Source organism: Oncorhynchus mykiss, chromosome 25, assembly GCF_013265735.2.
Source record: "Oncorhynchus mykiss isolate Arlee chromosome 25, USDA_OmykA_1.1, whole genome shotgun sequence".
Lineage (NCBI taxonomy): Eukaryota > Metazoa > Chordata > Actinopteri > Salmoniformes > Salmonidae > Oncorhynchus > Oncorhynchus mykiss.
This window is the reverse complement of record NC_048589.1, coordinates 26,699,317-26,843,495: the sequence shown is the minus strand read 5'-3', so window position 1 is coordinate 26,843,495 and position 144,179 is coordinate 26,699,317. Positions and strand designations below refer to the sequence as shown.

Here is a 144,179-nt window from a genome sequence, read left to right as displayed (position 1 = left end):
AACTTGCTGAATATTGTCAACACTGCACTTAACATATACAATATTAATCACTTTAAGCTTTTATAACAGTTTACTAACATGACATTAATATGTTATTATCTTATCATTAGCATTAAAAATGGTCTTGTCTGTTATACCTACCCCTCTACCTTATATTATAACCTATAAGGGACATACAACATTGATGGTGAGTCTTATCAATGTAATCATGTAATGTAATCATTTTCAATGGAGGATAATAGCCTACATACTCTGACAGTGTAAGAGACCTAGATATGCACGCCATACAAGGAAATATTAGCGGGGAAATTCACTCTCTTTTTCAGGGAGGACAGATTGTGAAAGGCAGGAACAGGTACAGTGTCACAGTAAGGAGATAACCAGGAGTCCCTTTCCCTCGCATCTTCGAAATATGCAAGCGCTGCACATGGCAATGAAATGAGACCTGAAATGTAGCCCTTTAACTTTTGCTACATGCACAGTCAGCATGAGGGAATGCCTGGTAGATTAACATGGAGTACCCCTCTGTTTATTGCGTTAGAGCAGCTCAAACAGGTTAGTTTAATAATGCATATTGACTCATGCATATATTCTCGGCACTGTGTCAAGTACACTGGTAATAACAAGTTTATCATCTCAAAGCGGACACATTCTATATCAGGCTTTGTTATGGAGCATCCTATAGATGGTGATTCCATTTCTGCCTTTCATAGAGCACCTAAAGACGTGTTCTTTTTTCCCCTAAAATCATTCTCAAGTTACTGTCTATTAAAACAAATATGATAATGTACGAGTTCTCAAATTGTTGAACTCAAACAGTGAGGTGTTAATTACCGTGTATTGTTGAACATTTTCATAGAACTGTTGTTTTATTTCAGTTGCTGTAAAGTCAGAGTGAACTGTAAAGGCAGAGTCTTCTCTCAATGGCAGGTCAATATTTTTATTCGCCATTTTTAGAGATTTGATGAGGGATGACTGCATCTACCATGCAGTCTCAAACTACCAAATTATCCACCGGCTAAACACAAACAGCCACTCTCTAGTGCCAGAGTCGATACTCCACCTACTGAGGTATTGATGGGATGGAGATCTGGATGAGAGGCTTGAACTATTGCCAAACCTACAACCTCTAATCCCTGAGAGAGAGAGAGAGAGAGAGAGAGAGAGAGAGAGAGAGAGAGAGAGAGAGAGAGAGAGAGAGAGAGAGAGAGAGAGAGAGAGAGAGAGAGAGAGAGAGAGAGAGAGAGAGAGAGGAGAGAGGAGAGAGGAGAGAGGAGAGAGGAGAGAGGAGAGAGGAGAGAGGAGAGAGGAGAGAGGAGAGGAGAGAGAGAGAGAGAGAGCGAGAGAGAGACATAGGGGCAGAGAGAGAGTAAATTTGTTAAACTCCCCAAATCATCTGCCATTGGCGGACCAGAGCAGTCCACTCACAGACATAGATATCTTATTTAATTTGTAATACTTCATTAATAACCCATCTAGGATGGTGTTGCTGTAACCCCACTGCTAGATATTCCCTATGCTCAATATGTTTATATCTCCCACCAGATGGATCATTTGTCAGGGACTTGGGGTTTGCATTCGTTTGTATCCAAGTCAGATGTACCAACACGTGTGTTCCCCTTCTCTGTGCATTTCAATGGTTGATTTACCGTGCTTTTTGTATGGAAACAATATCTGTGTTAGATGATAAAAAGTTAATACGTAAATATGAACATATATGCTGAACAAAAATATAGATGCAACATGCAAGAATTTAAAAGATTTGACTGAGTTACAGTTTATATGAGGAAATCAGCCAATTTAAATAAATTCATTAGGCCCTAATATATGGATTTCACATGACTGGGAATACAGACACGCATCTGTTGGCCACAGATACCTTAATAAAAGTTAAGGTATCACAATGGGCACCGGGTACTCGTCACTGTATTTCTGTGCATTCAAATTGCCATTGGTAAAATGCAATCAAATCAAATCAAATTGTATTAGTCACATACACATGGTTAGCAGATGTTATTGCGTGTGTAGCGAAATGCTTGTGCTTCTAGTTCCGACAGTGCAGTGATATCTAACAAGTAATTTCACAATTCCACAACAACTACCTAATACACAAAAATCTAAGTAAAGGGATGGAATTAGAATATATACACATAAATATATGGATGAGCGATGACCGAGCGGCATAGGCAATGATGTTATAAAATTGTATAAAAATACAGTATATACATATGGGATGTGTAATGCAAGATATGTAAACAATATTAAAGTGACTAGTGATCTATAAATTGAAGTGGCCAATGATTTCAAGTCTGTATGTAGGCAGCAGCCTCTCTGTGTTAGTGACGGCTGTTTAACAGCTTCTACCCCTAAGCCATAAGACTCCTGAACAGCTAATCAAAGGGCTACCCAGACCACTCTTTTACTCTGCTGCTACTCTCTGTTTATAATCTATGCATAGTCACTAGCTCTTCCTACATGTACATATTACCTCAATTACCTCGACTAACCAGTGCCCCCACACATTGACTCTGTACCTGTACCCCCTGTATATAGCCTCACTTGTTGTTTTACTGCTGCTGTTAAATTATTTGTTACTTTTATTTTCTATTTTCTACTTATCTATTTTTTACTTAACACTTTTTTTCTTAAATGACACTGTAGTGAAGCTTTTTAAAATTGTATTTGCTTACTCAGGTGTACAGTTCACTCAGCTATAGAGTTGACTCAGGTAAACAGTTCACTCAGCTATAGAGTTGACTCAGGTATAGAGTTGACTCGGGTATACAGTTCACTCAGCTATAGAGTTGACTCAGGTATAGAGTTGACTCAGGTATAGAGATGACTCAGGTATACAGTTCACTCAGCTATAGAGTTGACTCAGGTATAGAGTTGACTCAGGTATAGAGTTTACTCAGGTATAGAGTTGACTCAGGTATACAGTTCACTCAGGTATACAGTTCACTCAGGTATAGAGTTGACTCAGGTATAGAGTTGACTCAGGTATAGAGTTGACTCAGGTATAGAGTTCACTCAGGTATAGAGTTGACTCAGGTATAGAGTTGACTCAGGTATAGAGTTCACTCAGCTATAGAGTTGACTCAGGTATAGAGTTGACTCAGGTATAGAGTTGACTCAAGTATAGAGTTGACTCAGGTATAGAGTTGACTCAGGTATAGAGTTGACTCAGGTATAGAGTTCACTCAGGTGTACAGTTCACTCAGGTATACAGTTCACTCAGGTATAGAGTTGACTCAGGTATACAGTTCACTCAGGTATAGAGTTCACTCAGGTATAGAGTTCACTCAGGTATAGAGTTCACTCAGGTACAGAGTTCACTCAGGTATAGAGTTCACTCAGGTATACAGTTCACTCAGGTACAGAGTTCACTCAGGTATACAGTTCACTCAGGTATACAGTACAGTAGTTCTAAAGTAGTATATTTTCTCTGAAAAATGTTGTCTTAAAGTTGGAGGATGAGGATAAACATCAGGCAACGTCTCTCCCTAAAGGCCGACCTGGTATCCTCCCAGCCTAATCTCAGACTCTACCACTTACTTCAAAAGCCTGTCAGGCTGAGCACCTAAAAAGTGTTTGCCGAGAGCCCCTTCCTGGCCGACTAGAACATTCAGAACAGCTTTCATTTTTATCCTGGAAACGTTCTGTGGAAGAGAGGACAGTCCCCATCTGAACATCCTCGGGTCAGCGCATAAACACTTAAAACATTTTAATCTCATGGAAATGCATTCAAATGTATTCCCCTCACTGCAGGTTGTTATTGTAAACAGCATATATTACACTGTTTAAGGGCGGGCTGCTGTGGTGTAAATAATACTCCATCTCCAACGTCATCAATCAGATGAGACTTGGGCAACGAAAGGAATTGGGCAACGAAACTTTGATAGTTATTCTCTTCAAGTGGTAGTCAAGTGTTGAGGAAGTTATCTCCGTTGCCTGTTGTATAGTTACAATCCCAAGCATATGTCATAGAAATTGTTCCCTTACTGTACACAACAACTACATCATCGTCAATGGATGGCGAGGGAAGTAATGCTTCATTACATTCAAGAGTCTCAGAACCATACAAAAATGTACAGACTGCATTAAAAACAACTATAGAAACAACAGATATTATTTATTATTATTTATTATTTATTATAGTTGATAAACGTTTCCTGGTCCTCGTGTTTGTTTGTTTATTTGTTTGTTTGGATGCATGTATGGCAGCGTGAATGACCCATATTGCCTAAGAGTAAGGATGAATGTATGGTAGTGTTACGGTATTGCATAACATAGAAAATGCAGTATTTACAGTGTTGCACGTCGGCAAGACAGAATCTGATGAAGCAGATTTTTGCAAACCAGTCGATTTGCATAGTGTTGGCATTGTTTTGTGCAATATTCCTTAATAGTTGACTCCCGCTTTCCCTTGAGATGCAGCCTGGTCTCATAGACTAGACGTAACATAGTTATCTAAATCAGAGACACTAAATTAGTATGATATATTACGTTTGGTATGGCTACATAAGACAGATGTTTGCAAAAACGAAAGTAGGGTGGCTGGTCGGGGTGGATGGATGGGTGGGCGGCTGGTCGGGGTGGATGAATGGGTGGCCGTCTAACACGAACGTCTAGCAACCCAAAGGTTTCAAGTTTGAATCACATCATGGACAACTTTAGCGTTTTAGCTAATTAGCAACCTTTCAACTACTTACAATTTTTTGTCTACTTTGCAAATACTTAGCATGTTAGCTAACCCTTTCCCTAACCATAACCTTAACCCTTTAACCTAACTCCTAAACTTAACCCTAACCACTAGCCTAGCTAACGTTAGCAAGCTATTTAATGTTAGCCACCGATCTAGAATTCATAACATATAATACGTTTCGAAATTCGTAACATATTGTATGTTTTACAAATTCAAAGCATATTGTACGTTTTGCAAATTCGGAACATGTAATACAAATTGTAATTCTTAACCTCTCTAGGGTATGTGGAACGCTAGCGTCCCATCCGGCCAACATCCAGTGAGGTTGCAGAGCGCCAAATTCAATTACAGAAATGCTAATTATAAAAATTCAGAAAACAAAACATATTTTACATAGGCTTAAAGATGAACTTCTAGGGAATCCAACTACGGTGTCAGATTTAAAAAATGCTTTACGGCGAAAGCATACCGTACGATTATTTGAGAACATAGCCCAGTTGACAAATTATTACAAACAGTAACCAGCCAAGCAGAAGCGTTACAAAACTCAGAAATAGAGATAAAAATTAATCCCTTTACCTTTCATGACCTTCATATGGTTGAACTCAGAAGACATTAATTTACTCAATAAATGTCTCTTTATATCCAAAAACCGTTTTGTTCGCGCGTTTTCCACAGGCTCAAACGCAGTCAAAACAGGCAGACAAAAAATCCTAATTGTATCTGTAAAGTTCATAGAAACATGTCAAACGATGTTTATATTCAACCCTCAGGTTGTTTTACAATAACGTCGTCAATATCAAAGGTAAACAAGAAATGCACTCTCTCGGGATTGCGCATGAAAAAGCTCTGTGACACGTCAGGGTCCACTCGTTCAGACTGGTCTTACTTACTAATTTATAAGAATACTAGCCTGAATCAATTTCTAAAGACTGTTGACATCTAGTGGAAGGCATAGGAACTGCAAATTGAGTCCTAAGTCAATGGATACTGTAATGGCATTGAATAGAAAACTACAAAACCACAACAACAAAAAACTTCCTGAATGGATTTTTCTCAGGTTTTCGCCTACCAAATCAGTTCTGTTATACTCACAGACACTATTTTAACCGTTTTGGAAACTTTAGAGTGTTTTCTATCCAAATCTACCAGTTGTCGTGTCTTTATTATCAATAAATTGAAGACTTAGTTTTTATCAAAGAGTCTCTGTAATTAGTATTACACGATCAACTGATTAATCACGTAACTGTAATTAACTAGGAAGTCGTGGCACCAAGGAAAAATATTCAGATTGCAAAGTTATCATTTCTTAAAATAACTGTTCAGGTCAATTAGTCTTCAAATTAATTAATTATTTACTTTACCTCACGTTAGTCTCATTCCAAACGTCGTACATTTTTGGTCATCTGCACGAACCCAGTCTTCACTATGAGTCATCCATACATCAATTGTCTTAAATCATTTATTTATTACTAACTAAGTAATTCATAGAAATGCATAAACAAACAGTAAATATGGTTACAAGAAATGATAGGAATGTGCCCTAGTGGGCTAAACCGGCATGGCAACTTGTTAGACAAAAGGGGAAGGGGGGGTCGACAACGAAGTCACTACAGAGTGATAATTATAACAATTTAAATGCTAATCCTTTGCACATTGACGCTCACTCATTCGGGAACAATTGCAATCAATATATATATTTACGCTCAGTTTTTTCAGCCGTCTGTCTGTCTGTCTGTCTGTCTGTCTGTCTGTCTGTCTGTCTGTCTGTCTGTCTGTCTGTCTTGGTTAGAGGGGATAGTTCAGAGTGACATTCATTCATTTATTATAGAAAGGATATTTGGGCTGTTGTCATTCTTCGCGTTCAATGATATCGAATTCCTAGCTGCAGACTAGTAATTAATATCAAAGACTTGTTCTTATTCTGTCGGTATCGATAGTCTAAGAGTTTAACCACGTGGTATGGTTATAATATTCAGCAATGGTCTACAACCTTTGTCCCCTCCTAATGGAGAAAAACATGGTCTGGTGATAATTTCTCAAAGTTGGGTTTTATTCAGAATAGCAGAAAGGGGCTGTCCCAGGACTCCTGACTCTAACTGGGCTCAGGGGCGGTCCTCTGATTTAGTTAACTCCAATTCCCTTTTTGAGTTTTCCTTCATTAAACAGTCCAAAATCACATTGTAAAATTGTGTAAACAGTATCATACTCACTCATTTATCTTATACAACAATTAGATGTACACCTCATATCTGAGGCTATAATATAAACAGCATAATGGTAATGTGTCCACACCGTCTCCCATGAGCTTCCCCAAGTTGTAACAAACGGACCAGTTCGTAGCTGGATTCTTCGCCGATCTTTTATACTTTCTCCGGAACATGAAATTTGTTCCTACCTCAAGTTCTGTGAGGTGGAAGGAATTCCTTTGTTCTCCATGAAAATGTACTCTCTCTATACTGTGTGTCCATGAGGAGATCCTCAGGAATTTACAACGTCTCTCTGGCCACAGCAGCCTAGTTGAAGGAGGAACGGGGGAGGCAGGGAGAGGGGGATGGGGCTCGCCACAACCAAAGAGGCAACGTCATGACACAGTAATATGCATATCATATCTTCTGGGCCCAAGTAGCAGGCCGTTTAATTTGGGCATGCTTTTCATCCAAAATTCCGAATGCTGCCCCCTACCCTAGAGAAGTTAACATATCATTTGACTTGGTGATGGACATCCACAAATTAATACATACCGTACAACACGTAACAAATCATACTAAATGGAATGTATCGGGTTTACATACAGAATACTATGAAATGCTCTGAGACCAGGTTTTGAGATGAGGTTTGTTCCATGATTGTGTTGTTGATGATGCTTCGTGATAGTCAAGGTAAAGTTTTGCCTTGATTTTGAATCTAAATGCAACAGAATACAGTCATGTACTTCAGACAAAGTTGGTGTTATGGATAGAATGACTCTGATCCTCAAGGGGGATACAGTATTATGAAGATTATTAAGATACAAACTACACCATCAATGGGCTTTTCTAGTGCTGAATATGGAGATCCAGGACTGGGTAAATTGAGAAAAACACTTATTGCATAAATAATCCCAATTATATTATAAACATAAAGAATTTGTATTTATTTAACTTGTTTTACCAGGTAAATTGACTGAGAACACGTTCTCATTTACAGCAATGACCTAGGGAATAGTTACAGGGGATAGGAGGGTGGATGAATGAGCCAATTGTAAGCTGGGGTTGATTAGGTGACCATGATGGAATGAGAGCAAGATTGAGAATTTAGCCAGGACACCAGGGTTAACACTCCTACTCTTACGATAAGTGCCATGGGATTTTTTCGTGACCACAGAGAGTCAGGACACGCGTTTAACACCCCATCCAAAAGACAGCACCCTACACAGGGCAATGTCTCAATAACTGCCCTGGGGCATTGGGATATTTTTTTAGACCAGAGGAACGGTTGCCTCCTACTGGCCCTCCAACACCACTTCTAGCAGCGTCTAGTAGCTTCAGAAGCAAGCCAGCAGGGGCATTCAGGTTGGTATGCTGCTGGCAATGTTGTGAACAGAGTGCCCTATGGTGGCGGCGGGGTTATGGTATGAGCAAGTGTAATATACGGACAACAAACACAATTCCGGGTAGCCTCAAAGAATAATATTGATTTATATGCTGATTCGGTGAGTGAGTTTATAAGGAAGTGCATTGGAGATATTGTACCCACTGTCACGGATCCCTCCGGAACTTTCATTATGCACACCTTTCGTGCCATTGTGGATTGCGCAGATGATTACGGGTCTCGTCCTGTGTGTTAACAATTGTGTGCTTGTGTTATTTATTTGAGGTACTCCTCTCTCTTTTGTTTGGGTTTCAACCCTGTGTTTTGTATGGTGTTCGTTTGGTCTTCGTCCCCGTGCCTTTACATGGCATGCCGTAATTTGCGTGTGATAAAAAAAACTATTATGCATTCCCGCATATTTGTCTCCCCAAATTATTTATGCCAACGTGACACCCACTATGACTATTAAAACCAAACCAGAAACCGTGGATAAATGGCAGCATTTGCGCAAAACTGAAAGCGCGCTCCACCGCATTTAACCATGGAAAGATGACTGGGAATATGGCCGAATACAAACAGTTGACTTATTCCCTCCACAAGGCAATCAAACAAGCGATAGGGACAAAGTGGAGTCACAATTCAACGGCTCAGACACGAGATGTGTGTGGCAGGGTCTACAGGAAATCATGGACTACAAAAAGGAAACCAGCCATGTCACGGACACCGACGTCACGCTTCCAGACAAACTAAACACCTTCTTTGCCCGCTTTGAGGATAATACAGTGCCACCGACGCGGCCCACTACCAAGGACTGCGGGCTCTCCCTCTCCTTCTCCGTGGCCGACGTAAGACATTTAAACGTGTTAACCCTCGCAAGGCTGCCGGCCTAGACGGCATCCCTAGCCGCGTCCTCAGAGCATGCACAGACCAGCTGGCTGGTGTGTTTACGGACATATTCAATCTCTCCTTATCCCAGTCTGCTGTCCCCAAATGCTTCAAGATGGCCACCATTGTTCCTGTACCCAAGAAGGCAAAGGTAACTGAACTAAATGACTATTGACTAATGACACACACAATGTTTAGCTCTCACTTCTGTCATCATGTGCTTTGAAAGTCTAGTCAAGGATCAAATCCCCTCCACCTTACCTGCCACCCTAGACCCACTTCAATTTGCATACCGCCCCAATAGGTCCAATAGGTGCATATAACGTGGTACATATCCGGAAGGGAGATGAGTGAAAGACAGCGTTTAGTACCACATCTGGCCATTATGAGTACCTCGTCATGCCGTACGGGTTGAAGAATGCTCCAGTAATCTTCCAATCTTTCGTAGACGAGATTCTCCGGGACCTGCACGGGCAGGGTGTGGTGGTTTACATCGATGATATTCTGGTCTATTCCGCTACACACGCTGCACATGTGTCTCTGGTGCGCAGGGTACTTGGGTGACTGTTGGAGCATGACCTGTACGTCAAGGCTGAGAAATGCTTGTTCTTCCAACAGGCCGTCTCCTTCCCTGGGTATCGCTTTTCCACATTGGGGTTGGTGATGGAGTGTGACTGCATTGCAGCCGTGCGTAATTGGCCGACTCCAACCATGCTAAAGGAGGTGCAGCGGTTCTTAGGGTTTGCCAATTACTACCGGAGGTTTATCCGGGGTTGGCTGCTCCCATTATGTCACTGCTGAAGGGGGGGCCGGTGCATCTGGGGTGGTTGGCTGAGGCGGACAGGGCTTTTGGTCACCTGAAGGCTCTTTTTACCTCGGCTCCCGTGCTGGCGCATTCAAACCCCTCTTTGGCATTCATAGTGGAGGTGGACGCGTCCGAGGCTGGGGTTGGAGCCGTGCTCTCACAGCGCTCGGGTACGCCACTGAAGCCTCTGTGCTTACTTTTCTCAGAAGCTCAGCCCGGCAGAGCGAAACTATGATGTGGGGGATTGGGAGCTGCTGGCTGTTGTCAGGGCCCTGAAGGTGTGGAGACATTGGCTTGAGGGTGCTCAACACTCTTTTCTCATCTGGATGGACCACCGTAATCTAGAGTACATTCGGGCAGCGAGGAGACTGAACCCTCGTCAGGCAACCCGATTTAGGTTTACCATCTCCTATAGACCAGTCTCCCAGAACACTAAGGCAGACTCACTGTCCCGACTATATGATATGGAGGAGCGGGCCATTGATCCTGCGCCCATCATCTCGGCTTCTTGTCTAGTGGCACCTGTGAGGTGGACGCAGACATCGAGCGAGCATCGCGTGTTGAGCCTACGCCACCAGAGTGTCCAGCTGGACGGGTGTACGTTCCGCTGGAGGTTAGAGACAGGCTAATTTGGTCGGCTCACACGTCCCCCTCCTCTAGTCACCCGGGGATTGGTAAGACGGTGCGATGTCTTAGTGGGAAGTACAGGTGGTCCACCCTAGCAAAGGACGTGAGGGTTTATGTGGCCTCCTGCTCGGTGTGCGCTCAGTGCAAGGCTCCTAGGCACCTTGCCCAGAGGGAAGTTACAACCCCTTCCCGTTCCACAGGGGCCTTGGTCACACCTGTATGTTTACTTCTTGACCGATCTGCCACCGTCACAGGGCAACACCACGATCCTGGTCGTTGTGGATTGGTTTTCTAAGTCCTGTCGTCTCCTCCCTTTTCCCGGTCTCCCTATGTCCCTACAGACGGCGCAGGCCCTGTTTACTCACGTCTTCCAGCCCTACGGGGTGCCTGAGGACATTGTTTCTGATCGGGGTCCCCAGTTCACGTTCATGGAACGTTTGGGGGTCTCGGTCAGCCTAGCCTCGGGTTTTCACCCTGAGAGTAATGGGCAGGTGGAGAGAGTGAACCAGGATGTGGGTAGGTTTCTGCAATCATATTGTCAGGACCGGCCAGGGGAGTGGTCTAAGTACATCCCCTGGGCAGAGATGGCCCAGAACTCACTCCGCCACTCTTCTACGAACCTGTCGCCCTTCCAATGTGTGTTGGGCTATCAGCCGGTTCTGGAACCATGGCATCAGAGCCAGACCGAGGCTCCTGTGGTGGACGATTGGGTGTGACGCTCAAGGGAGACCTGGGAGGCTGCCCACGGTTACCTTAAACGGGCCGAAGGGCAGCAGAAGACAAGAGCTGACCACCACCGCAGCGAGGCCCAGGTGTTCGCACCGGGGGACCGGGTCTGGCTCTGGCTCTCGACCCGAAACCTGCCCCTCCGCCTGCCCTGCCGGAAGCTGGGTCTGCGGTTTGTGGGGCAGTTTAAAGTCCTGAGGAGAATAAACGAGGTGTGTTATAGGTTACAGCTCCCCCTTATTACCGTATTAACCCCTCGTTCACCTCAGGCCGGTGGTGGCTGGTCTGCTTCAAGAAGATGAGGTGCAGGAGGTCCCTCCTCCCCACCTGGACACCCCCTGGGGGGGGGGGGGGGGGGGTGCAGGCGTATGCAGTTCGGTCCATACTGGACTCGAAGCGTCGGGGGGGGGGGGGTCCTTCAGTACCTCGTGGATTGAGGGGGATACGGTCCGGAGGAGAGATGCTGGGTGACGGTGGAGGACTTACTGGATCCACCTATGCTAAGGGAGTTTCACAGCCTCCATCATGATCGCCCTGCGCCTCGTCCTCCGGGTCGTCCTCGAGGCCGGCGTCGGCGCGCTACGGCAGCCGCACGTCCGGGGGGGGGGTACTGTCACGACCTCTACCGAAGGTAACTCCTCTCCCTGTTCGCTCGGCGGTTGGCGTCGCCGGTTAACTGCCTGTTCAGGGCAGAATGACAGATTTGTACCTTGTCAGCTCGGGGGTTTGAACTTGCAACTAGGCTACCCTGCCGCCCCAAAACTGTGTTTTGTTCCTCCATGCGGTTGCACGAGTTTACGAGTATGTGGAGCGTAGTTTGGGGATTTTTGTCTGTACTGTTTTGTATTGGTGGACTATATTATTAAATTACGCTTCTAAGACATACCTGCTCTCTTGCGCCTGACTCCTACACCTCTCACCGAGACGCACATCATCACAGTACCTGTGGCTGTATTTCAAGGCCTACCTTCAAACTCAGTGCCTCTTTGCTTGACATCATGGGAAAATCTAAAGAAATCAGCCAAGACCTCAGAAAACAATTGTAGACCTCTTGAGGTCTGGTTCATCCTTGGGAGCAATTTACAAATGCCTGAAGATACCATGTTCATCTATACAAACAATAGTACACAAGTATAAACACTATGGGATCACGCAGCCATCATACCGCTGAGGAAAGAGACGCGTTCTGTCTCCTAGAGATGAACATACTTTGGTGTGAAAAGTGCAAATCAATCCTAGAACAACAGCAAAGGACCCTGTGAAGATGCTGGAGGAAAGAGGTACATAAGTATCTATATCCACAGTAAAATGAGTCCTATATCGACATAACCTGAAAGGCCGCTCAGCAAGGAAGAAGCCATTGCTCCAAAACCGCCATAAAAAAGCCAGACTACAGTTTGCAATTGCACATGGGGACAAAGATCATACTTTTTGGAGAAATGTCCTCTGGTCTGATGAAACAAAAATGTAACTGTTTGGCCATAATTGCCATTGTTATGTTTGGAGGAAAAAGGGGTAGCTTGCAAGCCGAAGAACACCATCCCAACCGTGAAGCATGGGGGTGCAGCATCATGTTGTGGGAGTGCTGTGCTGCAGGAAGGACTGGTGCACTTCACAAAATAGATGGCATCATGAGGCAGGACAATTATGTGGATATATTGAAGCAACACCTCAAGATATCAGTTAAAGCGTGGTTGCAAATGGGTCTTCCAAATGGACAATGACCCCAAACATACTTCCAAAGTTGTGGCAAAATGGCTTAAGGACAACAAAGTCAAGGTATTGGAGTGACCATCACAAAGCCCTGACCTCAATCCTATAGACAATTTGTGGGCAGAACAGAAAAAGCATGTGCGAGCAAGGAGGCCTACAAACCTGACTCAGTTACACCAGCTCTGTCAGGTGGAATTGGTCAAAATTCACCCAACTTATTGTGGGAAGTTTGTGGAAGGCTACCCGAAGCATTTGACCCAAGTAAAAAAATGTAAAGGCAATACAAAATACTAATTGAGTGTATGTAAAAGTCTTACCCACTGGGAATGTGATGAAAGAAATAAAAGCTGAAATAAATCATTCTCTCTACTATTCTTCTGACCTTTCATATTCTTAAAATAAAGTGGTGATCCTAACTGACCTAAGACAGGGAATTTTTACTAGGATTAATGAAATGTTAGGAATTGTGAAAACTGAGTGTAAATGTATTTGGCTAAGGTGTATGCAAACTTCAGACTTCAACATTACCTAGAACATTATGATAAGGATTGTGGGATTGAAGAACCACTAGTGACAGAATAAATAGTTCCTAAAGGAGGCCTCCATTTGTACAGACATTAATGTACAGACTTTAGGTTTTGGTCATAGCTTTCGAACACACAGTTTATTCGTAAGTTACCAGTGATCAAGTACCACAACCAAGGACAGATTAGCTCTCCATATTCATCTACATCTCAGCACTCAAGTGGTTAAATACATTGCAAGTACATTAGAAGGCATACACATTACAGTACCCCTGACATTATATATATATAGAGTACTAGGCTGATTAAGTAATATATTTAATTAAGCCTGCAGTTGCATTCTGCCACAAACATCAATGTTTTATGCATTTTTAAATTCTATTTATGGTATTCATATTTTAAATGTGTGCATTAGAATTTCTATCATCGATTAGTTGAAAGGAGCTGCTATCCATGTCCATATAAAGTAGACAGATTCCTGATTTTGAGCTTGGACAGAGGATTACTTTACTGCTGTCTTCAAGGTAAAGCTATGTCTAATTGTATTACATAATTGAATATCCATGCCAATATGAAGCTAGGTTTTTGGTCGGAGAGCAGCAAACCTCCATCAATCAGTCTTAAGATGGATATTAGAAATCTTTCTAAAGAATTTTTGTAGGTCATGCGATACCTTCAAACTTTTACCTGGCCACAAACATGTGCTATCATGTACTTTAGTAACCGTTGTCTTAACTCAACTTACAGTCAACTTATAACCAGTCATTTATTATTGATACCATCTTAACCCCCACTGTCCCTGAATCTACAGTAGTGCTCCGATAGTGTCCTTTACTGTGATCAAAAGCCATCCATCCTTCAGGGGAAAAAATCTTTGGAATTTCATATCGCCCTTTTCTTTGCCCTGGCATCTCAATTAGCAACAGGGGCAAGCAACAGAGACCATCCGGATGGGCTGGGTCTCTGGAAGGAAGGTTCCTCTCCAGCTTAGGGACGACCATATGGTCATGTCATATTCCTCCCTATGAGGATTAACGGCAGCCATGATCTTCTCTTCTTCCAGAGCCAGAGACAACCACAGGTGAAGCCCACTTAACTTGGAACTCTGTCTGAACTACAGTAGATGCCAAAGTGCCTTAATCGCAATGTGAAAGGTCTGAGGCCCCAGAAAGTCTCCCCTTTTAGACCCTTGCTTTTGGCATTCCCATATTGTTTTATGATTTCTGCTGTCCTACTAAGACAATGCCAGACATTTCTTATCTCTGGTGAATTTTTCACTTTTCATATGTAATTCAGAATTGAAAAGAGGGTTTGAGTTTTTAAAGCAGTAAAGCAGCTGGTGTGTTAGAGTTTGTAGTGAACTTGTTGTGCAGGAAACAAGGTCCTGTCATTTCAATAAAAGATGAGTCTGCATTGCTGAAATTGTCTACGGTACATCTATGTTCTCTGAGTGACGTATCAGAAGGCCAAAGTTGTGTCTAAACACTAGTGCTGAAAGAAACCGAATGAAAAGACAACTCATTAGTCCTACTAGAAATGTCTCTATAACTCTTTTGCCCTTAATTTAAAAAAACTCTGAACATTTTATTTGTTTTCTAGCATCCTCAAGGTGAACGCCTAGGATATTCAATATAGCTGTCACATCAAGGCCATAATGTTTTTCACTCTGCACAATGAATCTTGTGCGGTCGTTGTAACACTAGTTTCTCCCCAGTCAAAACTGATGTCTGCAGTGTCCTATTCAACTTCCTCTAAAAGGGAGATACCTACTCACAGCTTTTCAGGGTATTGCAAGGTCCCAATTTCTTTGTTCTGCAAACACATGCAAACTGCTTTGCATTCTGTCGTTCTGCCCCTGAGCAAGGCAGTTAATCCACAAAAGATGTGGATGTCGATTAAGGCAGCCCCCCGCACCTCTCTAATTCAAAGGGGTTGGGTTAAATGCGTTGAAGGCATTCAATTGTACAACTGACTAGGTATCCCCCTTTCCCTTTCAACACACAGGAGACAGACAGGTGACTGAGTTCCAGTGGGAAAGCATTGCTTAACAATTCACACTATGGGGGAAAACACTGTCAATTGAACAGTGGTCAACATATACTGTCAAAAATAATAATAATAATTTCAGACCGGTATACCCTATGTCTACAACATAGCACACATACTGTGTGGGGCTATCGGAAAGAGCAAAGAAATCAAGCATGGGGGTACAATTTCAGGATTAATTCTTTGATTTGGTTATCAGATGACAAAAATAAATGCTATGTACTGTCTGATTAATCATTATAAGTGTCCCTGGATAGGGATACAAAATAAGCAACACAATTATGCACACCAATGGTTTCCTTTACATTTCCATTTTTATTTCTGTCCATTCTGGGCCATTTCATGCGCTAGCAACATTAAGCTTAAACCAATTTGTTTCCATTCAACATATTTGCATTAACATCGGCCCCTACGTAATGAAATGTTGTCCATGTAAAATGTTGGACATACAGTTTGTGTAATATAAAATCGAATCATGCCAGGGATCACTAAACATGGATCACTAAACTATGAAGTTATCTAATTTGTTTCAACTTTATGGAGCAGAAAGTAGATTTTGATCAGTACGGTAGAGACAACATTCATAAAAAAATGTTAACTTACATATATGGTATTAGCATTTTCACTACCGTAAAAACAATACCAGTCAACAGGAAAATGGCTTCCGAAATTGGAAAAAAAGCTTTCCAGAAGAAAGACTTATGTAGGCAAAAGCAACTTTATCCTTTTGGGTTTTGATTTGAACATGTTTATGGATTTGTTTTGGGCTTGGTGCTTTTTTCCACCTGTACTGTTTGTGTGTTGAAGTGTGGGAATGTGTAGCACAGCTTTTTTACAGTATGGTGATGAATGATGGCTGGGACTTTCTATTCCCTCTGATACTCACCATCCATCTGCACTCCTTTTGTTGTTACTCACACGAGGTGAAACAACATACAGTATATGTTATTTTTGAAAACATTCGACATGTTATTGGTGATCAAAAACAAGAGAGATATGGACCTCAAAAGTCCAAAACCGGAGGCTTTTAATGAGCGATAGTTTACTTTCCCACTTTACTGTAAGACAGATATATTAATCACTGAAGTAACTGTAATATGAATGAGTTATTGAGCAGATAAGTTCACAGCGTGAATCTGCCTTTTCCTTATGGAAAGGGGGATACTGTCGAGCAGATTCACACTTAGTATCACAATGTATAAGATACAAAGCCAGAAATCCTTGGTCTTATCCTCCCATTATGAGCTCATGTGTATCTATCTGTCTCCAACTGGAGACGAAGTGGAAGAGTGGAGTTAATGGGATTGTTTGGGAGGGGGTGTTTGACTTTAGGAGGTGTTGTCCTGTGTTGGTTTTGGAACGTTACATCCTGCTGGATTTCATGTTCGATCAGCTGGCCCTGGCTTTGGTCCCTTATAGAGGATCCTATTGTGGGATTTGGACAGGAGGGCTAAGTGCTCTACCGTGATGTGCTCTACCGGGAGGCTCTGAGAGGACCTTACTCCTGTCTGTCCACACAACCATAGTTGTGAGACACACGTTCACACACATACACACATGCACACACACACACACACGCACACACACACACACACACACACACACACACACACACACACACGCGCGCACACACACACACACACACATGCACACATGCACATGTATGCTCCTGCTTTGGTCAGACTGACAGCTGATCCCAGAGAATGTAAATTATGCACACCAACACACACATGCATGTACGTAAGCACACACACATGCAAGAGTACACACACACACACATGCATTCCGTAAGCACACACTCACTCCCCTCAAAAACAACAGGGAAGACTGTAGAGGAAACCCTCACCTCTCATTCTGGCCCCTGTCACAAACATTTCTTCTAGTCAGGTGTTCATTGTCTCCACTGAGCTGGTTGCTAGGCAATCCAGGCTGCATTAATATGCACGGTAGAAGGAGCTGGGGAAATCCCTCTCTCACAGCCCCTGCTCTTGTAGCCATCCAGCGCACATACTGTTCAGTAGACAGCTAGGGAAACACAGCCACTGGAGCAGGGTAACAAGAAAAGGGTGGGTAGATTGCTAACAATTTACAGAGGGAAATTCACTGTCTGAAATCAGTTGAAGTTGATGCTTGTTTGAAATGGGTTTTTTTTTACCTTAAAATTGAAAAGCCAGCGGAAACTGTTGAAAATTTGCTAAGCCGTATGAGCCAAAGTTTGACAGTGTGAGTTAGTTTTTTAAAAAGGAGACTGTATGGTATAGTATGTATTTTATGGTTGACGTGTACAGTACTCTGATATGAGAAAGAAGACTAAAGTCTTTGGTGGAATCAACAGGGGTTTGCAAAGCAAAAAGAGGGGAGATTGAATTGTACACATGAAACCACTTCCCTCCTCATCTGCTCATCATCTGACTCCCCTCTTCAACCTGACATCTCCCCATCAGAAGAGGACTGAAGAGGAGAGCAGTACTGTTCCAGCTCCGGCTCGTCAAGGCTGAGGAGGAGAAACTGACGACAGCGCGAACTTGGTCACCAGTGAGATGCAACTCAGGGAGGGAACGCTCTGCCGCGTGGTACGACATCTGATGAAAGAAGCCCTCGAATTGGACAGCCTGGAAGACGAGCCAGCCCTCTCCCTCAGATCCCGTGCCCCCCCACTGTCAAAGTATGAAAGGAGACGACTTTTCCCTTAGTTGCCAGGGATGTCTGTGCACTACGGAAAGGCGAAAAATCCCTTCAGTATGTCCTATGCTATGTTCCTCCTGATGCTCTGCAAGGTAAGTCATCACCCTGGTTCACATGCAGTCAGCTGGGGTTACCGTATGTCAAACTTGTATCTTGTATCTGCTTGTTGACAACATCAGGGTTATATAGACCTATTATTATAACCTAGATGTTTTTATCATGGTTGTTTTGTCTTTCTGCAGTTCAACTATGCAAATGATTAGTTATTATTTTTAAATGTTCTTAATAATATATATTTTTGTCTAGAGGAAAATGTTGAGAAATAATAGGGTATACGTAAGGTGTTAACTTAGTCATGTCTAGCGGAAAAGAACAAAGCTTAGATTTGAGATTCATACAAATATATATTCCTCTTCTGTCTCCCGTACAAAAAAAAACAGTTTAATAGTGTTTCATGATTGTACCTCCTCTGTAAAATGACATTTTCAGCAAAATCGGATATTGAACTACTCATTTCTCTTGAGGATATTGGGATATTGGTGCAGTGCTAGATGTAGAAGACAATGTATTACAAGCTCTTTATTTTTCTTTGTCACTAGATTTCAATTAGAAGAGGTAATATAAAATTGGGTCAAGATCAATATGTGTGATGTGGCTCTGTAAAAGAAAAAAAAGAATCTTAATAACTGGAAGTTCGACCATAATGAGTAAATCAAGAAAATCTCATAAAAATATGAAATGTACTTAATTTAGTGAAAGCGTGTGTGCGGGGTTGTGCAACTGTGAATTTGTGTGCATGTGGTTATTAATGTGTGTGTGATTATGTGTGTGTGTGTGTGTGTGTGTGTGTGTGTCTTGCAAAGGTATTCAGATCCCTTGGAATTGTTCACATTTTATTGTGTTACAAAGTGGGATTAACATTTATTTAATTGTAAATATTTTGTCAACAATCTCCACAAAATACTCTGTAACGTCAAAGTGGAAGTAAAAAAATAAATAATTATACAAATTAAACGACAAAAATAAAGTCGTTGCATTAGTATTCAGCCCCTTGGATACATTTCATTTTGAAAACACCTTTGGCATCGATTACAGCTTTGAGTCTTCTTGGGTAAATCTACAAAACATTAGGGACTCCTGCACTTTCCATGACATATACTGACCAGGTGAATCCAGATGAAAGCTACTGTATGATCGCTTATTGATGTCACCTGTTAAATCCACTGAATCAGTGGAGATGAAGGGGAGGAGACAGGTTAAAAGAAGGATTTTTAAGCCTTGAGACAATTGAGACATGGATTGTGTATGTGTGCCATTCAGAGAGTGAATGGGCAAGACTAAATATTTAAATGCCTTTGAACGTGGTATGGTAGTAGGTGCCAGGTGCACCGGTTTGTGTCAAGAACTGCAACGCTGCTGGGTTTTTCACACTCTACAGTTTCCAGTGTGTATCAAGAATGGTCCACCACACAAAGGACATCCAGCCAAGTTGAGCTGTGGGAAGCATTGGAGTCAACATGGGCCAGCATCCCCGTGGAACGCTTTTGACACCTTGTAGAGTCGATGCCTCGAAGAATTGAGGCTGTTTTGTCCTTAATGTTTTGTACAATCAGTGTACATACTACCTAAATTGGCCCGACCAGCCAGTGCTCCCGCACATTGGCTAACCGGGCTATCTGCATTGTGTCCCACCACCTGCCAACCCCTCTTTTTACACTTCTGCTACTCTCTGTTCATCATATATGCATAGTCACTTTAACGATACCTACATGTACATACTACCTCAATAAGCCTGACTAACCGGTGTCTGTATATAGCCTTGCTACTCTTATTTTCAAATGTCTTTTTACTTTTGTTTTATTTCTTTACTTACCTACACACACACACACACACACACACACACACACACACACACACCTTTTTTTCCCGCACCATTGGTTAGAGCCTGTAAGTAAGCATTTCACTGTAAGGTTTACACCTGTTGTATTCGGCGCACATGACAAATACACTTTGATTTGATATAAGAGCTTTGTACACCTGGATTGTAGAATATTTGCCCATTATAATTTTCAAAATTCTTCAAGCTCTGTCAAGATGTTGGGGATCATAGCTAGACAGCAATTTTCCAGTCTTGCCATAGCTTTTCAAGCAGCTTTAAGTCAAAACTGTAACTTGGCCTCTCAGGAACATTCACTGTCTTCTTGGTAAGCAACTCCAGTGTAGATTTGGCCTTCTGTTGTAGGTTATTGTCCTGCTGAAAGGTGAATTCCTCTCGGTCTCTTGTGTAAAGGAGACTGAAGCATGTTTTCCTCTAGATTGTTTCCTGTGCTGAGTTCATCCCATTTACTCTCCCGTATTTGCCGATGTCAAGCATACCCATACCATGATGCAACCACCACCATGCTTGAAAATAAGGAGGATGTTACTCAGTGATGTGTTTTGTTGGATTTTCCTTCTCAAACACAAGGCTTTTAATTTAGGCCAAAATGTGTATTCCTTTGGTGTGTTTTATTTGCATTATTACTTTAGTGTGTTGTTACATACAAGATGCATGTTTTGGAATATTTTTATTCTGTATATTTGTATTCTTCTTTTCACCCTGTAATTTAGGTCATTATTGTAGAGTTACTACAATGTTGTTGATCCATCCTCTGTTTTCTCCAATCACAACCATTGAACTCTGTAGCTGTTTCTAAAATCACCAATGGCATCATGGCAACGTTCCTGAGCAGTTGAATTCCTGTCCTGCAGCTCAGTTCAGAAGAATGGCTGTATCTTTGATGTGTCTGGGTGGTTAAATACATCATCCACAGCATAATTATTAACTTGACCATGCTTAAAGAGAAATTAAATGATGTGTTATTGTTATCCATCTACCAATCACTCCCCTTCTTTATGATTCTATTTTATTTGTTAAGCCAAATTTGACTCCTGAACTAATTTAGGATTGCCTCAACAAAGGGACGGAATAGTTATGCAGCGACAATACTTTAGTTATCCACTTTGACATTAGTGTATTTTGTGAAGATTGTAAAATAAAAAAAGACAATCAAATCCACTTTAATCCCACTTTGTAACACAACAACATGTGAAGAAATCCAAGGGTCCAAGGGGTCTGAATACTTTTGCAGTGAGCTGTACAGTACACTCTGAATGTGTGGGGGGTTGTTGTTTGTTTTAATTCCATTTTAAAACAGTGCCAAAAGCAACTCTGCCTGTCAGACCCAGTTAACATCTGGGAATATTTGACATGCTCAGAATTATTCAAGTGGCAAAAGGTTTTACTCTTCACTGATCTACAGACGCTGAACCCGACTAGGTGTAACTGGAGAGCCTGGATGTGTTGTTCCAGGTATGAACGTTTCCTAGTTTCCATGGTGATGCTCTTTTTTTCTTAGACACACTTCCAGCTTTTGTTCTAAAACACAGGAACCAGGGTCCTCATTTAAAACGTTGCGTGTAAAAAATATACTCTAAAACATGCTTGCGCCAGTTTTCCAGCAAAAGTTGGCATTTATAAAAACTGAACTTGGCATAAGAATGTCCTTACTTCCATTCAAACTTCATGGCTCTCCAACCCTGTTCCTGGAGAGCTACCCTCCTGTAGGTTTTCCACTCCAACCCCAGTTTTAACTACACTGATTCATCTTATAAATCAGCTCATTATTAGAATAACGTGAGCTAGATTAGGGTTGGAATGAAAACCTACAGAATAGTAGCTCTCCAGGAACAGGGTTGGAATGAAAACCTACAGAATAGTAGCTCTCCAGGAACAGGGTTGGAATGAAAACCTACAGAATAGTAGCTCTCCAGGAACAGGGTTGGAAAGAAAACCTACACAATAGTAGCTCTCCAGGAACAGGGTTTGAGAGCCCTGCTTTAGACCATGCGTAGGCACATTTTCCAGTGGTTGAAGTATTCTATTGCAAACAGGCAAGTATAGGCCTAAGTATTTTGTGCAAATGGGGGATATGATGACACGCTTATTCATATAAAAAAAAATGAAAACATAATAACAAGGTGCAGCCTTTTGCCATTAGTGAGAAGAGCAGAAATCTATGTGTTTTGTTTTGGAATCTAAAGTAACTAGACATAGGAATGTATTTCCCATTTATTTTATTTTCACAACCATTGCAGAATAAATTCCTCTCCTTTTCTGGCAGTGATTGGTTCATATTCCTGAAGTAGTCGTATAACAAATTACCAATAATTACCAATAATTTAACTGGGCTTATTTGTCAAGTAAATAGATTGGTTATGTATTTCAAGTTCAAGTATTTCAAGTTTAGCTGAATGTGATTTTTTTGGAAATACCCTAGACAATGTTTCAGAATTCACAGGAAGTCCAGCATATTTAGGTTGGGTGAAAAGTCTAAGAAAAACATAGTTGAATTCAAACATTCTGCTAATAGGTCCACAACAATTTGCCATTATTCTTTTCTTTCAGGATCTGTCACAGTCCTTTGTCAAATACAGCATAAGTTACTGCAAAATAATAATATTTAGTGCCAATACTTCCAAACACATTTGATCTCGCCATTGCTCTTTCTTTTAGAAAAGACCATATACAGTGTGTGCAAAAGTAGTAAGATTAGGGAGGTAAGGCAATAAATAGGCCATAGTGGCGAAATAATTACAATTTAGCAATTAAACTTAATATTTTTCTAATTAGCTACTTTGGTTAGCGCGTTTGGTAAACAATTCCAAAGTCACAAAGCGCGTCCACTATAACGTGACGAAATGTCCAATAGTTCCGTAACAGTCAGTTGAAACATGTCAAACGATGTACTGAATCAATCTTTAGAATGTTGTTTACATTTATCTTGAATAATGTTACACACGCCTCTATGAAGAGGGAACGCAACACCCTGCTACAACTAAACTCTCCGTGAAGTGAAAAAGGTATGGACTGTAGGTGCGAGTAAGGATGACAACAGGCAGAATGTGGTACCGTTTACAAGGACTTTATAAGTTTACAAGGACTTTATAATACGGGGAAAAGGGGCTGGACGGAACCAAAGCAAAGAAAGTAAATCTCAAAGCCCCCCCCCCTCTCCTATCTTACCTGCCTACCCACTACTTACCTAATTTAGCACCACCTGGTGCCCTAACCAAAATACAGGGGGTGGTCCGCCCAGGTCTTACCTAGTGTGCCTAGACAGTGAATATACTACGGGTATATGTATGCCCGCGGGCCTCTTGCCTAAACACTCCCAAGGTGCCTTCCCCTTCTCCCCTGGGAACAAATGAAACAGAATATTAAACAATTTCACAAACAAACTAAGAAACAAAGTACATCAAATAAGCTCTATCTGAGCAACAAACTCACAAAACATACCAACTTCCCAGCAATGAACTCCCATCAAAATCAACCTCTAGTAAAATCTCTCTGCAATGACCTCCAAGCAAATCTCTCTATCACAAACAATCGCTCTGCAATGACCTCAGCAAAATCTCTATCACAAACAATCGCTTTGCAATGACCTCCCAGCAAATCTCTCTCAGTAATCTACCTCCAAAATCTCTCTCTCCTGAACAGAACACTGGCCGAGCCCTTCACATAAGCTATCTGTACATTTTTGTTAGTAGGAACTGGTTACCTGACCTGGTTTTCGGCAATGGACCTACACAATCAATTATCACTCTTTCAAACGGTTCCCCCACCACAGGAATCGGGCAGAGTGGCGCTCGTGGAACTGTTTGATTCACTTTCCCAGTGAGTTGACATATGTGACATGTTTTACAAAATTGGACCACGTCAGACTTCAAACCTGGCCAGAAGAAATTACGAAGGACCCGGTTATAAGTCTTTGTGATCCCCAAGTGTCCAGACCACGCCTGGTCATGGGCGAGTGACAGCACCTGCTGTCGGAACGGTGTAGGAACAACCACTTGACACACTTCACTCATTAATGGTGTCATGAGATGCCCATTTACGCATCAAAACTCCTGCTTCCATATAGTAGGCGGTCTCTCTAGTTTTAGCTTCCTCAATGGAAATTACCGAAGCAAAACACTTGCGAAGACTGGTGTCTTCTTTTTGACATTCAATCACCTTCTCAGGGGTGACAGACAAAATAATGTCATGTAATTGGGGCACAATTTCGTTTTCCCCTGCCTTAGTTTTTACGGGGGTAAAAACTGTCGGCATTGCAGAAGGCATACCCTGTGCATTGTCTTCTACCTTAACATTCTCAAAAATGGAACTTGCCAAATCCACCACATCTCCTAGCTTGCGAGATTGTGCCCTCGTTAACACATAAGCAGGAAAAACATGTGGAAATGCTTGAACCAATTTCTCATCTGTAGTTCTGATTTCTGGATTGTCTACTACCTCTAACACAGGAGTGACATTACCACCAGCAATATCATTCCCTAGTAGCAATGTGACTCCTTTTACTGGCAGTGTAGACACTACACCAACACGGAAACGTCCTGATACCAAGTCTGACACTAAGTGGACCCAGTGTAATGGTACAGGTACGGTTTTTGTCTCTATCCCCTGTAATATGACATGCGAGCCACAATACGTTTCAGGAGACCAGGGTAAAGCATCAGTAATGATTACTGACTGCGCCGCCCCAGTGTCTCGTAGGATTTGGATAGGCTTTTGATCAGCTTGTTCTCCTGTTAAGGAAACATAACCGGCAGAGATAAACGGAGCATAGACAGGATCCGGTTTCTCAAATGCTGAATCAACAACTCGATCCAATGGACGAGCCAAAGACTTGACTAAACCCAAACTTTTCATTTTTGGGGATGGTGACTGGGACTGTTTCGGTTTATTTTTCAAAACTGGGCAGTCCGCAATCACGTGACCCTTTTGGTGACAGTAAAAACATTCACGGATTTCATGAAAAGGCTTAGGGTTTTCAGAGGAAAAGCGACCTGAACGAGGAACTGATGACGTAATCGTCCGGCCTTCAAAACGTGGTGCACCAAAGACAGTCTTGTGTGTCAAAGCGTACTCATCTGCCAAGACTGCTGCTTGGGCCAATGTCACCACTTTCTGTTCATTTAAATGAACTACAATTCTATCTGGGAGGTTGCCTTTAAAGTCCTCCAACAGCATCAACTCCTGGATATCAGCAAAGGTGTTAGCTTTGCTGGCTGAACACCAGCGACTAAACAGAGACTCTTTGTCCCTAGCAAATTCAACAAATGTACGGGGAAGATGTTTTTTTGTGGTTCCTGAAGCGCTGTCTATAAACTTCCGGCACTAACTCAAGCCCGCAACACGGTAGTTTTAACTGTATCGTAGTGTAAAATGTCTTCCAGGGAGAGAGCAGCTACTACTTCCTGGGCTTTCCCAGACAATTTACATTGTAACAGGAGCGGCCAAACCTCGAGTGGCCAATGCAGCGCAGCGGCCACATGCTCAAACGCAGAGAAATAAGAATCAACTTCCGACTCTCGGAATGGAGGGACTAAAGCTATGTTTTTACTCACATCGAAGTGGGTTTGATGATGAGCAGCTTGTAGAGTCGTACTGGAGCGAGCGTCTAGCTCCAGTTGTCGGATCCTCACCTCCTTGTCAGCTTCTATTCTCCTAATTTCAAGTTCAAAATTCATCTGTCTCTCTTTATCTTTTTGCTCCATTTCTAACCGAGCCAGCCTCACCTTCAGCCTAGCAGTTCCATCTGAACGACCCGAAGCAGAAGATAAAGGATTGAATCGGGGCAATGTAAAAGGGGTACGAGGAACCCCTTCCTCCGCCTTTTCCTCCGACTTGGCATCAGAAGGTCTACCCGTCTCATCATCATCATTCATCATCATTTCATCATCAATCATTCCAACCGGAGAATTAGAATGACTTCAGATGACCGGTGGAATGCAGGTCCTTCCCCTGTGAACGCACATGTATATATATTTTTCTTCATATATATTTTTTAATATTTTTTTATATCTCAATTTCCATCTACGGACTGAACATACTCTCCTGCAACCCGCCTCACCCAATGTGGTACGGATCTGCTATTTTTTACATAGACCCCGTTCAGCCCCCAGCTGTGCCCTGGACACCATATGTGAATCTTCAGAGTTCATACTGTTAGGTGACCTAAACTGTGACATGCTTAACACCTAAAATCTAAGCTAGATGCCCTCAATCTCAGAAATTATCATAGAACCTACCAGGTACAACCCTAAATCCGTAACCATGGGCACCCTCTTAGATATCATCCTGTCCAGCTTGCCCTCTAAATACACCTCTGCTGTCTTCAACCAGGATCTTAGCGATCATTGCCCCTTTGCCTGCATGTGTAACGGGTCCGCTGTCAAACGACCACCCCTCATCACTGTCAAACGCTCCCTAAAACACTTCAGCGGGCAGGCCTTTCTAATCGACCTGGCCCGGGTATCCTGAAAGGATATTGACCTCATCACGTCAGTAGAGGATGCATGGTTGCTCTTTAAAAGTGCTTTCCTCACTGTCTTAAATAAGCATGCCCCATTCAAAAAGTGTAGAACTAAGAACAGATATAGACCTTGGTTCACCCCAGACTTGACTGCCGTTGACCAGCACAAAAACATCCTGTGGCGTTCTGCATTAGCATCGAATAGCCCCCGCAATATGCAACTTTTCAGGGAAGTCAGGAACCAATATACTCAGTCAGTTAGGAAAGTTAAGTCTAGCTTTTTCAAACAGAAATGTGCATCCTGTAGCACTAATTCCAGAAAGTTTTGGGACACTGTAATGTCCATGGAGAATAAGAACACCTCCTCCAAGCTGCCCACTGCACTGAGGATAGGAAACACTGTCACCACTGATAAATCTACGATAATTGATCATTTCAATAAGCATTTTTCTACGGCTGGCCATGCTTTCCACCTGGCTATTGCTACCCCGGCTAACATCTCAGCACCCCCTTCAGCAACTTGCCCAAGCCCCCGCCACTTCTCCTTCACCCAAATCCAGACAGCTGATGTTCTGAAAGAGCTGCAACATCTGGATCCCTACAAATCAGCTGTGCTAGACAATCTGGACCCACTCATTCTAGAATGATCTCCCAAAATTGTTGCAACACCTATTATCAGCCTATTCAACCTCTTTCGTATCTTCTGATATCCCCAAAGATTGGAAAGCTGCTGCGGTCATCCCCCTCTTCAAAGGGGGGGGGGGGGGGGGCACTCTAGACCCACACTGTTATAGACCTATATCCATCCTGCCCTGCCTTTCTAAAATCTTCAAAATACAAGTTAACAAACAGATCATCGACCAGTTAGAATCCCACCGTACCTGCATTCTGGTTTCAGAGCTGGTCATGGGTGCACCTCAGCCACGCTCAAAGTCCTAAACGATATCATAACCTCCATCGATGAAAGACAGTACTGTGCAGTCGTCTTCAACGACCTGGCCAAGGCTTTTGACTCTGTCAATCAACAAATTATTATCGGCAGACTCAACAGCCTTGGCTTCTTAAATGACTGCTTCGCCTGGTTCACCAACTACTTCTCAGATAAAGTTCAGTGTGTCAAATCGGAGGGCCTGTTGTCCGGACCTCTGGCAGTCTCTATGGGGGTGCTACAGGGTTCAATTCTCGGGCCGACTCTTTTCTCTGTATATATCAATGATTTTGCTCTTGCTGATGGTGATTCTCTGATCCACCTTTATGCAGACGACACCATTCTGTATACATCTGGCCCTTCTTTGGACACTGTGCTAACAAACCTTCAAACGAGCTTCAACGCCATACAACACTCCTTCTGTGGTCTCCAACTGCTTTTAAATGCTAGTAAAACTAAGTGCATGCTCTTCAACAGACTGCTGCCTGCACCATCCCGCCTGACTAGCATCACTACTCAGGACGGTTATGACCTAGAATATATGGACAACTACAAATACCTAGGTGTCTGGTTAGACTGTAAACTCTCCTTCTAGAATCACATTAAGCATCTCCAATCCAAAATTAAATCTAGAATCGGCTTCCTATTTTGCAACAAAGCCTCATTCACTCATGCTGCCAACATACCCTTGTAAAACTGACTATCCTACCGATCACAGTGCCATCCGTACTGAGAGCACTGTACCTGTACACAGCCAATCTGTAAATAGCACACCCAACTACCTCATCCCCTATATTTTTACTTACCCTCTTGCTCTTTTGCACCCCAACATCTCTACTTGCACATTATTGTCTGCACATCTATCACACCAGTATTAATGCTAAATTGTAATTATTTCACCTCTATGGCTTATTTATTGCCTTACCTCGCTACTCTTCTGCATGTGCACACAATGTACATAGATTTTTCTATTTTTCTTTTCTGTTGTGTTATTGACTGTACGCTTATTTATGTGAACTTGTTCTCAACTGGCCTACTTGGTTAAATAAATATTAAATAAAAATATATATTTTTTAAATCGAGCTAGGTGTGCTTCAGTTGAATCCCATTAAGGAAAGGCAAGAAACACAACACTGACACCTGACGTCATTCATCACACATATGCTGATCATCTTGACTTGCTCAAATAAATAAAAATGCGTTATGCTTATTTCAGTTACATTATTTGTCCCTCCTCTCTTATTAGTAGATGGAGTCCATGACAGGCTACTTTAGGAAACTTTCTGAATCGACATAGAGAGAATAAGCGAACACACACACACACACACACACACACACACACACATACATACATACAGTGCCTTGCGAAAGTATTCGGCCCCCTTGAACTTTGCGACCTTTTGTCACATTTCAGGCTTCAAACATGAAGATATAAAACTGTATTTTTTTGTGAAGAATCAACAACAAGTGGGACACAATCATGAAGTGGAACGACATTTATTGGATATTTCAAACTTTTTTAACAAATCAAAAACTGAAAAATTGGGCGTGCAAAATTATTCAGCCCCTTTACTTTCAGTGCAGCAAACTCTCTCCAGAAGTTCAGTGAGGATCTCTGAATGATCCAATGTTGACCTAAATGACTAATGATGATAAATACAATCCACCTGTGTGTAATCAAGTCTCCGTATAAATGCACCTGCACTGTGATAGTCTCAGAGGTCCGTTAAAAGCGCAGAGAGCATCATGAAGAACAAGGAACACACCAGGCAGGTCCGAGATACTGTTGTGAATAAGTTTAAAGCCGGATTTGGATACAAAAATATTTCCCAAGCTTTAAACATCCCAAGGAGCACTGTGCAAGCGATAATATTGAAATTAAAGGAGTATCAGACCACTGCAAATCTACCATGACCTGGCCGTCCCTCTAAACTTTCAGCTCATACAAGGAGAAGACTGATCAGAGATGCAGCCAAGAGGCCCATGATCACTCTGGATGAACTGCAGAGATCTACAGCTGAGGTGGGAGACTCTGTCCATAGGACAACAATCAGTCGTATATTGCACAAATCTGGCCTTTATGGAAGAGTGGCAAGAAGAAAGCCATTTCTTAAAGATATCCATAAAAAGTGTTGTTTAAAGTTTGCCACAAGCCACCTGGGAGACACACCAAACATGTGGAAGAAGGTGCTCTGGTCAGATGAAACCAAAATTGAACTTTTTGGCATCAATGCAAAACGTTATGTTTGGCGTAAAAGCAACACAGCTGAACACACCATCCCCACTGTCAAACATGGTGGTGGCAGCATCATGGTTTGGGCCTGCTTTTCTTCAGCAGGGACAGGGAAGATGGTTAAAATTGATGGGAAGAAAGATGGAGCTAAATACAGGACCATTCTGGAAGAAAACCTGATGGAGTCTGCAAAAGACCTGAGACTGGGACGGAGATTTGTCTTCCAACAAGACAATGATCCAAAACATAAAGCAAAATCTACAATGGAATGGTTCAAAAATAAACATATCCAGGTGTTAGAATGGCCAAGTCAAAGTCCAGACCTGATTCCAATCGAGAATCTGTGGAAAGAACTGAAAATTGCTGTTCAAAAATGCTCTCCATCCAACCTCACTGAGCTCGAGCTGTTTTGCAAGGAGGAATGGGAAAAAAATTCAGTCTCTCGATGTGCAAAACTGATAGAGACATACCCCAAGCGACTTACAGCTGTAATCACAGCAAAAGGTGGCGCTACAAAGTATTAACTTAAGGGGGCTGAATAATTTTGCACGCCCAATTTTTCAGTTTTTGATTTGTTAAAAAAGTTTGAAATATCCAATAAATGTCGTTCCACTTCATGATTGTGTCCCACTTGTTGTTGATTCTTCACAAAAAAATACAGTTTTATATCTTTATGTTTGAAGCCTGAAATGTGGCAAAAGGTCGCAAAGTTCCAGGGGGCCGAATACTTTCGCAAGGCACTGTACATACACAGACACACCTAAAAGGATCCATCAATCAAAGCCACCAGCTCATCTCAGACACTGACAAATCACATTTCTCCTTTCCTAACAACATATTCAATACCTAGGCTCATCTTCAAATCTTGGCTGTAGTCGATCAGAAAATAGGCCTAGGCTACATTATAGAGTAATGCTTTATACCATGGCATTGTTGAATACTAATTTCTTATTGGCTTGAAAGGCATTCAAAACGTGCATTATTTAAGTGATAATGCCTGAGAAGCCGGTGTTTGGAGTATATATTGGCACGGGTATTGTTAGACCAGAGACAAAGTCGAGGTCCGGCAAACCATGCCAATATATTCTCCAAACTCCAGCTTCGAGGGCATTATCACTTTTATATAATGGGTTACCAACATATTCAAATAATTATTGACGTATTTGATTAATTTATTTACACTATTTCATCCTTCCACAAGATACAAATCTTGGGTTGCTACCCAAGCCAGCTGGTTGTTCGTTCTAGTGGCTCGGTTGCCAGAGACGCGACCCAGTCTTTCAGTCTTTTTGTTCTGTATTTATGGACAATCGTTCATTCTAAATGTTATATTGCCATATTGGCAGGCATTGTTCTTATTACTTATTCTAGCTAGCAAACTACGGCTGACTTACAGTTACATCAAAAAGGGCAGCTAGAATAACAGCAAAGTTGCTGCATTTGTATTTGTTTCAGCTTTTTTCTAATGACATTTATTTGGATACATCCATAACAATGAGCTAATGATCCGCGACTTCGCCAGGGATAGAACATGTGCTCACTCGTTAGGACACTGTTGTTCAGAGGAGCTAGACAACAACACAGCTAACACAATCACTTCAAACTGAAGCTGGAAAGACTGCAAACTAGCTGAACTTCGTTTTTGTTATACTTTTTTTCAATTGACATTTCTTTGTATATATCCATATATACCAGCTGACATACCAGCTGATTCATGATTTCAAATGGCTGCCTGCCTGTCTGTTAATTCCCAACTCTCAACACGTTCAATACTATGGGACAGTTGGAGATCGAATTTGAATATTGAAAAAAATCTCCTCTGTTGAAAACAAAATGTTAGTCTAAAATGCATGTGAGATAATGTCTAGATGCTTTTTAAAGTGAAGATCAAGTTTATAAATTGCCTGGCTGGGCTGATTGTGGATTGCACAGTCAGATGGAACAGAGTAAATAGGCATTTTAACATCATAGATTTACCCAGTTGTAACTTGTGGAATAGACACCGGCTGGATTACGGTTTTAACCAATCAGAATTTGGAATTTGACCCACCTGTTGTATAATTCCCTATAACGCACAGTATATCGCCACGGTAGAATTCAATGGCTATAGTTCATTCTTAAATGTTTTGTTAGAGCTGCTTTTTAAAGCAAAAAGAAAACATTATTATTCGTATTGTTGATTTTGATTTTCATAATAACAAGCTTGGACAGATGATTTGGTTAGCTAAACTAACTAGTCTGTTTGTTTGCTTGCCACAACAACTACTGTAGCTAATAAACTTGGTAGCTACTTCAGTGGATGTTGAACACATTTCTCCCGGCAAGTGTTAAATGTGTTAAATTATATCAATGGTATAAAAGGGATAATCAGCTTGGGGCTCTATGCATTCTCTGGAAAATAATGCTCCATGGACTTGGCCAAAGATTTACCAATACTGTTTGCCAGAAGCCTGATTTTTGGCAAGGGTGTTCACAATGAACTGGCAGAGAAGTTTGAATGGCAAGGGCTTCTCTGGTGTGATGTGATCACATTGGCTGGTGGTAACAATGGAATTAAAGGGATCAATCGTTGTCTCTGATTGAGAACCATACTTAGGCAGCCTGTTTTCCCACTATGGGTTGTGGGAAGTTATTTTCTGTTTAGTGTGTTTTGCACCTGACGATGCTGTTTTGGTTGTTTATGTTGTTCATTGTTGTATTTAGTGTTCAGTTTATTAAAATAATGATGAACACTTACCACACTGCATCATGGTCCTCACCTTCTTCCACCAACGGTCGTTACAAAGGGATGATACTGTAGGCCAAACAATGGGTTCAAACTTACAATGCGTTACACTAGCTGTTCTCCATGGGACTCATCTTTCCATTTGAATGATACTTTTTGAGGTTATTATCAATATAACACCAGTTTCACATTCAAGACACCATCTCCAGGTCAAAACTATACGACACACCAACCAAGGCTTGAAGCAGGTGGTCTTTCTATTTTTTATGTACATGAGTTTTCATGCTTTTACAGTTACAAGTGTACACATCAAAACCACTGACCCGTTAGAGGAGCTAGCTTTGGTCCTCTGGGTCGTGTCCAGATACCAACCTGCCCAGGCTGCTCCTCCTGTGGGCCGACAACATGCACCACAGACCCAGCTAATGTACCCCTCATAAACCATAAGCTATATAGAGCTATAAGTGCAAGCGTGGAGAGTGATTTCATCCCGTGAGCCATTCGCACGATGACCAGTGTGTCAATCAAGATGGTCTCTTAGCTGCTCCTTGACAGTGTTTTCCACTATTGCGGAGGCAACTAGTGTGTCAGGTCAATCATCTTGGGCAATCCACTGAGCTATGCTTCTTTGCTCCCCTTCACCCCCTTACTTCAGTGAGTCAAACAACAACTGTAATGAGAATATGTCATTAAGAAATCTAAGAAAGTTGGAAAAAATAACCTATGAATGAGAAACACATTTTCCTCATCTAAAGTACTAGTGTGATCTTTCCAATAAAATACAACTAGATACTTGACATTAAGATATTTTTTAAATACCTACAGTTAATATCAATTTATAAAAGCTGGACATGCGGCAGATGAATGAAAAATCAACCATGTGGAATAGTATTTGACTACAAATTTACAGCAGATTACTAAATTTTATTCAGTGGACGGAAATTAATATATTTTTGATGAAGAATCTTTTCCATGCACTTAAATAAAGATTATTCTGTAAAAGCTTGAAGAAAAGGAATGCAACATTCAGAAGCAACTGTGGTGTGTGGGACCCAGTGGTGTAAAGTACTTAGGTAAAATAACTTGAGAGTACTACTTGAGTCGTTTTTTTGGGTATCTGTACTTTACTATTCATATTTTTGACAACTTTTACTTTTACTTCACTACATTTCAAAAAAAAAAAGATGTACTTTTTACTCCAAACATTTTCCCTGACACCCAAAAGTACTCGTTACATTTTGAATGCTTAGCAGGACAGGAAAATGTCCTAATTCAAGAGAACATCCTTGGTCGTCCCTACTGCCCCTGATCTGGCAGACTCACTAAACACATGCTTTGTTTGTCATTTATGTCTGAGTGTTGGAGCATGCCTCTGGATATCTGTAAATAAAATAAAATTAAAGCATCTTGTTTGCTTTATATAAGGAATTTGAAATGATTAATAATTTTACTTTTGATACTTAAGTATATTTTAGCAATTACATTTACATTTGATACTTAAGTATATTTATAACCTAACACTTTTAGACTTTTACTCAAGTAGTATTTTACTAGGTGACTTACACTTTTACTTCCATTACTTCTATTAAGGTATCTTTACTTTTACTCAATTATGACAATTGGGTACTTTTTCCACCACTGGTGTGACCCTACATCCCTACAGTTTGTGTGTGTGTGTATGTGCACGTGTGTGTATGCTTGCATTTCTATGTGTGTGAGAGAGAGAGGGGGTTGTTGTTGCAGGGTCTGTGTCTATCAATCAGAGCTTGCCTAGCACATTTTGTCATGAAAATGAGACAACTCAGCAAACAGTACATTATGTTTTATTTTCCCAATATTTAAAATTGACAAGCTGTATTGAGTAATAAGGAAGACACGATCTCCTACATCAAAATCAGGTAATTCAGTAAATGTCTGATAAAACAGTGACTAGGGTGCAGTCATCATTACTAAGTCTATATGACATGTTTTTACTCACCACTTCACACTGTGAAGCAGACAATCAGCTATGGTACATGCATCATACAAAACACGAATCATTTCGAAGCTGTTGAACAATGTAAAGCCCATGAAGCTATTCATTTATTTTCAACTCTTGCCTTTACAAAAGTCAGTATGATTTATTTGTTTATATTCCTTATCGTTTGTTGCGACTGTTTCTCAATATACAAGCAGAACAGTTGATTCATACATTGATTTATTTTGTGTTTCTATTCTTTCCAGACTGGTCTGAAAGGGAAACTGCAGACCTTTCCTGGAAAAATGGTAAACACTGCCATCTGTGATGAAGAAAGAGGAATTCAAGACAAGGAAGGTACAGAGGAGTCCATTCTGGCCATGCTTGGGATCATCGGCACCATTCTCAACATGGTAGTCATCATCTTTGTCTACATCTACACCACGCTGTGACTGTGATAAAAATCAACTATTTTGCATTGAACAGACCTATTGGGCCTACTGGATGCAGCCATGTTGTTTGGCTGGGAGTTGAGACTGTGCCAAGATGGCACTGTGTCGTCGATCGACTTTCCCAACTATCAAAGGGATCTAAGGCTGTGTGATTACCGCATTAAATGTAACATACAGCAGCGTCATAGAGTGGCGCTGAAACTATGTCTATGGGAGACTGGCCCGTTCTTATGGGGCCTTTGTCCTGGGGTGTCAGTATCATACCTACTCTCTGATGCTACGTTGACCTTTTAACCTGTAAATATGCATGAGGCTAGCACGAGCCACGCTCTCACGATCCGGCATTCTTTCACGGGTGCCAAGCCGAGGAGAAAGTAAAGAGACTGCAATCGGGTGTAAAAGGAGCTTAAAGCACTGCAGCAGTCTTTTGAAAAAGCCTGATAAACATTTTGATATTAAAAGGGATGATACAGCATACCCAGAGAATGGATAGATGATATTCTGGAGAAAATGCATGGTTAGTGCGATCCGGGATCCTTTGTACCTTAAACCCTAACCTTAACCTTAACCCCTACCCTTACACTTACCTTAATCAATAACCTTACCTAACCCTAACCTTAACACTTAACCATTTTCATTTCAACTTCAACGAGGTAGGGACGTCCCAAGGATCTCAGATTGCAATGACCGAAAAGGCATGTACAGTAAACGGATCATTTAGCTAAAACTGTTTTTACACGAGTACTATCATATTGTAAAAAAAAAGGTTTTTACAGAAAAATACTTTGAACTGAGTGTGTTTAGTGGGTAGGCAGTAGCAATGTGTAAGTCAAGTTTATGCTATTTATTGTCGTGTTCTGATTTCTGTTTTCAGGAAAAAATATTTTGAATCATGTTACTTTACATAATTTGTTTACTGTAAGTACAGTGATAGAAAAGGAGACAACCATTTTTGGAAATATCTCTATTTTGGCAGTATCAAAATGAGGAGGAAATGTTCAATTTCTAAAAGTTCTTGTTAGTGTTGTTGAGATGCATTTTTTTCATGAGTATCAAGAAACCAAGTGAATTTAAATGTTAAGTTTTGCTTTCTGGAGGTAGGTAGGTATTTGCTGAAGTAGGTCATAGCATCAAATACGATCACAAACAGGCGATCTTCACAAGACATGATAGAGTGTCAAAATTTGCATTTAAAATGGTGATATGGGAAATAATATTATTACAGTGTAATCAATCACTTTATCTAAATGTATAAAGCTTTTACTGAGCTTCTGCGCTTCGATTGAATAGACTACATTTTGTGTTGTCCCTTCCTTCAGGACTGTGTCAAGTAAGTAATCGAAGGTAAACTTCTGCATATTGATTTTGCTGCCTTGAGATTATATGTACAGTGAATTTAAAAGCACAATTTAGACATGACTATTCACAGTATGTACGAATGTATGGGCAAATGTGTGTAAAGTGTATGCTGCAGCCGACAACCTCTTGTGAATTTAAGAAAGTGCCTAAATTCAAGTTCAGTATCTCAATCCCATCATTCAGATCTCAAAGCAGAAGAGGACAACAAGGGGATCTATCGGCAAGACATACCACACAGAGCAAAGTCTGTGAAAGTGCTTCATGGCTGTTTAACCTGCCCTAATGGCTATCTACAGTACAGCATCTCTAGAACGCTGGTAACTAATTACAGATAATCCTTGCTCAATGTATTATGATACCCTCCATCATCTTTATATCTACTCTTGATTTTCATTAGGAGCCATTAGAAAAGGTTCAAAATTAGTCCCAAAGGTGGCGTGTTCCTATTCCATTTACACCAGAATTAGCAGACACTTGAATGGGAATAGTAGTGGAGTAAGTACATGGACAGTGTTGAGAATGTACACCACCATTCAAAAGTTTGGGGTCAGTTTGGGGAAATGTCCTTATTTTGAAAGAAAGGCAACTTTTTTGTACATTAAAATAATATCAAATTGATCAGAAATACGGTGTAAATATTTAATGTTATTTCTTCTGAAACTCGTCATTCTATTCTTGTTCTGAGAAATGATGGCTATTCCATGTGAGAAATTGCCAAGAAACTGAAGATCTCGTGCAACGCTGTGTACTACTCCCTTAACAGACAGCGCAAACTGTCTCTAATCAGAATAGAAAGGAGTGGGAGGCCCCGGTGAACAACTGAGCAAGAGGACATGTACATTACAGTGTCTATTTTGAGAAACAGACGCCTCACAAGTCCTCAACTGGCATCTTCATGAAATAGTACCCGTAAAACACCAGTCCCAACGTCAACAGTGAAGAGGTGACTCCGGGATGCTGGCCTTCTAGGCAGAGTATCAAAGAAAAAGCCATATCTCAGACTGGCCAATAAAAAGACAAGATTAAGACGGGCAAAAGAACACAGACACTGGAGAGAGGAACTCTGCCTATAAAGGCCAGCATCCCGGAGTCGCCTCTTCATTGTTGACATTGAGACTGGCATTTTGCGTGTACTATTTAATGAAGCTGCTCAATGTACACAGTAAAGTGCATGTTAGTCCAGGATGAGTCTTAATCTGCATCTGGGAAACTGTCCCGCAAAGCCCATTTGTAACGGCAGATCTCCTCTTTGTCTGAAGAGGAGTAGGGATCGGACCAAATGCAGCGTGGTAAGTGTCCATAACTTTAATCAAAGAAAGCACTGAACACTGAATACAAAAATACCAAAAGAAACGTGAAGAAACTAAACCGAAACAGTACTGTGTGGCGACAAACACTGACACGGAAACAAACACCCACAAACCAAAAGTGAAATCCAGGCTACCTAAGTATGATTCTCAATCAGAGACAACTAATAACACCTGCCTCTGATTGAGAACCATACTAGGCCGAAACAGAAACCACACATAGAAAAACAAACATAGACTGCCCACCCCAACTCACGCCCTGACCATACTAAATAAAGACCAAACAAAGGAAATAAAGGTCAGAACGTGACACCATTACACATTGTTTAATGGGTAATATTGGAAGAAGTACTTTCAATACTGGAAAATTCCCAAACATTCTCTCATCTCATCTTCCTTTTTTTTCATGTCTAAGATGCAGAGTTTTTTGCGTGCCATTTTGTTAATCATAATTAAATAAAACCTTAACAAAATATGACATGACACACCCTTTGATTATCTTTAAGGATCATGGCCTAAGGTATAAAAATATATTCACTCAGACTTACATTTGGAATCTTTCATAAGTGGTACTGTATGTCTTTTTTTTCAAACGCAACTTTCTAAAGAATATCTGGAGTTTCTGACATTGTTTGAAGTTGAGAGATCGTTTAGTGATGTTTGGGAAATGATTTACAACTGAAAGTGAAAGGCACTCACAATCACTCTCAACAGAGAGCTCTAAAGAAATAACTTATTCCCTACTGACAGTCAGACAGAGATAAATACACTTATTTCAAGTGAGAGAGAAAATTGAATTTAGAGCTGACAGCGTTTCACACAACGAGACAGACTTCTCTCTCTCAAATTCCAAATCAAACTGAAAGACAGAAAAAAAAGAAAAGAACACAAAGCACGGTGGACAAAGAGACCAAAACACGTTTCTTTTTTATTTTGTCTACTCGTTGTAGGAATCATTTATGTCCTATATGTGCCAAAATAATTTCGCCCTCTTTTGGGAATACACTGGAATTCCATACAGACTGGGATAATCCTATTCTGGAAAAAAAGAAAGCAAAGAAAAACAGTTGAACACATTTTTTGAATATATTGTATTTGGCAGCAAACCAAGTAAACAATGTTGTTCGAAGATGCACAGCTGCTTAAATTCAACCAAGCCCAGGAGCCTTCTTTCAGCTATGGTTTCACCTGGATACAGCAGCCAACAGCCGCAGTTCATTTGCCTTTGGAGCAGGGAGATGCTTCCTGAACAATGGGTGGAAGACTGCAACGTACCAAAGAGAGATGATTCAGGTTCAGTCAAACTCATTGTCCTGAGTGCTGAGCATTTTTTAAATGTTTTACTATGGATGTTTAAAGGGGCAGTGTAGCTAAAACATGATTATGTTGTTTTTTTCCACACTATGAGGTTGAAATAACACTCTGATATTGTGAACATTATGATCATGCTCTTTTTGTGTAAAAGCTGTTTATCCACATCATGATGTCACAGTGTGATCTGATTATAATAGACCAATGACTGTTGATCTGGGTCGGTAAGGTTATGGGCTCTAGACCACCTTATCAGACAGTCAGGGCTGTGTATGTAAATATTTTCAGAGTTGTCTTCATAACACCCACACAATAAGATTGAGAATTTCAAGGACCAACGGAGGCTCAGGGAAATAAATGATAAAATATATATTTGGTTATTTTCCTAAAAAATAACATACAGCGGAGATATTATTTTTTACAAAGACTGCATAGGGGCTTTAAATGTTAGGTTGGATAATGTATTCAACAAATAAACATCACAACAACAAGATACAGTATGCACAACAGTTATATTTATCAAATTCTATTGCCATCTTATATTCACTAAAAGTTCAACCCAAATTTTAGAGCTGCTTCAAAAATGGATTCTTCCAATAGTGAAAAGGGGACAAAATGTTAACACATTTGAGTTCTTCACATTTGATTCTTTCCAAAATACTTAAGGAATTTTGCATAGTATACACATTTGCCTTTGCCAAATTGTAAACACTACATAACAGTGCAGGCATATACAAATTCAGGATCCATACTTCAACAATAAATATTACACTATGGACAGCATCAGCGTGTACTCTGTCCCTCAAATGAAATAACAGATATGGAATCATGTCGTAACCAAAAAAGTGTTCAACAAATCAATATATATTTTATGTTTTAGATTCTTCAAAGTAGCCACCCTTTGCCTTGATGACAGCTTTGCTCACTCTTGGCATTCTCTCAACCAGCTTCATGAGATAGTCAGCTGGAATGCTTTTCCAACAGTCTTGAAGGAGTTCCCAAATATGCTGAGCACTTGTTGGCTGCTTTTCCTTCACTCTGCAGTCCAACTCATCCCAAACAATCTCAATTGGGTTGAGGTCGGGTGGTTGTGGAGGTCAGGTCATCTGATGCAGCACTCCAACACTCTCTTTCTTGGTCAAATAGCCCTTACACAGCCTTGAGGTGTGTTTTAGATCATTGTCCTGTTGAAAACGTAATGATAGTCCACTAAGCGCAAACCAGATGGGATGGCGTATCGCTGCAGAATGCTGTGGTAACCATGCTGGTTAAGTGTGCCTTGAATTCTAAAAAAATCAAAGTGTCACCAGCAAAGCACCCATCACACCTCCTCCTCCATGCTTCACGGTGGGAACCACAAATGTGGAGATCATTAGTTCACCAACTCTGTGTCTCACAAAGACACAGCATTTGGAACCAAAAATCTCAAATTTGGACTCATCAGACCAAAGGACAGATTGACACCGGTCTAATGTCCATTGCTAGTGTTTCTTGGCCAAAGCAAGTCTCTTCTTCTTATTGGTGTCCTTTAGTAGTGGTTTCTTTGCAGTAATTCGACCATGAAGGCCTGATTCACGCAGTCGCCTCTGTTGTGACTTTATTTTTGTTAATCTGATGACTGTTATTTATTTAATCCACTAACTATGTTTAATTGTTACCCAAATTAATCATGTAACAATTTACTAATTAGGATTTGGGGCACTACAGAATAAGTTATTTAGAGAGTTACCATCTCCCAAATTAAACTCTATAAGGTCTTTACCTATTTAGGTATCAGGAGTGGACCGATCACCTCTGCTAAGGCGCGGGAACCTGCCAATTCGGGCTGAGGCAAGGGAACATGATGACCTAGATCGCCAGGAAAGAGAGCATACTGCTCCAGCCACAGGAAGCCTACCAACGGGATGATCTGCTGAGGCACAGAAACCTGACAAACAGGCTGAGGCGTGAGAGCCTGATGAGCCGGCTGAGACCTCCCCGGTTGCCTTGGTTGAGGCACGGGAACCTGTTCACCAGCTGAGGCATGGAAGCCTATTGAGCCAGCTGGGGCATGGGAGCCTACCGATCCCGCTGCGGTATGGAAACCCGTCGTGCCAGCTTAGGCAGGGGAAACCGACAAACCGTCTGAGGCCTCCCAGGTAGCTTGGTTCGGACGCCCAGACCCGAAATCACCTTCAACACAAAAAAAATAAAAAATACTTTACTCCCTTTTTTTTAAACACTCCCTGATGCGTCCCTTTGTTGAGTTGTCCTTTTGTAACGATGTACGCTGAGAGTCGGAAAGCAAGTTCAGGGAGTGAAAACGTTTAATAAATAAATGAACAAACCAAGAAACACAAACAGCACATCTACATAAACAGCAACTATGACGACGGGGGAGGAAACCCAGGCAGGTAATCAAGGAGGTGATGGAGTCCAAGTGAGTGTCAATATGCGCCATAACGAGCAGCCTGATGACCTAGAGGCCGGAGACGGAGCACGCGTGGAAGTTACTACATGATTCCATATGTGTTATTTCATCATTTTGATGTCTTCACTATTATTCTACAATGTAGAAAATAGTAAAAAATAAAGAAAAACCCCTGAATGAGTAGGTGTGTCCAAACTTTTGACTGGTACTCAGGGTTTTACTTGATTTGTTCTGTATATTGAAAAGTAGCCAGAGCGAATCAGTTGTGATGTGACAAGGCAGGGGTGGTATACAGAAGATAGCCCTAATTAGTAAAAGACCAAGTCTATATTATGGCAAGAGCAGCTCAAATAAGCAAAGATAAATGACAGTCCATCATTACTTTAAGACAGCAAGGTTAGTCAATAAGTAAAATTTCAAGAACTTTTTAAGTTTCTTCAAGTGAAGTCGCAAAAACCTTCAAGCACATGCAACACCATGGGCCAGAAAAGGTTGAATACATTGCCAATGCTGTCAATCCAGCATGACTTCTGCTGCGTTAAAAAAACTATCGGAAACTCGTAAACCTCAAACTTCAGTGAGTTCAAGACAATTGGGAACTTGGAAAAAAAAACTAGTTCCGACTGGTAAAATACTTTTTGAACGGTCATCCAACTCGAAATTCCAAGTCGGGAATTCTGGCAACTTTCTAGAACTCTGACCTGAAGATCACAGACGTCATGATTCAACCTTGTTTTTTTTTCAGAGTTCCCAGTTATCTTGAAAGCAACATAAATCCAGAGAATGCCAGACTTTGATGACAAAGTTTGATGACAAAATTTGTCCACAAGTAGGACAGCCGTGCAACCTTCCTGTTCAAGTGAGCACAGCACAACAAGGTGAGTCCAAAAATGTCTTGTATGCTACTGCATAAATTATGTAATATGCCAGGGAGATATGTATACCGTAGCTTAGAAAGTAATACTAAGTGTATGTCGTGTAGTAAGCTGTTAGTAGCCCATGTGCCTCACTCTAATAACCTTTCCCCCTCATAATTTAGGCTACTGTTCTGACTTGGTGGTGCACATGTAGCCTAAAGTCTGTTTCCGACAAATGTCATCATCGAATATTGTAAGAGCTTTAATTGTCTGCTTATAGTCTCCCTTTATTTATCCTATGGCTCTGACTTGGTGTACAGGGAGAATACTGTAAGAACGCCCCATGTTCTGAATTTTGTTGCTGTAAATTTCAAAAGTGCTGAGCAAATAGTTATATTGACTACGTCCGTCTTAGTTCGCTCATTAATATCTTAAACGAAATTACAGATTGCCTCTTATCTGTTCATAGTTATCTTATGCCTTAGTTTGTACATCTTAATTGTCAGTAGAAACCACACCAGTTTAAGCAAGTCAGCCATATCAGCTATGTTTTTAAAAAGGCAGTAATTGAGGCTGAATTAACAGTTTTGCTGCCAGACAAGGCTCCGCTGATAGCCATGTGTAGTAGTGGTAAGGATTTTCTCCATGGTGCTGAAAAGAAAGCTCTACTGTTGGGACAGCTTTATGTAGGCCCTAACAGTTTGTGGGTGTCACACCCTGACCTTAGAGATCCTTTTTATTCTCTATTTTGGTCAGGGTGTGATTAGGGTGGGTAGTCTAGTTTTTAATTTCTATGTCGGCCTGGTATGTTTCCCGATCAGAGGCAGCTGTCTATCGTTGTCTCTGATTGGAAATATATTTAGGCAGCCTTCTAAAGTTCTCATTTACAACTGCGACCTGGCCAAGATAAAGCAAAGCAGTGCGACACAAGCAACAACACAGAGTTACACATGGAATAAACAAACATACAGTCAATAACACAATAGAAAATAGTGTCTATATACATTGTGTGCAAATGGTGTGAGGAGGTAAGGCAATAAATAGTAGCGGAGTAATTACAATTTAGAAAATGAACACTGGAGTAATAGATGAGCAGATGATTATATGCAAGTAGAAATACTGGTGTGCAAAAGAGCAGAAAATTAAATAAAAACAATATGGGGATGAGGTAGGTAGATTGGGTGGGCTATTTACAGGTGGGCTATGTACATCTGCAGGATCAGTTAGCTGCTCAGAAGGCCGATGTTTAAAGTTAGTGAGGGAAATACAAGTCTCCAGCTTCAGCTATTTTTGCAATTCGTTCCATTCATTGGCAGCAGAAAACTGGAAGGAAAGGCGGCCAAAGGAGGTTTTGGCTTTGGGGATGACCAGTGAGATATAAGTGCTGCAGCGCTTTCTACGGGTGGGTGTTGTTATTGTGACCAGTGAGCTGAGATAAGGCGGAGCTTTACCTAGCATAGACTTATAGATGACCTGGAGCCAGTGGGTCTGGTGACGAATATGTAGCGAGGGCCAGCCAACGAGAGCATACAGGTCGCAGTGGTGGGTCGTATAAGGGGCTTTGGTGACCAAACGGATGGCACTGTGATAGACTGCATCCAGTTTGCTGAGTAGAGTATTGGAAGCTATTTTGTGAATGACATCGCCGAAGTCAAGGATCAGTAGGATAGGCAGTTTTACAAGGGTATGTTTAGCAGTGTGAGTGAAGGAGGCTTTGTTGCGAAAAAGGAAGCCAATTCTAGATTTAATTTTGGATTGGAGGTGTTTAAGATTAGAATGGAAGGAGAGCCAGACACCTAGCTATTTGTAGTTGTCCACATATTCTAAGTCAGAACCGTCCAGAGTAATGTTGCTAGTCGGGCGGGCGGGTGCGGGCAGCGAACTGTTACTAGTGTTTAAGAGTAGTTGGAGGCCACGGAAGGAGTGTTGTATGGCATTGAAGCTCGTTTGGAGATTAGATAGCACAGTGTCCAAAGAAGGGCCAGATGAATACAGAATGGTGTTGTCTGCATAGAGGTGGATCAGGGAATCACCCGCAGCAAGAGCAACATAATTGAGCAACATCATCACAGAACCGTCCAGAGTAATGATGCTTGTCGGGTGGGCAGGTGCGGGCAGCGAACAGTTGAAAAGCATGCATTTGGTTTTACTAGTGTTTAAGAGTAGTTGGAGGCCACGGAAGGGGTGTTGTATGGCATTGAAGCTCGTTTGGAGATTAGATAGCAGTGTCCAAAGAAGGGCCAGATGAATAGAGAATGGTGTTGTCTGGTGGATCAGGGAATCACCCGCAGCAAGAGCAACAACAACAAGTATTTGATACTCTGCCGATTTTGCAGGTTTTCCTACTTCCAAAGCATGTAGAGGTCTGTAATTTTTATCATAGGTACACTTCAACTGTGCGAGATGAAAACCAAAACAAAAATCCAGAAAATCACATTGTATGATTTTTAAGTAATAAATGTGCATTTTATTGCATGCCATAAGTATTTGATACATCAGAAAAGCAGAACTTAATATTTGGTACAGAAACCTTATTTGCAATTACAGAGATCATAGTTCTTGACCAGGTTTGCACACACTGCAGCAGGGACTTTGGCCCACTCCTCCAAACAGACCTTCTCCAGATCCTTCAGATTTCGGGGCTGTCGCTGGGCAATACGGACTTTCAGCTCCCTCCAAAGATGTTCTATTGGGTTCAGGTCTGGAGACTGGCTAGGCCACCCCAGGACCTTGAGATGCTTCTTACGGAGCCACTCCTTAGTTGCCCTGGCCTTGTGTTTCGGGTCGTTGTCATTCTGGAAGACCCAGCCACGACCCATCTTCAATGCTCTTACTGGGGGAAGGAGGTTGTTGGCCAAGATCTCGCGATACATGGCCCCATCCATCCTCCCCTCAATACGGTGCAGTCGTCCTGTCCCCTTGGCAGAAAAGAATCCCCAAAGATTGATGTTTCCACCTCCATGCTTCACGGTTGGGATGGTGTTCTTGGGGTTGTACTCATCCTTCTTCTTCCTCCAAACACGGCGAGTGGAGTTTAGACCAAAAAGCTATATTTTTGTCTCATCAGACCACATGACCTTCTCCCATTCCTCCTCTGGATCATCCAGATGGTCATTGGCTAACTTCAAACGGGCCTGAACATTTGCTGGCTGGAGCAGGGGACCTTGCGTGCGCTGCAGGATTTTAATCCATGACGGCGTAGTATGTTACTAATGGAGTTAGTTACTTATACAGGAGTTCACTAACAGGTCTGTGAGAGCCGGAATTCTTTCTGGTTGGTAGGTGATCAAATACTTATGTCATGCAATAAAATGCAAATTAATTACTTAAAAATCATACAATGTTATTTTCTGGATTTTTGTTTTAGATTCCGTCTCTCACAGTTGAAGTGTACCAATGATAAAAATGACAGACCTCGCTTTGTAAGTAGGAAAACCTGCATAATCGGCAGTGTATCAAATACTTGTTCACCCCACTGTACAGAGAAAAGAGTAGGCCCGCGAATTAAACCCTGCGGTACCCCGATAGAGACTGCCAGATGTCCGGACAACAGGCCCTCCGATTTGACACACTGAACTCTGTCTGAGAAGTAGTTGGTGAACCAGGCGAGGCAGTCATTTGAGAGTCTGCCGATAAGAATATGGTGATTGACAGAGTCGAAAGCCTTGGCCAGGTCGATGAAGGCGGCTGCACAGTACTGTCTTTTATCAATGGCGGTTATGATATAGTTTAGTACCTTGAGCATGGCTGAGGTGCACCCGTGACCAGCTCGGAAACCGGGATGCACAGCGGAGAAGGTACGGATTCAAAATAGTGTCACTCTGACCATGATTTGCGTTGTTTGTTTCTATGTTTTGTTTGGCCAGGGTGTGAAATGAGTGGGCATTCTATGTTGTATGTCTAGTTTGTCTATTTCTATGTGTTTTGGCCTGATATGGTTCTCAATCAGTGGCAGGTGTTTGTCGTTGTCTCTGATTGGGAAGCATATTTAGGTAGCCGGGTTTGTATTGTGGTTCGTGGGTTATTGTCTATGTGATGTTGCATGTTTGCACTCAGTTTTGATAGCGGTCACGTTCGTCTTGATATTTTGTTTGTTTGTTTAGTATACTTCGTGTTTTTTCTCCCGCCTGTCCTGAGCCGCCAGAGTCTCCCGCCTCTCCTGAGCCGCCAGAGTCTCCCGCCTCTCCTGAGCCGCCAGAGTCTCCCGTCTGTCCTGAACCGCCAGAGTCTCCCGTCTGTCCTGAGCCGCCAGAGTCTCCCGCCTCTCCTTAGCCGCCAGAGTCTCCCGCCTCTCCTGAGCCGCCAGAGTCTCCCGTCTGTCCTGAGCCGCCAGAGTCTCCCGTCTGTCTGGAGCTGCTAGAGTCTCTCGTCTGTCCTGAGCTGCCAGAGCCGTCAGCCAGCCAGGAGCCGCCAGTCAGCCAGGAGCCACCAGAGCCGCCAGCCAGCCAGGAGCCGCCAGAGCCGTCAGCCAGCCAGGAGCCGATAGAGCCGTCAGCCAGCCAGGAGCCGCCAGAGCCGTCAACCAGCCAGGAGCCGCCAGAGCCGTCAGCCAGCCAAGAGCCGCCAGAGCCGTCAACCAGCCAGGACCTGTCAGCCAGCCAGGAGCCGCCAGAGCCGTTAGCCAGCCAGGAGCCGCCAGAGCCGTCAGCCAGCCAGGAGCCGCCAGAGCCGTCAGCCAGCCAGGAGCCGCCAGAGCCGTCAGCCAGCCAGGAGCTGAAAGAGCCATCAGCCAGCCAGGAGCTGCCAGAGCCGTCACCCAGCCAGGAGCTGCCAGAGCTGTCAATCAGTCCGGAGCTGCCCCTTAGTCCGGAGCTGCCCCTCAGTCCGGAGTTTCCCCTCAGTCTGGAGCTGCCCCTCAGTCCGGAGCTGCCCCTCAGTCCGGAGCAGCCCCTCAGTCCAGAGGCGCTCCTCAGTCCAGTGGGGACATTAATTAGGGTCTTAGGCCCAAGGTCGGAGGCGAGGGTCGTCACTCTAAAGAGGCCCTTGAAGAGGGCAATGATTATGGAGGAGTGGGGTTCACGTCCCGCGCCAGAGCCGCCACCGCGGCCAGATACCCACCCAGACCCTCCCCTATAGGTTTAGGTTTTGCGGCCGGAGTCCGCAATTTAGGCGGGGGAGTACTGTCACACTCTGACCATGATTTGCGTTGTTTGTCTCTATGTTTTGTTTGGTCAGGGTGTGATATGAGTGGCATTCTATCTTGTATGTCTAGTTTGTCTATTTCTATGTGTTTTGGCCTGATATGGTTCTCAATCAGTGGCAGGTGTTTGTCGTTGTCTCTGATTGGGAACCATATTTAGGTAGCCAGTTTTGTATTGTGGTTCGTGGGTAATTGTCTATGTGATGTTGCATGTTTGCACTCAGTTTTGATAGCGGTCACATTCGTCTTGTTATTTTGTTTGTTTGTTTGTTTAGTGTACTTCATGTTTTTTCGTCTTTCATTAAAAAGATGTATTCACATCACGCTGCGCTTTGGTCTCCTCACTACGACGATTGTGACAAATGGTCAGTGATCTGTTTATTAGCTTGGCTTTTGAAGACTTTAGAAAGGCAGGGCAGGATGGATATAGGTCTACAACAGTTTGGGTCTTAGAGGGTCACCCCCTTTGAAGAGGGGGATGACTGTGGTAGCGTTCCAATCTTTAGGGATCTCGGACGATACGAAAGAGAGGTTGAACAGACTGGTAATAGGGGTTGCAACAATGGCAGCGGATAATTTTAGAAATAGAATCCAGATTGTCTAGCCCAGATGATTTGTAAGGGTCCAGGTTTTGCAGCTCTTTCAGAACATCTGCTGTCTGTATTTGTGTGAAGGAGAAGCTGGGGAGGCTTGGGCAAATAGCTGCGGGGGGTTCGGAGCTGTTGGCTGGAGTTGGGGTAGCCAGGAGGAATGCATGGCCAGCCGTAGAGGAAGGCTTATTGAAATTCTCGATTATTGTGGATTTATCAGTGGTGACAGTGTTACCTAGCCTCAGTGCAGTGGGCAGCTGGGAGGACGTGCTCTTATTCTCCATGGACTTTACAGTGTCCCAAAACTTTTTGGAGTTAAAGCTACAGGATGCACATTTTTATAGAAGTGCTACTTGTGTATTTTGCTCTAAAATCATTACACTAATTGTAAATTGTAGAAATAGTCATTCAAATCCCTATTTTGATATTTCAGAAGTTTAGAAGTTAAACGTTTTGCTTTTCTGCATAGAAGCCTGTAAAGCAAATAAAAATCTGCCAGAGAAGGTTGTTCAAAAAACATACATGCAGGTGTAAATAAAATATGTCAGTGTTATTCCCAGATCCTTGGGACGTCCCTACCCTAAACCCTAACCCTAACTTTAACCCATACCCTAACCATAGCCACAACCATAACCCTTACCTAAAATTACCTTATCCATTTAAAATGTAAACTTCAGTGGAGGAGGGACTTCCCAAGAATCCCGAATAGCATAGACCAAATGAAATATGACTTAGAATTCAGATTATGACATTCAGCTAAGAATACCTAAACTGGCAAGATACTGTACATCAAAGTGGTGCCTACTTTTCCATTGCAGGAAGGAAATGCTAAAACGAGGAGAAATGACCTTTATTAAATTACATTCTGGCGCTGCAACAAGGCTGATAGAGGGTGTTGAAAGCACTGAATGAAAACTGCTTGGATAATTTCAGGAAGGCTCTTTTAAAGATGAGTGAGTCCTGAGTATGATTAATTATGCTAATATTTACTTAGGGTCTGGTGTTACAGAAGAGCATGATTAAATAGCCTTCTTGTCATCCGTCAGCCTAGTTTTGCCTTAAATCCTAGATCTTCCCAAATGCTGTGTTAGCCAACTGGAACGCTTTAAGATGGATGCTTTTCACTTGGACTAAATGTCGGCATGGAATAAGTCGCAATCCCTCAGCTATAGCTGCTTTTGAGTGTTCCAGAATTGTCCTCCATCTACATATGCTTGCAGTACACTCAGGTTTGCTTGCATCATTGTGTCCCACCACCCCCCACCCGCCAAACCCTCTTTTACTCTGCTGTTGATTTCTGTTGATCATCTACAGATAGTCACTTTAACTATACCTACGTGTACATATTACCTCCATTAGGCCGACTCACTGGTGCTCCCGCACATTGACTCTGTACCAGTACTGTATATAGCCTCACTACTGTTATTTTCACTGTCATTTTACTGTTGTTTACCTAATACCTATTTTTTAAATCAAAATTGCACTGTTGGTTAGGGTTTGTAAGTAAGAATTTCACTGTAAGGTCTACTACACCTGTTGTATGCAGCGCATGTGACAAATAAACCTTGATTTGATGTCTGCATTGCTGTATTTCAGCATATCTCTAATGTGAGTTTATTCTTGGATGGATCATAGTCATGTGTCTCTGGTGCATTCTTTAATTGATTTACCTGCAATTTACTTATATTCATTGGTAAGCAGAAAACAAACAATATTTTTTAACTGTTTTGGAAAAGATTGGAGCCAGAAATGAAAAGGACAGATCTCAGCAACTTGTTTTTTTTAATGAGGAGGAGTGACATCTGTGCTGTGTTGTCTCAGACTGTGCCTTGATACTACTCTGACTCTATCTGTCACTGTTGCATCTCCCTGAAGTTGTGCCCACAAAACAAACACACACCAAACCGGGACAAATCTCATCAATAAATGAGGCAACTGCATTTCTGACCCAGGAACATGTTGTTAGATGTTGTTTGGCAAATGCAGTTTTGGGTTTATACATGCATGGAGAGCCTCATCATTCTGGTCAGGGAAAATAAGGGCTTAATTGTTAAGATACTGTATTTTACATTCAGCAAGAGTAAGCTTGAGTTTATTCCAAGAGAAATCAGTGGTGGTTAACTGCATGCACAGGCCTGCAGGTTTTAAGTTTACAGTTCAATTAGCGTTTTACCCTGGAAAAGGAGAGGATGATGCGACTTTCTGACCAAATCATTTGGAGTAGTAGACCTGAGGTAGTGTGAAAAAGTGGCAGACACTGTGGTCCTCAAATGCTGAAACACTCCAATTAACATAATAAATCTGCCACTATGTTACTGAGTTCTGAGATAGCATCTTAGCCTTTGAGCTGCTGAACATACAGTAGAACCTTTTATTTCACTCAGTGAAGCATGTAATGGACACAGACACAACGGCTGTCTGAAGCATAATTGTAGGGCAGTGCTGTTGTTAAAACAGGTCTAGCCATTAACAAGGTCTACTTTAGCATGCCCAGTGTCTTGTTTATAAGAAGTCTTATCTGTGTGTACAGTGAGAACATAATCTCATACGAAGTATCCATTTCTAAGAATATCGAAATAATAGGAACATCATTTTTGTTAAACTGCACAAAACCATGAAATCATTCTGTGTAGTCATTTTGGGTCACTCGGAGTTTGTGTGAGAGAGTAAAGGTCATTCCCCTCAGCTCGGAGGACCACTGGTCAACAGTTCACTGTTATTGGAGAGAGCAGAAGTCACGCTCGGTCAGTGAGCAACATCAGTCACAAAGCTCAGAGTCGACCACAAGTCTCAATGAACCTCGTTAAGATGTTGCCACAGCGACTCCGTCTGGGCATTTGGCTGAGGCCCATGTCATAATGGGGTTGCTGTCCACACAGTCGGATTTTGTCACGGTAGGGCGATACAATACGTACAGCTGTCAGGCCCTGTAGGCGAGAAGCATTCGGTCTGGACTGTAGCCACCCGGTTAGGGGGCTATGTGGGATGGAGTTGGAGACACTAACAGAACAGACATTGCGAGAGGAGGATGAGTGCCAAGGAACAGCAGGGATGTCTCTCTTTGAGCCGCCAGAATGATTTCACAGCCCCACAGACAAGTCTGTTTTCAAAGGGAGGATGAGCAGAACGGTCCAACTAAACACACGGATGGATAATACTTTAGAGTATGATGATCTGGTTAGCATGCTGTGTTGTGTTGCACACTGCCCTCTGCTGATGGCCGCTTGCTTTTGGGAATGGATGTGATTGTTTTGATTGACTTAATTTATCCACATAACTTTTAAATTCTTCCTAATTCATGTGAGATTTAGAATAAAATTCAAATTTCAAAATGGTATCAGTGTACTGTTATGAGTGTGTTCACAATGGGCATTTTGTGACCTTTCACCCTGTGTGCTGTATAGGTTGTCTCTTCATGGCAGTAAAGCAAACACACACACAAACACAAGGATGAGTCATTCATCTATCTTATAGTGTTTTCAACATCATATAAAACACTACTGAATCATTGATATCATTAAAATTCTATTTTGTCCGTTTTTAAGCAGCTTTAACTTTCAGGTTTTGAAGTTTGCAAACATATCACATCACAGATAAATAAAGGTTAAACATATATATATATATATATATATTTTAAACATATGTGAGATCAAGCGTACCCAACCAAGCCATAACAAATTAGGGTAAGAGTGTAACGAATGAATCATTGTTACTGTATATTCACCAGTGGAGGATGCTGAGGGGAGGATGGCTTGATATCATTGGTCACTTTAATAAATGGATCATGAGTCACTTTAATAATGCCACTTTAATAATGTTTTCATATCTTGCATTACTCATCCCATATGTATATACCATCTATTGCATCTTGCCTATGCCGCTCGGTCATTGCTCATCAATATATTTATATGTATATATTCTTACTGCATCCTTACTTAGAGGTGTGTATTAGGTAGATGTTGTGGAATTGTTAGATTACTTGTTAGATTTTGCTGCACTGTCAGAATTAGAAGCACACGCATGTTGATACACTCGCAACAACATCTGCTAACCATGTGTATGTGACCAATACAATTTGATTTGATCATAATGGACGGAACGGAGCAAATAGAATGCAATCAAACACATGGAAACTATATGTTTGATGTATTTCATAGAATTCCACTTATTCCGCTCCAGCTATTACCACAAGCCCGTCCTCCCCAATTAAGATGCCACCAACCTCCTGTGATATTCACCCATCCCTATTCCTTTTCACTGAAAACTAGTCAAAAACCTGCTGTACATGCTCAACAAAATGTGAGATTTGCTGACCTCTAGTGAGAGACAAGGTAATAGCAGATCTTTGAAACAAAATAGAATGGATAGACGGTTATGATGACCAGTAAAAGTGAGGGAGGATTCTGCTCCTGAATTCTAATCTTGGGAGTTCTTCAGGTTATATGTATGTGTAACCGATGTGAAATGGCTAGCTAGTTAGCGGGGTGCGTGCTACTAGCGTTTCAATCAGTGTTGTCAGTTGTTGATGTGTGCAGAGGGTCCCTGGTTTGAGCCCAGGTAGGGGCGAGGAGAGGAACGGAAGCTATACTGTTACATTGATGCTGTTGACCCGGATTACTGGTTGCTGCGGAAAAGGAGGAAGTCAAAAGGGGGGTGAGTGTAACCGATGTGAAATGGCTAGCTAGTTAGAGACATTGAAGTAGTTGTTCCCCTTGCCCTGCAAGGGCCGTGGCTTTTGTGGCGCGATGGGTAACGATGCTTCGAGGGTGGCTGGTTCGAGCCCAGGTAGGGGTGACGAGAGGGACGGAAGCTAAACTGTTACACATTCTCATGCCAAAGGGAAATATGGTAATACATGTCAGCCAATAAAATACCAAAATAAAAATATGAATAGTAATACAAAAAAAAGATGTCAGCCTGTTCACAAGGTCAGTGTACACTATCCAGTTTTGTAGATTTGCCTATGTTATTTCAAAACGGTGAGACTGATATTCCTCTCAGCCAAATGCTGCACATTATGTTCACTAGCAACACTATTTCACATTTCTTTCAAGTTCAGTATTGAGACTAACTTGTTGTGTGAGGATACATATTACATATCAATGTGGGGAAAATCCATGTTTTCCATACCTCTTATTGTGTGCTAAGGTACTTCCATCTCTGAGACTCTCCCTGCAAGGAATTGCATCCCCAAACTAACAAGCCTGTCTGTCTGGAGTGGTTTGATTGTGCTGTCTGTGTCTAGCGAGAAAGTGGGTCAACATGAGCACTTATCTCAGAGACATAGGCCGTGTACAAGATTATCAAAACCGCAATGTATCATGTGTAAATTGTGACTGACTGATCTACAAATAATAATGAGTAGTTATTTTTCATGCAAAGTTCTTTGTAGATCATTCAGTCAGTAGTCACCTGCACTACTGAATCCAAGATGGTGTAGCAGTCAGGCGTCTTTGTCATCGTCTTGTTGTGTCCCTTGCGTTACTCTGGACCCTGATCTCTCTTTTGAAGAACATATCAAGACCATTTCAAGGACAGCTTTTTTCCATCTACATAACATTGCAAAAATCAGAAACTTTCTGTCCAAAAATGATGCAGAAAAATTTATCCATGCTTTTGTCACTTCTAGGTTAGATTACTGCAATGCTCTACTTTCCGGCTACCCGGATAAAGCACTAAATAAACTTCAGTTAGTGCTAAATACGGCTGCTAGAATCCTGACTAGAACGAAAAAATTTGATCATATTACTCCAGTGCTAGCCTCTCTACACTGGCTTCCTGTCAAAGCAAGGGCTGATTTCAAGGTTTTACTGCTAACCTACAAAGCATTACATGGGCTTGCTCCTACCTATCTCTCTGATTTGGTCCTGCCGTACATACCTACACGTACGCTACGGTCACAAGACGCAGGCCTCCTAATTGTCCCTAGAATTTTTAAGCAAACAGCTGGAGGCAGGGCTTTCTCCTATAGAGCTCCTGTATCTATCCTAGCCTGCCTTTCTAAGGTCTTCGAAATCCAAGTTAACAAACAGATCATCGACCATTTCGAATCCCACCGTACCTTCTCCGCTACGCTATCTGGTTTCCGAGCTGGGCATTTACAAAATAGCCTCAAACACTCTACTCAGCAAATTGGATGCAGTCTATCACAGTGTTATCCGTTTTGTCACCAATGCCCCATATACTACCCACCACTGCGACCTGTATGCTCTCGTTGGCTGGCCCTCGCCTCATATTTGTCGCCAAACCCACTGGCTCCAGGTCATCTATAAGTCGTTGCTAGGTAAAGCCCCGCCTTATCTCAGCTCATTGGTCACCATAGCAGCACCCACCCGCAGCACGTGCTCCAGCAGGTATATTTCACTGATCAGCCCCAAAGCCAATTCCTACTTTGGCCACCTTTCCTTCCAGTTCTCTGCTGCCAATGACTGAAACGATTTGCTAAAATTTCTGAAGCTGGAGACTCATATCACCCTTACTAACTTTAATCACCAGCTGTCAGAGCAGCTCACAGATAACTGCACCTATACACAGCCCATCTGTAAATAGCCCATTCAACTACCTCATCCCCATACTGTTATTATTATTTATTTACACCCCAGTATCTCTACTTGCACATTCATCTTCTGCACATCTATCACTCCAGTGTTTAATTGCTAAATTGTAATTATTTTGCCTCTATGGCCTCTTTATTGACTTACCCCCCTTATTTTACCTCATTTACTTTTTCTATTGTGTTATTGACTGTATGTTTGTTTATTCCATGTGTAACTCTGTGTTGTTGTTTGTGTCGCACTGCTTTGCTTTATCTTCTTGCTCCTACCTGAGACGCAGATGTCTCATCTAGACACCTGGAAATGCAAATGCGCTACGCTAAATGTACTCTGGGTTTTAGACTTTGTCCCCTTCCTAGGATAAAACCTGTATGTATTGTGTCTCTTTGTACACATGGATAATTAATTGTCTTTAATCACACTCATTGCATGAACTCGATACAAGGTCTCTTACCTTCCTGATTCTCTGACTCTAGCTGTGGCTTTGGTTTATTGCACGACCATCTGGGATTTGGAGAGAAAAGTAAGCGCACCTGAAAACGAAAGTTCTTAGAGGAATGACTCACTCTGAATAGAATGTGACCAGAAAAGACAAACATGATTAGTGTTGACAGGTTCTAAAGTCCTCTGAAATCATCACATTGCTACATGGACCTTAGGAAGTTAACACACCAGACAAACAAAGTTCCCTCTTAAGTTGCACTTAATTAAATTCAATTGAATGGAATATACTGTATACCTTACAATGTACTTTGTGGTAAGAATAACCAGCACTTCATCAAAGGTCCTCTTTTCATGAGTGCTGGTACTGTAATGGTTTCTTTTCTCCTAAATGGAGAATTTCTCTTTTGCCCCTCTCTCATCTGCCCATCTCCTCATTTGAATTCCATGCTGTCGCTGTCACTTGTCCACTCAAGCTTAACATTGTTGTCATCTATCGCCCACCAGGTGCCCTTGGGGAGTTCCTCAATGAGCTTGACACCTTGATATGCTAATTTCTCGACAATGGCTCACCACTCATTGTACTGGGCAACTTCAACCCCCCCCCGACAAATGACTTGGACTAATTTCGTTCCACATCTTTTTTTCCCTCTCATTGACTCTATTGACCTCACCCTTTCACAGTCCCTTCCCACTCACAAGGCAGGCAATACACTTGACCTCAGCTTTACTAGAGGCTATTCACCGACTAATCTCCCTGAATCTTCACTCTCTCTTTCCCACTATTCTCCCGTCTTCTATCCTATCATCTCTTCCTTCTGCTAAATCATTCTCCCTCCTGTCTCCTGACTCTGCCTCTTCGACCCTACTCTTCTCCCTTTCCGCCTCCTTTGACTTCCACTGTCCCCTTTCCTCCAGGCTGGCTCGATCCTCCCTCCTGCTCCGTGGCTATGTGACTCACTGCATGCTCACAGAACAGGGCTGTGGGCAGCTAAGCTAAAATTTAGGAAAACTAAACTTCCAGGGGACATACAGTATCATCCTTCCACTCCCTCCTCTTCTTCTGTATCCGCTGCTAAAGCCACTTTCTATCACTCTAAATTCAAGGGCCTCTGCCTCCAACCCTGGGAAACTCTGCCAACTTCTCCTCTCTCCTTAATCCTCCACCTCCTCCCCCTCCCTCCTCTCACTCTGCAGACAACTTTGGAAAAAAAGTTGATGACATCCACTCCTTATTCACTCAGCCTACTGAGTCCACTGGTCCCACTCACACAGAACTACCCTATGCCTTGACCTCTTTCTCCCCTCTCCCTCCAGATGAAATCATGTGACTTGTGATGTCCAGCCACCCGACAAACTGCCCACTCGACCCCATCCCCTCTTCCCTTCTCCAAACTATTTCTGGGGACCTTCTCCCATTCCTGACTTCCCACATCAACTCATCCTGACCACTGGCTGTGTCCCCTCTGACTTCAAAACCTCCTCAAGAAACCAACACTCAACCCCTCTGATGTCAAAAACTACAGACTAGTATCCCTTATTTATTTTCTTTCTAAAACACTTGAGCGTGCTGTCTCTGGCCAACTCTCTCGTTATCTCTCTCAGAACAATCTTCTTGACTCTAACCGACTTCAAGCCGGGTCACTCAGCTGAGACTGCTCTCCTCTGTGTCACAGAGGCTCTCTGCTCTGCCAAAGCTGACACTCTCTCTCTTTTGTTCTCATTCTCCTAGATCTATCCTCTGCTTTTGATACTGTGAACCATCAGATCTTCCTCTGTACCCTCTCAGGGCTAGGAGTCTTAACCTAGGATTGCATCCTGTCTGGCAGGTCGCTCCTACCAGGTTGCATGGAGAGAATCTGTCTGCACCACATGCTCTCACTACTGGTGTCCCCCAGTGCTCGGTTCTAAGCCCTCTCCTCTTTCCTCTATACACCAAGTCACTCGTCTCCATCAAAGCCTCTCATGGTCTCTCCTATAATTGAGATGCAGATGACACTCAACTTCTTTTCTTTTCTTTTCTTTTTTACATTTTACCCCTTTTTCTCCCCAATTTCGTGGTATCCAATTGTTGTAGTAGCCACTATCTTGTCTCATTGCTACAACTCCCGTACGGGCTCGGGAGAGACGAAGGTTGAATGTCATGCGTCCTCCGATACACAACCCAACCAGCCATACTGCTTCTTAACACAGCGCGCATCCAACCCGGAAGCCAGCCGCACCAATGTGTCGGAGGCTACACCGTGCACCTGGCAACCTTGGCTAGCGCGCACTGCGCCCGGCCCGCCACAGGAGTCGCTGGTGCGCGATGAGACAAGGAGATCCCTACCGACCAATCCCTCCCTAACCCGGACGACGCTAGGCCAATTGTGCGTCGCCCCACGGACCTCCCGGTCGGGCCGGTTACGACAGAGCCTGGGCACAGCTGGCGCTGCAGTACAGCGCCCTTAACCACTGCGCCACCCGGGAGGCCCTCAACTTCTTTTCTGACTACCCCTTCTGACACCCAGGTGGCGACATGCATCTCTGCATGCCTGGCAGATACCTCAGCGTGGATGTCGGCCCACCACCTCAAGCTCAACCTCGGTGTCCCTGTTCCCTGTTCTTTGCAAACATCAAAGCAGTGACTTGCAGGTTCATGCTCTACATCCTTAGAGTACGACCTAACATAGTACGGCCTCACATAGGAAGCGGCGCAGGTCCTAATACAGGCTTGTGCCATCAAACCCCAGCAACTATCCAGAATGGCGAAGCATGTCCGGTGTTCAACCTTCCCAAGTTCTCTCATGTCAACCCGCTCCTCCATTGCGACCCCCCCCCCCCCCCCCCCCCCCTCATGACAGGTCAGCTCCCACTCAGCTCAATCAAAGCTATTCTCTGTCCTGGCACCCCAATGATAGAATCAGCTTCCCGCTGATGCTAAGACAGCAGATTCCCTGGCCATCTTCCAAAAACATCTGACACTCTATCTCTTCAAAGAGTATATTAAATAAGACATCTACAGATAGGACATTATTTGAATTGTCCGTGAATGCTTAGTAGGTTAACTGCAGTGGATGTAATTGGCCCCCATGTTTTCTCTCTCCATTACTGTGTCTCTGTGTGCATACCCTATCGGTCCTGGTCAAAAGTAGTATACTATATAGTGAATAGGGTGCCATCTGGAAGGCAGCCCCTGTCATCATGCGTTGCTGAAGGCCTGGAGGGGCTGGTGGCCCTGACAGCCTTTTAGAGACTGCTTACCATTCATCTGGCCAACCAAATTAGGATACCCAACAAACTACACCACAAACACTAATCGAATGACTGGCTCCATCCAGCATTGGAACGATAAGAACAACACAAAATCAATATTTAACTTTTAAAGGATTATCCATTTCATTTTTATTTAACTAGGCAAGTCAGCTAAGAACAAATTCTTATTTACAATGACGGCCTACCCTGGACGACGCTGTGTGAATTGTGTGCCGCCCTATGGTACTCCCAATTACAGTCGGATGTGATTCAGTCTGGATTTGAACCAGGGACATTAGTGTCAACTTGTGTTGAGATGCAGTGCCTTAGACCACTGTGCCACTCGGGAGCACTGAATCCTAGCAACAACATACCAAAGACACCAAATATTGTATATTTTTGCCGTTTTCAAAGTTATAACACTTCCGATACTTCAAATGACATTGACAGTACCTTTGGCCAGTGGACAATATGTAGCAGGGCTCTTACATGAGTTAGTTTCTCCCCCTGGCGACCACAAATGTGACAGGGATTGTTTCCGAGGTGCTGTATTAGTACATTTGCTGAGAGTGCTTGGCCACACTCAGTTGGTCACAAGTTTTATGCACCAGTGCAGCAAACAAGAGAAGTGCATACCGGAAACAGCCCAATGAAGATAAAAGCAGGAGTACTAGGCAGCACGGGGCACGCAACCGCTCCTCCACTCGTCTGTGGCAAGCTCTCACCAACCTTGCCTCATGTTCATCATATTAAATATGAAGCAATTACACAGCCCTATACTCAACCACGCCGCTACTTACCCTTTACATTTGAGCTAAAAAAGATCCCCATGTTGTTTCCTTGTTTTCCTCAGCTGGGAGAGAACTTCAGCACAAACTTGTCATCTTGGTGGTGAGGTGTACATTCCTGTGTGTTTCTCCAATCTCGTTTGAGAATTATGTTGATAGGAAAAGATGAGGGATAAATTCTTGAAGTTGCATTTGGATGAATAAATTAGAAGCTAAACTGGAATACATTTGCATGCAGATGAGATTAAGATCCTGACACAAGCTTATTATTGGTCTCTCTCTCCTCCCATTCCTGAGAATATCATCAGCAGGGTTTTCCCATAATTCATTCAAGGGTTGGTGTTGATGCTAAAAACAACTCACTGGCAGGCTTCTGTGATGAATCACATTAACACCCAGATGAGACTGGAATAGATGATTAGCTAGTGATTAGGTTATGCTTTAGTTGTTAAAACATTACGTTTCTGTTGTCTTGATAAACTGTTCATGTGTCCCCTGGACTCTAAAGCGCTCTTATTTACAAGCTAAACACTGTCCTCTGCCCCATTTTACCACTTGGAAATATTACTACAATTTACACATTATATAGCAAACACTATCCACATATCCTAGCGTGGATGACTCGCCTTTGGGAAGCGATTAATGTCCAGTGATAAATAAAACTGCAGTTTAGCAGCTTTCAGAGGTCGTACTGTACTTTATTTTATGCATCTTTTTATAGGGGTGTCTGCCTGGTGAGCATGTGGTCTACGCTCCTGCTCTTCCCCTTGGGACACCATCATCATAAGTTACAGTGAAGCTGCTAAAAACTTTACATCCAGCTCTAGCTAAGCAGGTGGGTGTCTAACCTGGATTCTCTGCACTGGTTCATTGGAGGGCATGTTTTGTCTGTGGCACACAATCTAGTCTCTCCACTAATCCAATTAATTAACTCTGCTGCAACGTAAATCTTCGTACAGCAAAATGTCATTTAAGTCAAAGTGTGTCGTGCAGCTTCCGATTTCCAACTGTCCTTTCGCTGCCGTGGAAACGAACACAGCAAGCATACCAAGTGCTTCTAAAGAAGGGGAGGATATGGCCTGTCATAAGCTGCTGCGTGAACATAAATGGAATGAAAAACCAGGTGGGGGTGGGAGTGAGGGGTAGGAGGGGGTGTCCGTGAGGAAATCTAGTGAAAAACATAGAGTGAGGCTCAGTCCCTCCATCCCCTTGCCATCAGTTACCTGAGTATATCCTCCTCTCCCCTCCAGACACACCCATGTAATCTCTGCTGTTTGAGAAGGAGGCTACATGATTGAAACCCTGATGTCCTACTGTGTATGTGGGACTAACAGAGGCCAGAAGCTGATAACTGACTCTCACTGACAAACATGCCCTAGGTAAGACCTCATTTTAGGATATCATCACTGCAGTTTGACATCAGTTACTGCAAGCAGTAACATTTGACATTAACTGCAACAAGTTGTGATCACACTCAAATTTACAAGCATTAGATAAAGGTTACGAGATGATTACATCATTGGGTATTGACAAAACACAGAAAACCTCAACAGAAGAACTACTTTCCTTTAGAAGGGAGCTTCACCTGTCATATCCACCTTCAGGATGCTAGACAGATGTATTTTGGCATTCTGCTTTACATCTACCTCTCCATGCAAATTCATAATACACTGAGTGTACAAAACATTAGGAACACCTTCCCAATATTGAGTTGCACCCCTTTTGCCTTTCGAACAGCCTCAATTCTTCAGGGCATGGACTCCACAAGATGTCGAAAGCGTTCCACAGGGATGCTGGCCCATGTTGATTTCAGTGCTTCCCACCGTTGTGTCAAATTGGCTGGTAGTGGATCTCTACTCCGAATAGCTCGTTTCATCTCAGCCCACAGATGCTCAGTTGGATTGAGATCTGGTGACTGGGCAGGCCACTGCAGTAAGCTGAATTCACTGTCATGTTTGTGGAACCATTCCTGGACAATCCTAGCCTTGCGGCATGGGGCATTATCCTGCTGAAATAATCCACTGCTGCCATGAAGGGATGTACCTGATTGGCAATTATGTTCAGATATCCTTATAAGGGCACAGGGCGAGACCCAGATGCAGACACGGGAGGCAGATGGTTCGAGTCTCTGATATTTATTGTAATCCAAGAGGCAGGTAAGAGAATGGTCGTCGACAGGCAAAAGATCATAAACAAGGTCAGAGTCCAGGAGGTACAGTGTGGCAGGCAGGCTCGAGGTCAGGGCAGGCAGTATGGTCAGGCAGGCGGGTTCAGAGTCAATGCAGGCAAGAGTAAAAACCAGGAGGACTAGCAAAAGAGATAAAAAAATCAGGAGCAAAGAAAACCATGCTGGTTGACTTGACAAGACGAATTGGCAACAGACAAACAGGGAACATCGGAATAAATACCCAGGGACTAATGGGGAAAATGGGTGACACCTGGAGGTGGGTGGAGACAATCACAAAGACAGGTGAAACAGATCAGGGCGTGACAATCCTGAGGTATTCAAACGTTCCTCCACTTTTATCAAGGGGCCAAATGTGTGCCTTGAAAACACACCCCCACCATCACCACCAGCCTGCAATGTTGACACGCGGCATGATGGACGCATGTACTCGTGGTTTTCTCCATACCCTAGTCCTTGCATCAGTGTGAAACAGGAGGACCCTGGGATTCATCAGACAAGGCAATGCCTTTCCAGTGTCCAGTGTTTTCCTTCCTTAGCCCACTGCAACCGCAGTTTCTTGTTTTTTGCTGAAAGAAGTGGAACTATGTAAGTCGTTGTCTGCAATACCCCATTCGTGTCAAGGTCAAGGTACAACGAGTTGTTGCATTATTTTATGGGTTTTTGGGCACCAATGTTGTACTGGACTGTCAGTTGACAAACTCTGTGTGATATGCCTTTTTGGTTACAGGATAGGGCCTGTAAATAGATGACAATAAATATTTTTTAAATTGTAAAGTATATTTATACCAGCCCAAAAGCACTCAGAGGCTGTTGTCTGAGGCTGACACATTGATGATGACACAAGATGCAATATAAGTCCTGAACAAGATTAGCTATTCATTCCTAGTCCCCAACAGCAGCCTGCCTTCTGTGTCTGAATGGTTTGGTCCCTATGACATTGGAGGACTGAGAGTAATACAAATGCTCACTCAGATGATTTCATTTTATAAAATGATCCTGAAGCTATTCAATAATTATTACAACAAACACCTATTCAACAAGTTGTACATTCAAAACTATTCTATTTGACATGCATTATTCCTTTACATCGAGGAGGAAATAAATATTAAAAGAGGCTTCTATGCAATATTTATCCAATAAGGCAACCCAATGAACTCATGACGTTTGTGGGGTGAGAGGGGTTGGATGAGCTGACTCCATAATGTAAGTGTCAGAAATGTACTATACTTTACTTGTTCTTCAGAGTGCAAAGACAGGTTCGATTTTTTTTTTACATGGAAAATACACTTTCTTGTCCTGGTAGTGTACTTTGGTAAGCATATTGTTAAACTGATTAAGAGAGTGGAAATAATCCCTTCAAGTAATTTGAGATAAAATAATAAACAGAGAGAGGTTAACCCTGACCTGAGGCAACAATAGTGGTATAATTTAGGATAATGTGAAGCACTTAATTAATGGCGAAAGCTAAAATGGAAAATAACGCTATCACTGTCCCTTGTCAAAACTATGACACCATGGCAGATTTGAACATACTAATGATGGTAGATCATTTCTATGATAACTTTTAAATATTAATATTTTGTTTTTAATTAGAAAGAGTTATATTGTTCCTCCTTCCGGGCCAAACACGCTGCGGTAATATTCTCATTCACACAACTGAAATGGAATCTCATTTGCAAAGATGTTTGCATTCTACAAGGAAATACATTGTTATGTTGTCATGAAGAGTGTCGGATTGGAAAGGTTAGACATGTAATACCAAGAGAGATTGCTACATATGTATTGGCTTGATGGTTCACACAGAAAGTTCCAAAATGTGACCGAAAAACTTCTGAACCCTAAATCTTTAACAAGAGCGTGTTTAACATGTTTGTTAGGTTTTTAAAAAATCTATATGCTCTCTTAGATAATAATTCATATTAAAATGTCTCCATATCCACACAGTGTTACGGTGCGTGAATGAGGACCCAAAAGCGAATTAACGTAAACAGAGCGGTCTCTCCTTCACTGCAGCCGAGGTGAGTAAGACATTTAAACGTGTTAACCCTCGCAAGGCTGCAGGCCCAGATGGCATCCCCAGCCGCGCCCTCAGAGCATGCGCAGACCAGCTGGCCGGTGTGTTTACGGACATATTCAATCAATCCCTATACCAGTCTGCTGTTCCCACATGCTTCAAGAGGGCCACCATTGTTCCTGTTCCCAAGAAAGCTAAGGTAACTGAGCTAAATGACTACCGCCCCGTAGCACTCACATCCGTCATCATGAAGTGCTTTGAGAGACTAGTCAAGGACCATATCACCTCCACCCTACCTGACACCCTAGACCCACTCCAATTTGCTTACCGCCCAAATAGGTCCACAGACGATGCAATCTCAACCACACTGCACACTGCCCTAACCCATCTGGACAAGAGGAATACCTATGTGAGAATGCTGTTCATCGACTACAGCTCGGCATTCAACACCATAGTACCCTCCAAGCTCGTCATCAAGCTCGAGACCCTGGGTCTCGACCCCGCCCTGTGCAACTGGGTACTGGACTTCCTGACGGGCCGCCCCCAGGTGGTGAGGGTAGGCAACAACATCTCCTCCCCGCTGATCCTCAACACTGGGGCCCCACAAGGTTGCGTTCTGAGCCCTCTCCTGTACTCCCTGTTCACCCACGACTGCGTGGCCACGCACGCCTCCAACTCAATCATCAAGTTTGCGGACGACACAACAGTGGTAGGCTTGATTACCAACAACGATGAGACGGCCTACAGGGAGGAGGTGAGGGCCCTCGGAGTGTGGTGTCAGGAAAACAACCTCACACTCAACGTCAACAAAACTAAGGAGATGATTGTGGACTTCAGGAAACAGCAGAGGGAACACCCCCCTATCCACATCGATGGAACAGTAGTGGAGAGGGTAGCAAGTTTTAAGTTCCTCGGCATACACATCACAGACAAACTGAATTGGTCCACTCACACAGACAGCATCGTGAAGAAGGCGCAGCAGCGCTTCTTCAACCTCAGGAGGCTGAAGAAATTCGGCTTGTCACCAAAAGCACTCACAAACTTCTACAGATGCACAATCGAGAGCATCCTGGCGGGCTGTATCACCGCCTGGTATGGCAACTGCACCGCCCTCAACCGTAAGGCTCTCCAGAGGGTAGTGAGGTCTGCACAACGCATCACCGGGGGCAAACTACCTGCCCTCCAGGACACCTACACCACCCGATGTCACAGGAAGGCCATAAAGATCATCAAGGACATCAACCACCCGAGCCACTGCCTGTTCACCCCGCTATCATCCAGAAGGCGAGGTCAGTACAGGTGCATCAAAGCTGGGACCGAGAGACTGAAAAACAGCTTCTATCTCAAAGCCATCAGACTGTTAAACAGCCACCACTAACACTGAGTGGCTGCTGCCAACACACTGACACTGACTCAACTCCAGCCACTTTAATAATGGGAATTGATGGGAAATGATGTAAATATATCACTAGCCACTTTAAACAATGCTACCTTATTTAAATGTTACTTACCCTACATTATTCATCTCATATGCATACGTATATACTGTACTCTATATCATCGACGGTATCCTTATGTAACACATGTATCACTAGCCACTTTATACTATACTATGCCACTTTGTTTACATACTCATCTCATTTGTACATACTGTACCCGATACCATCTACTGTATCTTGCCTATGCTGCTCTGTACCATCACTCATTCATATATCCTTATGTACATATTCTTTATCCCCTTACACTGTGTACAAGACAGTAGTTTTGGAATTGTTAGTTAGATTACTTGTTATTACTGCATTGTCGGAACTAGAAGCACAAGCATTTCGCTACACTCGCATTAACATCTGCTAACCATGTGTATGTGACAAATAAAATTTGATTTGATTTGATTTTGATTTGATTTAATAACAAAACAAACGTAGGCTCAGATGGACCGGCAGATTCCGACAGGACAGGACAAGGTTGCAGCAAACATGACGAAAGTCTGGTTCAGGCATGAATAACACAAACAAGAATCCGACAAAGACAGGAACAAAAACAGAGAGAGATATAGAGGACTAATCAGAGGGAAAAAGGGAACAGGTCGGAAAAGGGGTGACGAGGTAGTTAGGAGGAGACAAGGAACAGCTGGGGGAAAGAGGGGGAGAAAAGGTAACCTAATAACGACCAGCAGAGGGAGACAGGGTGAAGGGAAAGGACAGAAACAAGACACAACATGACAATACATGACAGTACCCCCCCACTCACCGAGCGCCTCCTGGCGCACTCGAGGAGGAAACCTGGCGGCAACGGAGGAAATCATCGATCAGCGCACGGTCCAGCACGTCCCGAGAGGGAACCCAACTCCTCTCCTCAGGACCGTACCCCTCCCAATCTACTAGGTACTGATGACCACGGCCCCGAGGACGCATGTCCAAAATCCTACGGACCCTGTAGATGGGTGCGCCCTCGACAAGGATGGGGGGGGGGGGGAGACGAGCGGGGGCGCGAAGAACGGGCTTGACACAGGAGACATGGAAGACCGGGTGGACGCGACGAAGATATCGCGGAAGAAGAAGTCGCACTGCGACAGGATTAATGATCCGAGAAATACGGAACGGACCAATGAACCGCGGGGTCAACTTGCGAGAAGCGGTCTTAAGGGGAAGGTTCTGAGTGGAGAGCCAAACTCTCTGACCGCGACAATATCTAGGACTCTTAGTTCTACGCTTATTAGCAGCTCTCACAGTCTGCGCCCTATAACGGCAAAGTGCAGACCTGACCCTCTTCCAGGTGCGCTCGCAACGTTGGACAAAAGCCTGAGCGGAGGGGACGCTGGACTCGGCGAACTGAGATGAGAACAGCGGAGGCTGGTACCCGTGGCTACTCTGAAAAGGAGATAGCCCGGTCGCAGACGAAGGAAGCGAGTTGTGGGCGTATTCTGCCCAGGGGAGCTGTTCTGACCAAGACGCAGGGTTGCGAAAAGAAAGACTGCGTAAGATGCGACCAATAGTCTGATTGGCCCGTTCTGCTTGACCGTTAGACTGGGGGTGAAAGCCGGAAGAGAGACTGACGGAAGCCCCAATCAAACGGCAAAACTCCCTCCAAAATTGAGACGTGAATTGCGGACCTCTGTCCGAAACGACGTCTGACGGAAGGCCATGAATTCTGAAAACATTCTCGATGATGATTTGTGCCGTCTCTTTAGCAGAAGGAAGCTTAGCAAGGGGAATAAAATGAGCCGCCTTAGAGAACCTGTCGACAACCGTAAGAATAACAGTCTTCCCCGCTGACGAAGGCAGTCCGGTGACAAAATCTAAGGCGATGTGAGACCACGGTCGAGAGGGAATGGGAAGCGGCCTGAGACGGCCGGCAGGAGGGGAGTTACCGGACTTAGTCTGCGCGCAGACCGAACAAGCAGCCACGAAGCGACGCGTGTCATGCTCCCGGGTGGGCCACCAAAAACGCTGGCGAATGGAAGCAAGCGTACCCCGAACGCCAGGATGGCCGGCTAACTTGGCAGAGTGAGCCCACTGAAGAACGGCCAGACGAGTAGGAACGGGAACGAAAAGAAGGTTCCTAGGACAAGCGCGCGGCGACGGAGTTTGAGTGAGTGCTTGCTTTACCTGCCTCTCAATTCCCCAGACAGTCAACCCGACAACACGCCCCTCAGGGAGAATCCCCTCGGGGTCAGTGGAGGCTACTGAAGAACTGAAGAGACGAGATAAAGCATCAGGCTTGGTGTTCTTAGAGCCCGGACGATAAGAAATCACGAACTCGAAACGAGCGAAAAACAGCGCCCAGCGCGCCTGACGCGCATTAAGTCGTTTGGCAGAACGGATGTACTCAAGGTTCCTATGGTCAGTCCAAACGACAAAAGGAACGGTCGCCCCCTCCAACCACTCCCTAGCTCCCTACAATCATACGACCGGTGTGGGGGAAGAGAGGTGGCCCTGGACCGACTGAACACCGTGTGCAGATCGTGATATTCCTCCGGCACCCCTGTCAAATCACCAGGCTCCTCCTGTGAAGAAGAGACAGAGGAAACAGGAGGGATAGCAGACATTAAACATTTCACATGACAAGAGACGTTCCAGGAGAGGATAGAATTACTAGACCAATTAATGGAAGGATTATGACAAACTAGCCAGGGATGGCCCAAAACAACAGGTGTAAAAGGTGAACGAAAAATTAAAAAAGAAATGGTTTCGCTATGATTACCAGAAACAGTGAGGGTTAAAGGTAGCGTCTCACGCTGAATCCTGGGGAGAGGACTACCATCCAGGGCGAACAAGGCCGTGGACTCCCTTAACTGTCTGAGAGGAATGTCATGTTCCCGAGCCCAGGTCTCGTCCATAAAACAGCCCTCCGCCCCAGAGTCTATTAAGGCACTGCAGGAAGCTGACGAACCGGTCCAGCGTAGATGGACCGACAAGGTAGTGCAGGATCTTGAAGGAGAGACAGGAGTAGTAGCGCTCACCAGTAGCCCTCCGCTTACTGATGAGCTCTGGCTTTTACTGGACATGAAGTGACAAAATGACCAGCAGAACCGCAATAGAGACAGAGGCGGTTGGTGATTCTCCGTTCCCTCTCCTTAGTCGAGATGCGGATACCTCCCAGCTGCATAGGCTCAGCACCCGAGCCGGCAGAGGAAGATGGTAGTGAAGATGGTAGATCAACCCGTCGCTCAATGCGAATAGCGAGTTCAATCAAGGAATCCACGCTGGAAGGAACCTCCCGGGAGAGAATCTCATCCTTTACCTCTGCGCGGAGACCCTCCAGAAAACGAGCGAGCAAAGCCGGCTCGTTCCAGCCACTGGAGGCAGCAAGAGTGCGAAACTCAATAGAGTAGTCTGTTATGGATCGATTACCTTGACATAGGGAAGACAGGGCCCTGGAAGCCTCCTCCCCAAAAACAGATCGATCAAAAACCCGTATCATCTCCTCCTTAAAGTCCTGATACTGGTTAGTACACTCAGCCCTTGCCTCCCAGATTGCCGTGCCCCACTCACGAGCCCTTCCAGTAAGGAGAGATATGACGTAGGCGACACGAGCAGTGCTCCTGGAGTAAGTGTTGGGCTGGAGAGAAAACACAATATCACACTGGGTGAGGAACGAGCGGCATTCAGTGGGCTCCCCAGAGTAACACGGCGGGTTATTGATTCTGGGCTCCGGAGATTCGAAAGCCCTGGAAGTGGCCGGTGGATCGAGGCGGAGATGGTGAACCTGTTCTGTGAGGTTGGAGACTTGGGTGGCCAGGGTCTCAACGGCATGTCGAGCAGCAGACAATTCCTGCTCGTGTCTGCCTAGCATCGCTCCCTGGATCTCGACGGCTGAGTGGAGAGGATCCGAAGTCGCTGGGTCCATTCTTGGTCGAATTCTTCTGTTACGGTGCGTGAATGAGGACCCAAAAGCGAATTAACGTAAACAGAGCTTCTTTAATAACAAAACAAACGTAGGCTCAGATGGACCGGCAGATTCCGACAGGACAGGACAAGGTTGCAGCAAACATGACGAAAGTCTGGTTCAGGCATGAATAATACAAACAAGAATCCGACAAAGACAGGAACAAAAACAGAGAGAGATATAGAGGACTAATCAGAGGGAAAAAGGGAACAGGTGGGAAAAGGGGTGACGAGGTAGTTAGGAGGAGACAAGGAACAGCTGGGGGAAAGAGGGGGAGAAAAGGTAACCTAATAACGACCAGCAGAGGGAGACAGGGTGAAGGGAAAGGACAGAAACAAGACACAACATGACAATACATGACACACAGGGAAGAGTAAACACAATGGTAAAACATTTATATTTCAGATAGGTCGCCAGAGTGTTATTTTCAAGGGCCAATACATGTTCTATAATACAGCACCGAGAAAACATTAACTATTACTCACACAGATGTACACACATCTGCTATACAGAACGAACACAAACACAGTCATTATTTCTACATTAATGTGTGTGTCTTCTTAATGTAAGTGACTCAACATGATTTCTGACAGAGTATGCTAGTGTGCTCACTGTTTAACATTCTTAAGCTGTCCTTGGACTGTACAGTAGGTGTTGTGGAAAATAAATAATTCAAATAAAGTTCCAAAGTCGTTGAGGAACTGCTCGAAGAAAATGCTTGCAGTGTTTTATTCAAATGCATACATATCAATTACTGCAAAATATTTTCAGAAGGTTCACTCCACCTAAGATGATGTACAGTGTGATGTGCTTTCATATCCACTAAGCTTTGTTCTAGAGACAAGCCCTATATTGAACAAGCCCTATATAGCTTACAGGAATACATAACATGAGTCAAGAGAGTTTAGATATTAGGCTTCAATATAATTTCATACAGTAGACATTATGTACAGCTTCTACAATTGAAGCCAAACTGGGTTTCTGTAACCTTTTCTAGATCTGTCGACAAAACAAAAAGCCCATGACTCCGTATTGCTGACTGTGGATGGTTGGAGGTGACCCTTGACCTTGGGGTGGTGTGGAGATCATTGCTCCTAGCTGTCCTGAAACTACGGAAGTCATGGTAACAAACCAAGCAGAGTGTAAAGTCAGAGCCATGCATTAGCATCAAATCAAATCAAAGTTTATTTGTCACGTGTGCTGAATACAACAGGTGTAGAAGTTACAGTGAAATGCTTACTTACAGGCTCTAACCAATAGTGCAAAAAAGGTGTGAGGTGAACAATAGGTAAGTAAAGAAATAGAACAACAGTAAAAAGACAGGCTATCTACAGTAGCGAGGCTATAAAAGTAGCGAGGCTACATACAGACACCGGTTACTCAGGCTGATGGAGGTAGTTTGTACATGTATATATGGTTAAAGTGACTATGCACACTGTATATGATGAACAGAGAGTAGCAGTAGCGTAAAAGAGGGGTTGGCGGGTGGCGGGACACAATGCAGATAGCCCGGTTAGCCAATGTGCGGGAGCACTGGTTGGTCGGCTCAATTGAGGTAGTATGTACATGAATGTATAGTAAAAGTGACTATGCCTACAGTGGGGCAAAAAAGTATTTAGTCAGCCACCAATTGTGCAAGTTCTCCCATTTAAAAAGATGAGAGAGGCCTGTAATGATCATCATAGGTACACTTCAACTATGACAGACAAAATTAGAAAAAAAAATCCATAAAATCACATTGTAGGATTTTTTATTTATTTATTTGCAAATTATGGTGGAAAATAAGTATTTGGTCAATAACAAAAGTTTATCTCAATCCTTTGTTATATACCCTTTGTTGGCAATGACAGAGGTCAAACGTTTTCTGTAAGTCTTCACAAGGTTTTCACACACTGTTGCTGGTATTTTGGCCCATTCCTCCATGCAGATCTCCATGGAGATGGCAACACAGACTTTCAACTCCCTCCAAACATTTTCTATGGGGTTGAGATCTGGAGACTGGCTAGGCCACTCCAGGACCTTGAAATGCTTCTTACGAAGCCACTCCTTCGTTGCCCGGACGGTGTGTTTGGGATCATTGTCATGCTGAAAGACCCAGCCACGTTTCATCTTCAATGCTCTTGCTGATGGAAGGAGGTTTTCACTCAAAATCTCACGATACATGGCCCCATTCATTCTTTCCTTTACACGGATCAGTCGTCCTGGTTTTGTCTGTCATAGTTGAAGTGTACCTATGATGAAAACTACAGGCCTCTCTCATCTTTTTAAGTGGGAGAACTTGCACAATTGGTGGCTGACTAAATACTTTTTTGCCCCACTGTATTTGATAAACTGAGAGTAGCAGCAGCGTAAAAGGAGGGGTTGAGGGGGCAAACAATGCAAATAGTCCGGGTAGCCATTTGATTACCTGTTCAGGAGTCTTATGGCTTGGGGGTAAAAACTGTTGAGAAGCCTTTTTGTCCTAGACTTGGCACTTTGGTACAGCTTGCCATGCTGTAGTAGAGAGAACAGTCTATGACTGGGGTAGCTGGGGTCTTTGACCATTTTTAGGGCCTTCCTCTGACATCACCTGGTGTAGAGGTCCTGGATTTCAGGCAGCTTAGCCCCAGTGATGTACTGGGCCGTACGCACTACCCTCTGTAGTGCCTTGCGGTCAGAGGCCGAGCAATTGCCGTACAGTGATGCAACCAGTCACATGCTCTCGATGTTGCAGCGGTATAACCTTTTGAGGATCTCAGGACCCATGCCAAATCTTTTAGTAAACTGGACTGACGTGTGATGTCAGTAACGGTAGGTGGTGGGTCATCATCAATCACTGAGGACAGAGAGATGTAAATGGAATAATTACATTAAGACCTTGGTCAGATGTCTCTAAGGATGAGGTTGAATGCCACTAAGTGATGGAGATGGAGAAATGCTTGCATGCTAGGCAATCGGCATTAGCGTCACATGTGATGTGCACTCCGGTTGAGAGAAAGGACATGGACCAACCATGGGGTCCCCAGGGACTCCATTTGCTGTTAAGTCAACCGCCTGCACGGCTTCTTTCGCACATTGACAAACAGCAACAAATGGAGTGTCCATGTGCTGTGACTCAGGGGAGCAAGAGAGAGATTCAGCCTCCAGGCATGACGGAGTAGTATACTGCTGTGTTTGCCTTTTTTTCTCTCTGTTGGAGGAGAAGGAGGACGAAGAATACAAGGGTTATATGTGGCACATGTGTGTTCCAGCTTCAAACTGCAAAGCCAGCTCCCTAACAGGCACACATTAATCACTCTGATGCCTGCCATTGGCTGACGGAGGGTCTGGTAAATAAGAGCTGAAGGTTGGATGACAGGGCATAATTCTGACATCCCAACGCCCACGTGCCCTCTCCAGCTGCTCACAGATGGGTACTCCATACCAACTCCCCACCCTATCCCCATTACCCAACCCCACTACCACCACTCACCCTGGGCACTGTGTGGAGCATGGAGCCAGTGAGCCAGCCTGTCTGGGAATGGCTATAGAGTGAACCACAATTGCATCAGTGACTGGTGCCACTTTGCCTTATCCCATCTGACTAGGCAGTAACAGCTGTGCTGCGGGCTCTGAGAAACACAATGTTAACAACAGCCGACTACAATTTGGATTGTAATAGTGAAGAAATGCTTTAATTTAGCCAGCCCAGATGTGGTGTGCAGGTGCTGTGGGGAACCTATCACATAACCTACCGTCTTCATTTGCTGTTGTCATAGCTGCCTGATTCTGGAGCTCTGGATTCAAGTGAAACTGAAAATGGCACTAGATTATGATTTCACTGTGTGGTAATAAACAGATTGAGAGCATCACAAGCTACAACAATGTAGAAATCATTCTTCTTCACATTGGAATTCTTCTGATAAATCTAAAGAGAAGAGCTACAGGCTTTCTGTGCATGATTACCAAACCGTTTGATGTTCTCATACATTCCGGTCAGGACCAATACTTAAGCTAGCAATTTCAAGTGCACAGACAGATAAGAGGCAAATGATGCTATGTGTATCTTATAGCTACTCTAGTGCAATTCTTCTGCAGGATTATTAGCGTGGAAAATAGCAAAAGGTGCATCAACAGCTGCTAGCTATAAGGAGATGGTTAGCAGTGTTTTTTTGACAGAAGGTTAGTACTGTATATGAGCACTTGAAAGAGGTATTTTGAATACAAAATGTTATGGATGTTGTGTAGAGCTTAATCCTGCTGGGTTGCTCATGGTAAAACACATACATGAGCAACATGATGAATTGCAATATATTCAGCGAAGCATTAATAATGAATAATGTACCTCTTTGGGTATGCATCAATTGACATGAAGCAAGCAAAGACAGAGGAAACAGATACACAGGGGCCATGTTGATCCATGTTTTTGTGCACCGCTACGTGTGTCTAGGTTTGTGTGGGTGTTGCGAGAGGACCATCAATTTTCCAATCCCTCCATCTGCTTTGACAAATACTAAGCCAAGGTGGCTGATTGTTCCCATAAAACCTAATTTCCCTCATGGTTTTGGTCCAAAAGCCCTGTCTGGCAGCTTCATATTGCATTTTGATTTATTGGTCTTCAATTTCGATACTCGTAATGCTATTCATAAGGATCCTACCCACACAGCTGCCTCAGTCAAATTAAGGAAACAACAACAAAAGTCCCAAAAGATTAAGGAAGTTTAGGAGTGCTCAGAGAGTGTGACTGCCCACTGAGCAAGAGAGACACACATACATAACACCAATGGCTGTGCACTGGGCTTCTTATCACTGCTCTGTGACAGCAACAACAGAATCAGTCAGCCACAGGCGGCAGGCATTCATAAATGTTTATCAGGTAGCATCCCAGCTCATTACAATGCGCAGACTGATACAACCTAGGCTGACGTATTTAGTTTGTTTCCTAAGTAGTCTAGTCTTGCATACATTGTTTTGTCATGATTTTATTTTTTCAAAAAGGGCAAATTAACCCGCTTTGTTTTCAATATTCTATAAAATGCTGACAATAATAACTTCCAGCTTATCTATAATAACTACAGCGATAACCTTCTGTACGTCAGATACATGAACATCTTGAGTGCAGTACCGCCAGCACAAGAGTGGATTAACAAAAGTATTTATCCTCCCTACAAAAGGATGTCTGTGGCGCATGGTACACCTGAAACTCCTGGTATGGTAACTTTCTAACCAAACCATACATCCAAACCTACAACTGGGACCAGAACTTATGACTAAAAAGTCTCAAAACGAGACATTCAACTGCTGGATCTGAGTTCTCCTGTGAGAACTGAACTGAAGCTAAATCCCACTCACTCACTGAGGGATTGGATGTGTGGATGTCTTTTTGCTCAGCAAAAAGAGTAGCACAAGAGACTGAGGAACCAAACTGCTGATCCGGTATGTATGCCTCATCTCCTCCATAGCAAAACACATTTTAAGATGAAATCAAGGCCATAAACATTCTCCCACAGGTCGGTTCCCTCGCATTCATCTCTGTCCTTTCACATCCTTTATTCTCCTCCCTTTAATTTGCTCTATTCAAAATGTTTCCCTTCCTGCCACTGAAAGTACAGTAATAGGCCAAAGAATGCTTTACTAAACATTTTGTATTCCATCATCCATTTGCATCAAACTTACAGCGCTAAAGAGCTATATGTTTTTTTATTTCTCATCCTTTCATTTTTTCCTCTCTTTCTCTACGGTCAACAACGGGGGAGAGTGGTTGGAACATAGCTACTTGAGTAACCCTTTGGGGTCATGGCTACAGTAGGTATTACTGTTCTTTTCTGATTACCTGTATTTAGTGAACCCCCATACTGGAAGAAGTCATGTGAAACGTGCTGTATCAAAGCCAGTGGCGATGAGCTCAGTAATGAGTGAAAGACACTGGCGTAACGGACACCCCCGCAGCCCCCATGAGCGCGGGGGTTCCATGTGCCTGTCATCGATGTCTATTTTTTCATATAAATAATTTTGGGGGCCTCCAGTCTGGCACAGCAGTCTAAGGCACTGCATCGTAGTGGTAGAGGCTACACTACAGATCAGCGTCGTCTGGGTTAGGAAAGGGTTTGTCCTTGTTCCATAGCGCTCTAGCGACTCCTGTGGTAGGCCGGGCGCATGCACGCTGACACGGTCACCAGTTGGACAATGTTTCCTCTGACACATTGGTGCGGCTGGCTTCCGGGTTTAGCGAGCAGTGTGTCAAGAAAAAGTGTGGCTTGGCAGGTCGTGTTTCAGAGGACGCATGGCTCTCGATCTTTGCCAGCACATATCAGACTGAGAGCCTAATGATTCTTAGGTAGCCTAGTTCTTTATGAGTTTTTGTTTAGAAAACAATCTCTCAGCAGAAGCAACATTTATAGGGATGGTAAAAACAGCTTGAATGCCTAGTAACATCAGGGAAACTTCAAATACAGCAGTTCTGCAACATCTTTAATTGAGACTCTCATTAAAAAAGGAGAACTTCAGTAGACCAGGGGAGTCTTTCAAGTTGAATTTAATTTAATTGACCTTGAATATTGCAGCCCATTTGTGTAGGCTATTAGCCAGACAAAACCCATTGACTTCAACAATAAATAGTGGCTGAATTTATCCTCAAGCAGACTTATTTTTTCCTCAGTGTTAGGCTATTTGATCTGTAATTTTTTATAAAAAGTTCATAAATAGCAGCTAAATCAATTAGTAGCTGATTAGTATGCTGTTGCATCCATTTTTTTTAAACAATCTGTTTGTTTGAATTTCCAACTTCAAATACTGAACAAGTAATGACATTATTGCCACTAGCCCCGACCTTGCAAGGGGTCCAGAGAAACTGCATTACGCCAGTTGTGAAAGAGGAAATCTTGTGCACAATGAGTATGCCTCCCTGTCAAAGGTAGTGCCATTGTTTCTTTTACTCCTTGATTACCAGAGCCATGGATTTTCTGCAGGTTATCATAGGTGTCTCATTCAACCTTTATTTAACTAGGCAAGTAGGCAAGTAGACACCATTCTGTATATTTATGGCCCTTCCTTGGACACTGTGCTAACTAACCTCCAAACGAGCTTCAATGCCATACAACACTCCTTCCGTGGCCTCCAACTGCTCTTAAATGCTAGTAAAACCAAATGCATGCTTTTCAACCATTCGCTGCCCGCACCCGCCCGCCGCCGGACTAACATCACCACCCTGGACGGTTCCGACCTAGAATATGTGGACAACTATAAATACCTAGATGTCTGGCTAGACTGTAAACTCTCCTTCCAGACTCATATTAAACATCTCCAATCAAAAATCAAATCTAGAATCGGCTTTCTATTTCGCAACAAAGCCTCCTTCACTCACGCCGCCAAACTTACCTTAGTAAAACTGACTATCCCTATCGATCCTCGACTTTGGCGATGTCGTCTACAAAATAGCTTCCAACACTCTACTCAGCAAACTGGATGCAGTCTATCACAGTGCCATCCGTTTTGTTACCAAATTACCTTATACCACCCACTACTGCGACCTGTATGCTCTAGTCGGCTGGCCCTTGCTACATATTCGTCGTCAGACCCACTGGCTCCAGGTTATCTATAAGTCTGTGCTAGGTAAAGCTCCGCCTTATCTCAGCTCACTGGTCACGATAACAACACCCACCCGTAGCACACGTTCCAGCAGGTATATCTCACTGATCATCCCCAAAGCCAACACCTCATTTGGCCGCCTTTCCTTCCAGTTCTCTGCTGCCAGTGACTGGAACGAATTACAAAAATCGCTGAAGTTGGAGACTTTTATTTCCCTCACCAACTTTAAACATCAACTATCTGAGCAGCTAACCGATTGCTGCAGCTGGACATAGTCCATCTGTAAATAGCCCACCCAATCTATCTACCTCATCCACATACTGTTTTTATTTTATTTACTTTTCTGCTCTTTTGCACGCCAGTGTCTCTACTTGCACATCATCATCTGCTGATTTTCCCTCCAGTGTTAATCTGCAAAATTGTAACTATTCGCTCCTATGGCCTATTTATTGCCTACCTCCTCATGCCTTTTGCACACACTGTATATAGACTTTATTTTTTCTACTGTGTCATTGATTTGTTTATTGTGTTATTGGCTTGTTTATTGTTTACTCCATGTGTAACTCTGTGCTGTTGTCTGTGTCACACTGATTTGCTTTATCTTGGCCAGGTCGCAATTGCAAATGAGAACTTGTTCTCAACTAGCCTACCTGGTTAAATAAAGGTGAAAAAAAGAGCGTTACACCGAGGCCTGTACTCTGGAGCGGGATCGATTTGGAGGTGGAGGGTCTGTCATGGTCTGGGGCGGTGTGTCACAGCATCATCGGACTGAGCTTGTTGTCATTGCAGCGCTCTCAACGCTGTGCGCTACAGGGAAGACATCCTCCTCCCTCATGTGGTACCCTTCCTGCAGGCTCATCCTGACATGACCCTCCTGCATGACAATGCCACCAGCCATACTGCTCGTTCTGTGCGTGATTTCCTGCAAGACAGGAATGTCAGTGTTCTGCCATGGCCAGGGAAGAGCCCGGATCTCAATCCCATTGAGTACGTCTGGGACCTGTTGGATCGGAGGGTGAGGGCTCGGGCCATTCCCCCCAGAAATGTCAGTGAACTTGCAGGTGCCTTGAAGGAAGAGTGGGATAACATCTCACAGCAAGAACTGGCAAATCTGGTGCAGTCCACGAGGAGGAGATGCACTGCAGTACTTAATGCAGTGTAACTGACTGTTACTTCTGAATTTGACCCCCCCACCCCCTTTGTCACAAATTCCATTTCTGTTAGGCCACATGTCTGTGGAACTTGTTCAGTTTATGTGTCAGTTGTTAAATTGTGTTATGTTCATACAAATATCTACACATGATAAATTTGATAAAAATAAACACAGTTGACAGTGAGAGGACGTTTATTTTTTTGCTGAGTTTATATTACATTGGCCTACTAATGAAATAGCGGTTCTACAATATACTATGAATTGTAGGACGTATAATATTCTACATCTTGATTGTTTAGTATGATATAATTACTTTTGGCTGCTTTTGTATGATATATTACATTAGACTGCTTTAGTATATTACATTCCATTGCTGTATGATATGCTACACCAATAGTAACATGTCATATTCATTTGAGTGTCCCGGATTTACATAGGCCAATGTAAAATCAATTAACACAAAGTAACATGCAGTACTAAAAGGAATTGTACAGATTTTAGTACAAATATTATACGTTTTGCTCTGAGACCAGGCTGTACATCTGACTCAAGCAGGTAGGCAGATTATAAAGGCTAGGTCTTCTCAGAATCAATTAACTTCATGGGAGTACTGGAGAGAAAAAAAATCGAATTTACCTGTCGTTTTCTTTAGTAGCCTAGTCTGTGTCACTGTAAAATATCGGTCAGGTTAACGACATGATCGGGCACGTGAGTTTGAGAATAATGCCGTGACAGCTAACGCGAGAGGTAATCGATTCTAACTGCGTAAAACTGTGTAAAAGTATTAATCTAATTGAGAGAGAGAGAGAGAGAGAGAGAGCGAAAGAGACGGAGACAGAGATGGGGGAGCAGTCTATAGCCGTTGACCACCCGCCTCCGTCCATAAAGACTTCGAGAACTCAGTGAACAGCAGCATCATTCAATGTTCTCTTCTCGTGCTGTCTCTCAAGCTCACATCCATTCTCCCGCTCTTTGCTCGCGCAGATGTCGACCTAAAGACCAGTCAACTCCATCTCTCGTCACACAATTGCCCTTTCTATGTAATTGATCGACGTTTATTTCACATTAAATTAGAAAGATCCTGTAAACCGCTGGGTGCAAAAAGACCAATGATCTTTTTGGGAATAAGAAAAACTAGTCAACCATTTTTCCATCTCTTTTTGGGTGCGTAGTTGGTTTGACTAGAGCAACAGTATGGATCTCTCATTTATGGCTGCACAGGTAAGAATATGCGCTGTGTTTATGTCTTAGAAAGGGGTTTAGGCTGTTTGGAAACAAGTGGATGAAAAGCGAACACCTGTCTTAACTTTTGTTTTATCAAAATTGAGGGCGTGACATATTTAATTGTTGTAATAGGCTCGATATAATTTTTTTATGTCTACAAATATTGACCATGAAGATCGCCATTTTCACATTCACTATAATGGGGGATCCTGTTTTCTGGAAACAATGCCTAGAGTACCGCAGTCGGCCTTCAACTTGACATTTTAAATGAAAGGGGAGAATAGTTCTGCCCTGATTTACACCGATCCAATGCTTTTTAACTTGTAAGAATAATCAAGTTATCTACCAAGCCTCGCAACTCAACTCCAATGAGATGAATATAGTGCCTTGCAAAAGTATTCAGACCCCTTGGATTTCTTCACATGTTATTGTGTTACAAAGTAACATAAAAATTGATGAAACTTTTTTTTACTGTCAACAACATGTATTTCACATGCAATTATACAGATCCTGAAGACCGCTGTGTGCAAAAAGACCAATGATCTTTTTGGGAATAAGATAAACTATTCACCCATTTTCCATTTCTTTTTGGGTGCGTAGTTGGTTTGACTAGACTATAGCAACAGTATGGATCTCTCATTTATGGCTGCACAGGTAAGAATATGCACAGTGTTTATGTGTCAGAAAGTGGTTTAGGCTATTTGGGGGAAAAGTGGATGAAAAGCGAATACCTATCTTAACTTTTGTTTTATCAAATTTCAGGGCGTGGGATATACAAATTTTGTTTTTAGTGTTAGAAATTGATGACACATTTAGTTCATGTTAAGATAGGCTAAGTAAAGATATACTGAACAAAATATATACACAACATGCAACAATTTCAAAGATTTTACCGGGTTACAGTTCATAGAAGGAAATCAGTCAATTGAAATAAAATAATTAGGCCCTAATCTATGGATTTCACATGAAACTCAAAATGAGTTTTTTTCCACACAAAAGGGCTTTATTACAGACCTCAGCCCCCCCGCCCCCCATGCGGTTGGACGTACTACCAAATTCTCTAAAACAACGTTGGTGGCGGTCCATGAACATACAGTACTCTAGCCACAGGCCTTTCATTATCCCCAGCACAAGGTGCACCTGTGTAGTGATCATGCTGTTTAATCAGCTTCTGCTTCTTGACATACCACACCTGTCAGGTGTATGGATTATCTTGGTAAAGGAGAAATGCTCACTAACAGGGATGTAAACAAATTTGTGCACACATTTTGAGAGAAAGAAGCATTTTGTTGCATATACAACATTTCTGGGATATTTTATTTCAGCTCATGAAACATGCGTCCAACACTTTACATGTTGCGGCCTATTTGTCACTCTTTTTTAGCAATATATACAGTATGTCCAAAATACAGATGTTTTGGGAGATTAAGCTAGTTCTATTGACAGATAGACCCTAGAATACATGTTGGAAATCCTTGTTATTGTCTAGTTCAGTTCAACGCATATTGAATTGACCATTACAAGGGTAGGCTGCATATCTGCGTTTGTATGTTGTCAACTATATTGCTACTGACATGTGGAACATTCTCAGATTGGTGTAGTTTTGTGTTTTTACATTCATTTTTATTTCTATTAGTTTTTAATTTTAAATGCAGTTTAGTTTCAGTAAGTTTTTAGACCTGATTTGATTGTTTTTTTTGTTATAGTTATACATATTTTGGTTTTATATTATTCAGTTTCGGATTTAGCTTTAGGGTTAGGTATAGAAAGCATGCCTACTGTGTTGTAAGCCTATAGTGTTTTTTGGGATGTCACTTCTTACAACTGGGGGGCAGTAATGCATACGGTGATGGGTCAGATGATAGGTTAGCTTAGGTTTAAGTCATGAAGTCAATCTCAATGTGACTTGGATTTAAAAAGCGCAGAGACTGGTTTAAAAAAATGGTGGAAGGAAACTATCTTGCACATTTACATCACTGAAGTAGGCTATAGGGGACTACACCATAGACCATGGATCATCAACTAGATTCAGCCACGGGCCGATTTGTTCTTGAGTGGATGGTCAGGGTGCTGGGAACATAATCAAACATATTTTTAGATTGCAAATTGACCGCAAGAAGCCCAAACAAATATAATATTTGACTAAAACATAATTACTTCAAACCTTGCATACATTTGTATATGATCACATACAGTGCCTTCTGAAAATATTCATACCCCTTGACTTATTCCACATTTTGTTCTGTTGCAGCCTGACTTCAAAGGTGATCAAAATGTTATTTTTTCCTCTCACACTTCTACACACAATACACCATATTAACTGAAAACATGTTTTTAGAAAATGTATTGAAAATTCAATACAGAAATATCTCATTTACATAAGTATTCACACCCCTGAGTCGATACTTTCCATTGTATTTGTATTAAGGATCCCCACCTACTCTTCCTGGTCTAGCAACATTAAGGAAGTTGTATACAATTGTAAAATATTACATGACATTACATTTCATAACACATTAAGTGTGTTCCTTCAGGCCACTACTTTACTATCACTTATCTACAATACAAAATTCATGTGTACGTCTGTGTAGAGTGCGTGTCTTATCATGTGTATGTGTGTCTGTGGCTGTGTCTGTGTCTCTTCACAATCCCCGCTGTTCCATTAGGTGTATTTTTTATCTTTTTTTTTAATATGATTCTACTGCTTGCATCAGTTACCTGATATGGAATAGAGTAGTACTATGCGCCTCCCATTGTTTGTTCTTGACTTGGGGACTGTGAAGAGACCTTTGGTAACATGTCTTGTGGGGTATGCATGGGTGTCCGAGCTGTGTGCTAGTAGTTTAAACAGACACTTCAGTGCATTCAGCATGTCAACATGTTTAGAAAAACAAGTAATGATGAAGTCAATCTTTCTTCCCCTTTGAGCCATGAGAGATTGACATGCATATTATTCATATTAGCTCTCTGTGTACATTTAAGGTCCAGCCATGCTGCCCTGTTTTGAGCCAATTGTAATTTTCTGAGGTCCCTCTTTGTTGCATCTGACCACACGACTGAACAATAGTCCAGGTACAACAAAACTAGAGCCTGTAGGACCTGCCTTCTTCATAGTGTTGTTAAAAAGGCAGAGCAGCGCTTTATTATGGACAGACTTTTCCCCATCTTAGTTGCTGTTGTATCTACATGTTTTGACCGTGACAGTTTTACAATCCAGGGTTACTCCAAGCATTTTAGTCATCTTAACTTGCTCGATTTCCACATTATTTATTTAGTTTAGTTGAGGTTTAGGGTTTAGTGAATGATTTGTTCCAAATACAATGCTTTTAGTTTTTTCAATATTTAGGACTAACTTATTCTTTGCCACCCATTCTGAAACTAACTGCAGCTCTTTACTCAAAGCCAGTGGAATGTCGTTAGTAAAGGTTGAAGTAAGAGGCTTAGACAGCTGCCATGGGTGAATTCCTGATTTTACCTGGATTATGTTGGAGAGGCTTTCATTAAAGAACACCCTCTGTCTTCTGTTAGACAGGTATTTCTTCATCTAGAATATAGCAGTGGGTGTAAAGCCATAACACATATGTTTTTCTACCAGCAGACTGATCGATAATGTCATAAGCTGCACTGAAGTCTAACAAAACAGCTCCCTCAGTCTTATTATCATCAATTTCTCTCAGCTAATCATCAGTCATTTGTGTAAGTGCCGTGCTTGGTCAATGTCCTTCCCTATAAGCGTGCTGAAAGTCTGTTGTCAATTTGTTTACAGTAAAATAGCATTGTATCTGGTCAACAAAACAAAATCCAAAAGGTTTACTAGGGGTTGGCAACAGGCTGATTGGTCGGCTATTTGAGCCAGTAAAGGGGGCTTTACTATTCTTAGGTAGCAGAATTACTTTTGCTTCCCTCCAGGCCTGAGGGCACACACTTTCTAGTAGGCTTAGATTGAAGATAGTGGCAATATCGTCTGCTATTAACCTCAGTAATTTTCCATCCAAGTTGTCAGACCCCGGTGGCTTGTCATTGTTGATAGACAACAATCATTTTTTCACCTCTTCCACACTCCATTCCCTTAATTTTTTATCCTGAAAAACTCCCCAGTAATGTGGTACTCAGTGGTGACATTTTTTGAAGTATTACTTTAATGCCTTGTTGCAAACAGAATGGATGTTTTGGAATATTTGCATTCTGTACAGGCTTCCTTCTTTTCACTCTGTCATTTAGTAACTACAATTTTGTTAATCCATCCTCGGTTTTCTCCTATCACAGCCATTAAACTCTAACTATTTAAGTCACCATTGGCCTCATGGTGAAATCCCTGAACGGTTTCCTTCCTCTCAAGCAATTGAGTTGGGAAGGACTCCTGTATCTTTGTAGTGACTGGGTGTATTGACCATCCAAAGTGTAATTAATAACTTCACCATGCTCAAAGGAATATTTTGTTTTGACCCATCTACAGTTGAAGTCAGATGTTCACATACACTTAGATTGGAGTCATTAAAACTAGTTTTGCAACCACTCCACAAATTTCTTTTTACATAGTTTTGGCAGGTTGGTTAGGACATCTACTTTGTGCATGACACAAGTAATTTTTCCCAACAATTGTTTACAGACAGATTATTTCACTGTATCACATTTCCAGTGGGTCAGAAGTTTACATACACTAAGTTGACTGTGCCTTTAAAAAGCTTGGAAAATTCCAGAAAATTATGTTGTGGCATTAGAAGCTTCTGATAGGCTAATTTACATAATTTGAGTCAATTGGAAACTTCAAACTCAGTGCCTCTTTGCTTGACATGGGAAAATCTAAAGAAATTAGCCAAGACATCAGAAAAAAAATTGTAGACCTCCAGAAGTCTGGTTCATCCTTAGGAGCAATTTCCAAACGCCTGAAGGTACCACGTTCATCTGTACAAACAATAGTGCGCAAGTATAAACACCATGGGACCACGCAACTGTCATACTGCTCAGGAAGGAGACGCGTTCTGTCTCCTAAAGATGAACATACTTTGGTGCGAAAAGTGCAACCTGAACGGTGCAACCTGAAAAGTGCAACCTGAACCTGAAAGGCCGCTCAGCAAGGAAGAAGCCACTGCTCCAAAAACGTCATAAAAAAAGCCAGGCTACGGTTTGCAACTGCACATGAGCACAAAGATCGTACTTTTTGGAGAAATGTCCTCTGGTCTGATGAATCAAAAATAGAACTGTTTGGCTATAATGACCATCATTATGTTTGGAGGAAAAAGGGGGACGCTTGCAAGCCGAAGAACACCGTCCCAACTGTGAAGCACAGGAGTGGCAGCATCATGTTGTGGGGTGCTTTGCTGCAGGAGGGACTGGTGAACTTCACAAAATAAATGGCATCATGGGGCATGAAAATTATGTAGATATACTGAAGCAACATCTCAAGACATCAGTCAGGAAGTTAAAGCTTGGTTGCAAATGGGTCTTCCAAATGGACAATGACCCCAAGCATACTTCCAAAGTTGTGGCAAAATGGCTTAAGGACACCAAAGTCTTCATTATTATTCTACAATGTAGGAAAACCCTTGAGTAGGTGTGTCCGAACTTTTGACTGGTACTGTATATACAATGCATTCGGAAAGTTTTCAGACCCCTTGACTTTTTCCACATTTTGTTACGTTACAGCCCTATTCTAAAATAGATTAAATTGTTTTTTCCCCTCATCTATCTAAACTCAATACACCATAATGACAAAGCACAAAATACTAATTTATATTAGTATTCAGACCCTTCACTCTGTACTTTGTTGAAGCACCTTTGGCAGTGATTACAGCCTCAAGTCTTCTTGGGTATGACGCTAGAAGCTTGGCACACCTGTATTTGGGGAGTTTCTCCCATTCCTCTCTGCCGATCCTCTCAAGTTCTGTCAGTTTAGATGGGGAGCGTCGCTGCACAGCTATTTTCAGGTCTCTCCAGAGATGTTCGATTGGGTTCAAGTCCGGGCTCTGGCTGGGCCACTCAAGGACATTCAGAGACTTGTCCCGAAGCCGCTCATGTGTTGTCTTGGCTGTGTGCTTAGGGTCATTGTCCTGTTGGAAGGTGAACCTTTGCCACAATCTGAGGTCCTGAGCACTCTGGAGCAGGTTTTCATCAAGGATCTCTCTGTACTTTGCGCTGTTCATCTTTCCCTCGATCCTGACTAGTCTCCCCGACCCTGCTGCTCCAAAAACATCCCCACAGCATGATGTTGCCACCACCATGCTTCAACATAGAGATGGTACCAGGTTTCCTCCAGACGTGACGCTTGGCATTGAGACCAAAGAGTTCAATCTTGGTTTCATCAGACCAGAGAATCTTGTTCTTTATGGTCTGAAAGTCTTTAGGTGCCGTTTTACGAACTCCAAGCGAGCTGTCATGTGCCTTTTACTGAGGAGTGGCTTCTGTCTGGCCACTCTACCATAAAAGCCTGCTTTTTGGAGTGCTGCAGAGATGGTTGTCCTTCTGGAAGGTTCTCCTATCTCCACAGAGGAACTCTGGAGGCTGTCATTGTGATCATTGTGTTCTTGGTCACCCTTCTGACCAAGGCCCTTCGCCCCCCGATTGCTCAGTTTGGCTGGGAAGCCAGTTCTAGGAAGAGTCTTGGTGGTTCCAAACTTCTTCCATTTAAGAATGATGGAGGTCCCTGTGTTCTTGGGGACCTTCAATGCTGCATAAATGTGTTGGTACTCTTCCCCAGATATGTGCCTCGACACAATCCTGTCTCGGAGCTCTACAGACAGGTCCTTAGACTTCATGGCTTGGATTTTGCTCTGACATGCACTGTCAACTGTGGGACCTTATATAGACAGGTGTGTGCCTTACCAAATCATATCCAATCAATTGAATTTACCACAGGTGGACTTCAATCAAGTTGTAAAAACATCTCAAGGATGATTAATGGAAACAGGATGCACCTGAGCTTAATTTTGAGTCTCATAGCAAAGGGTCTGAATACTTACGTATACAAGGTATTTCTGTTTTTAATTTTTAATATATTTGCAAAAACATCTGAAAACCTTTTCTCTCTTTTTCATTGTGGGTATTGTGTGTACAGTCGTGGCCAAATGTTTTGAGAATGACACAAATATTAATTTCCACAAAGTTTACTGCTTCAGTATCTTTAGATATTTTTGTCAGATGTTACTATGGAATACTGAAGTATAATTACAAGCATTTCACAAGTGTCAAAGGCTTTAATTGACAATTACATGAAGTTGATGCAAAGAGTCAATATTTGCAGTGTTGACCCTTCTTTTTCAAGACCTCTGCAATCCGCCCTGGCAGTCGTGGCCAAAAGTTTTGAGAATGACACAAATATTAATTTCCACAAAGTTTACTGCTTCAGTGTCTTTAGATATTTTTGTCAGATGTTACTATGGAATACTGAAGTATAATTACAAGCATTTCACAAGTGTCAAAGGCTTTAATTGACAATTACATGAAGTTGATGCAAAGAGTCAATATTTGCAGTGTTGACCCTTCTTTTTCAAGACCTCTGCAATCCGCCCTGGCAGTCGTGGCCAAAAGTTTTGAGAATGACACAAATATTAATTTCCACAAAGTTTAATGCTTCAGTGTCTTTAGATATTTTTGTCAGATGTTACTATGGAATACTGAAGTATAGTTACAAGCATTTCACAAGTGTCAAAGGCTTTAATTGACAATTACATGAAGTTGATGCAAAGAGTCAATATTTGCAGTGTTCTTTTTCACGACCTCTGCAATCCGCCATGGCATGCTGTCAATTAACTTCTGGGCCACATCCTGACTGATGGCAGCACATTCTTTCATAATCAATACTTGGAGTTTGTCAGAATTTGTGGGGTTTTGTTTGTCCACCAGCCTCTTGAGGATTGACCACAAGTTCTCAATGGGATTAAGGTCTGGGGAGTTTCCTGGCCATGGATCCAAAATATCGATGTTTTGTTCCCCGAGCCACTTAGTTATCACTTTTGCCTTATGGCAAGGTGCTCCATCATGCTGGAAAAGGCATTGTTCATCACCAAACTGTTCCTGGATGGTTGGCAGAAGTTGCTCTCAGAGGATGTGTTGGTACCATTCTTTATTCATGGCTGTGTTCTTAGGCAAAATTGTGAGTGAGCCCACTCCATTGGCTGAGAAGCAACCCCACACATGAATGGTCTCAGGATGCTTTACTGTTGGCATGACACACGACTGATGGTAGCGCTCACCTTGTCTTTTTTCCGGATTCACCAGACAATCGGAAAGGGGATTCATCAGAGAAAATGACTTTACCCTAGTCCTCAGCAGTCCAATCTCTGTACCTTTTGCAGAATATCAGTCAGTCCCTGATGTTTTTCCTGGAGAGAAGGGGCTTCTTTGCTGCCCTTCTTGACACCAGGCCATCCTCCAAAAGTATTCGCCTCACTGTGCGTGCAGATGCACTCAATCCTGCCTTCTGCCATTCCTGAGCAAGCTCTGTACTGGTGGTGCCCTGATCCCGCAGCTGAATCAACTTTACGAGATGGTCCTGGCGCTTGCTGGACTTTCTTGGGCGCCCTGAAGCCTTCTTCACAACAATTGAACCGCTCTCCTTGAAGTTCTTGATGATCCGATAAATGGTTGATTTAGGTGCAGTCTTACTGGCAGCAATATCCTTGAACAATGATTCCAAGCACCATACTCCTTTTGATGCTTCCAGTTTGTTATTCGAACTCAATCTGCATGACAGAATGATCTCAAGCCTTGTCCTTGTCAACACTCACACCTGTGTTAAATAGAGAATCACTGACATGATGTCAGCTGGTCCTTTTGTGGCAGGGCTGAAATGCAGTGGAAAAGTTTTTGGGGATTCAGTTCATTTGCATGGCAAATAGGGACTTTGCAATTAATTGCAATTCATCTGATCACTCTTCATAACATTCTGGAGTATATGCAAATTGCCATCATACAAACTGAGGCAGCAGACTTAATTAATATTTGTGTAATTCTCAAAACTTTTGGCCACGACTGTAGATTGATGAGGATTTTAAGTTATTTAATCCATTTTAGAATAAGGCTGTAACGTAACAAGATGTGGAAAAAGTAAAAGGGTCTGAATATTTTCAGAATGCACTGTATATGGGGGATTGGAAATGATCAAAACAATTACATTGATAGAAGCCACAATCTATCTGCATATATTAAAAACAACAACAACAAAAAACATAGTAAGTTACATGGACTCACTCTGTCCCCCCCCATACATACAACCAACATCTGTAAGGTCCCTCAGTCAAGTATTACATTTCAAGCACAGATTCTGTACCTATGATGAAAATTACAGGCCTCTCTCATCTTTTTAAGTGGGAGAACTTGCACAATTGGTGGCTGACTAAATACTTTTTTGCCCCACTGTTTGTGCAGATTCATGCAGGGTAGTAACGTCATGAGTTGGGATTATGGTTAATTATTTACCTAGCTAGCGACATGTCTTAAGAAAAGACTCCACCATGCAAGTAACCATTTCAATAGAATGTCACTGCGACAACTGTTGATAGACATAGCTGGTAAATTTGCTGTGGCTATCCACTCTGATTTCACAGCACTCTTGTCTGAGTGTGCTAGAGTGCAGAATAACTGACTAATTTACAAACGTTCAACACCATTGAATAAGGCCGGTGTCGGTAAACGTTGGAAAAATAGCTTAAGTTGTTGCCAGCAACACAGTTGTAGTCACCAACTCTCTGGATAACATAAAAACAGCCTAACCAGCTCTGCTAGGTCGAGTAAAATGGTCAGTGAGCTGTTCTCTCATTTCGGTCACATATTGGTGTTTCCTTTATTTTGGCAGTTACCTGTAGCTAGTTGTATTCCATTTTAATTCAGCCAATTCAGAAGATAACACACAATTAAATTAATGAATGAAAAAGTTCCCATTGTTCTCTTAAGGGCCATTCAGTTCATAGATTGAACTGACTGAATTAAAATGCTTTCAATGGAAAGTACAGACATTGTTCTACTGTATGCATCAAATGTGAGTTAGTTAAAGCCTCATACAGTAGTGCTCTGACTCTGGAAGGTTTCTGTCATTTTCACACAATTCATGCTCTCTGTCCCTCAAACAGTCTGTTTAAATCCCACTAAAGCAGACTCAGCATGCTGGACTTTTATGAACATGCTTTTCTCAGAATGGACAGGCTAATTTAATGGAGGTGAAGCTGATTCCAAGCTTTGAGTCCTTGGAGTCTTGAAGATTGACTTTGCAATGAGAACATGGGTGCTTTTTTGTCCATCCATCTCAGTATTCCAGCACTGCCTGAAAACCGATGGACCTTCTACAGCCACTTCATCTCCAAAATATAATTGATGCCGTCATAAGTCTCTTTCCTACAGAGAATAGAAGTTCTATAAAAGCTGAACTTTTCTAATGCTGGCTGCAGAGTTTGCTGTGGATTTTGTCCAGCAGTAGATAGTGGGTGATGGTGGGTGGTGGGGATGGGCTGGGGTCATGTTCCACAGAGATTAAATTGCTCTAGTACATAATTCTATGGTGTAGTCTATCACAGGGAGTAAATAACAGAGAATAGCCTAAGCATGGGACATGTGAACAGAGAACATTGTACACAATTATTTATTCATAATTGAGGAGAATCACGTGCGGCGAATACAACAGGTGTAGTAGACCTTACAGTGAAATGCTTACTTACAGGCTCTAACCAACAGTGCAAAAAAGGGATTATGTGAACAATAGGTAAGTAAAGAAATAAAAACAACAGTAAAAAGACAGTGAAAAATAGCAGTAGTGAGGATATATATAGTAGCGAGGCTGCATACAGGCACCGGTTAGTCGGGCTGATTGAGGTAGTATGTAGATATGGTTAACGTGACTATGCATATATGATGAACAGAGAGTAGCAGTAGCGTAAAAGAGGGATTGTCGGGTGGTGGGTGGCAGGACACAATGCAGATAGCCCGGTTAGCCAATGTGCGGGGGCACTGGTTGGTCGGGCCAATTGAGGTAGTATGTACATGAATGTGTAGTTAAAGTGACTATGCATATATGATAAACAGAGAGTAGCAGCAGCGTAAAAGAGGGGTTCGCAAATAGTCCAGGTAGCTATTTGATTACCTGTTCAGGAGTCTTATGGCTTGGGGATAAAAACTGTTGAGAAGCCTTTTTGCCCTAGACTTGGTGTAAGAGTTGTTAAAGTACTATGTGAATTTCACCAGGTTCATATAATCAATATGTTGTGTTGATTTGTTATGCATGCCTGCATCCTGGGAGAAGGGGAGTGTGTACTTACGTTTTGCCCGGCGTGCTCGTGCTCAAATCATTTTGATGCACTGAGAGAGGTAGGCAAGCTTTTTCTGTCTTCAGAAAAGTTTGATTCTTTTAAGTACAAAGTCATACACACAGTGTTTTGTTCATGAATAATGATGTATATTTAGAGGTTAAGTGGATAAGTGGATGGTATTGTTAAGATGCTCTTGTAATTGTACTTTTTAGGATGATATCAACATTCTGAATTCAACATGTGGTTAATAGCTAGCTAAGCTATTAGCAGGCTATTGTATGTGTGAACGATGGCTAGCTCCTCGAATGATCCCAGTCCCTCCTAAACTACCTGATCTCCAAAGTCCACGTTTATAGTCTCAATCAACCACACACAACACAACGCAGAGTTACAGCGGGGCAGTATAGCACCGGCTACATTGGCACTACGGTACGGCTTGCCATGCTGTAGTAGGGAGAACAGTCTATGACTGGGGTGGCTGGGGTCTTTGACAATAGTTTTCAGTAAAGCTTCAAGCAAATAATTAATGTTGATTGTTCTTGTAACATGTGCTATGCATTATGCATTGCAGGGAGAGCACTGTTGATGCCCACCACACAACAAGACCTCCTCAGCTTGAAGGTCGCAGGCATAAATCAAAGGTTGTCTTCTTCCCTGTACTGTATATTTCAGTGCTCAAGTTCAGTGAGTTTAGGTAACCCAAAGTTGCCACTGTTCATTCTCTTTGATGAAAGGGGTGAGCAGAATCTCATAGTAAAATGTCCTTCAATAGAAGTGCTCAAACAATGCATTCTTTTGTGTTTCATAAACTATTTGCATATGGTGGCTCCGCCTCAGTAATTACAAATTAAAAGGGAATACTTCATTTAATCAAAAGTATAGGCACCCTCAAGCATTACATGACATGGATTAATAGGCAGCAATCATAACACCATGACTCTTGAATGCTAAGTTGAGAGCGATAACGCTGCCTGCTGTCTACAACAGACAATTATGAAATGATACATCCCATAACCTACAAACACTGCTTAAGATTATTAACACAATATAATTGAAGGAATATGCCATATCATTTTCATAATAAATATACTCTATAAGATCACTATAAATAGCCATATTGTTTGGCCATATTACAGCAGAACTTGAGCCAAAGAGATAGCATTTCATCATTGTTGATTAAGAGTAAGCTGAGGTGTAACCTTCTCCCATCGATCACTCAGTGATGCAGGGCTAATGTTTTAAGCGTGGTTCCATGTTGGCGTGTAAGTGCTGTAGAGACCATGCTGGTCCTGTAGAGTCAGCCGGATCCATGGCCCCAGTGACTGATCTGTCACACAGAGCCATACAGACTCCATCAATCCATAACCCTATGACTCCAGGCAGCACTCTTCAGCCCTTTGGGCATCTCCTCAGGCTCGTCTGTGCTGACAAACATTCTCCCCATCCCCATAGCTTTAAAAAGTTTCTACAGTCAGCATTTGGTATTAGTTTTGGGGATGGGGGTATGCTCACTTCTTTTTTGGACAAGTTTCAGTTTCTAAACCTCTTTTCATCACTTGAATGAGTCATGTTTTGGATTAAATGAAGGAAAGGATATGGTAAATATACAGTTCACACAGACTCATTTGATATTGTAGCCGATCATGGCTGAGGTTGGTCATGTCTTGGCAAATGCATTGGGCTGAAAGATTTTACTGAGTTTCAATTCATATAAGGAAATCAGTCCATTTAAATGAATCCATTAGGCCCTAATCTATGGATTTCACATTACTGGGAATACAGATATGCATCTGTTGGTCACAGCTACCTCACAGAAAAACAGTCAGTATCTGGTGTGACCCCAATTAGCCTCATGCAGCGCACACATCTCCTTCACATAGAGTTCATCAGGATGTTGATTGTGGCCTGTGGAATGTTGTTCCTCTCTTCAATGGCTGTGTGGATTTGCTGGATATTGGCGGGAACTGGAAAACGCTGTCGTACACGTTGATCCAGAGCATCTCAAACAAGCTCAATGGGTGACATGTCTGGAGACAGACCACATTTTCAGCTTTCAGGAATTGTGTACAGGTCCTTGCGACATGGGGCCAGCCATGCATTATCATGCTGAAACATGAAGTGATGGCAGCGGATGAATGGCACGACAATAGGCCTCAGGATCTCGTCATGATATCTCTGTGCATTCAAATTGCAATCAATAAAATGCAATTGTTTTCGTTGTCCGTAGCTTATGCCTGCCCATACTGTACCATCACAACGTTGATATCAGCAAACCGCTCGCCCACACGATGCCATACACGCTGTCTACCATCTGCCCAGTACAGTTGAAACCAGGATTAATCTAATATATATACTGCTGTACATACTGTATAATTCCTGGTATATCTTGTGTAAATTCATCTGGTGTAGATACGCATCGATTGCATTTGGATTACTGTTACAGTGCTATTTGGGTTGATAATTGGATTCGTTCCAACATTTTTATTTGTTTATTGATTATTTGTGTACTGTTTGACATTATACTGCATTGTTAGGAGCTAGTAACATAAGCATTTTATTGTATTCGGTATAACATCTGCCAAATTGTGTACGCGATAGGCTTTGGCGGTATACCGTACATACCGTATACCGGGTATTTGGAAAAAGCCACGAGATGGTTTTTCAATACCGTCAATACTGTAAAAACTTTTTTCCTTTTTTTTTTTTACCTTTTTCAAAATTTGTAGCTCCTTTTTAAGTCAATAGCCTGCAGTCAACTTGTGCAATGCGTTAGGAGATAAAGCATTTCACCTGTCACATTATTTTAAATTATGAAGCTTACCTTAGTTCCCCCCGAACATTTGAGCCAGTCCCGTGTTTGTTTGTAAATAGCACAATGGAAGAAAGCAGGAGCTGGTAAGTCTATAGCGTTCTATATCTATTGGCGAGTCTTTGTTGTGCAGCGCACATGAGTTGATGAAGTTACACTTGTATGCAATTCACTACTAAATGTTTGCCATCAGATATCTCTTTCTGACAGAATTCAAAAGAACTCTGGATGAGTTATCTGTACAGTTGCCAATTTTTCCTGTGTGCTTCCTACTAACATTTTTTTCTCCTCAAATTTTCTTCCCTCGGCTCTGTGTATACATGATGCTCTTCATTCAGAAAAGCATGCATCACAACTCTGTTCATTTGCACAATTTCTCTCATTCACTTTCACTAGTAAATTTCCACACTCACCGACAATGAAATTCGGTAGCTACTAGCTATGCTTGTATAACTTAGGAGCTGGATTTGCCAGTCTTTGTAACTACTTTATGTTAGTTTTCGCTCGTTAGCATTTAGCTAACAGCGTCTATTTGTTTGTGCTAATTTTGTTATCATTCTGGTAGTAGAGGCCCATGTGTTTTTAGCGCCCCCTTGTGTGTTATGCCGGTAATACCGTAAATCTCGGGATGAGAGAAGGACGGTATGATGATATGAAAGTCTGGATCCCACTCAAGCCTAGTACGTGACCAATAAATTTGGATTTGATTTAGAAGTATTGTTGTCCGTTAGTTTACTCCAATCATGGAAGGGTGGTAGGCTCTGCAAAATGATGTTATAATAAAGAAAATAAATAAGAAATTATGCAAATAATTTAATTGATAGAACTCACAATCTGCAATATTATAACTGATACCTTCCCCCCATCACAAAATAGAGAGATATTAAAAATGGGTGTATCAAACACTTAGAAAACTCCCTCATATCTTGGTTTGCAGAACAAATCTGAACCTGACCTAATGTGATCAGTCTGTTGAGCAGGGTGAAGGATTTATCCCGTATTCTTCTGTACTGCCTTTGTTTGTTGTGGAGGGCAATTTGCAGTTCAGAGTGACAGTACAACTCACACCGCTCAGTGTTCTCACTTCACTATTGCATAAAGCCCTCCTCATATAGGCTACAGCAGCTCACTCAGACATTTATGATAGTGGACGAGGTGGCAGCTGATGCTGGGTTATTGTTATCGAAGAAGAAGACAAAGAGAGAGCTTTGTAAGTGACAACGAGGTAGCCTAATTTGACATGTCTCCATAAATAGATGATGCTCTTTACAGCATGGCTTCCTCAGCATTTACTGGTGTTTGATGGTTCCACCTTTAGAGCTGAGTACACAGAACATGGAACACATCAAAGTGGGAGCTGGGCACTGACTGAGACCCCGTCGCAACGTATCCTGGGGGATCGTATCTATGTTTGGTAGTCATCAGGCCGTAGCCATGGGCAACCGCTGCAGGTTGTAAAATGTGGGAGTATCGAGCAGCCTTAGGCTTAGCCCATTTCCTGTCAAACTGAGAAATCTTTATCGTCCCCCCACGGTCTCAATCGCCCAACAAAAAATAAATGGTGTGCATCAAGACATGGGGGATTCTTGAGGTAGGTGTCAAGAAAGCTGCCCAATGATCGTCTGAGTTGGCCGCGTTTCTTTGACTTACTTGATAACTGATACTAATAATGTTGCTCAGCTGCCATATCATTTTTAGCAATAAGGCACGAGGGGGTGTGGTATATGGCGAATATACCACGGCTAAGGGCTGTTATTAAGCACGACACAACGCACAGTGCCTGGATACAGCCCTTAGCCATGGTATATTGGCTATATACTATAGACCCCTGAGGTGCCTTATTGCTATTATAAACTGGTTACCAATGTAATTAGAGCAGTAAAAATAAATGTCTTGTCATACCCGTGAAATACGGTCTGAAATACCACAGCTGTCAGCCAATCAGCATTCAGGGCTTGAACCACCCAGTTTATAATACAATATATTGTCCTGTCACGGCTCTAGCACGCATATTTGCATAGCAGACAACTACAATAGCATCAGCATGCTATTTTGGACTTGGCTGAAAGGGAGATTGTTTACGAGGAGTGAAGGGAGATTTAGTCATATCTGACAGAGGAGTATGAAGTAATAATAATCCTGGTGGATTTCCAAACACCTGAGTGCATGACACATCCTGAATGACCTCCTATGTATTCTGATGCTCATTGCCATGGATGAATAATGCATTCATATGGATATTCTACTTGGCCTATTCAACTCATTAATACGCGTGGGTAATATTTTACTGTGTAATTGAGCTTACAGTAGGTCATCCACAGCAGGCTCTGTGTTTTCTTCTTTAAAGGATATTTTTGCTTCCTTCATCTCAGCCCCCATTGACCTTCTTCAGCTGTGCCTGCTTTTCCCTGTGTGTAACGTGAGTGCACAATAAGTACTGTATATGTTATACAGTACTTTGATTTGGAGTAACAAGATGGCGCCGATAGAGATGGCAGCTTTGCTTCTAGTCCAGTATTTTGTTTTTTTTATGATTTATTTCTTACATTGTTAACCCAGAAAACCTTAAGTGTTGTTACATACAACCGGGAAGATTATTGGATATCAGAGAGACGTCAACTTGCCAGCACAACCACCCCACCACCAGGAATATGACTTTCCCAAAGTGGATCCTTTGTCTGCACCTCCCAGGGCATTTGAACTGATTACAGATGCCGACCCAAAACAACGCCGCTGGAGGAGAGGGTGCCAGAGCGGTCATCTAACAAGGCTTCGGATGCACGCACACAACCCACCGCTTCCGAGTATATTACTCGCTAATGTCCAGTCCCTAGTTATTAACAAAGTCGATGAAATCATGGCAAGAGTTGCTTTCCAAAGAGATATCTGAGATTGTAACATACTATGTTTCACGGAAATATGGCTAGCTGGGGACATGATGTTGGAGTCCATACTGCCAACAGTGTTTTCAGTGCATCGCGCCAACAGGAATAAAGATCTCTCCGGTAAGAAGGGCGGGGGTGTAGGTTTCATGATTAACGACTCGTGGTGTAATTGTAACAACATACAGGAACTCAAGTCCTTTTGTTCACCTGACCTAGAATTCCTCACAACCAAATGTATTATCTCCCAAGAGAACACTCCTCGGCTATCGTCACAGCCGTGTATATCCCCCCACAAGCGGATACCAAGACGGCCATCAAGGAACTTCACAGGACTTTATGCAAATTGGAAACCATATATCCTGAGGCTGCATTTATTGTAGCTGTGGATTTTAACAAAGCTAATTTGAGAACAAGGCTACCTAAATTCTATCAGCATATCAATTGCGGTACACAAGCAAGTAACACGCTCAACCATTGCTACTCTAACTTCCGAGATGCATGCAAGGCCCTCCCCCGCCCTCCTTTTGGCAAATCTGACCATGGCTCCATCTTGTTGCTTCCCTCCTATAGGCAGAAACTAAAATAGGAAGCGCCCGTGCTTAGGTCTATCCAACGTTGGTCTGACCAATTGGATTCCACGCTTCAAGATTTCTTCGATCACGTGGACTGGGATATGTTCCGGGTAGCCTCAGATAATAACATTGACGTATATGATGACTCGGTGAGCGAGTTTATAAGGAAGCATATAGATGTTGTACCCACTGTGACTATTAAAACCTTCCCAACCAGAAACCATGGATTGATGGCAGCATTCGCGCAACACTGAAAGCACGTACCACCGCAATTAATCATGGCAAAGCGACTATAAAAATGGTTGAATACAAACAGTGTAGTTATTCCCACCGTAAGGCAATCAAACAAGCAAAGTGTAAGTATAGAGAAAAATTGGAGACGCAATTCAACGGCTCAAACACGAGACGTATGTGGCAGGGTCTACACACAATCACAGATTACAAAAAGAAAACCAGCACCCCCGCGGACATCGAGGTCTTGCTTCCAGACAAATTAAATAGCTTCTTTGTGCACTTTGAGGACAATACAGTGCCACCGACACGGCCCACTACCAAAGACTGTGGGATCTCCTTCTCCGTGGCCGACGTGAGTAAAACATTTAAACGTGTTAACCCTCGCAAGGCTTCCAGCACCCTAGCCTCGTCCTCAGAGCATGCACAGAACAGCTGGCTGTTGTGTTTATGGACATATTAAATCAATCGCTATCCCAGTCTGCTGTCCCCACATGCTTCAAGATGGCCACCATGGTTCCTGTTCCCAAGAAAGCTAAGGTAACTGAACTAAATTACTATTGCCACGTAGCACTCACTTCTGTCATGAAATGCTTTGAGAGACTAGTCAAGGATCATATCACCTCCACCCTACCTGTCACCCTAGACCCACTTCAATTTGCTTACAGACCCAATAGGTCCACAAATGATGCAATCACCATCACACTGCGCACTGCCCTATCCCATCTGGACAAGAGGAATACCTATGTAAGAATGCTGTTCATTGACTACAGCTCAGCATTCAACACCATAGTACCCTCCAAACTCATCAATAAGGTTGAGATCCTGTGCAACTGGGTCCTGGACTTCCTGACGGGGGTAGGAAACAACATCTCCACTCCGCTGATCCTCAACACTGGAGCACCACAAGGGTGCTTTCTCAGCCCCCTCCTGTACTCCCTGTTCACCCACGCCTCTGTGGCCATGCAAGCCACCATTTCAATCATCAAGTTTGCAGACGACACTACAGTGGTAGGCTTGATTACCAACAACGACCAGCCGGCCTACAGGGAGGAGGTGAGGGCCCTCGGAGTGTGGTGTCAGGAAAATAACCTCTCACTCAATGTCAGCAAACCAAAAGAGATAATCGTTGAAACAGCAAAGGGAGCATCCCCCTATCCACATCAACGGGACAGCAATGGAGAAGGTGGAAAGTTTTAAGTTCCACAGTGTACATATCACCGACAAACTGAAATGGTCCATGCACACAGACAATGTGGTGAAGAAGGTGCAACAGCGCCTCTTCAACCTCAGGAGGCTGAAAAAAATGTGGCTTGTCACCAAAAAACCCTCACTAACTTTGATAGGTGCAGAATTGAGAGCATCCTGTCGGGCTGTATCACCGCCTGCTACGGCAACTGCACCTCCCACAACCGCAAGGCTTTCCAGAGGGTGGTTCGGTCTGCCCAACGCATTACCGGGGGCAAACTACCCACCCTCCAGGACACCTACAGCACCCGATGCCACAGGAAGTAAAAAAAGATCATCAAGGACAATAACCACCCGAGTCCCTGCCTGATCACCCCGCTTCCATCCAGAAGGTGAGGTCAGTGGATCAAAGCTGGGACAGAGAGATTGAAAACAGCTTCTATCTCAAGGCCATCGGATTGTTAAACAGCCACCACTAGCAACGAGAGGCGGCTGCCTACCTACAGACTAGATTGTGTGTATTAGGTTTTGTTGTGGAATTTGTTTAATATTATGTTTTGTTGCGGAATTCTTAGATATTACATGTTAGATACTACTGCACTGTCGGATCTAGAAGCATAAGCATTTCGCTACACTCGCAATAACATCTACTAACCATGTGACCAATAACATTTGATTTGATTTCATACTGATCGATAAACGCTGAATTACTCAACTGACATGGGTATTGTATGAGAGGAATCTGAAGCACAAAACCTGGCTTCTGAGCTAACTGTATTTTTTGCATTAAATATCCTCAATTTCAACAATAACCTTGACGATTCAACAAAACTAGCACTTCAGAATCAGTAGCATCAATGATCAAATTTCCTGCCCCCTTCAACCATAGATTTACTGAGTGAAGAAGATCCTTGAACCTGACATTGAAGCTATTGACAGACACTTAGCCTGAAGCTGTAAAGAGGAAAAGGCATGGCAGTTTTTCCCTATCAAACCCTGTTCTCTCCGCAACAAGCGAGGCAGCGAACAGAAGCTTGTTTACCGTCGGCACAGCGGGGCCTCTCATACTTCAGAGAGGCCTCTCACAGCCCAGCGTACTGTCAATGATTGCAGTGTGAAGTGGGAAGCCAAGGCTTTGTTCTGGTACTGTTGTTTTTACTGAAGCTCTGAAAGCAAATGCTGTGGATCATCAAACCAAATGGTACTGTTGAATAAAAGGGTTTCTGCTGGAGGTTATCCTTTTATCCTGTCTGTCAGTCCACAGATGGTTTGTAAGCATAGATAACAACATTTACAACATAGACCTAGCTGTCTAGTTACACAATTGATTATGTAGCTTTACATCTTTTGTGGATTGTGTCTTAATAAGTATTTGGTATCTGGTACCCTACTTATTTTTCATTCAGCTTGACAATCGACAGGGTGTAGACTGGTCATGATTAATTTAAAACGGTAAGAAAGAACAGAATGTGGCATAATTAAGCAATAAGGCACTAGGGGGTGTGGTATATGGCCAATATATCATGGCTAAAGGTTGTTCGTATAAACGACACACCGCGGTGTGCCTGGATACAGCCCTGCCGTGGTATGTTGGACATATACCACAAACCCCTGAGGTGCTTTATTGCTATTATAAACTATTTACCATATAGTTAGAACAGTAAAAATAAATGTTTTGTCATACCCGTGGTATATGGTCTGATGCACCACGGCTTTCAGCCAATCAGCATTCAGGGCTCGAACCACCCAGTGTCACGCCCTGACCTTAGAGAGCCTTTTTATTCTCTATTTTGGATAGGTCAGGGTGTGACTAGGGTGGGTACTCTAGTTTTTTTATTTCTATGTTGGCCTGGTATGGTTCCCAATCAGAGGCAGCTGTCTATCGTTGTCTCTGATTGGGGATCTTGTTTTTCTATTTTTGCTTTTGAGCCCTACAAGGCTGTACATTTCGGTGGTTACTCTTTCTTGTTTTGTTCCTGGTTATCATTAATAAAAATGATTAACCTACCCCACGCTGCATCTTGGTCCGACCATCCTTACAACGAAGATCGCACCACGTTACTGAAGATTGCACCACTCACGGACCAAGCAGCGTACCCAGGAGGAGCAGACATCCTGGACGTGGGAGGATATATTGGACGGGAAGGGATCCTGGACGTGGGAGGAAATCCTGGCCGGAAAGGATCGCCTTCGACGGAAGCCCGAGAGGCAGCCCCCCCAAAAATATTGGTGGGGGGGGCACGGGGTGATTGGCAGAGCCAAGGTGGGAACCAGAACCAACTCCCTGTACTCACCATGTGGAGTTGGTCATGATGGCCATGTTTTGCTGTTCTACGCACCGTGTCTCCAGTGCTCCTCCACAGCCCTGTGCGTTCTGTGCCAGCTCCCCGCATTTGTCGTGCTGAAGTGGGTATCTGTCCAGGACGGCTTGTGCCGGCTCAGCGCTCCTGGTCTCCAGTACGCTCCAGGGTCCAGTACATCCTCTATGCACTGTATCCCCAGTGCACCTTCACAGCCCAGTGCGACCTGTGCCAGCTCTCCTCACTTGCTATGCGAAGGTGGTCATTTGTCCAGGACGCATTGTGCCAGCTCTACGCTCCAGACCTCCAGTGTGCCTCCACGGCCCAGTACATCCTGTGCCAGCTCCACGCACCAGGCCTGCAGCAACGGTTCCCAGTCCAGAGCCTCCGGCGACGGTCTATAGCCCAGAACCTCCAGCGATGGTTCACAGTCCGGAACCTCCAGCAACGGTTTGTGGCCCGAAGCCTCCAGTGATGATCCATGGCCCGGAGCCTCCAGTGATGATCCATGGCCCGATGCCTCCAGTGATGATCCATGGCCCGGAGCCTTTAGTCATGACCCATGGCCCGGAGCCTTTAGTGATGATCCATGGCCCGGAGCCTCCAGTGATGATCCATGGCCCAGAGCCTTAGTGATGATCCATGGCCCGGAGCCTCCAGTGACGATCCATGGCCCGAGGCCTCCAGAGACGATCCCTGGCCCGGAGCCTCCAGAGACGGTTCCCAGTCCGGAGCCTCCAGCAACAGTTCCCAGTCTGGAGCCTCCAGCGAGGGTTCCCAGTCCGGAGTCCCCGGCGACGATCCACGGTCCGGATACCCGGTGACAATCCACGGTCCGGTTCCTCCGGCGATGATACACGGTCTGGTACCTCCAGAGACTCTCCACGGTCCGGTTCCTCCATAGACGATCCACGGTCCGGTTCCTCCGGAGACGATCCATGGTCCGCGAGCGGATCGGGGTCTACATCCCAAACCGGAGACGCCACCGAGGATAGATGCCCACCCGGACCCTCCCCCATAGAGTCAGGTTTTGCGGGGGGGGGGGGGGGGGGGGGGGGGGGGGTACTGTCACGCCCTGAGCCTTTTTATTCTCTACTTTGGTTAGGTCGGTGTGACTAGGGTACTCTAGTTTTTTTATTTCTATGTTGGCCTGGTATGGTTCCCAATCAGAGGCAGCTGTCTATCGTTGTCTCTGATTGGGGATCATTTTTAGGCATCCTTTTCCCACCTGTTGTTTGTGGGATCGTGCCTTACTTCATGTTTTGTTTGTTCGGTATTGTTTTTGGTGAGTTTCATTTATTAAAACATGTGGAACTCAATGCATGCTGCGTCTTGGTCCAGTTATTCTAAGAACGATCGTGACATCCAGTTTATAATCAGTAGTTGGTATCTGATTGCCTGTTTATTTTCAGGTATGATAGGCCTATAGACTTGTGCTGTGGCTTATTTGCTTCCTGTTGGTCTGTCATTGAGAAAAGAACACTTCCACTTCCTTTTGATACTCTTAATGAAGGGTTCTTAGAAGGGTCTCTGTAGAATATAACCCTTTTGTGGTTTGAGGACTTCCAGGCAGAAGAACCCTTTTTTATTCCAGGTTGAACTGAAGGACCAAAGAGACAGCCCTTCATTAACCCTTTTTTCTAAGTGTAGTCAATAGCTCTACTTCTCTTACAGCACCTCTCTGTGTTGATCAACATAATAAGAGACACTTTGTTTACTCAGATTTATGGTAATGCTAACTGACACTAAGATTTTTCTCCCTTCAACACAACTCACTCTAATATGCAGAAACCATCTAAATACTGTCAGTTTGACCCATTTCTTATGCAAATAATTTTGAATGTCACATACTGTGTAAATAAACATGTGAACTTATGTCCTTCACTTGAGCTGAAATATCACGATAAATGACAGTCTATTTTATTCCCACCAAAAAACTTAACAAGGATATATTAGGGACGCAATTCATAGGCAAAGTTTATCTTTGTAGGCCTCCACTAAATTCCCAATGTTGTAGCAAAACTCCACTCGTTCACTTTCTCTGCCTGGGCCTACGTGCCTCTGCTGGCACAACTCCCTCATCTTATCGCTCTAGGTTGGATTTTATTACAAATCATATCTTTCTCATATATTGTATTGCTTCGCTCTGTTTCACTGTTCTGCCCTCCAGCTTTTTATAGTAGTAGTGCTGCCAACAATACATTATCTTAAGAGTTTTTCATCACACTTTTAGGTGTTTGGGGGACTGGGCCTTGTGAAAATGTTTTCATCTTTGGATGCAGCTCTCTCTGGCATCAATATGAAACTAAACTGTAACATAAAAAATCCAAATATTTGAGTCTAATGTGTAAGATGTCCTCATAATGTTCTTTGAGCTTGTTTCATGTCCTCGAGCTTGGTTCCTATTAAGATTGGAGACATGGACAGACCTGTTTTGCAGAGATAAGTTGCTTCCTTTCTACTAATGTATTACTACAGGCAATACAGATGTTCAGCAGCTGAACAAACACCTGTGATGATGGTGCAATTGCTGCTGTTACTGCATAAAATACCCATTCATGTCTCTATGAATGACTTCTGTTGTTAATTGCACTTTAAGCAATTTCACTCCAGAAGCACTTGTTTGCAATTAAGCATTTCCCTGTACTTGTGCATGCAAAAAATAAAATGAGAGAGAGCGGATGTTTGTGTGTATCAAACGGATGAAGATTTCTTTACATCAAAGTGATTCATGACTCATGGACTTATATACACACACACACAAAAACTAAGGGCTCTATTTTAACAAACCTAATGCAATGGTAAATCTAAGCACAGGCGGTAGAGCCATAGTTATCTTTGTTAACTTTATTATTCACGCTACGCCTTGGTCTCCGTGTTATGACGAACGTGACAGAATAACCCACCAAACAAGAACCAAGCAGCATGAAAAGGAGGAACAGTGCTTAATGGGGAGATGGACCTGGGAGGAGATATTAGATGGAGCAGGAGTACAGTACAGCCGGGGGAGTATCGCTGTCCTAAGGAGGAGTTAGAGGCAGCGAAAGCGGAACGGCGATACTACGAGGAAAAATACCGGAGAATAGAGGAACAGCGACGATATGAAGGTACACGGCTAATACGGAAGCCCGAGAGGGAGCCCCAAGATTTTTTGGGAGGGGGCACACGAGGAAATTGGCTGAGTCAGGTAGGAGACCTGAGCCAACTCCTCGTGCTTTCTGTGGGGAGCGTGTTACTCGTCAGGCACCGTGTTATGCGGTAGAGCGCACGGTGTCTCCAAGGCGCTATTCTAGCCCGGTTCGCTCTATTCCAGCTCCTCGCATTTGCCGGGCTAGAATGGGCATCCAGCCAGGACGTTTTGAGCGAGCTCTATGTTCTGGATCTCCAATGCGTCTCCACGGTCCAGTGTATCCTGTGCCTCCTCCCCGCACTAACCCTGAGGTGCGTGTCACCAGCCCAGTACCACCAGTGCCAACACCACGCACCAGGCTTCCTGTGCGCCTCCAGAGCACAGTACGCCCTGTTCCTCCTCCCTGCACTCGCCCTGAGGTGCATGTCCCCAGCCCGGTACCACCAGTTCCGGCACCAGGCCTCCAGTGTGCCTCCAGGGTCCCGTACGCCCTGTTCCTCTTCCTCGCACTCGCCCTGAGGTGCGTGTCACCAGCCCGGTAGCACCAGTACCGGCACCACGCACCAGGCCTACAGTGCGCCTCCAGGGTCCCGTATGCCCTGTTCCTGCTCCTCGCACTCGCCCTGAGGTGCATGTCCCCAGCCCGGTACCACCAGTGCCGGCACCACGCACCAGGCCTATAGTGCTCCTCGGCAGTCCAATACGCCATGTTCCTGTTCCTTGCACTCGCCCTGAGGTGCGTGTCCCCACCTCGGTACCTCCAGCCCGGTACCAGCCCAGAGCGTCCGGCGACAGTTCACAGACCGAAACCTCCAACGACGGGCCACTGTCCGGAACCTCCAACGACGGGCCACAGTGCGGAACCTCAAACGAAGGGCCACAGCCCGGGGCCTCCAACGACGGTCCCCAGTCCGGAACATCCGGCGATGATCCACGCAGCGAGGGTCCCCAGCCCGGGTCCTACGGCGAGGACTCAGTGTAAAGAAGGGGGGCGGCGTCCAGAACCAGAGCCGCCACCGAGGTTAGATGCCCACCCAGTCCCTCCCATATAGGTTTAGGTTTGCGGCCGGGAGTCCGCACCTTTGGGGGGGGGGGGGGGGGGGGGGGGGGTACTGTCACGCCCTGACCTTAGTTATCTTTGTTTTCTTTATTATTTTGGTTAGGTCAGGGTGTGACGAGGGTGGTTTGGGTAGTTTATGTATTGTCTAGGGGTTTTGTATGTCTCGGGGTTGTTGTATATCTAGGTGTTTATACTGTATGTCTATGGTTGCCTAGATTGGTTCCAGCAAAACACCCCGACAACATGATGCTGCCACCGCCGTGCTTCATGGTTGGGATGGGTCTTCTTTGGCTTGCAAGCATCCACCTTTTTCCTCCAAACATAACGATGGTCATTATGGCCAAACAGTTCTATTTTTGTTTCATCAGACCAGAGGACATTTCTCCAAAAAGTATGATCTTTGTCCCCATGTGCAGTTGCAAACCGTAGTCTGTCTTTTTTATGGCGGTTTTGGAGCAGTGGCTTCTTCCTTGCAGAGCAGCCTTTCAGGTTATGTCAACATAGGACTAGTTTTACTGTGGATATAGATACTTATGTATCTGTTTCCTCCAGCATCTTCACAAGGTCCTTTGCTGTTGTTCTGGGATTGATTTGCACTTTTCACCCCAAAGTACGTTCATCTCTAGGAGACAACTCTTCTCCTTTCTGAGCGGTATGACGGCTGTGTGGTCCCGTGGTGTTTATACTTGCGTAGTACTGTTTGTACCGATGAACATGGTACCTTTTAGGCGTTTGGTCCCAAATTACTCCCAAGGATGAAACAGACCTGTGAAGGTTCTGAGGTCTTGGCTAATTTCTTTAGATTTTCCTATGATGTCAAGCAAAGAGGCACTGAGTTTTGAAATACATCCACAGGTACACCTCCGATTGACTCAAATTATGAAAATTAGCCTTTCAGAAGCTTCTAAAGCCATGACATCATTTTCTGGAATTTTCCAAGCTGTTTAAAGGCACAGTCAATTTAGTGCATGTAAACTTCTGACCCACTGGAATTGTGATACAGTGAATTAATTATAAGTGAAATAATCTGTCTGTACACAATTGTTGGAAAAATGACTTGTGTCATGCACAAAGTAACAGACTTGCCAAAACTATAGTTTGTTAACAAGACATTTGTGGAGTGGTTGAAAAACACGTTTTAATGACTCCAATATGTAAACATCCGACTTCAACTGTATATAACACCAACAAATAAATATAAAATGTAATGATTCAGATAAGGTTCACCGGTATTCACTGAGGTTCTCATCTCTCGTTTCATGATGGGCATGGACACCCTACACTATGGAGGGGGATTTACGCACTTCTAAAAAGAGACCTGCATGGCTAAAAGAATATGGGCTTGCTGACAATGAATAGATAAAAAGGGAATGTTAGCTCACTGTTTTACTCCTCTCAAATAATAATTTATCTCAGGGTCTCAGGAGCCAAACCCTTTATCGGCAGTCTTCACTACTTCGGGATTGCATTGGGCAGGACGATAAAAGCCTTTGTTGAGAGGAGGAGAGGCTATGCTTGGTTTTTAACCAAATAAAACAAAATGGGAAAAAACATTAGTTTTGTATGTTTCTAAATACAAAGTATACAGGCACCAAAAGCACATTAGGCTACTCTTGTTCCATCCATGTCACGGCTGGATAGGATGCATTTCCACTGTCAAAATTCATGCCATAATCAACTGCGTTACTGCTAAAACCAGCCTTTGGTTGGTCTTAAATATCCCTATCAGCACTGGCTGAAATTAGCGCTTTGGATATTTCCACCCATCCCATCTGAGCACAAGCGAGCTGATGTAAGACAGGTAAATTACCGAACCTGGCGTTAGGGCTGGAAAATGCCAGTGCGACAGTTTTTACACAACAAAATTGAAAACTAACTTCCGTTTGACACTAGCGCCACCTTAACGCCAGCCGAAAATAGAGCACTAAGAGCTTTAGTCATGTCTGTGCAGGGACATGGTAGGGCAGCTTACAGTAAGATCCTTCAAGGCATGAGTGCTCTATATCTCTAACACACACTAGGGATGTGACAAATGTAAAAAATTTCTAAAACATTTAATCTGCCATTTTTTCTTGTTTAAACGTAATTATATTACTTTGTTTAATGACCTGAATTCACAACTCAAATATGGTCTGCATGACTGCTACGGAGAAATGCAGTTCAATCTATTGCAGTTCTGTCTACCTACCAGATGGCGCTCACCTTACTGCTCTCCCCCACCCACTCAGCGACAATGGTATTAATGCCGTTTTAGGTTCTCTGTTGTTTGCCTCTCCTCCATGTTCTCAGCTGTCAGTACATGCGACTTTATTCCCTTCTTCTCATCAATGTGATGGCAGTGATGTGTTCATAGATGTCCAACAATTTGTTGTTAAGCCACGTATGGTGTTTAAGAGCTCGCGCTTTTACTTGCAGAGCAATCATTGTACAATTTCTCCATCAGGGTCATCACGGTTTTTCCACATTGGTATCTTGTAGTCTGGTTCTAGATATGCCATTTGGGTATTAAAGCCGAAATTGACTTCTACCAGTGACAATGGCTGCATATTAACTGCAATCATTTCTGTAATCAGCGCTGTGATTTTCTCACTCTGTCCCTTTATACACTGGTGCCAGCAACGGGTTGGGTCTCATTGTGCCTCCCTTTCAACATTGCACCTGTACTGCCACTGTAGCTCAATTCCACCTCGCAAAGTTTGCATTTAATCACCTTTAATCACCTAATCACCTCATTTTCAAAGTATAAACTATACAGGACATTCGTTACTGTCGATTCCCTGTCTCACTGCCATTTTTCCAGCTGTTAAAGACAATGACGTGCACTTTATATCCATGGCAAATAATTAGAAAGATTCATATCTCCTACTTCCTTCATTGTTACATTAGTTGTTTGTTTAATATTTATTTGTGCCTTTATGATGATGTTTGGGACCTGTTAGTGATATTTTTGTGATAACTGCACTGTGATTTAATTTTGTACAAATAAAAATAAAGGTTTTCGGTTAGGGATTTTTTTCTAAACGTTAACCATCCCAAATGTGTTTAATCATTTTATCGTCACACCCCTACACACCCCCCCACACACACACACCCTTGCTCACTGTCTGTTCAGCAGATAACTAGCACCACATAACATACTATCCCATAAGCAATTCATAACTCCCTTAGTTGCTCTACATGCTATATACATTCATAAATGCTGCTTAGAAAGCGCTGTACCCCATGCTGGATTAGCGAAACAGACAAAAAGCTGGTCACAAATGCGGATATCTTTGGTCCTACCCATATACATGCGTAAAGCGCACACTTTGTAGTCGCCAGGTGCGAACTCCAAACAGGAAGGGTGTACTGATAGCTCCAAGACCATGAGCAGGATAGTCTTGTAGGAAAGGTCCACATACTCCCAATGGATCAAACGGAGGCTCACACAGAGCGTCCAGGAACAAAGCCAGGTCCCAGGTCGGAGCCATAGGCTTAGACAATGGTCTGTGCCGAAGCACACCTTTCATGAATCGCAACACCAGAGGATGAGACCCCAGGATAGAGCCGTCAATCCCTACATGACGCGCTGCAATGGCTGCCATATAAACCTTCAATGTGTAAAGGAAAGCTTTTGCAAGAACATAAAAAAGTCCACTCAAAGAGCACTGAAAAGGAGAAACTCCTTTAACTTGACACGAACCCTCAATCACATGCAACTTATATGTATACAACCCTCTCGTAGAGGGCGAATTCGCCGACTGTATAGTCGCAATCTTGTTCGAAGGTAAATCCCTAGCCATCAAATTCAACCTTTCATGGGCCAAACCCACAGATCCTATATCTGCGGTTGTGGGAGGCAAACACTCCTGTGCGGCTGGGATAGTAGATCCCGATGACACGGAACCCTCCACAGGTCCCTGGTCCCCAGGAACCACAAGAATAAACAACCGACTGTCCTGACAGACCTTCTCCACGGTGGCCTGAATCAGGTCCACCGGAGGAAATGCATAGAGAAGGGACCAAGGCCACTGATATGACAAAGCATCCTTCCTAACCGAGCGCCCAGATCTCTCATTGAGAAGAACAGACGACAATGTGTGTTTTCTTGCAATGAGTAAAGATCTACGTTGGCCCTACTGAACCGGTCCCGTATCTAGGCAACCAAAGAGGGGTGCAGGCTCCAAGAAAATAAGTCGCCCTGAGCAACAGGAAATGTTCCTTACGATCAGATAACAAGCCAGGTTTAGGAGAGAGAGAGAGAGACCGGGCCCTACCCTGCCTGTTGACGAATGCCACCACCCTCCTGTTGTCAGAAGTTACCAACACATGCTGGGCCTCCAACATCGGACGGAAACGCCTCAGCGCCAGCAAAACAGTCAGTAGCTCTAGGTAACTGATATGCAGCGCCCTTTGCGCTGTTGACCAAATCCCTTTTTCCAAGAAGCACACACACAGCGCTCCACATCCCAGTAAAACTGCGTCTGTCGTGATCATTCTGCGGGACACTACCCGGCCCATGAGAGCCACCTGCAACAGCAGTCGTAGGCACAAAGGAGACACCTTGAGCAACCGATGGCAGTCGCAAGCTGCATCCAGAGCATAGCAATCCCCCAGTGCTGAAACAGACGCATCAACAGAAGTTCCAGAGGCACCATAGCTATCATAGAGGAACCGTGCCAGACAGAGCCGGAATGCAACCCTCCTCTGTTGGGAATAAAGCACATGATTCAGAACCGAGTCCAGAACGAGACCCAGAAATGGGCAAATAACTTTTATTGTGATTTACTTTGAACTGAGACTGAATATGGGAAACCAGCGTGGCAGTGTGAAGCTCCACCTGTTCCTCAACTCCACAACGACCAGCCAATCATCCAAATCAAATCAAATCAAATGTTATTTGTCACATACACATGGTTAGCAGATGTTAATGTGAGTGTAGTGAAATGCTTGTGCTTCTAGTTCCGACAATGCACCGCTGTTCTGATACCCGGCCCACAGCGGGTTTGCAACTAGTAACTTGCCCCCATTGACTGAGCCACTTGGAATCACTGTTTCCACTCTTGGGAGCCCCAAGAGCACGCCCCCTCACCGGCCTCCAGCTAGGGTCGCGAGGTCTGCTCCTTCCCATGCGTCGCAGAAGAATCAGCTTTCACTCCGCTCTCCTTCGATCCATCACGGTGTCTGTGCCAAGACTATGCTGCTGCCCAAATCGACCTTGAAGCCACCCCCTGTCCCGAGGCAACCCTCTTCTCGCCTGGACCCAATATGCCCACCGCGAAGGATCTTATTGGAAAAAAGGACCCGTAGAGCTGCATCCTGTTTTTGTTTCTCCTCAAAACGGGCCTGTAAAGACTCCATAGCTGAGCCCAACAACGTTGTTGGCGAAACTGGATCATCCAGATACAGCCGCCTGTCCCTGTCATTAACCACACCCTCAGTCTGGTACACTTGGTCTAGCTGATCGGCCGAGAACCAGCACTGTTTATTCAGAAGAACTGTGCTAGGATTCGCTCCCTTGTTAGCCTCTGGAGCTAAGTAACTCACCAGCTTTCCATCCATCGGTGTTATGCAAACGAGCTCCACTTCCTCCATACCCTTGACATTCATGAACTCAACATAACCTGGTAGCACCAGCATGGCTGAATAATCCGGTTGCCTTTATTTAGCTCATCGACAAAATATTGAAACGGGTAAGCAATTCTTCACCGCTGAAGGGACAGGAAGTAAATACCTTTCCCCAAACCTGGAAGAGCTCTGCTGCTGGGAGAAGACTGCCAACCCACTCCCAGATGATCTGCCACCCTACGACGCAGCTCCATCAAAGGCGCATTAACCACCAATGGTTCACTCTCCCCCGCCGAATCCATATCAAGCCCCGGACTGATATCATCCGATTCACACTCTGAAAATCCTCCAGAGCCAACCAGGGATACTACAGTGCCTTGCGAAAGTATTCGGCCCCCTTGAACTTTGCGACCTTTTGCCACATTTCAGGCTTCAAACATACAGATATAAAACTGTATTTTTTTGTGAAGAATCAACAACAAGTGGGACACAATCATGAAGTGGAACGACATTTATTGGATATTTCAAACTTTTTTAACAAATCAAAAACTGAAAAATTGGGCGTGCAAAATTATTCAGCCCCCTTAAGTTAATACTTTGTAGCGCCACCTTTTGCTGCGATTACAGCTGTAAGTCACTTGGGGTATGTCTCTATCAGTTTTGCACATCGAGAGACTGAAATTTTTTCCCATTCCTCCTTACAAAACAGCTCGAGCTCAGTGATGTTGGATGGAGAGCATTTGTGAACAGCAGTTTTCAGTTCTTTCCACAGATTCTCGATTGGATTCAGGTCTGGACTTTGACTTGGCCTTCTAACACCTGGATATGTTTATTTTTGAACCATTCCATTGTAGATTTTGCTTTATGTTTTGGATCATTGTCTTGTTGGAAGACAAATCTCCGTCCCAGTCTCAGGTCTTTTGCAGACTCCATCAGGTTTTCTTCCAGAATGGTCCTGTATTTGGCTCCATCCATCTTCCCATCAATTTTAACCATCTTCCCTGTCCCTGCTGAAGAAAAGCAGGACCAAACCATGATGCTGCCACCACCATGTTTGACAGTGGGGATGGTGTGTTCAGCTGTGTTGCTTTTACGCCAAACATAACATTTTGCATTGTTGCCAAAAAGTTCAATTTTGGTTTAATCTGACCAGAGCACCTTCTTACACATGTTTGGTGTGTCTCCCAGATGGCTTGTGGCAAACTTTAAACGACACTTTTTATGGATATCTTTAAGAAATGGCTTTATTCTTGCCACTCTTCCATAAAGGCCAGATTTGTGCAATATACGACTGATTGTTGTCCTATGGACAGAGTCTCCCACCTCAGCTGTAAATCTCTGCAGTTCATCCAGAGTGATCATGGGCCTCTTGGCTGCATCTCTGATCAGTCTTCTCCTTGTATGAGCGGAAAGTTTAGAGGGACGGCCAGGTCTTGGTAGATTTGCAGTGGTCTGATACTCCTTCCATTTCAATATTATCGCTTGCACAGTGCTCCTTGGGATGTTTAAAGCTTGGGAAATCTTTTTGTATCCAAATCCGGCTTTAAACTTCTTCACAACAGTATCTCGGACCTGCCTGGTGTGTTCCTTGTTCTTCATGATGCTCTCTGCGCTTTTAACGGACCTCTGAGACTATCACAGTGCAGGTGCATTCATACAGAGACTTGATTACACACAGGTGGATTGTATTTATCATCATTAGTCATTTAGGTCAACATTGGATCATTCAGAGATCCTCACTGAACTTCTGGAGAGAGTTTGCTGCACTGAAAGTAAAGGGGCTGAATAATTTTGCACGCCCAATTTTTCAGTTTTTGATTTGTTAAAAAAGTTTGAAATATCCAATAAATGTCGTTCCACTTCACTTGTTGTTGATTCTTCACAAAAAAATACAGTTTTATATCTTTATGTTTGAAGCCTGAAATGTGGCAAAAGGTCGCAAAGTTCAAGGGGGCCGAATACTTTCGCAAGGCACTGTATGTCATCCCCGGAATCTGGAAGTCCCTTAGCCAGCATCCCCAATCCTCCTGAGCGTGTTTCCACCCCGGGCTAACAAGACAGCACTCGTGATTATCTTTAATTTTCATTGTGAGATGTCCTAGGGCACGGTCGGAGGTTAAAACTTGGCTGGTTAGCCTTTTTGAACTTACTCTTATCTTACTCAAGCAAGGAAGTACTGGCTACGCAAGCAAGGCAGAAAGTAGTGTGTTTTTAGCAAACACAAAAACCGATACCAAGACCAAAAATCGCAACATCTAAGGGGAAGAGTACTTTCTCCCAATAACAGACACCTAAGTCGAAGCCCCATCTCGTAGTCTTTGTATGCTTGAAAAGTTTTTAAATTACGTGACACCTTCTTCCTTCAGGTAAGCTGAAGAGCAAAGAATTCAGGAAACGAATGAAAACTCAGGTATTATTTCCAGGAAGATATAATTTTGCCCCTTGGGCATGATTTCAGTTTTGGTCATTGACTCCCCATAGTATGTTATACCGAGTGACCGGCTGAAAAGGAACTGTGTACACACCACATTGCAATCTCAACACTATAATATTTGTCATTGGACTATGAAAAACATGAGCTGGGACACACCCAGAGAAAATTATTTTATGTAGAGGTGCTGACTAACGGCAATAAACTAAAAGCTATAAAAAATGAAGAGAGTCGCACACTCTATATATAAACTCCCAGTAATTTATTGGGTAAATTGGACTATGACCATGTTGTGGCTCTTCAGTCCAACTCTCCATTGACATGAAGATCATCGCTGCCACTTGTCATATAATTATGGTTTCAGGGATGATTGCCTGATCACAATAGTAGTAGAAAAATAAAGTAATTTCATCTGCACAAGTATAACCCTCACATTTTAGAAAGGGGAACTTCATGAGTAGTTGATCATGTGAAAGGTTTAATTTATGTCCCAATCTGTCATAGTACTGACCACTTTAACTATTACAGATCACATGCATGAAAATAATGTACACACACGTGAGTCACAGAGCTACACAGTAATGTCCTGAGGAGAAGCTATTTGCCATGCAACTTACTGTGGATGACGGTGTTTTTAGTTAGTTTTAGTTTTAGTTTATTTTTTATTTTTACAGGGACAGTGCACATTAATCAACGTTTCAGTAAAAGTGCCGGTTTTAGCCAGCCGGCTAATTTTCAACCGCAGTCCCTGGGCAGGTTATTAAAAACAATTACAATATAGACAATAGCAGCATAGAACAAGCAAGACATAGCAACATAGGACAAGCAACACATAGCATACAGACAGAGCAACATAAAACAAAAAGCAGCAAGACTGCTCTTTGGCTGCTCTTTGTATTTCCAATGAGCTCAAAGCCCAGCTGCCCCCTCAGAAACTAAGTTTTACTTGTGTAATATTGCACCCTGAATGAAAGAGGATACCTAGTCAGTTGGACAACTGAATGATTTCAACCCGAAATGTGTCTTTCACACAAGATAACCGACTAGCTTGGCTGTTTTTGTGCATTGCCCCCCCCATCTTTTAGTTTTTTTTCTGTCGTAACTGCCTTTTCCCCTGTAATGTAAAGCCTTTTGACCCTAGGTCTTATTAAAATAGCATGCCATAACAGATATAGATGGGGGTATCATCCTGGGTATGCGACTGACAGTCAAAGAGACGTATCGGAGGAGGATGGCAATATGATCTAATGCCCCGCAGTGTCAAACCAGAGAGGAGCAAACTCTCCACTTTAGAGATTGGGCTCCTGAGTGGTCTAAGGCACTGCATCTCAGTGCTAGAGGCGTCACTACAGACACAACCGGCCGTGATTGGTTGTCCCATAGGGCGGCGCACAATTGGCCCAGCATCGTCCATTGTAGATAAGAATTTGTTCTTAACTGACTTGCCTAGTTAAATAAAGGTTAAATAAAATGAAATTAAAGAGATGGGGCTGCACCTTTCTGTCAGCTACCAGCGGTTGTCAGGAAAAAGCAATTATTTGTTGCTAAGCACATCCCCCGGCAACAAGCACAAAGCTCATTGAGTGCAAGGAGAGCACTTTTACTGCTGTAGTAACATCAGCGCAGAAGATGGATACAGAGCTCCCTGGGATTCAGTTTTCTAAGACGGACACTTAATTTGCATGCACTCTGGAGTGGAATATCTGTGCCTACAGGTTCTTGGTACTCTAGTGGCCTGGTATATTATGGATTTTCACTGGTGTGAAGTTTAGTTTTCAGCAGAAGTTTTCAGACAGGAGTACACGAAGAGTGTGGCAAAGAAGGGTCAAGAGAAGGAAGGAGATTCTGGTTATTTTAACTTAAATAAATGCCCTCCGTATGCACCTGCGTTTGTGTATTATGTATGAAAGAACTTGAAATGACCAAACGCTCTTTCACCAAATGGTTAGATGTATAGGAAATTCTCAGTAGTGTTTATCAGGGCCGGTGAGAAGTGATTCCAGTGAGTGTATTTTAAGTTTAAAAAATCATATAAAAAATGCATGACTAACATCCACACATAGAAACATGGGAATAGTGTGCTACATTACAATTAATGCCAAGTACTGTGTGTGTGTGTGTGTAGGAGAAAAGTGCATGTGTTTTTGGGTGTAAACTATACTTTAAAACACATGCTGCACATTTAATCCGGCACATACATAATTAAAATGTATGCTTATATACTGTAAATGATTAATGGATTGCAGTTGTAGACAGAAAGAACATTTGTCTTACATTTTTGAAAGCTATCTCATAATGAAGAATTAAACATTTAATCAGTTCTTAAACTGCATTGCTGTAATTTTAATTATTGGAATGAAAGGCTGAGGAAGCTCATTTTAATGTTATTCATGAGTAAAACAACAATTTTGCTATACAAAGAAGCACAGGATTTCTGAAACAAATGACTTTGACACTGTGAAGAGTTAAAGGTTTCTTGTCGGAGGACAAAAGATGACATCAACATTGTAAAAACACCAGCATTACGCAATATGACTCTATACTTGCACTTAACACTATTACTCTGGACATGTACTGTGGCCATTGTTATGGATGACCTAATCTACAGTGCCCTGTTTTTTTCTTTTAGAATATTAATATGAACCCAACAACAACACATATAGTCCAAATTGGAGCACTCAAACCAAACAGAAAAGAGTTGTCCACCAGTGTCACGGCCGTCCTCCTCTTCATCTGAAGAGGAGAGACGAGATGGATCTGAGGACCAATACGCGGCGTGGTAAGTGTCCATGGCAAATCTTTAATCAAGAAAGACTGAACACTATACAAACGAGTAACAAAAACAATAAACCAAATTCGACCGTGAAGCTACAAAATGAGACCTGTGCTGAAACAAGCCATCAACATAGACAATCACCCACAAACAAACAGTGCAACCCAGGCTACCTAAGTATGATTCTCAATCAGAGACAACTAATGACACCTGCCTCTGATTGAGAACCATACTAGGCCGAAAACATAGAACTGCCCCAAAACATAGAAAAACAAACAGACTGCCCACCCAACTCACGCCCTGACCATACTAAATAAATACAAAACAGAAATAAAGGTCAGAACGTGACAGTACCCCCCCCCAAAGGTGCGGACTCCGGCCGCAAAACCTTGACCTATAGGGGAGGGTCTGGGTGGGCGTCTGTCCGCGGTGGCGGCTCTGGCGCGGGACGCGGACCCCACCTCATCATTGTCTTAGTCCGCCTTATTGTCCGCCTCCGTGGCTTTCTCAGCATGACCACCCCTCTCAATGACCCCACTGGACAGAGGGACAGCTGCTCGGGACAGAGGGACAGCTGCTCGGGACAGAGAGACAGCTGCTCGGGACAGAGAGACAGCTGCTCGGGACAGAGAGACAGCTGCTCGGGACAGAGAGACAGCTGCTCGGGACAGAGAGACAGCTGCTCGGGACAGAGGGGCAGCTGCTCGGGACAGAGGGGCAGCTGCTCGGGACAGAGGGGCAGCTGCTCGGGACAGAGGGGCAGCTGCTCGGGACAGAGGGGCAGCTGCTCGGGACAGAGGGGCAGCTGCTCGGGACAGAGGGGCTCCGGCAGCGGCGCCGGACAGGCGGGGGGCTCCGGCAGCGGCGCCGGGCGGCTCCGGCAGAGGCGCCGGGCAGGCGGGAGGCTCCGGCAGAGGCGCCGGGCGGCTCCGGCAGAGGCGCCGGACAGGCGGGAGGCTCCGGCAGAGGCGCCGGGCAGGCGGGAGGCTCCGGCAGAGGCGCCGGACAGGCGGGAGGCTCCGGCAGAAGAGCCGGACAGGCGGGAGGCTCCGGCAGAGGCGCCGGACAGGCGGGAGGCTCCGGCAGAGGCGCCGGACAGGCGGGAGGCTCAGGCAGAGGCGCCGGACAGGCGGGAGGCTCCGGCAGAGGCGCCGGACAGGCGGGAGGCTCCGGACAGGCGGGAGGCTCCGGCAGAGGCGCCGGACAGGCGGGAGGCTCCGGCAGAGGCGCCGGACAGGCGGGAGACTCCGGCAGAGGCGCCGGACAGACAGGACCACCTGCAGGGAGGAGACAGAAAGACAGCCTGGTGCGTGGGGCTGCCACAGGAACCACCAGGCTGGGAAGACCTTCAGGAGGCTTGGGGTTAAGAGGAGGCACCTGAAAGACCGGGCTGTGGGGGAGCACTGGAGCTCTGGTGCGCAACCTTGGCACCACTTCCCCAGGCTGGATAACCACTCTAGCCCGGACCGTCCAGAGTGCAGGCACAGGTTGAACCGGGCTGTGGGTAAGCACGGGAGATCTAGTGCTTACTACACGCACCTCTCCCTTCGGCTTCATTCCCACATTCGCCCGGCACGAGCGGAGCGCGGGCAGAGGACGCACTGCACCCTCCCAGCGCCCCGGAGACACAGCACGCAGAGCCGGCGCAGGAGACCCTGGGCCAAAACTGCGTACCGGCGACCAGACCCGCTGAGCAGGCACCATACGCCCTGGCTCGATGCCCGCACTCGCATGACACTCTCGGGGGGCTGTCCCATAGCGCACCGGGCTATGGGCACGTACTGGCGACACCGTGCGCTTAACCGCATAACACGGTGCCTGCCCAGTATCTCGCTGCTTATAATAAGCACGAGGAGTGAGCGCAGGTCTGCTACCTGGCTTAGCTCCACCCCTCGTGTGCCCCCCCCCAAAAAAAAATTGGGGCTGTCTCTCGTACCTGTCGCACTGCCGTGCTGCCTCCTCATATCGCCGCCGCTCAGCTTTCGCTGCCTCCAGCTCTGCTTTGGGGCGGCGATATTTCCCAGCCTGTGCCCAGGGTCCCTCTCCGTTCAGTATCTCCTCCCATGTCCAGGAGTCCTGTGATACCGGCCGCTGTTGTTGCTGCTGCTGCTGCTGCTGTCGTCGCTGTTTTCTACCACGCCGCTTGGTCCTTGGTTGGTGGGTGATTCTGTCACGGCCGTCCTCCTCTTCATCTGAAGAGGAGAGACGAGATGGATCTGAGGACCAATACGCGGCGTGGTAAGTGTCCATGGCAAATCTTTAATCAAGAAAGACTGAACACTATACAAACGAGTAACAAAAACAATAAACCAAATTCGACCGTGAAGCTACAAAATGAGACCTGTGCTGAAACAAGCCATCAACATAGACAATCACCCACAAACAAACAGTGCAACCCAGGCTACCTAAGTATGATTCTCAATCAGAGACAACTAATGACACCTGCCTCTGATTGAGAACCATACTAGGCCGAAAACATAGAACTGCCCCAAAACATAGAAAAACAAACATAGACTGCCCACCCAACTCACGCCCTGACCATACTAAATAAATACAAAACAGAAATAAAGGTCAGAACGTGACAACCAGTTACTATTCTCTCTCAAAATACATACAGTACCAGTCAAATGTTTAGACACACCGTCTCATTCAAGGATTTTTTTAATTTGTATTATTTTCTACATTGAATATTAGTGAAGAGATCAAAACTAGGAAATAACACATACAGAATCATGTAGTAACCAAAAGAGTGTTAAACAAATCTAAATATTTATTTTAGGTTCTTCAAAGTATCCACCCTTTGCCTTGATGACAGCTTTGCACACTCTTGACATTCTCTCAACCAGCTTCACCTGGAATGCTTTTCCAACAGTCTTGAAGGAGTTCCCACATATGCTGAGCACTTGTTGGCTACTTTTCCTTCACTCTGTGGTCCAACTCACCCCAAACCATCTCAATTAGGTTGAGGTCGGGTGATTGTGGAGGCCATGTCATCTGATGCAGCACTCCATCACTCTCGTTCTTGGTCAAATAGCCCTTACACAGTCTGGAGGTGTGTTGGGTCATTGTCCTGTTGAAATAGAAATGATAGTCCCACTAAACGCAAACCAGATGGGATGGCGTATCGCTGCAGAATTCTGTGGTAGCCATGTGCCTTGAATTCTAAATTAATCACTGACAATGTCACCAGCAAAGCACCTCCACACCATCACACCTCTTCCTCCATGCTTCACGGTGGGAACCACACATGCGGAGATCATCCGTTCACCTACTCTGCATCTCACAAAGACACAGTGTTTGGAATCAAAAATCTCAAATTTGTACTCATCAGACCAAAGGACACATTTCCAATGGTCTAATGTCCATTGCTTGTGTTTCTTGTCCCAAGCAAGTATCTTCTTCTTGGTGTCCTTTAGTAGTGGCTTTTTTGCAGCGATTAGACCATGAAGCCCTGATTCACTCGGTCTTCTCGAACAGTTTATGTTGAGATATGTCTGTTACTTGAACTCTGAAGTTTTTGCGAATGCACTTAAAGAAACTTTCAAAGTTCTTGACATTTTCTGTATTTCATGTCTTAAAGTAATGATGGACTGTCATTTCTCTTTGCTTATTTGAGCTGTTCTTGCCATAATATGGACTTGGTCTTTTTCCAAATAGGGCTATCTTCTGTATACCACCCCTACCGACCTTGTCACTACACAACTGATTGGCTCAAACACATTAAGAAGGAAAGAAATTCCACAAATTATCTTTTCATAAGGCACACCTGTTAATTGAAATGCATTCCAGGTGATTACCTCATGAAGATGGTTGAGAGAATGCCAAGAGTGTGCAAAGCGTTCATCAAGAGTAAGGGTGGCTACTTTGAAGAAATGTATTTTGATTTGTTTAACACTTCTTTGGATACTACATGATTCCATATGTGTTATTTCATAGTTTTGATGTCTTCACTATTATTCTACAATATAGAAAATAGTAAAAAAAATACAATAATAATCATTAAAAACCTTGAATGAGTAGGTATGTCCAAACTTTGACTGGTACTGTATAAATTGGTTGACCTATTCTACAGTGCCCTGAGTTTTTTCTGAACCTAAAAACAACACGTTACAGCTTGGGAAAATCGTTACAACCAGAGCACTCAAACCAAACAAAGACAGGAGAGAAAAGGAGAGTATCCATGAAAAATAAACAGCTTTACTGTTCACTGTCAAAATACAAAGCTATCACTATCCATAACTTGTCAGCACATTTTCATACCCTGTCCAAACCACCAACATAGCTCCAGTGAGAGGCCAAGTCAGGGCTATTCCCATTAGAACAGTTTGGAGACAGGGCCATCTTTTTAAATTCATGAAGCTCACTGAAAGAGAGTAAGATACCACTACAAGTGATCTTATGAAGGACCTCCAGGCGCAGAATGCTCTGCTTATTATATATTTAAAATCCAAAGTTATGCCTCAAGGCAAACAGGCAACTATAGACAGACGTCCGGAGATGCCGTGTGAAACCAGTGTTCAGGGGATAGAAACAATTCAGAAAAATCTTTTCGAAGTTGTAGTAAATCTCAAGTATACTGCTGATGAGAATAGATCTTTGGTAGGTGGTCTTATACATTCATGACAATGAATACTTCTTCAGACGATTGAGAAAAGACACCATAAAAAGCCAATATACACACTTTCTCCTCATCTGCCTTTCTGAGCTCCTCTCTAAATCCTCATTTTGAAGTGAGGGAATATTTTTTGGGAGAGATTAAAGATTCAATTCTGACTCATGAAAAATGTTTACGCTCTAAAACCTCAAATTCTCTTGTACCTCTGCCTCAGCCTGTCTTTAAAGCAGTGTCCTTCTCGGGTGTCAGAAATGTGGGTGTTAAGTTGGTTTGCCTGTTGACAGAGTGCGTGGTGCAGCCAAGGGAGTCATGGACCAGAGCACTTCAGACACAAAATCAGACACAGAGTAACACGTGTCAGGAGTTAGACACTGGAACAAGGATAACTGTCCAGATGTCACACTCGCACGCACGCACACACACACCAAACACACTGCACCCATATAACAGTGAAGTCTTAATCAAAGATGATCTTCTGTGTGTGCTAAGAGTCAGGCATTGGCTTCCCTCTCAGCTGGCTAGAATGGGAAATCACCTTTTGTTGTTTGTGCATTTACATTTTTCATTGAGTTGATCATGCAACTGACAATTACCAATGCTCATCACCAACGAGGGACTGGTATTTTGTAAATGGAAGGTTCCACTCATCACCATCACTGGAATCCCAGCTGTGAAAGTAAATTACTTTCAACTTGATTGATGATCGGCGTTTCCTGATAACTGTGTTACGTGAATTTATTTTTCTTTTATATTTGTATGTGATTTAAATTAAACATACTTCTAAAAGAAGTGAAGGGAATTTAATTCTAATCTCAAAGGGCTATACAAGAAGAGTGCAGAGATAGTTTAAAATGTCACACTAAGATTAGAGGCATTGAATTTCATAAAATTAAATTACACAGTCTGGCCGAATCGTATGGGTCAAGAGAAAAAATACAGTACAATACTACATAGTAAAGCAGCCATACTCAACAGGTGAGGATCCAGACCCAGAACAGGGTTAATATATTATGTCGGACACCAGGAAGACTAGCTGTCGCCATTAGTGTCGGCTAAAAAATAACTCAGTCGGGCTTTCAACGTACTGCTGTTGAGAGTTGTAATAGTAGAATGCACAAGGTGCAATTTCAAAATGTGGTAGTGCATTGGCAGTCATTCACTAGGGCTATTTAAAACCAGTCAGAAATTTCCAGTTGATCAACTACTGCCGATGTTAGCTAAATAGGTCAATTAGGCTAACCAGCTATCTAAATCTTTAGTTATCATGGTCAGATTACATCCCCAGTTGCCTTCACCCTCAGGGGGCACCCATTGTTTTGTTCAGTCACTCAGGTTTCATATGAACACAGATCACATGGCAGAATTTGTAGAATTGCAGGAAATTAGCTTTAGAATGGCAAAAGTTGATCTCTGCCAACAAGAGGGGTTTGAACAATTTGGGGTCGCATGGGTTGCGAGGTGGGGGTTTGTTACTATGCCGATAAATGACAATATTCATCCGGACCTTTGCAATCTAGGAAATTTGTGTGACCGCATATTCTCAAATAGTAGTTGTGTACCCTGCAGTAAAGTGTTAGCTAACCATGTGTACGAAGCTGCAGAAACACTATATATTGACACAGGAGGTTAGTGGCACATTACTTGGGGAGGACATGCTCTTGGTAAAGGCTGGAGCGGAATTGGTGGATTGGTATCAAATACATCAAACACATGCCATTCCATGTCCTCCATTCCGGCCATTATTATGGTATATATATATATATATATATATTATTACTTTTTTATATATATATATATATGTATATCCTCCACTCTGCAGTCTCCACTGATTGAAATGCAAGATTGAGTGTGAACATGATGTAGGTGGCTGGGCTGGATCACTGTGCTACACGCATTCTATTGAGTTAAAGATTTACTATGAAATGCTGCTGGGCCGCAGAGAAAAATAACATCAAAGAGACTCAAGTTGTAAATCTGGACGGCAGAACAGAACCGTGGTGGACTGAGGTAAAATGCCACCTGGTCTTAGTCAATACACAATGGAAGAGGCCAAATCTATTGTTCTGTGACATAATTTGAGGTGACATAATTTGCTCATGCTATCCATTTGTTGTCTACCTGAAGTCGATTCCAGATGACCAGATGATAAAGTACAGCAGAAATGATGTATTCATTGCTCCTCAACAGTTGAGTGTTTTTTTTTTTTTTTTTTTTGGGGGGGGGGGGGGGGGGGGCGGCCATTATAAAGAGCACTTCCTGGTGGTTATATCCTAATGGGATGCAATTACAGAACATTCTACATAACGCTTACTTTAATTGGGCCCTCATCATGGCATGATCCCAGGAACAGATGGGCCGCATTTATCAGGGTGTGATAGCAGGTGTACGGCACTGGTATGGTTTCCTATAGCGCTACACTACCTAGCTATAGACCTAGCAATAGTTTGTACTCTATAGTGTATTGTAGATATTACATTGACCATGCAAAATGGTTATGTTTGGTATTATCCGATATAGCACTAATAAACTGCTCGTAATGTTAAAATAGATCCAGCTATGGCCATTTAGCCAGCAGTTCCGTTACCCTTAAGCAGGGTCAGGAAAGTTCTGCCCAGTGTTTGGTTCCTCTGAGCCTGGCCCTGGTCAGCGACTAGAGGACTAGCTCTATTACGCAGCCTCACGCCCATGCAGGTTTACTGGTATCGGTTTCCTGACATTAAATGGATTGGATATGGCCCTCATTGCCCACTTGGGGATGCCCCATACCAGGGTTTCTCTCTTTCCATTCCATTAATGCTTCCCACTCTCTGTGCTGGCCTCGTGTTCCTGTGCATTGGGGAATAGCGGGTTTGGATAAGGCTGGGGTAAGTAGTGATACGAGAGGACCAGTGTTTACTTCAAACCTTGACAATTCTTGCATGTTAAGCAAGGCTATGTTGAAATGAGACATGATCGGGGTGTTTGGGTTTGATGTGTCTCTATGCGATTAGATTTTTGTCACTCCTCGTTAGGCTCAGTGAAACCTACTACTACCACTACGGAGAAACGCTTAGGTGCATGTGGAAAATACATACACTACCGTTCAAAAGTTTGGGGTCACTTAGAAATGCCCTTGTTTTGAAAGAAAAACTTTTTTTTTGTCCATTATAATAACATCAAATTGATCAGAAATACAGTATAGACATTGTCAATGTTGTAAATGACTATTGTAGCTGGAAACGGCAGATTTTTTATGGAATATATACATAGGCGTACAGAGGCCCATTATCAGCAACCATCACTCCTGTGTTCCAATTACATATTGTGTTAGCTAATCCAAGTTTTTCATTTTAAAAGGCTAATTGATCATTAGAAAACTCTTTTGCAATTATGTTAGCACAGCTGAAAACTGTTGTCCTGATTAAAGAAGCAATAAAAATGGCCTTCTTTAGACTAGTTGAGTATCTGGAGCATCAGCATTTGTGGGTTTGATTACAGACTCAAAATGGACAGAAACAAAGAAGTCAGTCTATTATTGTTCTGAAGGCTATTCCATGCAAAGAAATTGCCAAGAAACTGAAGATCTTGTACAACGCTGTGTACTACTCCCTTCACAGAAGGTAGCTAACACAACGTGCCATTGCAACTGGCACTAACCAGAATGGAAAGAGGAGTGGGAGGCCCCGGTGCACAACTGAGCAAGAGGACAAGTACATTAGAGTGTCTAGTTTGAGAAACAGACGCCACACAAGTCCTCAACTGGCAGCTTCATTAAATAGTACCTGCAAAACACCAGTCTCAACGTCAGTGAACAGGCGACTCCGGGATGCTGGCCTTCTAGGCAGAGTTGCAAAGAAAAAGCATTATTTTTCTTTGCAACTCTACCTAGAAGGCCAGCATCCCGGAGTCGCCTCTTCACTGTTGACATTGAGACTTTTTATGGTTGCTGATAATGGGCCTCTGTACACCTATGTAGAATCAGTCTTTTCCAGCTACAATAGTCATTTACAACATTAACAATGTCTACACTGTATTTCTGTTCAATTTGATGTTATTTTAATGTACAAAAAATGTGCTTTTCTTTCAAATACAAGGACATTTCTAAGTGACCCCAAACTTTTGAACGGTAGTGTACATAGCATACACATCAAACAGACATCCCATCACACATTCTGATGGGATCAAACCGCTGTAGATCAGTATTCCATCCATCCATCAGCCAACCTCAGTATTTACTTCTGGCTGAGTGATCACTAAGTGGGGTTAGGGACTCCCGGGCTACTTCCCCCATACATGGATGTCCGCTCCCATCATGCTCATGAGGACTAACTGGCACATAATTGGATGTGTCATGTCATTATTCACTACCGAGGCCAATGGCTGGTGAGCAGAGGAATGCTTTTCAAAAAGACATTTCCCTGTGTGCGAGGAAAGACCTCAAAGGAGCGTGTGTGTGTTTTTGTTTCAATTAATTATTGTGTGTGTGTGTTCGTTTGAGCACCAGCGGAGAGAGGGTGAGAGTGTTTTGGTGTATATAGTGCAACTGCTCCACATCATCTCATCCAAATGTATTTTTAGCATGGTTATTTTGACAGCCCTCCGAGGAGATGAAGAGTCTGTTTTCTAGTTTGAGAGCTATTATGTTCTCAGGCACACCTCAGCTTCCTACACTACATGCAGTACAGATACTCTCCATCTTTCTGCCAACCAGCAGCCTTCTTAGGGCTTCTAATTGTCCCAAGCAATAAATCAGTGGCGGCAGGTAGCCTAGAGGTTAGAGCGTTGGGCCAGTAACCGAAAGGTTGCTAGATCGAATCCCCGAGCTGACAAGGTAAAAATCTGTCGTTCTGCCCCTGAACAAGGCAGTTAACCCACTGGCTGTCATTGTAAGTAAGAATTTGCTCTTAACTGACTTGCCTAGTTAAATAAAGGTTAAATAAATAAAAAAATCTCACTTCCCACAGATTAAATATTAATTTGATGTTAATTAAGCCCTATTTCCCAGGGTAGGAACTCGCCTGTGTGTGCTCAGGAGGGATCCACCTGAACAAGTGAGAAACCTTGTTCCCATTTGCAACAATATGCAGTGATATCATGTTCACTATTTATTTTTATATACTGTTCTGCTTTAACTTGCTAATGTAGGGCCCAAGAACAAATCCTACTCACAGGATAAGGGACTTTATTGTAATGTTAGATCGATGTACCAGTACCTATTGGCAAAGAGCTCTACACTGTATATGAAATAAAATAACACCTTTCAATCTTCTCTAATTCTCTATCTCTCTCCTTCTCTCCCTCGCTTCCTCCCTCTCCTCCAGATCCCAGTCATGACAGGGGCCTTCATGGACTCCTCACCCAATGACAACTACAGTGCCGACCACTCGCTCTTCAACTCCTCGGCCAGCGTCCACGCTGCCTCTGCGGCTGCCTCAGCCCAGGCCCAGCAGGATGACCAGTCCTCGTCCAGTGATGCCATCTGGCTCTGGATTGCCATCATCGCTACTATCGGCAACATTGTGGTGGTGGGAGTGGTCTACGCATTCACCTTCTGATCCATCTCTCCTTGATGCCTACCTAGCCAAAAATTAGAGAGCCTCCCCATGGGGGAGCGTGATAAAAGACAAAGGACAAATATCACATACTGAATTATCAAAGGGCTCTGGGATGCGGATGCTGGGTATAGTGTGGGGGTTCTATAGTTGAAGCTTTAGCATCATTCACTTTCAATAGAAAAATCCTAAAGTTTCAGGACACGAACAGTACACACAGTACGCAAGTTCAACTGGAGGCAGAAGGGTATTTTCAACTTTAGTTGCCTAATTTTCAGTGGACATCATGCTCCTGAATGTTGTTGTGTTGCATTGTGGGGCTGAAGGGGCTTACAGATACATACAAGGTGAACTGGACCATCTTAAAATGTCCCCCAGATAGAAGAGAGGCAATTAAGAGGAGTGCTGCTTAATTATTGGGATGAACAGAGACGTGACTCTTAAAACATTTATGGGACTCTGGGATTACTTCTGCATTAGCCATGTGCTCAGCTTCTTACAGCCTGTTATCTGTTCTGCCAAAGGAAGGCTCAAAGTATTAGCTTTCCTTTGTAATATCGACAGAAAATGGACCAACGGACACTGGCTTTAATGAAACATTCCTGCATCATCCTTTTGGATCCACCAACTGTTATTGCTTCTCAGTTTCTTTAGCAATGCCACACCAGTTTATGGTCCAATAAAGACAATCACTCACCGTCTAATTTACTCTGATCACAACAGAAAATTATTTTTCTGAAAACATTATTTATTACACTAAACAATACATCTATCAATGCCATTTCACTTTTTTACAACAAACCTATATATACAACCGAGGCAGACTTGAAAGATATAAGCACAGTTTACATGAGCAGAAAAAATACTGTACAGCTTTATTTTGTCAAATCTTAATTGTTATTTAGCTACCTTCTTTGGAGTCTTTACATGCTGTATGATCTAAATAAGTGGGGTAATAGAAAGGCTGGGCGTTTTTCTATCTGTTTCCTTCAAGCTGGGTTATTTACATTCTGAACTGTTCAGTGAAATAGCTTTGTGCTGCGGTATGTCCAAAGACAGTTACAATGGCGATTAATCCACGTCCCTTAATTGAGAATATTAACAGGCTCTTTTCAAGACGCGAGCGAGGCCCCTGGTGTCACCACAACACACATTCTAGTGTACATGGATGTCAGGGAGATCATTTCTTTAGGTTATCACAGTGACAGTTCTATGAGTTTGTATCAAAATGATTGACTGATTTCTGTCTAGAACGGAACTGAAAAGAGCAAACAATACCCACGAAATGATGATGGAGATTGCTTGGTAAATGTGATGGTTTGATAAAAACATGCTCAATCTCAGCCTCTAAGCTTTCTGTTCCGCTGAGTAGAGCTGATACAGGAAAGAGTCGCTCCTTTCTTGATTTTCTTTTGTCTTCTTTCAAGGAGACGGTTGTTCTTGAATGTTGTCTGGCTTGCCTCATAAGCTGTAAGTGTAATTATCTGAGCGAGAGTAATAAACATCTATTTGAGCCAAGTTCTCTGTTATAGCCAGTGAGTTATATCAGCCACACTATCTAAGGAATTATGAATAACATTCGGATGCTGAAGTGAATAGCCATTTTCTTGTGTATACAACCTCCACTCTTGAGCTGATGCAGAATGTCAACCCACTGTGCACAGACGTCATTGAAACTAAAACAACGTTGATTCAACCAGTGTGTGCCCAGTGGGAAAATGTATTCCATCAACCTTTTTGACATCTTTATGTAACATGATATATTATTTTAAGCTACAGGGCATCACATAGTGTTATCGATAACCTATTTAAGGATCTGGGTAGGGGCCGTTAGTATTCAATTATATTTCTTATGTGATCTTGATAAAAGAAGACTTTGTAGTAAGACTATCTACTGTAAAAGGTTGTAGAGGGTTTCTCATGTCATGGTATACACTGTACATATTGGTATTTCTACAACCTACGCAAATAACTTACTTACATTACCCAACTATGATAGAACTTCCAACAAATTGTAATATTTAAATCCCCAAATTAGGAGGTAATAATATAATGTTGAGATAAGGTCTTCCAAAGACCGTTACTTTATTTTCTAATAACAGGTGAATGTGTGAGTGTTTAGCAATGTTGTAATTCACATAAATTACACAATCTTATTTTTTGTAAGAACATCTATTACTATTAAAGTTTCAGGATTGCTGTATATGTCTACATAACTCTTTATTGCATGAAAAATGTCCCATTCAATCTAACAGGGAAACGCATCAACTGAAGTTTTACTTTAACACTGTACAGTGGCAATCACGATTGACATTTAAAGGCAATGTTCCTGTGTTCACGGAGACCGCAATCACGGTAATCGCTGCATACGGTATGTCGGCTCAATTGGAAATTACCTTAAAATGTCAAGCGCACTATTGCACTGAACTTCTGCGATACGGATTGAATGAAACCCATACCCTATGCATAACACAATATATCACATTAGTAGAGATAGGCTTTTCAGTGTGTTTGTGGGACACAAGCCTGACAGATGATGCATTTGTTCTCAGAGACAAACTTCTGGCACTGCTTCCTACTGAAGGTATATGCACTGGCACTGCTTCCTACTGAAGGTATATGCACTGGCACTGCTTCCTACTGAAGGTATATGCACTGGTACTGCTCCCTACTGAAGGTCTATGCACTGAAACTGCTTCCTACTGAAGGTATATGCACTGAAACTGCTCCCTACTGAAGGTATATGCACTGAAACTGCTCCCTACTGAAGGTCTATGCACTGAAACTGCTCCCTACTGAAGGTATATGCACTGGCACTGCTTCCTACTGAAGGTATATGCACTGGCACTGCTTCCTACTGAAGGTATATGCACTGGTACTGCTCCCTACTGAAGGTCTATGCACTGAAACTGCTTCCTACTGAAGGTATATGCACTGAAACTGCTCCCTACTGAAGGTATATGCACTGAAACTGCTCCCTACTGAAGGTCTATGCACTGGCCCTGCTTCCTACTGAAGGTATATGCACTGAAACTGCTCCCTACTGAAGGTATATGCACTGGCCCTGCTTCCTACTGAAGGTATATGCACTGAAACTGCTCCCTACTGAAGGTATATGCACTGAAACTGCTTCCTACTGAAGGTATATGCACTTAAACTGCTTCCTACTGAAGGTATACGCACTGGCACTGATTACTAGTGGATACTGTGCCCCCAGGTGAGATTGATGCAAGACAAGCATTGTACCATCACTCACTCTTACACAGGCACAGGTTGTATATATCTATGTCTAGATGAGATCCACTGTCATTCCTTCACTGAAAATTGGAGAAGTTGCCTCGTTTTACTTTGTTGTAATAGATGTCTTTATAGTAGACTCTGGATATTGGCTAGGCTGAGTAGTAGTCATTCATATAATTAGGAATAGGAACATAATTGTAAATTGTGTTTACATGAAATTGTTTATAGCTATGCAAAAATAACATTGTCATATCACTAATTACCCTTTAACTCAGATGTGTTAGTGTAACGGATGTGAAACGGTTAGCTTAGTTAGCGTGGGCGCTAAATAGCGTTTCAATCAGTGACGTCACTTGCTCTGAGACCTTGAAGTAGTAGTTCCCCTTGCTCTGCAAGGGCCGCGGCTTTTGTGGAGCGATGGGTAACGATGCTTCGAGGGTGAGTTGTTGATGTGTGCAGAAGGTCCCTGGTTCGCGCCCGGGTATGGGCGAGGGGACGGTTTAAATTTGTACTGTTACATTGGTGCCGTGACCCGGATTACTGGTTGCTGCGGAAAAGGAGGAAGGTCAAAAGGGGGGTGAGTGTAACGGATGTGAAACGGCTAGCTTAGTTAGCGTGGGCGCTAAATAGCGTTTCAATCAGTGACGTCACTTGCTCTGAGACCTTGAAGTAGTAGTTCCCCTTGCTCTGCAAGGGCCGCGGCTTTTGTGGAGCGATGGGTAACGATGCTTCGAGGGTGACTGTTGATGTGTGCAGAAGGTCCCTAGTTCGCGCCCGGGTATGGGCGAGGGGACGGTCTAAATTTGTACTGTTACATTGATGCTGTTGACCCGGATTACTGGTTGCTGCGGAAAAAGGAGGAAGGTCAAAAGGGGGGTGAGTGTAACGGATGTGAAACGGCTAGCTTAGTTAGCGTGGGCGCTAAATAGCGTTTCAATCAGTGACGTCACTTGCTCTGAGACCTTGAAGTAGTAGTTCCCCTTGCTCTGCAAGGGCCGCGGCTTTTGTGGAGCGATGGGTAACGATGCTTCGAGGGTGACTGTTGATGTGTGCAGAAGGTCCCTAGTTCGCGCCCGGGTATGGGCGAGGGGACGGTCTAAATTTGTACTGTTACATTGATGCTGTTGACCCGGATTACTGGTTGCTGCGGAAAAAGGAGGAAGGTCAAAAGGGGGGTGAGTGTAACGGATGTGAAACGGCTAGCTTAGTTAGCGTGGGCGCTAAATAGCGTTTCAATCAGTGACGTCACTTGCTCTGAGACCTTGAAGTAGTAGTTCCCCTTGCTCTGCAAGGGCCGCGGCTTTTGTGGAGCGATGGGTAACGATGCTTCGAGGGTGAGTTGTTGATGTGTGCAGAAGGTCCCTGGTTCGCGCCCGGGTATGGGCGAGGGGACGGTTTAAATTTGTACTGTTACATTAACAGCACATCTGAAACAATAGATTTGCCATTCAAGTACATACTACTCAAGTACATTACATATTGTAATAAGGCTGTACGATTAGAGTCCCTCTGACTAGACTCTGACTAGGTCTCTGGTAGAGAGACCTTTATGCTCAAGGTGCTGTAGAAAATCCATTTGATGCCAGGTCAGAAATTAGCACAGATGAAGAGTATTAAGAGATCACCCCCACAATGCCCTGCAACTTCATTCCTAAGACCCCTCCATGCCTGGGTAATCTGAATGTCCTCCCCCGACCGCTACAGTCAGTCAGTCAGTCTACTTAATATCTGCATCTGCTTCAGCCTCACACAGCCACGGGCTTTTCAAAATCCACATCATAAGGAAAGGAAGTGGAGGAGTAAAGTCGTTTTAACCCGTTGCTGGTCCTCACACTGCACTGTATAAATCTACCCACACAGTGTGGAGAAACACCCAGAAGGCTAGCCATACTCGCCAGTTCCATTCCCTCAAAAGCCCCTTTAGAACCAGTCAGATGAAGACGATAACCATTGACCTGGCGAATGCTAATCTATGTTAATAGATGATAATGATGGTGCTTGCAGGTGTACGTGCATGGCATTCAGCTTTGTCTACTCTACTTCATCCACCACAGTGTGTTTGTTGCTAATGAGGCTGCTCACCACAGTGCTCCCATAGTGAATTAATAGTAGATAATAATGTGGGTTAATTTGAGCCTTGGGTTAGATGAATCTGTCTGAAGGTATAGTAGTGGAGGAGGTCTGAGTGCATGCTGCCAGGAAACCCCCCTTGTTGTCCCAGGGTGCACCACTCCAGCTCTCTCCTGTCCAATCCCGGCTGACAGCTCAGCAGTGAGGTGTTGAATATGCTAATGTGTGCCAAATGCCTCGGACACATCTTGTCAAACTGTGTCAGCTCAGAGATAGTTCAGAAGCACAGGGGTCTTTTCCCTTTCCTCCCCACAGCCGCACTGCTGAAGCTACAAGTGACATAACATAATCATATATTAACATGTGTATGCTATGTTACATACATATGCCCTACCATACAACTCTGCTCCCAGGAAGAAGTGATTCATGTATTTTCAGATCATTATCATCAATGTGTTTCTTGTTGCTGAGGTTGTGAGTGGGTTGTAACGTGGGCATGAGGAGGCTTACAGTATTATTTAGCTCCCATCATAATGAGGCGTTACTCACCCTTGTTGTCTCTGGATCCCATTTCCAGGCCTCCTTCTCAAACCCACTCTGTCAGGGAAACTGGGGGAAAAGGCACGGACACACCGCAAATCAATCTCAGTCTCCACATACTTTTTTTTACAGCATAGTCAATACACTCCCTCTATTCTAGATCTCAAATGTAGAGACAGGTATAGTATACTGTATAGTAGACAGCATACTGTACACAGGCACAGTATCTGCTACTAATTTATCCAGATCCACAGATGATGCATTCTCTATTGCACTCCACACTGCCCTTTCCCACCTGGACAAAAGGAACACTTATGTGAGAATGCTAATCAATGACTACAACTCAGCGTTCAACACCATAGTACCCTCAAAGCTCATCACTAAGCTAAGGATCCTGGGACTAAACACCTCCATCTGCAACTGGATCCTGGACTTCCTGACGGGCCGCCCCCAGGTGGTGAAGGTAGGTTGCAACACATCTGATACTCAACACTAGAGCTCCCCAAGAGTGTGTGCTCAGTCCCCTCCTGTACTCAAATCAAATGTATTTATGTAGCCCTACGTACATCAGCTGATATCTCAAAGTGCTGTACAGAAACCCAGCCTAAAACCCCAAACAGCAAGCAATGCAGGTGTTGAAGCACATTGGCTAGGAAAAACTCCCTAGAAAGGCCAAAACCTAGGAAGAAACCTAGAGAGGAACCAGGCTATGAGGGGTGGCCAGTCCTCTTCTGGCTGTGCCGGGTGGAGATTATAACAAAACATGGCCAAGATGTTCAAATGTTCATAAATGACAAGCATGGTCAAATAATAGGTCTGGGACAGGTAGCACGTCCGGTGAACAGGTCAGGATTCCATAGCCGCAGGCAAAACAGTTGAAACTGGAGCAGCAGAACGGCGAGGTGGACTGGGGATAGCACGGAGTCATCATGCCAGGTAGTCCTGAGGAGGCTCAGGTCCTCCGAGAGAGAGAAAGAAAGAGAATTAGAGAGAGCATACTTAAATTCACACAGGACACCGGATAAGACAGGAGAAGTACTCCAGATATAACAAACTGACCCTAGCCCCCCGACACAAACTACTGCAGCATAAATACTGTAGGCTGAGACAGGAGGGGTCAGGAGACACTGTGGCCCCATCTGATGATACCCCCGGACAGGGCCAAACAAGAAGGATACTTACTCCCTGTTCACCCACGACTGCAAGGCCATGCACGACTCCAACACCATCATTAAGTTTGCAGATGACACAACAGTGGTAGGCCTGATCACCGGCAACAACGAGACAGCCTATAGGGAGGGGGTCAGAGACCTGGCCGGGTGGTGCCAGAATAACAAACTATCCCTCAAAGTAACCAAGACTAAAGAGATGATTGTGGACTACAGGAAATGGAGGACCGAGCACTTCCCCATTCTCATCGATGGGTCTGTAGTGGAGCAGGTTGAGAGCTTTAAGTTCCTTGGTGTCCACATCAACAACAAACTAGATTGGTCCAAACACACCAAGACAGTCATGAAGAGGGCATGACAAAGCCTATTCCCCCTCAGGAAACGAAAAAGATTTGGCATGGGTTCTGAGATCCTCAAAAGGTTCTACAGCTGCAACATTGCGAGCATCCTGACTGGTTGCATCACTGCCCTGTACGGCAATTGCTCGGCATCTGACCGCAAGGCACTACAGAGGGCAGTGCGTACAGCCCAGTACATCACTGGGGCTAAGCTGCCTGCCATCCATGACCTCTAAACCAGGCGGTGTCAGAGGAAGGCCCTAAAAAATATTAAAAACCCCAGCCACCCCAGTCATAGACTGTTCTCTCTACTACCGCATGTCAAGCTGTACCGAAGTGCAAAGTCTAGGACAAAAAGGCTTCTCAACAGTTTTTACCCCCAAGCCATAAGACTCCTAAACAGGTAATCAAATGGCTACCCGGACTATTTGCATTGTGTCCCTCCCCCCAACCCCTCTTTTAACGCTGCTGCTACTCTCTGTTTATCATACATGCATAGTAACTTTAACTATACATTCATGTACATACTACCTCAATTGTGCCGACCACCCAGTGCTCCCGCACATTGGCTAACCGGGCTATCTGCATTGTGTCCCACCACCCGCCACCCACCATCCTTCTTTTACACTACTGCTACTCTCTGTTCATCATATATGCATAGTCACTTTAACCATATCTACATGTACATACTACCTCAAATCAGCCTGACTAACCCGTGTCTGTATGTAGCCTCTCTACTGTATATAGCCTGTCTTTTTACTGTTGTTTTATTTCTTTACTTACCTATTGTTCACCTAATATTTTTTTTTGCACTATTGGTTAGAGCCTGAAAGTAAGCATTTCACTGTAAGGTCTACTGTTGTTTTCGGCACGAGACAAATAAACTTTGATTTGAATATCAGGAGGCTGAATTCAAACACTTGACACTGACTCCCATTCAGGGCTCCCCAGACTCATTACGTGCAATCAGGCAGTAGTACAACATTGACCTGACCTGGCAGTGTTGGTGGAGAGCTCTGACCGGAGCTCCTGATTGAATGGCAGCCCCAGGTGAGTGGAGGAAGGCATGAGTTCACCTCATGCCTTCACCATTAAAACACTGGGACAAGTGAATGAGGTAAGTGGCTCTGGATTAATGGCCTGAGTTTGTCTATGTCCCAAATGACACCCTATTCCCTATATAGTGCACTACTTTTTACCAGCCTAAAGACCCTGGTCAAAAGTAGTGCACTAAATAGGGAATAGAGTATGATTTGGGTCACAGCCTTTTCTCTCTCTCTCTCTCTCTCTCTCTGACCCTTAACCTCCCTGAGTTGTGGTAACAACTGAATCCCATTACTGGATCCTGATCCCACAGGACCTGTCACCATCATCATCCACAGATGGGTTTCACCTGTCAACCCCTCCCTCCTTTCGCCCAGCCAGAATTATAACTAGCATTGTGCTGCATTGACTGGAAATTTGAATCTTAATGCCATGGTGTTGAATAGTCAGAATGATTAAAAGCAACAGGAAATGTTTCACAGTGTGCCAGAGGAGTTGTAATTGTGTTGGCAGTTGCATAATCTATAATCCGCCTTGACGTGCGTATGATAAATGTTATTACAGTTAACTGCTTGAATAGGCAGAAGTGATAAAGTCATTGTTCGGTACGATGGCTTGGTGTTTTACTGACAGCTGCCTGTCAGTTTTTTAATCGAGAGTTGGACCGGAATGGAGCCATACTTGATGATGAAGTGTGTCAGGGAATTGAGAGGAGGGGTTTGGGTGAGTGGGTGGATGGATGGATGGATGGCAAAACTGGATTACTTTCAGGTGTGGTGCAAAGCAACAGTGAGAGGTACAGTACTAGAGTTAGACCTTTAGCCCTTGGCTGTCATTTCCGAGGCTCCATATTTTCACCCAGAAAAATGGCCCTCGTCATTACCAGATTGCTGGCTCATGTCAAATCTTATGAACGTGTTATAGATAAAGAGCTGAAGCCTCCACTGCCGCGTTGAAAATGTTGAATTATAATGGTGCTAAACAGAATTATTCATGATTAATTACATGCTTTGCAAAGTTGGACATGGAGAAGTCAACTGAAGATGTGTTTTCAAATAGATCAAATTAGGTCATTTATCCCTCTGAGACAGATTTGGCCTACATTAATTGAAATATTCTCTCATGATGAATTTGTCTGGGGACAGATTTTGTACTGTCATTAAAAACACTACAGACCCGGATTCATTCCCGGGCTGTGCCATAAACAGCCATAGCCGGGAGTCGCATAGGACGGCATACAACTGGCCCAGCGTCCGGGTTAGGGGAGGGTTTGGCCGGGGGGACTTTACTTGGCTCATCGCGCCCTAGCGACTCCTTGTGGTTGTCCAGGTGCCTGCAGGCTTACTCTGGTCGTCAGTTGAACTGTGTTTCCGACACATTGGCTTCTGGGTTAAGCTGGCTGGTGTTAAGGAGCACAGTTAGGCGGGTCATGTTTCGGAGGATGCATGACTCCATCTTCGCCTCTCCTGAGCCCATTGGGGAGTTGAGACAAGATCGAAATTGGGGAGAAAAGGGGTGGGTAAAAAAAACACAAGAGGGAGTTCTAATCCATTTCTACATTAAGCTCTGCTTATTTTCTCCCAAACTCAAGTAATGGTAAATGATGTGCCAGCTATAACAGAGAGAGGGAGAAAGAGGGAATGGAATGGGATTCTTTTTTTGTGTATCCCACTGCCACTCTAGCCATTTACTTCCCCCATGCCCATTGAGACTGCATCATTTAAATTGGCCATTGATACACTACATGATCAAAAGTATGTGGATACCTGCTCATCAAACATATCATTCCAAAAGCATGGCCATTAATATGGAGTTGGTCCCTCCTTTGCTGCTATAACAGCCTCCACTCTTCTGAGAAGGCTTTCCACTAGATGTTGGAACATTGCTGCGGGGACTTTCTTCCATTCAGCCACAAGAGCATTAGTGAGGTTGGGCACTGATGTTGGGTGATTAGGCCTGGCTCGCGGTCGGCGTACCCTTTTCATCCCAAAGGTGTTCGATGGGGTTGAGGCCAGGGCTCTGTGCAGGCCAGTCAAGTTCTTCAACATCAATCTCAACAAAACATTTCTTTATGGACTTCACTTTTTGCACAGAGGAATTGTCATGCTGAAACAGGAAATGGCCTTCCCCAAACTGTTGACACAAAGTTTGAAGCACAGAATCGTCCAAAATGTCATTGTATGCTGGAGAGTTAAGATTTCGCCTGGAACTAAGGGGCCTAGCCCAAACCACGAAAACAGCCCCAGACCATTATTCCTCATCCATCAAACTTTACAGTTAGCATTATCCTGGCATCTGCCAAGCCCAGATTAGTCCATTGGACTGTCAGATGGTGAAGAGTGATTCATCACTCCAGAGAACGCATTTACACTGCTCCAGAGTCCGGCGAGCTTTACGCCACTCCAGTCCGGCGAGCATTACGCTTGGAATTGCACATGGTGATCTTAGACTTGTGTACAGCTGCTCGGCCATGAAAACCCATTTCATGAAGCTCCCGACGAACAGTTTGTGTGCTGACGTTACTTCCAGAAGCAGTTTGGCATTCGGCTGCCCCGTTTTGTGAGCTTGTCTGGCCTACCACTTCGTGGCTGAGCCATTGTTGCTCCTAGATTTTTCCACTTCACAATAGGACTTACAGCTGACCAGGGCAGCTCTAGCAAGGCAGAAATTTTACAAACTGAGTTGATGGAAAGGTGATATCCTATGAAGGTGTCAGGTTGAAAGTCACTGAGCTCTTCAGTAAGGCCATTCCACTGCCAATGTTTGTCTATGGAGTTTGCTTGGCTGTGTGCTCGATTTTATACACCTGTCAGAAATGGGATGTGGCTGAAATAGCCGAATCCACTCACTTGAATGGGTGTCCACATACTTTTGTATATATAGTGTATGAGCTCAGCAATGTCTGTATGTCACTCAAAAAGCCTGGGCCATATTCTTAGAATGTGAGTGTGAATATGCACCTGGTAAAAGTCGCTGGCTGCAGCTCTCTGCTCTCAGGGTTGAGAAGGTACAGTATCTATCTCTGTCAGTCAACCCAAATGGAAAATGTCCTTCAAAAGAGAGGTGGATTTATGACGAGGCAGCCCTTTCAGAAAATATTCATCTGACCTCTCCAGCACCTCAGCCCGCAGCTGCACCTCTACAGAGAGCACAGACGGGAAACAAAATAACTACCACAGATTTGTTTCTATGAATAAAGGCTTGTCAATCCTGTGTCATTTCTAGGAAGATTTCAACACACTTAATCCAAAACGTCTCTAAGTTTCATCATCATTGTGGGCCATCATTGGAAATAAGAATTTGTTCTTAATTAACTGACTTGCCTAGTTAAATATATTTATCAAAAGAGACATTGAATATCTAATAGTCAAATCATTCTACTCATTTTGGACATTTTCGGGTGTTTTGGGGTGGAACACTGAGCAGGTTGAACATAACATGGTTAGAGCCTGAAAGTAAGCATTTCACTGTAAGGTCTACTGTTGTATTCGGCACATGAGACAAGCTGGACATGTTTTAGCAATTAAATGTTTTTGTGAAGGTTGCATATAATTACCACACCCTGTTGCACATAACAAGCTTCTATTCCCCCAGTCACAAGGGAATTAATGACTGATTTAAGATTAAATCGTCAACCCTATTACGGTCAACCCTGTAACTTTGTTTGGCACTTACTATAGTCTTTTTTTAATTTAACCTCTTGAGATGGGAAAATATTTTTTATGAAGTTGAAAATGTGCTCTTTATGACAGAATGTTTCAATTAGGTGAAATTAAACGTTTGTTTTGCCCAAAATACTCTTCTCAAAAGGCAACACATTGGCGGAATGACAATAATGCTCTGTCCATTTTTATACTCACACAGAGAGCAGGTGAGATTGATTGTTTGTGATATCAGTAATTTCTGCTGTTTTGTGTTTTCTGGAGTTTTCCGTTCCTATCTCACACTTTTGATGTATTAGAGTGTAAGTTAAAAACGCCTTATTGCTTAGATCCCACTAAAGGGATCGATATGTCAACAGCCAGTGAAAGTGCAGGGCGCCAAATTCAAATAACAGAAATCTCATAATTAGAATTCCTCAAACATACAAGTATTTTACACCATTTTAAAGATAAACTTGTTGTTAATCCCACCACAGTGTCCGGTTTCAAAAAGGCTTTACGACGAAAGCACACCAAACGATTATGTTACGTCAGTACCTAGTCACAGAAAAACACAGCCATTTTTCCAGCCAAAGATAGGAGTCACAAAAAGCAGAAATAGAGATAAAATTAATCACTAACCTTTGATGATCTTCATCAGATGACACTCATAGGACTTCATGTTACACAATACATGCATGTTTTGTTCGATAAAGTTCATATTTACAGTGCCTTGCGAAAGTATTCGGCCCCCTTGAACTTTGCGACCTTTTGCCACATTTCAGGCTTCACACATAAAGATATAAAACTGTATTTTTTTGTGAAGAATCAACAACAAGTGGGACACAATCATGAAGTGGAACGACATTTATTGGATATTTCAAACTTTTTAAACAAATCAAAAACTGAAAAATTGGGCGTGCAAAATTATTCAGCCCCTTTACTTTCAGTGCAGCAAACTCTCTCCAGAAGTTCAGTGAGGATCTCTGAATGATCCAATGTTGACCTAAATGACTAATGATGATAAATACAATCTACCTGTGTGTAATCAAGTCTCCGTATAAATGCACCTGCACTGTGATAGTCTCAGAGGTCCGTTAAAAGCGCAGAGAGCATCATGAAGAACAAGGAACACACCAGGCAGGTCCGAGATACTGTTGTGAAGAAGTTTAAAGACGGATTTGGATACAAAAATATTTCCCAAGCTTTAAACATCCCAAGGAGCACTGTGCAAGCGATAATATTGAAATGGAAGGAGTATCAGACCACTGCAAATCTACCAATACCTGGCCGTCCCTCTAAACATTCAGCTCATACAAGGAGAAGACTGATCAGAGATGCAGCCAAGAGGCCCATGATCACTCTGGATGAACTGCAGAGATCTACAGCTGAGGTGGGAGACTCGTATATTGCACAAATCTGGCCTTTATGGAAGAGTGGCAAGAAGAAAGCCATTTCTTAAAGATATCCATAAAAGGTGTTGTTTAAAGTTTGCCACAAGCCACCTGGGAGACACACCAAACATGTGGAAGAAGGTGCTCTGGTCAGATGAAACCAAAATTGAACTTTTTGGCAACAATGCAAAACGTTATGTTTGGCGTAAAAGCAACACAGCTCATCACCCTGAACACACCATCCCCACTGTCAAACATGGTAGTGGCAGCATCATGGTTTGGGCCTGCTTTTCTTCAGCAGGGACAGGGAAGATGGTTAAAATTAATGGGAAGATGGATGGAGCCAAATACAGGACCATTCTGGAAGAAAACCTGATGGAGTCTGCAAAAGACCTGAGACTGGGACAGAGATTTGTCTTCCAACAAGACAATGATCCAAAACATAAAGCAAAATCTACAATGCAATGGTTCAAAAATAAACATATCCAGGTGTTAGAATGGCCAAGTCAAAGTCCAGACCTGAATCCAATCGAGAATCTGTGGAAAGAACTGAAAACTGCTGTTCACAAATGCTCTCCATCCAACCTCACTGAGCTCGAGCTGTTTTGCAAGGAGGAATGGGAAAAAATGTCAGTCTCTCGATGTGCAAAACTGATAGAGACATACCGCAAGCGACTTACAGCTGTAATCTCAGCAAAAGGTGGCGCTACAAAGTATTAACTTAAGGGGGCTGAATAATTTTGCACGCCCAATTTTTCAGTTTTTGATTTGTTAAAAAAGTATGAAATATCCAATAAATGTCGTTCCACTTCATGATTGTGTCCCACTTGTTGTTGATTCTTCACAAAAAAATACAGTTTTATATCTTCATGTGTGAAGCCTGAAATGTGGCAAAAGGTCGCAAAGTTCAAGGGGGCCGAATACTTTCGCAAGGCACTGTATATCCAAACATCTCAGTTTACATTGGCGCGTTACATTCAGTAATGTTTTGCTTCCAAAACATCCGGTGATTTTGCAGAGAGCCACATCAATTTACAGAAATACTCATCATAAATGTTGATTAAAATACAAGTGTTACGCATGGAACTTCAGATAAACTTCTCCTTAATACAACCACTGTGTCAGATTTCAAAAAAGCTTTACCAAGAAAGCACACCATGCAATAATCTGAGTACGGCACTCAGACACAACAACAAGCCATACAGATATCCGCCATGTTGTGGAGTCAACAGAAGTCAGAAATAGCATTATAAATATTAACTTGCATGTGATGATCTTCAACAGAATGCACTCCCAGGAATCCCAGTTCCACAATAAATTGTTCAATAAAGTCCATCATTTATGTCCAAATACCTCCTTTATGTCCGCGCCTTTAGTTCACAAATCCAAACTCACGACGCGCAGGCCAGACGAAAAGTCAAACAATTCCATTACAGTTCGTAGAAACATGTCAAACAAAGTATAGAATCAATCTTTATGATGTTTTTAACATAAATCTTCAATAATTCTTCAACCGGAGAATTCCTTTGTCTTTAGAAATGCAGCTACCTCTCACAGTAGAAGACTCAAACAAGGTTCTAAAGACTGTTGACATCTAGTGGAAGCCTTAGGAAGTGCAATCGGACCAAATTTACACTTTATCTTGGATAGGCAAATAGTTGAAAAACTACAAACCTCAAGATTTCCCACTTCCTGGTTGGATTTTTTCTCAGGTTTTTGCCTGCCGTATGAGTTCTGTTATACTCACAGACATCATTCAAACTGTTTTAGAAACTTCAGAGTGTTTTCTATCCAAATCTACTAATATGCATATCTTAGCTTCTGGGCCTGAGTAGCAGGCAGTTTACTCTGGGCACCTTATTCATCCAAGCTACTCAATACTGCCCCCAAGCCATAAGAAGTTTTTGTTTTGCAATATAAGCAGACTGAACCAGGTTTGGTCTCCCGAGTGGTGCAGCGGTCTAAGGCACTGCATCTCAGTGCTAGAGGCATCACTATAGTAGACCCTGGTTCAATTCCAGGCTGTATCACAACCAGCTGTGATTGGGAGTCCCACAGGGAGGTGCACAATTGGCCCAGCGTCGCTCACATTAGGGTTTTGCTGGGGTAGGCCATCATTATAAATAAGAATTTGTTCTTAACTGACTTGCCTAGTTAAATTAAGGTTCAATAAATAAATAAAAAAATAAGCACAGCTCACGTGTGTCATGGATGTAATGCATCAAATTTCTAAATGGAGCGTTAAAGTTGGTAGGTTTGTCACAGTTGGTTGACACAAACCGCAGATCAAATCTAATCTGTTCACTTAGTTGACCACCTTAGGCTTGAAATAACTTAAATTACTGCCGACAGTTGACCAGGTCATTTGTGTGTGTGTGTGTGTGTATGCATGCATTGTGTGTGTCTGCTTTGTACGTGCATGTGGATGTGTGTTTAAACAGCGTAGTCTCAGAGCATTTCAAATAATTTTTTACGTAATAATATGTTATGTCTGGTATGGTATGTATTAATTTGTGCATGCCCATCATCCATTTCGTATGATATGTTACATATTGCAATTTGTACAATATGTTCCAAATTGCAATTTGTACAATATGTTATGAATTTGCAAAACATACAATATGTTTTTCAAGTAGATTTAAGTCCAAACTGTAACTTGGCCACTCAGGAACATTCACTGTCTTCATGGTAAGCAACCAGATTGGTCTTGTGTTTTAGATTATTGTACTGCTGAAAGGTGAATTCATCTCCCAGTATCTGGTGGAAAGCAGACTGAAATAAGTTTTCCTCATGGGTTTTGCCTGTGATTAGCTCCACTCCGTTTTTTTTTTTATCCTGAAAAACTACCCAGTCCTTAAGGATTACAAGCAAACTGTCACGACTTCCGCCGAAGTCGGTTCCTCTCCTTGTTCGGGCGGCGCTCAGCTGTATGCGTCGCTGGTCTTCTAGCCATCATCGATCCACTTTTCATTTTCCATTTGTTTTGTCTTGTCTTCTCACACACCTGGTCTCAATTTCCCTCATTACATGTTGTGTATTTAACCCTCTGTTCCCCCCATGTCTTTGTGCGTAATTGTTTATTGTAAGTGCATGTGCACGTTTTCTCTGGTGCCCGACGGGTTTTGTACCAATTTGTTTGTTGTTCTGGATTCCGGTGGGTTTTATGAATTAAACTGCTCCGTTGATTACCCAGTTTTGCTCTCCTGCGCCTGACTTCCCTGCCGCCAGTTACGCGCTCCCTTACACATACCCATAACATGATATAGCCACCACTATGTTTGAAATTATGGAGAGTGGTACTCTGTAATGTTTTGTATTGGATTTGCCCTAAATGTAACACTTTGTATTCAGGACAAAACGTTTAATTCCTTGTTGCAAACAGGATGCATGTTTTGGAATATTTTTTTTACTCTGTCAATTAGGTTAGTATTGTGGAGCAACAACTAAGTTGTTGTGCCATCCTCAGTTTTCTCCTATCACAGCCATTAAACTCTGTAACTGGTTTAAATTAACACTGGCCTCATTGTGAAATCTCTGTGCGGTTTCCTTCCTCTACAGCAACTGAGTTAGTAAGGAGGCCTGTATCTTTGTAGTGACAGAGTGTATTAATACACCAAAGTGTGATTAATAACTTCACCATGCTCAAAGGGATATTCAATTTCTGTTTTTAATTGTATTTTTACCCTCCTTTGCCAGGCATTGGAAAACCTCCCTGTTTTTTTGCGTTTGAATCTGTTTGAAACTCACTGCTCGACTGAGGGACATTACAGTTAATTGTATGTGTTGGGTACAGAGATGAGGTAATCATTCAAAAATCATGTTAGACACTTATTGCACACAGAGTGAGTCCATGCAAATTATTATGTGACTTGTTAAGCACATTTTTACTCCTGAACTTATTTAAGATTGCCATAACAAAGGTAATGAATACTTATAGACTCAAGACAATTTCTTTTTGCTTTTCATATTTTATTATTTTGTAAAAATGTCAAAAAGCAAAACTCCATTTTGATATTATGGGGTATTGTGTGTAGGCCAGTGACAAGAAAAACTACATTTAATACATTTTAAATTCAGGCTGTATCATAGCAAAATGTGGAAATGTGGAGTGAATCATTTCTGAAGGGTTAGGGCAAGTGTTAGCTAAAAGGGTTAAAGCCAGGGTTAGGGGAAGTGTTAGCTAAAAGGGTTAAAGCCAGGGTTAGGGGAAGTGTTAGCTAAAAGGGTTAAAGCCAGGGTTAGGGGAAGTGTTAGCTAAAAGGGTTAAAGTTAGGGTTAGGGCAAGTGTTAGCTAAAAGGGTTAAAGCCAGGGTTAGGGCAAGTGTTAGCTAAAAGGGTTAAAGCCAGGGTTAGGGGAAGTGTTAGCTAAAAAGGGTTAAAGCCAGGGTTAGGGGAAGTGTTAGCTAAAAGGGTTAAAGCCAGGGTTAGGGCAAGTGTTAGCTAAAAGGGTTAAAGTTAGGGTTAGGGCAAGTGTTAGCTAAAAGGGTTAAAGCCAGGGTTAGGGGAAGTGTAAGCTAAAAGGGTTAAAGCCAGGGTTAGGGGAAGTGTTAGCTAAAAGGGTTAAAGCCAGGGTTAGGGGAAGTGTTAGCTAAAAGGGTTAAAGCCAGGGTTAGGGGAAGTGTTAGCTAAAAGGGTTAAAGCCAGGGTTAGGGGAAGTGTTAGCTAAAATGGTTAAAGCCAGGGTTAGGGGAAGTGTTAGCTAAAAGGGTTAAAGTTAGGGTTAGGGCAAGTGTTAGCTAAAAGGGTTAAAGCCAGGGTTAGGGCAAGTGTTAGCTAAAAGGGTTAAAGCCAGGGTTAGGGGAAGTGTTAGCTAAAAAGGGTTAAAGCCAAGGTTAGGGGAAGTGTTAGCTAAAAGGGTTAAAGCCAGGGTTAGGGCAAGTGTTAGCTAAAAGGGTTAAAGTTAGGGTTAGGGCAAGTGTTAGCTAAAAGGGTTAAAGCCAGGGTTAGGGGAAGTGTAAGCTAAAGGGTTAAAGCCAGGGTTAGGGGAAGTGTTAGCTAAAAGAGTTAAAGCCAGGGTTAGGGCAAGTGTTAGCTAAAAGGGTTAAAGCCAGGGTTAGGGCAAGTGTTAGCTAAAAGGGTTCAAGTTAGGGTTAGGGCAAGTGTTAGCTAAAAGGGTTAAAGTTAGGGTTAGGGCAAGTGTTAGCTAAAAGGGTTAAAGTTAGGGTTAGGGCAAGTGTTAGCTAAAAGGGTTAAAGTTAGGGTTAGGGCAAGTGTTAGCTAAAAGAGTTCAAGTTAGGGTTAGTGTTTAAAAAAATAGTAAATAGTTGAAAAGTTGCTAATGATGAGATTCGAACACGAAACCTTTAGGTTGCTAGACATTCATGTTATGCATCTACCCATGCATCTACCCACCCTGCCATAAGTAACCTTTTGTCTTATGTAACCACACCAAACATAAAATATCAGACTAATTTAAGTGTCCAGGATTTAAGTTCACCGTGTTACGTCTAGTATATGAGACCAGTCTGGCTTAAACATATGTATAGACGGACTTATATGAGGATTTGTACGCAAGCGACTATTTTGACCAGTAGAGGGCACTGAATTATATGGAATGTAGGCTAATTTACAGTGAGAAAAACATTTAGAGGACTATTTACATGATATATTGTAAGAATTTTCTTTAGCCATTCTAGCAGAATAGACCAACACAGACCTAAAAAAAAACATTCTGACAGGGAAGACCTGCAAAACAAACTGTTTACTGGATGTCCCTGTTTTGCTTACATAGGTCTGTCAGTCTGTCATAACTCAGAGGTGATGCAGATCTGTAGGACATTCATAAAAACTATTTATCTTTCTCTCTCTGTCTCTGTTTCTGTCTCTCTTTCGGCTGTTTGGGTTGTATTTCCTCATTTCAACTCTGGATGCTTTAACAAACATTTTCAGTCAGTGCTCTTGTGTTTGAGGGTGTGGTGTTTATAGGCTGATAATCTCTGCAAAAAGTCAAAATTCCACATTACTTATTTTCCTATCATTCTCTGTGTCCA

The 144,179-nt window shown here is 43.2% G+C and overlaps 1 protein-coding gene across 1 annotated transcript; it reads left to right on the top strand.

Annotated features, from left to right (window-relative positions):
- Positions 1–78,085: 78,085 nt before the first annotated feature.
- Positions 78,086–126,954, top strand: LOC110505716 (uncharacterized protein C14orf132). The gene is made up of 2 exons (XM_021585108.2): positions 78,086–78,441; positions 124,523–126,954. The coding sequence occupies exons 1-2, from the start codon at positions 78,415–78,417 to the stop codon at positions 124,754–124,756; spliced, it is 261 nt and encodes an 86-aa protein (XP_021440783.1). The 5' UTR covers positions 78,086–78,414; the 3' UTR covers positions 124,757–126,954.
- Positions 126,955–144,179: the final 17,225 nt, after the last annotated feature.

What these genes read in the sequence shown, in the direction of transcription:
- LOC110505716 (XM_021585108.2), top strand. Translation starts at nt 78,415, where the DNA reads ATGGATCTCTCATTTATGGCTGCACAG. An exon ending in TCTCATTTATGGCTGCACAG is followed by an intron (nt 78,442 to 124,522) that starts GTAAGAATATGC and finishes CCTCTCCTCCAG; the next exon opens with ATCCCAGTCATGACAGGGGC.